Here is a 144,179-nt window from a genome sequence, read left to right as displayed (position 1 = left end):
TTGGTATACTTTCATCATGAAAGAAAGAAAGAAAGAAAGAACGAACAAAGAGAGAGAAAGAAAGAAAGAAAAAAGAAAAACAAAAAAAAAAAAGAGAAGAGAAGAAAAAAGAAAAGAAAATAGTAAAAACCTCAGGTCACTTTCACTTCTCAAGTTTCTCCTGGGTGCAATTTAATGAAACACAACAACGTCTACACTTTTAAAAAATCAGAAAGAATAACAGTAGCTATCATTTCTTAGATGCTATCTGTTCCAGCACCTGTTCCAGCACATAGGTTTTCCCTATGTGATTTCTAATCCCCCTTCCATAACCCTCCAAGATGGATATGATTCCCGTTTTATAGATGAGACAACTATAACAGGCCTGCAGTCACTCAGCTAGTAAGTGGCCGAAGGGGGATGAAACCCAAACTGCTCAGCTCCAAAAGCTCATGGTCTTCTGATGCCACACAATTATCACTGTCCCACTCTGCTCTGAGGAAGCCATCGACAGGGTACTGATAATGCTGACTCTGGCCACACTGGGACTCCAGTGGGCTGGCCAAATGCAGTGTCCAGAAACATGAAGAACCACAAGTAAGGACAAACTTATTTATAAAGTGGGGTAACAATAGAGTCACTTCTTAAATGAAGAAGTTGATATTTGTAAAATAGACTGGTGTGGCACATGGGAGTGAAACAACTACAAATGTATTTGTTAAATTAGATCAAATAAATAAGAACTTCCTAGGGCTAGTGGGTTTGTAGTCTTAAAGAGCCAAAGAGGAGGAGTGCCTTGGTGGCTCGGTTGGTTGAGTGTTCGACATTGGCTCAGGTCATGATCTCACGGTTTGTGAGTTTGAGCCCTGCATCGGGCTTGCTGCTATCAGTGTGTGTGGAGACCACGCTCTGGATCTTCTGTCCCCTCTCTCTCTGCCCCTCCCCCACTCGTGCTCTGTCTTGCACAAAAAAAAAAAAAAAAAAAAAAAAAAAAAAAGCCAAAGGGGAGATCCATATGGTTTGGAAGCTGGGTGGGTCCAGGAATGGGAAGAAAGCTACAAGAGGAGCAAAGTGAGAGGGCCAGGCCGACTATCATCGAGTGGTTGAAGCCCCTGACTTGTCTTGTCTTGTATTTTTTGCTGTACATGTAGTATTTGGATGGCTATCCTTGCTTCTTTCCTCATCAGTGATTTGTGGTCTCACCTGCCCCAAGGTTTATTGAAAGGGGCCAACCCTGCCACTCATGGTTCTATGTAGTGACAATGGCACCTGCAATGAAGAGCCCAATGGTGGCTGCTATGGAAGCAGCTCCTCACATTTCTGAGATGCGCATTCATTAAATTGTGTGTCCTCCTTATGTAGGCAGTGGTCAATACGCTGTCTGACCTGGGAACATGCATCACAGGAACCTGGATCCATATAGAAAACTAGGTCAGGGTGAAGCCATACGTGAGGAAAGTATAGCACTGCCTCTGGATGAGCAGACTAACCCCCAGGGACAGGAGAGGAAGGTCTGAGTCACCTGGCCACTCTCATCATGTCTGTCAAGGAGCCAGGACCATGCCTTTGAGCTTAGTGGAGGCATGTCCACCAGGACCTCAAAAGAGGCCCTACAGAAAAACTATCTAGAGGATGACAAGAGAGCTTCCAAACTCCCCCTGCTGAGCTGCCTTTTGAACCCCGAGGCTCTGAACTAAGATCAAGTGTTAAACATTGGTTTTCAAGTATGTGGTGTGCTCAGATTCGGCACCTGGTGCTATTGACATTGTTCCTATCTCTACCTCACTGTTGCTCATTTACCTAGCCTTACTCTACCTATGCCCTCCCTAGGGTGTTACCTGGTACGGCTGTATCAGTGTTATTTGCCAAAGGGAAACCTGGGGTTCGACAACTCCCCATTCCTCGTCATCCCAAGTACCCAGGACTGGTCCTCTCCATGTGAAATGTCAGTTTATTCTATCATTACCATCAATAAGACCTATTTGTGAATCTCACAGGCTCATCATCTCCTTAACAGGTTCCAAATTTAACAGACACATACAGATATGATCCAGAAGATGTCATATAAATAATCAAAATGTTGCAAAACAGCAAAAGTCAAGAGAAGTTAGATTACTTCTTTGAGGATCTAAAAAACTATTATGAGAAGGATGCAGGGAACAAATGGAAAATAAATCATTAGAGCCAAAGATATTTTATTTGAAGAAAAAAATTCACCATGTAGGGGGAAAATCCTGAGTTAAGACATTTTCTACTCTCATCTCAAGGAAAGTAGATTCTAGATTTCATGGACATGCTTTAAGAATTGTTCAATGTTGTTCCTTGAAATAGATGAAGTAATTCTGGGGAGAACTTGATAATTTAGTACTCTGTACTTAAAGATAAAAAAATAAAGTTAGACCCCAGCAAGAGGCATTCTGTTGGACCTCAGCAGAGGCCTTCCATACAGAGAATCATGAACCTTTTTTTCCCAAGCAAGCCAACACACCTGTCACATTATTTAAAGGTAAAGCTGTTTTTGTGATAGATTTAGTTTGGAGTACCTGCATTAGAGTCAAGGACTCAGAAAATGGAAATTTTTTCAATTCTAAATGCACAGGGATCCTGGCCTAGATCAAATACATCGTAGTTTATTACACCTTCCAAGACAAATTCTAAGAAGCTTATGGACCCTCTGATGGTGTTACCTAATCATTACCAATTCAACAAAGCTTTGAAATAAGCTTTCATTTCTTCATTCTTTACCCAAACTGTTTACCTGTGGCATCGATATGTAAGAAGGTAAAATCCAAGTGAGGATTTAGAATGAAGAACTTTTTACTTCAATTGCACTACCAATGACACAAATATGTTCTCTGGGAGTAATCAATCAGGATTATACATTCTCTTGGTTTACCAAGGAAGGTTGATTGTAAGCCAAACTGGCTCCTGCTGGATGAGTGCTTGTAATTGATACTCACTTCATTGATCACTGCTGGGGTTCATTTCGAGGAACAGGAAACCTCAGTTTTTAGATATTAACATGCAAAGGAGAGAGGGAGAAAAAGAGAAGGTAAGCAATGAAGTAAGGCTTAGGATTGAGTTTGGGAGAGAAACTTCTTAAGACATCTAGATAGAGGAAGCTTTCCTAAAAGAGAACTAAAAAGACCTGCAAAACCATCTGCCCAACTGATGTACATATTAAAGCAGAAACACCATTTGAAAAGAATGAGAAATGTTGTTCAGACCAGTGAGAATTGTGCTCTCACTTCTATTACGCTCAAAGTATAGCTTATTATCTGTGCTCCAGTGGCCATATTATAGTAAGTATTGGTATGCTAGGGCTTGTTGGTCAGGAGAATTAAAGAGACCAGAATCTTAGAATAAAATGTTCCTTGAGTCCAGTTCCTTTCAAAAACTCAGGAGAGGGAGAGACATGATCCTCAGTTGATACTGAATACAGTGCTGGGGACAGAAAATGCTAACAAAGCAGCCCCTTCTCTCAAGCTCTGTTTTTCTCTGTTCTGGAATTTCTGATTGTCAAAGGATTGAGAAGATCTTAAGTATTTTAACTTAAAACAAACGAAGGTTCAGAAAAGAAAATAAGTGCACACATTTTCAAAGTCATCAACTCCAAACATTGCAAAACCACTTAGTAAAGGGGGTGGATAGGCAGGACTGGCCACATTTGCCACCTGTTCACTCCATAAAATAACTTACTAAACCATAGGAAACTTTGTTAAAGTTTAGAAGATGAAAGGGTAAAGCCTGAAAGCTTAAAGTATATATACTTTATAGTATATATACCATATAATTTACTAACTGAAAAGTGATGGTATTTTCTAGTATAAATATCTAAATCAGAGAGATGCAGCTAAAATGAGGTGAACTCCAAAAACTAACGTACCCTCCTCTTGGTCCCTTTTGTCTTACTCTTCTGACTCTTACTTACCATTTTCATAGCCCTAATGAATACTACCATTCGATATGATGTTTATAAACAGTTTCTGAAACTTACTAAACCGTGTCGTGAGATAGGAATTAAAGGGAATGATCTGCACACTGTCTAAACAGTTATAAAACTTGCTTAAAGGAAGATTTGGAAAAAGAATCCTGATTTTCCCAAGTTATAATTAGATTGTCATTTCAGTGTGCCTGTGGCTTTTCTCTTCTTTGCATTGGAGGCTAGCCCTTGGAATAGATACTAGGGTGAGAAGACTTACGTAGGAATGGAGGGAATGGGAACAAAATTGGACTTAGCAGTAAGAGGGAAACTTGGCAGCATGGAATTTTAGTTAATTCATTATTTTGTCATACAATATGTATTTCACACTAAAAAGTTCAGCACCAAGAGGAGGCAACATCATATGGTCTTATGCTCAATAAATATTAACTGAACCAAAATGAACATCAACAAAGTGTATACTTTCCCTAAATAATTCCCTCATGGCCATAGGTATTTTTTCATTTGACATAATACTTTGCTTTCAGTCACACTTAGTTCAGCTCTTTCTCCCTCTCTGTCTTTGGTATATTTTGTTCTATATCTATACAAGCAGTGGGGAAACAATTATTCATTAAGGTCCACTGAGCTACAGTGTGAAGTTCTGCAAATCTACAATGGATTTTGGGTTTTTAGGTGGCAGATGACAGGTTTAACTGACTTAATTTCTAAAATAATCAGAGCAGGGGCGCCTGGGTGGCTCAGTTGGTTAAGTGGCCGACTTCGGCTCAGGTCATGATTTCGCGGTCCGTGAGTTCGAGCCCCGTGTCAGGCTCTATGCTGACAGCTCAGAGCCTGGAGCCTGTTTCAGATTCTGTGTCTCCCTCTCTCTCTCTGACCCTCCCCCGTTCATGCTCTGTCTCTCTCTGTCTCAAAAATAAATAAATGTTAAAAAAATTTTAAAATAATCAGAGGAGATATAAAATGTTATTTATGCTATCCAACTATTTATTAAATGCTTATAAATCATTTATTCAAGCCTGAGGCCAGCAGTTACAATACAGTGTGACAAGTGCTATCATACAAGAATTCAAAAGGGTGATGAAATCAGGTAAGGAATCCAAGTTTAATTCAGGGGACCATGTGGAGCCGCTGAAGTGTTTGAAATAGGAACTGGAATGGTGATTTCTGTATTTCAGACAGATCATTCTGGCTTCAGAACTAAGCACAGCGGACTGGTTAGAAGACAATAATAGGCAGATATTTGAGATAAGGCGGGAACCTGGTGGGGGGTAGCAGAGGCAGTCAGTATAAAGAAAAAGTGAACAGATTTGAGAGACAGGTAAGTAGACTTGATAAGTTTGGGTGAATACTTGGGAAATACACACAGGAAGAGGAAGAGGGCTTTAAGAGGTCAGAGAAGATTATGAGTCCAGTTTGGGATGTGTAAGTTGAGAACATACCTAGAACTATGAGAGAGTTGGACATACACTTAGATTTGTAATTTAGGATCCATATCCAAATTAAAGACATAGATTCAAAAATAATAAGCACATAGAAAACAATGAAAGCCTTGATAAAACTGACTCTAAGAGAGTGTTCACAGTGAGAAGAGAAAGTACCCTAAGACAAAATCTGAGCAACTTTGGTGTTCCGGAAATGGGCAAGGACAATGGTACCTGCCAACAAGATGAGAAAAAAGCCACCAGAAATCCAGAATAAAGCCAGAATAAAAGCAGGAAATCGGTGGTGTTGAGGCAGACTAAAATTCCTGCTGCTGACTCTATACGTGATCCACAACATGAAAGGAAGATAAGTCACATCAGCACTGAAGTGTCCACGGGGTTTATCAACCAGGAGGGCACTGCAGACCTAGCTCAGAGGATTTCAGTAATGTGGCAGGTAGAGGATCCAGACTGGAAGGTGTTGATGATGTACCAGAAGTGGTGTGGGGGGGTAGAGACAGTAGGTAGGACAATTCTCTGAAGATGCTTGATTGTAGAGGAGAAATGTAAGGCAGAAGATGGAGATGAACCTGAAGTGAAAGGAGAGATGGTTTTTCAGATGATGACAGAGTCTTAAACATCTTTACATGCTGGTGGGAAGGAGCCAGAAATAGACATGGAAGATAGAAGAAGAAGCGGATAATCTGTTACAAGAAGTCTCTGAGGAGGCAGAAAGGAGGCGCAGGCTGAGGGGAAGTAGAAAGCCAGGTGCTGACAGGAGGGGTCCACTGATGCAGGACAGGAGCTAGAGGTAGATCTCATGCAGGAAATGTGTGATTTGGTGGTGAGAGACCAAGGGATTCTATGGTTGATGGGTACTTTCTCCATGAAGAAAGTGAGACGGACAAGTTGGGGTCAGTGGTTTGAAGAGACCGGAAAAAGAACAAAGTATTCACTGCCAGGGAGAGAAAAACAACTAGAGAAAATAGAAGCGTGACTAGGTAGCACTGAGGGCCCTGTCAAGGTAGTCAGCCAGGCATTTATAGCAAAAATGACTGCACAATTGCACGTTTTTCACCACTGCACCTCCGTATCACGGAGAATCTTCCGTCTCATGCCCTCATCTTTGCCCAACTCCTAAAACCACCACAGGCTTACCCACCCCCATGCTTATCAGAGCTTCTAGAACCCAGCTCCAGTGGAGTCCACCTTCTCATTTCACTGGGAAGGAGTTTGGCTAAGGAGTAAAACCAAGGGTCTAAACTTTGGTTCATAGTGTGGTGGTTAAGCATGCAGCAGACTCTAGAATTTGCTTGGCTTGGTCCAAATCCTGATTTTACCACTTTCTAGCAGTGTGACCTTGGGTTAACTATAAAATCTCACTATGCCTCAATTTCCTCATCTGTAAAATGAGGACAGTAATAAAGGAGAGATAATGGGGACAATAACTCCTGCATTAACTCACGACTTCATAAAAATAAAGGGCTTTGAATAGCATCTGGCGCACAGTGACATTTACGTAAGTGGTGGTGGTCTCATTATTAGGGCTTCTGCCGCTCCTACGCATTCCTGACAAAATGGGCATCTCTACAAATACAGCCTTATATTCATTTATGAATAGACAAAGATAGAAATCTAACATCTAGTCCAATATTTGCATTAACTTGCAAGTCTGGTCAAATCACTTCACCTATCTGTAAAACTAGATCTCAGGCTACATTAAAAATTAAAAATTCTACAGCGTAAAAGACTATGTAGCCATCTGCAGAATTTGATATAAACCACATGGTTCTGCTTTTAAATATTTAGCCCTGCAGATCATTTCTTAAATACGGTACTGTTTTCTCTGACAATTCTAGAGCAATTTTATTACACTTAAAAAAAAAAAAAAGAAATATCTAAGTAACTTTCTTGAGTAACTTCAAATAGTCACACCATTTTTTTTTTTTTTTCCATTTCAGCTTAGATTTATTCATGTGCACAAGGCTTGGTCCTTTAGGTAGAAAAACTGTTGCCCATGATAAAAAAAAAAAAAAAGTGAAATTATCACTTCCTCCTAACAGCAAAATGTTTCAAGATCATGATAATCCTTATAAGCTGCTTAAAATTTGTTACAGCCTGTTGTACAGACAAAACAAAACAATACCTCTCCAAAGGCAACTCTAAGTTCTTTCCTAGGTGTAGCTGTCTGGAAGATGAACTCTTTAGGCATTTCACCAGACTTTATTTAAAGTCTGTGGCATGAGTTTTGATACCAGGTTTAGATAAATTGTTAAATTCCAGTTAATCATGCTATGTATGCATGATGCAAAAATACCTGAACTTGTTTACTCATTTGAGACTGAGCTGTGGAGACTTGCTTCAGATCCCCTCCACTAACACTAGATTAGTCAGTCTCCACCATAGACTACAGATCTGTAGTCAATTTAGTCATTCCCACAGATGCTAACATCAGGGGACCAGAATTTTCTTTTCTCTTTGTGGAAAAAATTCTATAACTTCCCAAATTCAATTAGGCAAACCTTCAAATCTTCAACTATCTTGTTACTCTGTGAAAGTCTGAAGGCACTTAAAAAAAAAAAAAAAAAGCCTTTAAAATATGGCAGATCTCCAAATACTTTGCAAGCCTAACAGCATTAACATATTTTTAATACCACTTCATATAGGTATAGCACACATAGTTTGGATTTTCATTTTTGAAAGCTTATTTTTGGAATAGTTGGTTCTAAAATGAGAAAGTATGAGGTTATTTAATAGTGACAGGGAATAATAGGTTGTTTTGCACTGGGCTTACAATGTGTGAAGTGCCTAGGAGAGGTCCAGAATCTATTATCTTTATTACGGTGTCACTTATCCTCAGAAAATTTGGGTACAGTAACCAAACCCACAACACTCCTATGTAGATTACAATGTGGGGCAACTCCACTTATGCAGATTAGGAAATACTGCCTTCCCAGTTTCAATTCCCAGTAGGTTTTCAGTAAACACAGAACCGGGGCAAAATTAGTTGCAAATTAGAATATTTTTACTGTGTTGCAGTAGCCTGTCTTAACAACTTTAGGAATATGTTCAGAACAAAAAAACAAATATGCAAACATGTGGCTCCTTTCCCATTAGAACCAGAGCCCCACAGATTAAGAGGAATATTTCTTTTTCCACAGGGCCATTATGGCAACCACCCCTTGTTATTACACTGAGATACTGATATGTTTTCACAATGTGTTATACAATCCTCAGGTTATTAAGGGATCTAAATCATCAAAAGCTTTTATTATATATTATATAAAAATAATTATTTAAGAACTATAGATGGTTATGTGCACAACGATTTGTCTTGGCTAATGGAACAGTAGAAAATATTCTAAATAAAGAATTGGAGAGGAAAACACTTAGCAGTAGCAGCTTTAAATACAAATAAAACAAATAAGAATAAATTAAAAAACTAAATAAAACAGAGAAGTGAGATAATTCTATTGAATGTCTAGGTTTTCCCAACCCTCAGTCTCGTGACCTAAATTGATAACAGACTCTATTTGTTAAAGATTATTCTGTCTACCATGTGAATTTGGAAGAAATGCAGAAATTAGCTAGGTGAATTGGTTTGTTTAGAAAGTGATGTGTAAGTATGTCAAATGTTGAAAAAACAAACAACACACTGACAGGATGACACCACTATTAGGACTGAGAACTTCAAATTAACAAACTAGCCAATGAAGTAGGGTATAATTTCAGGATTAAAGTAGAAATGGCAGCACTTTAAAACATGCAAGGTATAAATCATTTTTTCATGATTATGAAGTAAGATACAAGGACTAATCCTGTGGGGGGGTGTTGCTGAACACATATGTGTGCATGTGCACAGACATTTAAGGAGATGGTGGCTCATAAGCATCTCTTATGAGGGATCTCCAACAGAAGAACGCATGGAAACTGAGTCAGGGGTTTACAGCACACACTGGTGCTGTGCTAAGAAGATGAATGTCAGGGCATTTCTGGGTGAGACCATTTAGGCATAATCCCTTCCCATTCGAAAACATTTTATTTCATTAAATGGTTACTAACACCCTAAAAAGTAGAGTGTTAGTTACTTCCCTTTTACAATGGTTTGAGAGCTTAAGCAAACTTGCCCAAGGCTTCAAGGGATGTAGGTAGCAGAGCACAGTCTGACCCTGGGTTGGTTTCACCTCAGAGCCTAAGAAATCTCCACTCGACCTAAGCTGGTTATAAAGCGAGTTGATTCTTTTTTTTTTTTTTTTTTTAATTTTTTCACATTTATATTTATTTTTGAGAGACAGAGATAGAGCACAAGTGGGGGAGGGACAGAGAGAGAAGGAGACACAGAATCCGAAGCAGGTTCCAGGCTCTGAGCTGACAGCACAGAGCCCGACGCGGGGCTCAAACTCACAGACCATGAGATCATGACCTGAGCCAAAGTCGGACGCTCAACCGACTGAGCCACCCAGGCGCCCCTAAAGTGAGTTGATTCTTAAGAGTTTGGGCTTCTATCCAAGGATCTGCATGGAATCTCATACATCCTGCTGCCTTGGCCAGGCCTAACTATACTAGCCAGGGTCTCAAGAGTACAAATTAAGAATATCACCTGTCATGTTAAAATCAGTAGTGCCTCCAAATAGTCCTAATAAAATTACCCAAATCAGAAAGTTTTTCAATACCAAGCAAAACTGTCTCCTCTGATGAATTGCCATCTTTCCTTTTTTTCTTATAATGGAAGCTACATGTGATTGAAATTTCCAAGGATTTCCCTGGCCAATATTCTCCTCAGTTACAGCAACTGGGTTAGAAGGGTTGGTCCCTGTTTCCTTATCTTTTTCTATTACCATTTTATCAAGCTTAGTACATTTATCTCCTTTGAAAAGCTGTCTCAAATCATTTTTGCAAAAGTGGTATGGTATAAATAGATGGTGAAATGTAAAAACTCACACTTGAAGCCATTTAACAACCTTAGTAACCAGAGCTCTCATTAGATAATTTGTGAGGTGAGTTTCCTGGCATTCTGTTCACTCGTGCACAGATCATTATATTCTGAGGTGGAAAAGAGCAGGGAAGATAGGAGAAAAGAATGGAATCTTGAGCCCCTGCTAGGTGCCAACTATGGGTGCTTCATGTCCATAACCCCATTTTATTCGCCCCATCCTCACAGATAATGAAAGAGAGTCAGATACTCACCAGCTCATGCAGCTAAGTGCCAGAGTTGGGACCTTACATTCAGGTATGTCTGGTTCCTAAGCTTCTGTTCTTTTCACTCTTCCAGCAGCCTCCTGATAGTCACCCTGAACTCAGGTCTTCCAACGGGCCAGGGCATAAAATGCCTTTTAGCTTCGTCAATGGGAATAGCTGCAGAGGCTCTAATTGAAAATAATTTTACTTACAAATGTGTAGTCCTCAGCAAACTCCGCTCATGCTGTATGTTTATGCTGCAACAAATATTTTTTTTGAAAAAGAAAAGTTGGACTGATGCTTATAAAAATGACGGCAAGGGAGAGCGAAACTCAAATTATGCGATAGCATGTGTGGGTGGGGCACCCAGTTTTTACTGCCACTTGTTTTTGGAGAACTAAAGAATCAACATCTCTACAAGTAACACACTCATCCCTAAATATAAGGCCATGAAAACTTTATAGGGCTCCCCCCGTTCTCCCCAAATATTGTTTGAAGTGCATGTTTACACCTATATAGGATACACGGGCTGGATGAAATCCAGTCAAGGGCATAAAAGTACAGCGTGGAGTGTGCCTTTCGTAGTTATATAATATATTGACTTTGGGCTTGTGCTAGAGGAATTGTTCCTTGCCTCCAGCTCCTGAATTTACTATAGCTGCCAAACACTTCCAAAACCTCTCAGTCTCAATCCTGGGCCTGGAGAAATTCCACAGCACTAGGAGATCAAGTTTCGCATCAATATTTTTGTGGGCTCCTTGCCAACGCCTTATCAAGGAAAAATATAATTATAGGCGAGACTGCAGCAAGCTGATTCTATAATATTCTCCCCTCCTGTCTCAGCTGCTAAAATATAATGTAATAAAAGTGATATAAGATACTGCATCTGCCCTTTCCATAATTCTATTTTCATTTTAGTTCCATTGCTGGATTGAGGAAGATTCTGAGCCATGCCAGAGCTACTGATGCTTAGCTTCTAAAACACGAGTGTCTGATTTAGTAAAGTTATAGTTTAAAATAGAACCCATGGTAGAAGAAATGGCAGTGGGGGGGAGAAAATGTGGGTTTTTTGTGGCAAGTGTGGCTTTCTTGTTTTTTCCCCCCCTAAAACTGCTTTAATGGACAGTTCAATTTCTACATCATAGATAAAGTTAGCATAGGGACCTTCATATTTCATTCATATTGTCTATGGGTCCTTGGGGGTGCACATTCTTTATCACCATGTGTAGAACATTAAAACCCCAAGCCATGTTTCAGGACTAAGTCCTATTGTTCATTCAGATTGGGTTATACCAAGCTTTTACCTATGAAAGATCCAGGAGAAAGACATGATTTGTTGTGTGGTATCTAAGAAACCATAAGCCAACACAATGAGGTTAAATGACACACAGAGTAATTGTTTTATTTTTATATTTTTCAGTCTTATTGAGATATAATCGACACGTAATACTGTGTAAGCTTAAGTTGTACAACGTTATGACGTGATATTTGTATAATTGTGAAATGATTACCATGATGAGGTTAGTTAACATATACATCATCAGAGTCATTATTTGAGAACATAGACTTTTTGTGGCTGCCCACTGATTATAGGCCCATGTTTAGATGCTTCAGTATGGCATCAAAGACATTTCTGCCATCTTGCCTCATCCCAGCATACTTCCCTTAGGCTCATTTCTCATTTCTCTCCATGAATATTTTGCTCTATCCTGTTCTATCTAGCCTTCTTGTAGTCTTTTTAAATAACTCCTATATTCTCATACTTTTGTCAGCTTCTCATGCTATTTATCTTTTGTGGACCTCTCCTCTCTCTTCCTGTGAACATGCTCCACTAAAACCAACACGAAAAATGTGCCCTGACTACGCCACTCTCTATCTAGACTGAACTAATGATTTCTTCCTTGTGTTCATGACCACCTGTCTATTCTCCTTACATCTTCTTCATCATTTACATAAGCATCTTTGGGCAAGATCATGCTTATCCATCTCTGTGTGCTGAGCATGTAGTCAGTGGAATGCAATTGGTGTCTGATAAATATTAGTTAATCATTGATTTTACAAATTTGCTTTTAGGAGAACTACATATTTCTAAAAATTTTTTTAACGTTTTTATTTATTTTTTAGACAGAGAGAGACAGAGCATGAGCAGGGGAGGGGCAGAGAGAGAGGGGGACACAGAATCTGAAGCAGTCTCCAGGCTCTGAGCTGTCAGCACAGAGCCTGGCACAGGGCTTGAACTCACAGACTGTGAGATCATGACCTGACCTGAAGTCAGACGCTTAACTGACTGAGCCACCCAGGTGCCCCAGAGATAGCTACATATTTAAGATACAGTCCCTAACAGTTTGCTTACTTACTGCTACTCCTAAGGGTTGTATTTTTTTACAAGTGAAATTTACCTTGTCTTTGTGAGTCACTAGATATTGGATTCAGTGGGAAGAGTTCAGATCTCTGTTTCACCACTTCCTACTGTATGATATGGGGATAATATTCCACCTATCTGTAAAATGGGGGAAAAAAGTATTTGCCTTGCAGGAGTATTGTAGGGATAAAATACTTGGCACACACTTGGTACTCCACAAATGAAACAAAAGGATTCATTACTGGGATGATATACTAGGCTTCCAGCACCCACACAGACACCAGGACCCCAAGGAAGATGGTATGAGAGACCTTGGTTTTCACTGATAAACCAAGAAGGCTACCGTGGACTGTGGAATGTTAACTGGGAGGGAACATCTGGACTACAGGCTACAGGTGGTGACTGGAAGGCCAGGAAATGGCTAAGTGGATGCAGGGAGTAGCAGGATCACAGGGAAGAGAGGGAGGTAGAAGGGGGATATCCAGGAAAGCTAAAACCCATAATTCCTGATTCCTGAATAGCTCAGGATCCTGAAAATATCAGCCAACATTTATTAAGACTGAACTGAGTCAAGTGGTTTACAAACCTTGAGTCTCAAAAATACTCTGCAAAGGCAAGCATGATTGGCTTCTTCTTAGAGATGAAAAAAACAAATGAGGCCCCAGGAGGTTACGTAAGTTGCCCAAAAAGACAAGGCTAGTATATGGTGATGTCTGAAATGGAACTCAGACGTCAGCCTCTGAAAGCCACTCTCTTTGCCCCACACCAGACCGCCTCCTAAAAGCCATGTAACAGTCAACTGCTCCGGCTACCATCATCATGTTTCTGTTAACTGACCAAACAACAGCATTCGGAATTAAGTTTTTACACTTCGAAAGAGGATTTTGTGTACATTAAGCCTCATTTCATCCTGTGAGAAAGGCCAGGCTAGTTTTTTAACCCTGTTACACAGATGAGGAAACAGGACTTCGCAGTCAAGTGCACTGAGACGTATGTTTATATACTGACACAATCAAACTGTAAACTCTGAGAAGTCGTGGCTTGGGCCTTTGGGCTCACCACAGCGTACCTACTTCTCTGTGCCAGTAGTGGCAAACAGGAAGCAAAAGACAGTAAAGTTTCCAAATGAATACATGTACACAGAAACAAGAAAAACGGACAACCTATTCGAAGGAAAGGCACAAAGATTTGGTTTGAGCCAGAACCCTTAGGCCATATGACTGGTGGGTACTGCTGATAAAGACAGGCCACTGCCTATTTCAGTGAGTGGTTTCAAACACTGCCTTCATTTTCTTTTTAAGTGTAATTTATTGTCGAATTGGTTTCCATACAACACCCAGTGCTCATCCCAACCAGTGCCCTCCTCAATGCCCAACACCCACTTTCCCCTCTCCCCCACCCCCCATCAACCTTCAGTTTGTTCTCAGTACTTACGAGTCTCCTACGGTTTGCCTCCTTGCCTCTCTGTAACTTTTTTTTTGCCCCCTTCCTCTCTCCCCGGTCTTCTGTTAAGTTTCTCAGGATCTACATATGAGTGACAACATATGGTATCTGTCTTTCTCTGACTGCCTCATTTCACTTAGCATAATACCCTCCGGTTCCATCCATGTTGCTGCAAATGGCCAGATTTCATTCTTTCTCATTGCCAAGTAGTATTCCATTGTATATATAAACCACATCTTCTTTGTTTTATTTTTTATTTTTAAAAATTTACATCCAAATTAGTTAGCATATAATGAAACAATGACCTCAGGAGTAGATCCCTTAATGCCCCTTACCCATTTAGCCCATCCCCCCTCCCACAACCCCTCCAGCAACCCTCAGTTTGTTCTCCATATTTATGAGTCTCTTCTGTTTTGTCCACCTCCCTGTTTTTATTTTTGTTTCCCTTCGCTTATGTTCATCTGTATAAACCACATCTTCTTTCTCCATTCATCAGTTGATGGACATTTAGGCTCTTTCCATAATTTGGTTATTGTTGAAAGTGCTGCTATAAACACTGGGGTACAAGTGCCCCTATGCATCAGCACTTCTGTATCCCTTGGGTAAATTCCTAGCAAGCACTGCCTTCATTTTAACTACTATTTAACTTCCTATGAGAGAAAAATAAAGAAATCCTTAAATGACAGTTACTTCATAAAACTTAAAAGTATAAGCCCTACATACTTGTAGCAGATATATTTTAGGGGACTGCTTCCCTGGGAATGTGTCTCTCCTCTACTCCCAGTACATTTTCTTTCCTTTGCACCCATGGGATTTCTCTTAATACATTTAATACTTGAGCAAGCTTGAGGGGTTTCCATTCATTTCAAAGAGCTTTGACTAGACAATCATCCATGCTAAAATGTAGGCTGTAGGAGGGAACAGAGGAGGGACTGAAAGCCTAAGGTATCCATGGATGGGCACACACTGCCATTTTGGGGGGACACCTCTGTGTTCTGTATCCTTCAGGCTCAAATGACCCTTTCTGGAGTTGCTGACATTAATGTTTGCATTACTGCTGACATACCTTTCCAGAAAATATGCAATTAAAAAAATCACAATACATCATCCATGTGTTGATCTAACCAGTGATCACATATCTACCATTATTGTAGGTACCAAGGATACCAGATACGGTGGTACAGTACAGAAATTAATACAGGGGCTGTAGAGCCAGATTGCCTATTTTCATATCCCACATCTGCCACAAATACCTCCTGGGTATGCTTCTCAAGTTCTCCATGCCTCCGTTCCCTCATCTGTAAACATGGGGATAATACCTACATTATTGGGTTATTATGAGAACTAAATGAATTAATATATGAAAAATTCTTGAAATTTAAAATGACACCTGGCATACAGTAAGAGCTTAATAAATGTCGTTTATTGGTAACAATACAATATTGGTCACAATTAGTGTCCTTAGGGTCACAGAGTAGAGAAAGAGAGACAAATAGGAAAATCACTGATTACAACCCAATTGTGATCAGCTATAACAGGTAGTTCTATTGTTTTAAACATCCACATTCTCAGCAAGAAGTGTATCTCATTATAACTGAGGGCATACCTGTGCTCTCCACAGAAGTGAAAACTAACACATGGGTTCACTGGCTAAGAAGGCAAGCACTTCTTAGCAATAAATTTTAATTTTTCCTGGATATTCAATTTTGCATGATCATCTTAATGATGATATTTTGCACATTTATTGATTTGTAACACCTCTTTTAGAGATGTGGTTGAGTCTTGTACTATTATTTAATTCAAGTTTTCCAGTGCATATATCTTGCCCTTATATCTAAATTGTAAATTACTTTAAAATAGGAAAGTCACCTTAAATATCTTTAAGCTCCCACAATCTAAAGCCATGCTAAAAATATTTGTTGAATGAATGAACGAGAAGCCAACTTGGCTAGATCTGTAAGCAAGTACTATTTCTTTCTGACACATATTTACCTAATTGGATTGCTTTTGAGTTATTTGAACTCAAAATGTACCTCTTTCCCCTTATCTTTTAATCTTAAAGTCAGGACTTTTTATAATAGTTTTAACATTAGCCCAAAGGCACTCATATCAACAGGTTAGAATCTATTTGGCTAAAAAAATGAACATTAAAATACCGAAGGAAGAACTGGGGACCTCAAGTGTCATTGTTGTCTATCTCTGCCTTATTCTGTGGCTTTAGAAACCCCCACTGCCGCTCTGCTTCTTAGTGCGTGCATCAATAAATGAGAAGACAATCTTTGACATATCATTACCTACCATAAAGGGGGGGAAAGGCTTGCATGTGATGATTGACTTTCAGTTCTGCTGAGGAAAGACCCCTTAAAAATCCCCTGCTTTCAGTTGGCAGGTCAGTTTCTAAATCCCCCAAATAAAAAGAGAAAGTATGCCCATAGGTCTGACTCTACATGGGGTCATTAACAGGTCTCTTCATTTCATTCTTTGGAACAGGTCATTTAAGTCAAGAATAACACAACCACCCTATGACATCATGCCAAACACCCCTAAGTCTGACTCTATTTATGTTTCGGTTGATTTTGTAAAATGCAATTCCAGAAGAGCAAAGGTTTTTGCCCAGTCAGTTATTACAGAAACAGGAGCGTCACTGCTGTTTAGAAAGAAGTGGCATGTAATTAAAAATGACCTACTATGAAACTCAATAAAAGTGAGGATCAGTAATTTGAAGCTTTTCTCAGTTTTTACTAAGTTTTCTCTCAACTCCAAACCAAATAACCATTCTTTGTTTGCTAAACAGATCTTAAGTATATAATTTTGTTGGCTCTTTTTCTCCCCCCTTGGTATTGGCAAAAATAGGGCTTTCAGAAAAAAACAAAACAAAACAAAAAAAAACTTTAACTGGTCTCAATTTTTTGTTCAAGGTTAACTTTACATTGAAATCTGACTGCAAGCAACAGGTCATATTTCACTTAAATAATGGCAGGTAGCCCTATATTAGAGACATTCTCACATAAAAGTTTCACATTAGGAAAATGCATTCTGGGAAATAATCAACTACCATAAAGAGGTCAAGTATATGGAAAGTGGAGCTCTGATCTGCAAACCAGATTCAACAGCTTTCATTTACCAAGGCAGAAGGGATGAGTGGAACCATGCAGGGCCAATGTGTGAATATACATTACTCAGAAGGAATGTGCTAACACTTGAATGTTTCTAAATCAACTTTTGATTAATATATAAGATGCCTTATTTATATTAAATATCCAATATATAATACAATGTATTTTATTAGAGTCCATAAAATTCAAAGACATTATGACCTTTTTAAAACTTATTTAGTGACCAGTCTCAAATTGTTGCCCCTGTTTCTTTCTTTTTTTTTTTTTTTTTGAGGTAACAAATTACATCTAGAAAAAAATGCATGCATATTTTGTACACAATGAATTTTGATAAAAAAGGATGACTTTCAATAAAAAGAATATAGCCATATAACCGTCAACACAATCGAAACATTTCCATCACCTCAGAAGATTCCCCAGTGCCTCTTTCCAGTTAAACCCTCCCCTCAGAGTTTACCACAGTTCTGATTTCTATTACTGTAGATAATATTTGATTATTCTTGCAAAGATACTAGATACTATTTTGTGTCTGAACTCTTTCACTCAACATAATGCTTGAGATTTGTCCATCTTGTTGTATGTACCATGAGTTTTTTTTTTTTTTAATGGCAAGTACTATTGCAAAGTATAAATATATCAGAATTTAGTTATCAATTCTACTGTTGATGGACTTTGGGGGGTGACTCCAGTATTAGGTAAGCTTAAATAAAGTGGTATGAACATTTTCATTTCTCTTGGGTAAGCATGAAGAAGTAGAATTGCTGGGTCACACTATAGGTATATTTGATTTTATAAGAAACCATTACCTTTTCCAAAGTGGTTATACTGATTCAGAGTCACCATCAAAGGATGATTCTAGTTGCTCTGCATTCTTGTCAGCTCTTGGTGTTGTCAAAGTCTTTAATTTTATCTTTTCTCCTAAGTGTGTAGTATATTTTATTATGATTGCAATTTTTATTTTCCTCAAAAATAATGATGTTGAGAACTGTGTGTGTTTATTGGCCATTTGTATATCTTCCTCTGGCAAGTGTCTGTTCAAGTCTCGTTGCCCATTTCAAAAACATTGAGTTGCCTCTTTATTATTGATTTGTGGGAGTTCTCTAGATGTTCTAGATACAAGGTTTTTGACAGATATGCATTGGAAGTATTTCCTCCTAGTATGTGTCATGCTTTAACATTTTCTTAACGATGTCTTTTGATGAGGATAAATTCTAAATTTTGATAAGGTATAGTTTATTATTTCTTTTTACATTTAATACTGTTTGTGTTAGTGGGTCTAAAAAAAATTTTTGCCCATTCCAGGCAATAAAGATAGTCAAGACTTTCTCCTATGGTGTTACTAGAAGCTTTATGCTTTCAGCCTTTAAGCTTTTAAAGTTAAATCTATTATACGTTTTGAATTAATTTTGTATGTATTGTGAGGTAGCTATTGAGGTTTATTTTTGTCCCTGTACTTATCCAGGTGTTCCAGCATACCTGTTAAAAAGACTTTCCTTTTCCCATTGCATTGCATTGGCAATTTTATCAGAAATCGGTATATGTGTGGGTCTATTTCTGGCTCCAATTCTGTTTCATTCACCTGTTTGTCTATCTTTATACCAATGCCATAATTTATTATTGTGGTGTTAATGTAAGTCTTGAAACCACGTCATTTGAGGACTATTAATTTTTCTCTGCTCTTTCAAAATTCGTTTGGCTCTTTAGGGCTCTTTGCATTTTTGTATAAACTTCAGAATGAATTTGTCAATACCTACAAAGAGGCATGCTGCAATTTCAAATGGAACGGCACTGAATCTATAAATCAGCTTGGAGAAAGTTGGCATCTTTAACAATATTGAACCTTCTAATCCATGGACATGGCATATCTTTTCACTTATTTAGGCTTTATTCGATTTCTCTGAGCAATGTGTGTGGTTTTCAGTGCATAGATTTTACACATGTTTTGTTATGTATCCTTTATGCACTTCATATATTTAATGCTACATAAAAAAGTATTTTTTAGATTTCAATTGTCAATTGTCTGTTACTAGTCTATATAAATACAATTGACTTTTTGTATATTGAATTTGTATCCTGTGACATTGCTGAATTCACTTATGAGTTATTTTGTAGTGTTTTATAGATTCTTTAGGATAAACATCTATGCTGCCTGTGAATAAAGAGAACTTTCCTTCTTTCTTTCCAATTTTTATGTCTCCCCCCGCCTTGTTTTATTGTAATGAATAGATTATATAGTAAAACAGTGTACATAGAGGTGAAGACATCCTTGATTTGTTCCTCATCTAAGGAGGACAAAAATTAATATTTCACGATCAACAATGATGTTAATTCTCAGTTTCTTATAGATGTCCTTTATCAGATTAAGGAAGTATCCTTCTCTTTCCAATTTTCTGGAAGTTTTTATCATGAATGGGTATTGTGTTTTGTCCAATACTCTTTATGAGTTGATTATATAATTTTTCTTTTTTATTCTGTTATTGTGGTGTATTACATTGAATGATTTTAAATGTCTAACCTACGATAGACACTCCTATGATAAATTTAAATGGCACTCCTATGATAAATTTCCCTCCTAAGATTGCATTAATTTTTTATACATTATTAGATTTGTGATGGTAATACATTGTCAAGGAATTTTACATCACTGTTTATGAGACATATTTATTTGTAATTCCCTTTTCTTATAACTTTTTTTTAGGTTTTGATATTAGGGCTATGCTGGCCTCAAAAAAATTGGGACAAGGAGTGATGTCATCAAGATGGCAACATATGTCATTCCTGACTTTGCTCCCCTTCACAAGAACAAATAATGAGTATTCAAAAATAAGCCATCACTTAGAGAATCCTAAAACATAAGGGGTGGGTGAGGCTGGAGCACAGCTCAGAGACCCAGACAGACTGCCTTAGAAGCTTAAGAGGAGTGGTTATAGGTTGACCGTGTTGCCCCTCCCCTTGGACAGCACACCACTCAGAGAGGTCACCCTTGAGCCACCATTTCCTCCAGTGGGAAAAGAGAACCCAAGAGGAGAAAACTAGCATCCCCTCAAAACGGGTTGCTTTGTGGGAGTCTCTATTCTGCTCTGACAACACAAGGATTACAGCGGAACACGCAGGGCTGAACCACTGAGAATCTGGCTAGGATGGAGAAGGGATGGGGGAGTTTGCAACAACCATCATCTGGATCTTGGCAGATGGAGTTCATACCTGCAGTGCCTAAGTAGTAAATCCCAACCAGCAGCTTCACTCATCTGCAGAACCAAGTCAAGGATGCATTCTGACCAGGGACTTTGGTAGAAGGCCTGATCTGGATCCTCAAATGAAGAGTTTTATTGGCTCTAGAGCAGGATTTGTCCACACCCAAGCAAAGTGCTGCATCACAGCTCCACCCATCTGACCAGGAGAGCTGTGACACCTGAGAGCTGTGCAGCCCAGTGGCACTTGAGCTGAGAAGGGCAGGAAGAGCTGATAGGTTGCAAAGCCAAGCCAGCAGCCCTGTTTGGCCAGGGAACTGGGGTTGCAAGTCAGCTTGAGTTAAAACATAAACAGAACGGAACATAAAAATAGCTAACACTGACTGGATCACTTACTATATGCTTTGCATTGTGAAATGTGCTTTACACCAATCCCATCAAAACCTCACAACTACCCCATGAGATGTCCATTTGACAGAGAAAGAAACAGAGGCTCTTAGTCAAGGCTAAATAATATTTCCAATGTCTGTGGCTGGTAAGTGTCCAAGCCAAGTCTGCCCTCTGCTCTACTGCAGCAGGAATCACAGAAAACAAAACAGTTTTACTCGCTCTTCAGAAGCTGATCTAATGCTCTTCTCTAGGGACTGGGTTTCCTAGAAAATTCAGACCTAGCGTCTGTCCTCAAGAAGTTTACCTTCTCACAGGAGAAAGTGGGAAGTTCCCAATGATTGCAAGCATTGTGCCAAATGTTTTGACAGAATTGTCAGTTCTGCAGAGAAGTGCTTCACCCCTCCTGGGGATGGAGGAGTAAGGGAGGGCTTCCTCAGGCAGGGACTTAGGTAAAGAAGGGGCGAAAGGCCTTCTAACAAGCTTTCAGCCAAACCTTGGCTACACATAGAAAATACTTGGGGAACTTTTAAAAACACAGGTGCCTGGGCTTAATTTGACCAGTTGAATCAGAATTTCTGGGAGCATGACCCAGAGATCAGTACTTTAAAAAGCCCACCGAGCGATTCTAAGATTCATCCAAAGTTGAGAACCATTGCTCTAAATGATTGCAAAACTAAATTGTTAGACATAATGATCATGTAATTCAACTGGGGTGAGTTAACAGCCTTTCCAAAATTCCCTGATGACTGGAATCACCTGGGCACTTGATGCAGGGCTGGGGAGTGGTCAAAGACTCAACATCTGAGGGCATCTCCCTTAAAAATTTGTTTCAGATGGTCAGGTTAATTTGGGATACAAGATGAATGGTTCCCAAAGTGTTGTCCAGGGGATGCATCAGCATTGCCTGAGAGCCTGCTAAAAATGCAAATTCTTGGGCCTCGTGTCAGACCCACTGAATTAGAAGTTCTGGGAGTGTAGCCCAGGAATCAGTGTTTCAAAAAGTTCTTAGCAGGAGCACTTGGATGGCTCAGTTAAGCTCCCAACTCTTGATCTCGGCTCAGATCATGATCTCAGGGTCTCTGAGTTCAAGCCCCATGTCAGGCTCTGTGCTGAGAGGGGTTCTCTCCCTCTCTCTCTGCCCCTCCCCCACTCACACACACACATGCTCACTCTCTCTCAAAATAAATAGACTTAACAATAATAAACTTAATAATTATAAATAATAAACTTAAAAAATTACTTATAAGAAGTTCATAGGATTCAGATACACCAAAAATTTGAGAACTACTGGTTAGAGAGCTGAAAAGGTGTAATTTGGGAATACATTTTTTACCCTTGACTGGGTCAGGTCAAAGTCATGGGGTTAATCTGCATAAAACCAATTTCTTTATTATGTCTGCTGCTACAGATTATACTCTCAATCCAGGCCTTTGGTCAAAGGCAGTGTGAATGAATCAGTGCCCTTTACTGGTACTCTAAAGAACAGAAAGGCATGCTTTGGTGGGTGGTGGCCAGAAGCAGCATATCACTCATTTAAATATCATTAAAAACACTCTTTCCACTAAAGACTAAGCAATGAGAGTGCCTGCCTTAAAAAAAAAAAAAAAAAAAAAAGAAATCAATCATCCTTCCATAAAGCTGTACGTGGGACACCTTGAAGAAACTTTAAGACAGTGGCTGCAGTGCAGGAGTGGGGGTAGCAAGAGTCAACAGATTTGATTCCTCCTTTCAAACTAAGGGTAAAAAATGTGTTCCCAAATTACACATTTTCAGGCTGTGCACAGAAGCCTTGTTTTGCTCCAGGAAAGTTTAAAGTACCCAGTGGGAACATCTTGGCACAGTGTTTGCTGTTATCCATCTGGCTACCTCAGGTGAAGCCATGTGCACACTTCAAGCCACTGGCAGGCAACAGGAATTCGGGTTCAAGTCCAAGGCCAATGCACAAGGCCACATCTTTGTAGCCTTTTCCTATGACTCCTGCTCTCACTTTAATTCTTCTCCTCTTTAAATCTTCTCACAAGCACTGGTGTGGCATTTTCATGCATACCAAACAGAAGACATTTAATCAGCTCATGGACGTTGGCTCAAGCAAATGCCAAGATGAACACTGTTGAACTTTTAGACACAACATATGGTTTCAATTTTGTCCACAGGAAGTCATAACCAATCCTGCCCTCCAGAGGTTAAACTGGTCAGCAACCCCTGGAACTACCTTATAGACTGAAGTTCATATTCCTAAATTTGTCCTTCAAGTTCCTTCAGATGGAACCCTGTATCACCACCGTCGTCTTCACCACTTCCCCTCATTTGCAAGAAACCGTGGGCCATTACCTGAACACCACACATTCTCTCATTATACTAGGATGTGAGTTTCATGGGAGCTGGGTCTTGGTTTTAATCGCTGTTTTATCCTTGGCGTCCAGGACAGCAGGCAATAGGTATTTAAACAGTCTGTAATTTTCTGTGCCCTTCCACATAATGTCCTGTCCCTGGGATGTACTGTGCTCACCCATACACTTGGCAAATGCCTCCCTGGCCATTAGGTCACAGTTAGAGCCCCATGTGGCCAGAGGAAGTTCTTTATGGCAGCCCCCATAATGCTGTGTTGTTAAGTATTCACCTTTCAATCTCCCCTACTATACTATGAGGATCTCCGGGGCAGGGATCAACTTTGTTAATACAATCAATTCAGTGAATCATTCCAGCATGGGATCCCATTAGGATTCTATGGTCTGTGATCTTTCCAGGACTTCAGGCCAATTCTTAACTGGCTGTGACATTCAGCAATTCAGATCTCGGGAAACAGTGAGGGTACAGGCAATACAAGATAAACATGGCGGAGCTGGGTTAGGTCTGAAGTGAAGGGAAGGCCAAGAACTACCACTTTGAAAGCATCTATTATTTCCAGGCACTGTGATAGCAACCATACTAGTTACCTCCTCAATTTGATACTCTGGATTGGTAAACATACGAACATGATTCCACTAGTTCTGAAAGGAAAAGAGAGTAATAAAACCGTATCATTCCGGAGGATTATACTTTTTAAGTATATAATTTATGAGGCATGAAAGAAAAACAATTTGCTCAATCTTTCTTTTATAAAGGTAATTTATAGTGAAACTTTAAAATTTAGACTCATGAGAGAGTCATTTTGAATTAAAGCAAATATAAATTACAGAATATTCCTAAAATCCAAACAAGTAACACAGATAAGACTTTTTTGGAATCATTCCTTAGGGAAAAAAAAAAAAAAAAAAGATCTATAATTAGCGTACTAAAGAGTACCCCTGCCCACACACACACAGACACACAAAAGTTGTGTTACCAAGCTTGTCCAAATTAGCACCACCAAATGTGTTTATAAATAGTTTTTTCTCTCATGTAGGTAAATAGTCTACTTATGTTTTGTTTTGTCTTGTTTTAATAGTGGGTTTCTGAGGCAATCCTTTGCTTCACTAATAGTATAAGATAAACTGGAGCCTGTACGCTTGGGGAGGATTCCAAATTTCAGTTGAGGTTTCACTATTTTACTATCACATAACAAACAGCCCTCTGGGTATAGCACAGAGGAAATAAAACAGACCTTTGCAGCATTCAGGAGTCACAACATTTTCTTTTCTAAAAAGATAGCTTTGATGAAACTCTGCTCCTTGAGGCCCCTCAGGCCTGCTGGAACTAGGGGTGGGAGAGAACGAAGTGGGCCAACACCCGGACCCCTTCTTCCTGCCATCACCTCAAAGATTCTCCACATCCATGTTGCTTTACAAACACACTGGGTTCCATGTGAGAACAAGTTCGAACAAAGTGTTGTATAACAGAAAAAAAAAAAAGCTTAAAAGCCACTGTCTTACAACAATGACAGACACATAGAGGATATCTAGACAGGGAAATAAAAATATTAAACTGATACATAAATAGAACCTGAAAGATTTACATCCCCCACAGGCCAAGGTTAAATGCATTTTATTGGTGTGGAGCAATGTAACTGTCTAAATGGGTAGAGAGCTGTGGGGAGGGAGCTGTCATCCCCACGGGTCTAACCTAGAAGGCCTGGCAGGGGAAGGAAGAACTGAAAGGCCCTGGGATGAAAGGAAAGCATCTTGGCAGGGGGTGGGAGAGGACAGCAGGCTATTCCAAGCCCAGGTCAAAACTGCAAACGGACTCCATGATTATGAAAAAAGTGAAATCTTGCTGCTAAATCCATTAATGGTCATAAAAACGTCATCATTCTCCTCATTAGACAGGACCGTTCTTTATTCTCTTTGGTTTCAGCAATGTCAGCCATTTCACACCAACAGAACTGCCTCTCTTGAGCTCTCTCTTCCTCTCTTGGACAACTCTTTCTGCTCTTTCCCTTAGGGCTCCCTTGCGCCCTCATCTGGATGTGTCAGGAAGTACAGAGAGGTGCTTAAACATGAAACCTACTGACGGTGACTCTGTTGACCTTCATGGTCAATGAAGAAGCCTGCCTAGGGCCTCGGGGCTGAGCTGAGTGGAATGGACGACTGCTGTGTGTGTGGCAAAAAGGAACAGCCAATGTTCCCAGTTCCCAGGGGAGTATCCCAAACTGAGCAGACCATGAGGTGCGGGGCCGGGGGGGGGGGGGGGGGGAGTGATGGAAAGAAGGCCTATATCATTCCCCCAGAGGAGGCTGGAAGGCCAAAGAAGCTCTGCTTCCTGAGAGAAGAGAAAGTGTGGAGAAAAGTCTTTAAGGTAGTAATTCAACTTGAGGTGGGAGACCCGACAACTCTCTCAAAAGAAGAAATTAGTACACTTTTTATCTTCAGGTTTTTACTTTACAGATGAATATTCCTTGATTGTTTCTTGATTCCTTTAAATGTCCCCCTGTCACTCAGCATCTTAAGTGCTTATTGACTACCCAAACCATCCTAGACACTTGCCATACACTAGCCTTTTTGATTGTGGAGGATATTTGATGAATGAATGGAAAAAGACAAAAGCGTGAGTTTTTATGTATCTGTTCTTATGTATTAAATCACCCTTATTAACTGAACTTTCTTTTATGGGAGTAATATTCAGATAACTTCATGCCCAAGACATCTCATTAATGGGGATCTCTCTCCCTAATATACACAACCCATACTCAGCTACAAAAGTGAGAACCAAAATACAAACATTTGGTAAGATCTTAAAAATTAAATTGCCTTGGGCACCTGGGTCGCTCAGTCAGGTAAGCATCCTACTCTTGATTTTGCGTCAGTTCATGTTCTCAAGGTTTGTGAGATCAAGCCCCATGTTGGGCTCTGCACTGACAGTGTGGAGCCTACTTGGGATTCTCTCTCTCCCTCTCTCTGCCCCTCCCTGTTCATGTGCACACACACACTCTCTTTCTCTCTCTACCTCTCTCTCATGCTCTCTCTTAAAATAAACATTAAAAAAAATTAAATTGCCTGTTTCAAAGAACATTTCTCATTATAAACCTTCCAAGCACAGGATTTTAAAAACACCTACAAATCTATGCCATCATTAATTGTTAGTAAGAAACTTACATAAAGACATTTAAAGACAGCATGAGTAAATGGTTATTAGACTGTTATGTGTGGAGTTAACTCTTGTCAGCCTTAAGCAAAGAAAAGGATTTAAATCATATTAAAATCACTTTATAATCACTTAATAAGTCACTTTATAATGAATGTGTGTCATATTTTTTTTCTTTCTTACTGGTATATAAGATAAAGAAGCATCTTATAGTTAAAGACACCTTGGATTAATTTTTTATGAAATCCATATTCCATACTTCATTATTATGACTACTATGGAGTTAGTGACTGATTAGTTTTTCTTCTATTATTTTTCAACTCCACTGAAATAATTGTCTAGTTTTTTTGTTATTAAAAAAATGTTGTAATCTACACCTAATTCATCCTAAACATCTATAACATGTCTCTCAATATCAGAGTGCCTGGGTGGCTCAGTCGGTTAAACGTCTGACTTTGGCTCAGACCATGATCTCACGGTTCACGAGTTCAAGCCCCACATCGGGCTCCGTGCTGACAGCTCAGGGCCTGGAGCCTGTTTCGGATTCTGTGTCTCCCTCTCTCTCTGCCCCTCCCTTGCTCCTGCTCTGTCTCTCAAAAATAAATCCATTTAAAAAAAAAAAATTTTTTTAATGTCTCTCAATACTATTTTTTCCACAACCCCAAACTGTCAGATAGTTCTTTGTTTACATTTTTGTATACTTCCTGCTTGCACAGTTTGGCTCTGCTGGGCTGAATGGTCTAGGCTTGCTATCCAGCTGCCAGCCCAGTATTTCTCTTTGCCTCGTCTTAAAAATTTCCTTTGCTTTTCTCCTCTACTGGGTCATCTACTCACTGGATCCCACATGTGTGTGGTGTGTATCCACAAACAGCTTCCTTAGAAATCATTTTCACTCAGAATTTTGAAAGCATCGTTCCACTGCCTTCTAGTTTGTAACGTTGCTAATGAGAAGACTGATCGAATTACGATCCCAAGTTCTCTGGAATACTTGAGGACTGTCCCCATTTCTCTGGCATTTTCAAGTTTCAGCAGACAGTGTGCTTTGGTGTGGATCTTTTCTCATTTCCTGGGTTCCAGATTTGCTGTTCTTCCCTGGCCTTTATTGGCCTGGCTCTGGATCTGCGGACCCGTTTTTTGCAGCTCCCAGTCATCCGCCCCCCTGAAGATTCTCACACCTGGGCCCTGCTCAGTCACCCAGGTTTGGCAGCCTCAGCTTTGCAGCCAGTTTTGATGCGAGCTGAGATTTCCAGATTTGAAAATAGTAGTGTACCGTGGTCCCATGATTGCCTTCCCCAGAGAGAACACGGCAGGACTCCAGATCAAGCCATTTTCTTGTGCTCTGTTCCCGCGATCCTTCTTGGCATTCTGGAATGCAGTACTAAGCAATAACAAGGACTATTAACGCCTTTATCTACACAGCAACACATTCCAATGGATAACAGTTGTTTTATGGCATTCCTTTAAAGTCGAATTTTATATGTATCAAATGCTTTTTACGAAGTCATTTTCTCTACAAATGGAGAAGATACAGATAGACATCGAGAGAGAAGAAACTTAAATTTATACAGCAAAAACTACATAGATCGGTGGAAGAGGGGCAGCTCAGAGGCCAAGCACTGCAGTCAGACTTCCTGTGTTTGAAAGCTGGCACTCACGCTTACTAGCTGCAGGATCCTGTGAAACTTACCTAACTCTCCCAAGCCTCAGTTTCCCCATCTGTAAAATGGTGATAATAATGGTTCTTATGTCACAGACTAAACAAGGTGAATATACATGTTGCCTGGCAGAAAGGCAGCTGTGACTATTGTCTTCAGCTGAAGCTAATTATGTGCCTGAGCAAACTGTTTACCCCTAGTGTTGTTTTTTATATTTGGAAAATGAGAATCCTTAGAGTGCTTGCTTCATTGGGTGATTTTGAAGAGTAAATGTTTAAATGACCACAAAGCACCTGCTGAGGGCCTGTACCCAGTAAGCACTTAATGAAAGTTAGTTAGCTACACACACATACCATACCCAGGCTTGGTGACTCTATAGTCAAGTAGTCCAAGCTGACTGACCCTGGTCGTCTGCGTCCAAATTTAGTGCCTTGTGCCCCACAGTTACTGCTGCTGGATTCAGAGCAGCTCCCCACTCCTTTGATTTTAAACATTTTAGAACCTTTTCGTTGTTTGATTTTGCTTTCTGGTATCACTTTCAATGAAGAAAGAAGAATCTTTCTCTCGAGGACTCATGGACCACATTTCTTTATTTGTACACCACACTGGTAACTTTTGGCATTTTTAGTATTTGGGTTCTCGTTCCCTGTGAGAATTGCTGAATTCCATGCCCTTACCTTGATTCTAGCCTCTCAGGAGTTGACTTTTTAGTCTAATCGTCACCCTCATCCCACTTTAAATCCCCTCTCCTGGCTCCCCTGAGAGTGCATCCTGGCACAGAGAACCTGAGCCCCCTAGTAGCAGACCCCAATTGAGAAACAATGGCTTAGCTGAGTGGAGGCTAATTCAAACCTGCAGGTCTGTTTTTATGATGCTACTTTATCAAACCCTGTTAAAGAAAAAGGTAAAATAGGAAGTGGGACTGAATGATAAATGCTACCAATAAAACAATAGCATCAAGTCCCTTGCTCCAGAAGGATACCAAATGACCCCCAAAAGACTTTTCCTGAGGTTCAAAGAGTTCCCATTTCTGAAATACTAGGTACGGTATTTTTTAGCAGAGCAAATAGAGCCCAAGAGATAGTAAGTCATTTAAACACTTCTCTCCCTTCCCCTTTACTTAACAGGAGCCAACTTAATATATTTTTCTTCCAATTGAGCTCAGGGGACCCTATGCACTACTGGGGGGCTATAAAAGGCATTTAGAAGGCTAACCAACAGCAAAAGACAGATGGCAGCTTCCGCGGCAATCACAGGTTCATCTGAGGGATGCTTATTAAGCTCATGCCATTTTCCAGAGCCTTTTGACACACATCCCTTTTGAATTTGACCCCTTTAATTTTCGTGTGGCAACTTGCAGCTCACGATGCCTTGGGGCTAGTTATAATAAGTTCATGTCTGAGATTACACATCTGATATTTATAAAAACACAAATACTCCAGAACTTTCTCTAGGCAGGAAATGACAAATCTTTGGTAAGCTATTTTCAGGACTTAAAAAAAAGAAAAAGGAAAAAGAAAAAAGCTGGTGATGAACTAAGCATTGAGAGTAAAATGATGTTGCCTGACTGCATATTGAAACCAGTCCCTTCTAACAAAAATGCCAAAAGCCATTATCTATACAATTTAATACCATGCAGTAAGTCCTTGGCAATCCCCAGTAATCTGTGGCATTACATAGCACTGCACCGGGTGGGACATGAGATAATATGGACTGACTTAATTAGACTTGGGGATGCCGGCAAATCATGACTCTGTTAAGTCCAACTTTGTTAGTTCTCAATGAATTCCAGTTGGAAAATATGATCTCAGGTGATAACATTTCCTTAACTTTTTTGTATATCCTTTTATTACATCAGAGAAGCCTGGTGGTAGTGGTCGAGATGGTGGCCAGTGGCCATTCTGGTATGTTTTCTTTTAAAAAGTATTCAACTTCAGTGTTTGCCAGAAAGCATTATTTAAGCCTCAGAGATACAAAGTCTCCCAAAGCAATGCTGCATTTTTAGTTAAAGGTACAGATCCTTAATCACATTTACTTCTACTTTGAATGAGAGAAACAAAGAGTATCGCTGTGATTTCTTGGTCAATGATGACCTATTACAAAATGCTCAGTCTTGGCTCTGTGAATATTCAGAGCCAGGCTGTCCAGCAAAAAGTTTGAAGTTGATAAAATGCTTGACTAAGAACACAACTTTTAATGCGATATTTAAAAAATAAAAAAGTTTACCAGGCGCCCGGGTGGGTCAGTCAGTTAAGCGTCCGACTTCGGCTCAGGTCAAGATCTCGCAATTTGTGGGTTTGAGACCTATGTTGGGGTCTGTGCTGACAGTTCAGAGCCTGGAGCCTTTTTCAGATTCTGTGTCTCCTTCTCTCTCTGCTCCTCCCCTGCTCGTTCTCTTTGTCTCTCTCTCTCAAAAATAAACATTAGAAAATTTTTTTAAAGTTGAACTTTAATTCATTAACTCATTTTTTCTATTTTTATTTTGTAGATTTCAAACATATAGAAAAATGGGAAAGAATGATACAGTGTAACATTAAGATTTTATTATATATACTTTGTATTTAGATACATCCAGATATATATATATATATATATATATATATATATATATATGTTTTATATATATACTTGTAAATTAAATACCATTACCACACCTGAGAAAAAATCACAGTAACTCCCCAATATCATCTAACATCCAGCTCATATTAAATTTTTGTTAATTATTATCCAAAACCCTCTTTTATAGCTTGTTCATTTGAACCAGAATACAATCAAGGTTCATATTTTACATTTGATTGTTATGTTCATAGAGTTTCTTTTAATCCAGAATGGTCTTCATAGCTGCTTTGTTTGTTTGGTTTTTAAAGATCTTGACCGTCTCAAAAGACCAAACTAGTTGCCTTTCGGAATGTTTCACATTTTGAATGTGTCTCATTGTTTCCTCGAAATAAATATCATTTAACCTGTTTTTTTCATTTCCCAAATTTTGCGTCAATTAGAGGTCAGGTTCAAAGAGTTGTTTAGATACAAGTCAGGATACTTCACCAACTATGAATTGAACTTCATGTTGCGTCATTATCAGGAGACGCATTATGCCAGGGTGGCCCACTACTAGCGATGCTAACTTGGATCACTTAACTAAGGTGGCAAGGGACAGATCTCTTCATGGTAAATTATATTTTCTCCATTTTGTTACGATATTAAAAAAAAATCTATAGCAGTTTTGCTGTTGCTTAGTATATTGTGTTTAAATCATTACAGATTCATTTCACTCAAGAATTAATCTCAGATCCATGAGTGAGTTTGAAGGATGTACATGCACTTTTTAAAACTGCTTGGAAGATGTTATGTATATGCATATGCAGAGAGAAGATGAAATTAATGCAATTTTCAAAAGGGGCAAAGACACAAAAGTGACTAAGGACAATAGTTGCAGGTCAAAGTGTTCATCTCTGAATTCTATTGTAATGCCATCCAGTTTGCTCTTTCCGTACTCTGGCAATTTGGGGCTCCTTATTCTGGGACCCCTCAACAAGGCTAATGACTTACTGACATGTGGCCTCATTGCCACAGTGAATGGACTCATCACCTCTGGACGGTAAAGCTGCATGTATGACCCATTCTTACTGTGACTATAACATTTAAAAAGCCTCATTGACACAGGAGCAGAGATACCCACATAGCAAGGGGAACAAGTGCATGAGAGGAGGTGTGGAAGGGAGTCAGTGAAATCTGTGATCTCAGCAAATCTTGGTACTGATAAGAAGGAGGGAGAGAGAGAAGGTAGAAGAAGGAGAAAGGGGGAGGAGAGAGCATAAAAGGACACAGAAGTCTAATACAAACAAGTGAGAAGCAAGATGGCAGGCTTTACTCCTCCTCTTACAAACAGTGGGAATTCCCATAAAACGTTTGCTTAGCCAGCGTCCTTCTATTATTAGTATTCTATTGGGTCTTATTTGTCATGTGACTTCATTCTGCAAACTTCTGCTCTTGGGATAGGGAAGAAGGGGGTGCAGTGCTCAGCTCAGATTGCCCTCTGTACCCTGCTGATGCCTGGGAGATTTCAGTAGAAAGCCCCAAACACTCCCACTGTGTTCTCCCTTACCAGTAAGTCCAAGATGGGCCCAGCCTTCCATTAGTTGCCACTAGGCAGTGCCACCTCTAGACTACATGTCTCCGTTGTGTAAATGTGGAGAAAGGCAACCCACCTGGGCAGATGAATAAGACAAAGTACCCACCCTGGTCAGATACTCCCAGTCTGGCCACCAGGGCCTGGCAGGATCTTGACTCTCCTTACCCACAAGGCTGGGCACTATTACTATTATCTTTAGCACATTAAACAAAAGACCACAATAAGTAGATTCAGGGAAAATAATTCAAGGAAGAACTTCCCTTTCCTTCTGTTTCCAATATTAGAGAAAACCTGAAGAACCCAAGCTTATAAACATACTCCTGCTAAGTATCCCAATCCACTAATAAAGTGGATTCTTTTTGAACTTAAGAAAAACCACTCCACATCAACCTGGGATTCAGATGATTTTTGGCGTGAAATTTCAGGTTGGCAATTACAGGTATTTCATTCATATTGGTTCATTTATCCCCAATAATGCCTCTGTGTTTTATAATGAAAACCTCGGTGCAGGAACTCTCCCAGTAAGCCCATGCAGCTGGATGACAACTTAGATTCATGGTTCCGAGTCTGGTAACTGATTTTTCCTATTAGCTTTAAGGAAATATTTTCCCCGTTATTTCAAGTTTAGTACAGTTTAATATGGCTATTACAATATATCACCTCCTCCTCCACTCTACCCCCAACCCACTTTTGGTCGATTAGAAACACCATATTCCTTATTTAGTACTTGCAAATCCTTCAGTTGTATAGTCTACGTAAGTAATTCATGCAGTGTCTAGAACTAAGGACACTCTCTGGGCAGAAGGGAATGCATCTTGACAATAACTAGTTAAGCAGACGTTTATTTTCCTTCCTGTATGGGCCGGAGCCCTTATTGCAACCCTGCAAAAAAAAAAAAAAAAAAAACCTGAATATCACATGAGGTTCTCAGTATCTGATTTTCCCCATGATTCTTCATTTGCCCACTCTGTCATAGTCTGAGAATAACTGTGAGGTCATCAGAGTTCATCTTCTTAACCAGAGAGCTCTTTATGTATGCCTTTCAGTATTCTTCTCCGAACCAGGCATCTGGGGTCTCCTTGTCACCAGGACCCCCACTACACTGGCATGGCCCAGGAAACCTTGTTTTTAAAATGATGGTTGCCTATCTAGTCAATTAACATGGTTTTACAAGTTAACAAGCCTCATGTTATTTAAATACATCTGCCTTCACTGTGGTAGACACTATATACCTTCTAGAAGAGGAGATTACCAACTATAACCTATAGGCCAAATCCGGATTGTGGCTTTTTTTCTTTCTCTCTTTTTTTCTTTTTCTCAGAGAATGTATTAGCTAGTTAGCTTTTTAAGTTTATTTATTTATTCTGAGTGATAACATGTGTGCACAGAGTGGGGAAGGGGTAGAAGGGAGAGAGAGAGGGAGGGAGGGAGGGAAAGAGAAAGAATCCTAAGCAGACTCCACACTGTCAGTGCAGAGCCCAATATTGGGGCTTGAACTGATCAACTGTGAAATCATGACCTGTGCCAATATCAAGAGTCAGACACTTAACGCACTGAACCACCCAGGCACCCCTCTTTTTCTTTTTGAATAAAGGTTTATTGGAACACCTATTTGTTTGCAAACTGCTTATGGTTGCTTTCCCATTACAAAGGCAGGGATGAATAGTTGTGTAGGACACTGTATCATATGGCCTGTAAAGCCAAGAATATCTACTTTCTGGCTGTTTACAGAAAAGAAATTGCCAAACCTGATCTAAACAATACCCATCTCTCTCTTCCTTTTTGGTGTACAGAACCCTAGCCATCTGGCATTTTGTTACTTACAGTTTATTCCATTCTTACTGATATATTTTCCCTATTAACATATCTGGGCACCACCTGCCATATCCTAGCTCAAAGGAGTGATTCCAAGGATAGAAACTGTAGACATCCTTTATGGTTGCGGTGATAACATGACTATAATAACATGCCTGCCCTCTGACCATACAGTGCTATGAACTTATCCACTGCAAGTGTGATCCAGTCCATTTCTGGATGCCCTTTGCATCCATATAAGAATCCATGGGATAGTTATTTCCTGTTTTTATCTTTTTGCAGAATGAAGAAATGGGGAAAATTGGTCCTTCAGAAAGACTGAATTCTATTCCAGGCAGTATAACTTCCTGGCTCTGTGACTTTTGGCTCATCCCTAAAGAAAGCCCTTGGCACATAGTTGTGCCATGTTTGAAGAAGAACGTGAAGTCGGAAGGTCTCACCTTCTTTACAGAGTTGCTAAGAGACAAGTTAGGAGGGAACGTGTGGCACTTATAATCCCTCAGTAAATAGGCTTTTTTTTTTCTTTTCCCAGCTGGTTCTACTCTGATCCTAACACCTCCAATTCCTCAACAACCATAACTTGCCTTGAACCCCTAAGACTGCGAACTTGCCTGCTACTCTTGCTTTGTATTAACAGTTTTGCTTACCATTTGATCACACTGCTATCTATATACCCTACTTCTTTCAGAGAATTCTACCCCCAAGATGGAAAATGGGACCAGGCCTCTGCTGGTTATCTTGCTGTTCCACCTTCACTAGCCCTGCCCAGGATCTGAATTTGGTTTAAATATTTTAATTAATGGTTCTTGGGGGGCACACCCACACCTTTATTTAGCAATTAATCATCTAAATCCAGATCTTGCTTTATCAAAGACCAGTGCCTGCCTTAGGTGATGTTTCAGTGCCTGAGACTGGCCTGACCCAGGCTGGTTCATCTATGGCAGCCCAAGCCCTGCTTCTGATTCTCAGCCCTATAGTTCTCTTCCATTTGTTCCAGTTTCCTTGGTCCCACAAACTTTAAAAAGTAGGGGAGTGGTGGGACTATATTGCTGCATTGCTTTGTGTTCAGCTTTGCTCATACAGTAATAAACACACATCCACTACCCTATACCATTACTTATACTGGCAGCATGGCATTTCACTTCGTAAATACACTGAAATCCCATTGTTGGGCATTTGGTTTCCTTCCCATTTTCCACTGTTATAAATACTGCTTCAGTGAGTATACCTATAGTTGTAATTTTGGTCACATTTTGAATTATTCTATAGGATGGTTCCTGGAAGTAGAAGAGTAGAATAGCTAGGTCAAAACGTATTCACAGTTTGAAGTTTGTCAAAATCACGTACGATGGTATTTACCCATGTTCTCATCCACATTAGGTATTTTTCTTTATTTTTTGCCTAATGATTATCTAACAATATCGAGAAAAGGATAACTTACTTTAATTTACTTCACGTTGTAAAATAGATCTAAGTCTGGGCTCTGGGAATGGGCATTTCAAAGAATCCGAGCAATTTCTTTCATTGAAAAATAAGTATAAATTCAAATTTATTCAAAATTATTCAAAACAACCATTTTAGGGACTGGAAATAGCCAAACCTGGCAACAATTTGATAAATATTTATTCATGAAACACTGCTACTGTATTTGATTAAGAACTGTAAATTTATAGCCTTCTTATTTGAGAGTGTTCCCATCCCCTTCAAGCTTGGGGGGCAAAAATCCACAGCTTTATCAGTTGAAGATGAACTTGATTTGGGGGAAATGGCAGAGCAGCTAGAAATTTAAGGGAGAGAAGATTTTAGTAGTGAGAGAGTTATGGAAGCGCTGTAATAATAAACTCTCCATGTATGCCTGGCTGAGTGCTAACCTTTATGTGCCTGACAAAAATTAAAAGCCTGGGGACACATAAGACTATGTTGTGCCATTGAGTGTGTTCTCAACCCACACACAGATTAATAACAAGAATGGAAACTTTACTGACTTGATGGCATGAGTGTGCTCTATCCCCAATTATTGGTTGGCTGGCAATTAAATTACACTGATGCCAGGAAGATGCTCAGGAAGTCACACTAAAAAAGAAAAAGCAGGAAAAAAATTGAACAGAGAGAGCAGCTGCTGCATATTATGAGAGAAAAGAATTTCATTTCAGACACATTTCAATACAGGAAAATTACTTACCTACAAAGCAAAGCAAAACCACCACCACAACCATCCTAATACAAAACAGAATTCAAAATCCTGCAGCATATTATCTACAATGTCCACATTTCAACCAAAAATTACTAGGTATTCAAAGAAAACATAGAGATCATACTAATTAAAAGATATATATTCAACAGAAACAGACTCCAAGTTGTCCCATATGTTGGATGCAGCAAAAACTTTAAAGCAGCTATTACAAATATGTTCAAGGATGTAATGAAACATGTCCTCAAAGAATCAAAGAAAAAAATATACTATTAGTAAGTAAAGACAGATAATGCCAAGAAAGTAGAAATTATAAAAATAATCTAATAGCAACCATAAACCATTAACCTGAACCTAAAAGGGCTCAACAACAGATTTAAGAAGAAATAAGAATCAGTAAACTTGAAGATAGAACAATATCTAACTATTCAACTTAAAGAACACAAAGAAAAATATTAAAGAAAAATGAACATAGACCTGAGTTGTTTCAACATGCATGTCATAGGAATTTCAAAAGGAGAAGAGATACAAAAAGGGGCAGAAAAATATTTGAAGAGAAAATTTCCAAAACTTATCAAACTCAATATAAAATACTAACTAACTTAATATTAAGTTAATGAATTAAGTTAACTCATATTAAGTTAATTCATATTAAGTAATTAAGTTAATTAATATTAACTAAGATGCTCAATAGACTCCAAGGAGGAAATATCAAAGAAAAACTCAGTCTGATATCTCAGTTGAAATGCTGACAGCAAAAATTATGTAATCGTTCTTAAAAAAAAACACAAAAGAACAACATATCATATACAAGAAACAAAGACATAACTAAAAGCTCAGTCTTTATCAGATACAAAAGGCCAAAAGACACTGGTATTATATATTCCAAGTGCTTAAAAATAACTGTCAATCAGGAATTCTATATCCACTGAATCTATTCTAGCAAGAGGAAGGTGAAGTATAAACATTTTGAGATAAGAGAATTTGTCACTAGCAGACCTATACTACAAGAAATGTTGAAGTGAGATCTCAAAATGGAAGGAAATGACAATAGATTGTAACTTAGATTCACCAGTAAGAACAAAGAGCACCAGAAATGGGTGTGTGTGTGTGTGTGTGTGTGTGTGTGTGTGTGTAATATTTGCTTCTTTCAATTACTTTAAAAGATATGTTTCTGTTTCAACTAATAATTGTAACACTGTTTTGGGGGCTTATTATTTATATAAGTGTAAAAAATAACAAATAACACACAGTGAGTGAAAGAGCTATGTTGATAAATAGTTCCTATATTTTAACAGAAGGCAGTTAACCACAAGCAGATTATAAGTAAAGGCTGTTAACTGTAATCCCTAGAGCAATCATATAATCTAAATCAAAGAAATACAGTTAAAAAAGCATACTCAAAACTTTTGTTTAACATAAAACAATGATGTAAAGGATTAACAGAGGGACAAAAAGAATAGCAAAATGTCATTCTTAACTCTAATCATACCAATAACAACATTAAAATGGAAATTGACTAAATACTCCAACCAAAAAGTAGGAATTGTCAAGCTAGACTTTTAGAAAGCAAGATCTAAGAAACAAAACAAAACAAAAAAACCCCCAAGGTTTAAGCACCTATATTGTCTAAAACAGATGCACTATAAAAATATAAAAAGATATGTTTTAAGTAAGAGGATAGAAAAATATACCATGTAAATGATAAGTGCAAGATAGCTGAAGAAGCTATATTAATATCATACAAAATTGGCATTAATACAAAAATACTGCTAGAGAAAAAGGAATATTTTATAAAGATAAAAGAGCCAAAGATATACCAATTATAAATGTATATGTACCTGTGTCCCTAAAAATAGAGTGCCAAAGCAACTGAAACCAAAATCAGAATTGAAAACAAAAACAGACAAGTCAATAATTATAGTTGAAGATTTAAATTATCTGTAAGTAATTATTAGAGCAAGAAGAAAAAAAGGACAACTACAGAAAATTTTAAAACTCCATAAATCACCTGACCTAATTGACATCTATAGAAAACTCCACGTAATAATAAAGAAATATTCTTTTCAAAGGCACATGACACATTCACCAGTGCAGACCATATACTATGATATAAAACAATCTTGAACATATTTAAAAGAGTTGAAAATAATTTCAACGACAGAATTAGAAATCAATGACAGAAGTAAATTTAAGAAATTTCCACTTAATCTCACCATTCAAAATAACCCATGGGTGAAAGAATAAATAACAAAATACATTCAGTGGACAGAAAATAAAACATCAAATCAAAATCTGTGGGTCATAAGACCCAACAATCCTACTACTATGTATTTATACAAGAGAAATGAAAACACACCTGCATAAAGACTTGTATATAAGCAAGTGCAGAAGTTTTATTAGGAATAGTAACAAACTGGAAACAGTTTCAAGTGCCCATGATTTATAAATGGATCCACAAATTCTTGTACACTCATGCAATGGAATACTACTTGGCAATAAAAAGGAATGGACTACTGATACATACAAGAACATGGATAGCCATCAGAAATATCATGCTATATGAAAGAAGTCAGAGACACAAGAAGCCACATATCATCTGGTTCTACTGTCTTAAAATTCCATAAAAGGCAAATCTGTAGAGACAGAAAGAAGATCAGTAGCTGCTTAGGGTTAGGGTTGCACCGGGGGTGGGAGACAACTGCCAATGAAACGAGAGACCTTTTATGGGGAAGAAATTGTTCTGAAACTTGATTGGGATTGCTGGTATTTGGAAGACTACATATGTTTACCAAAACTCATAGAAGCACATACTTCAAATGGGTCCATTTCATTGTATGTAAACTGTACACCAATAAAAACTGTAAACTAAATTGGGATGAAATGATGCTAGAGTGCATCATTAGCTTTTATCATTGGCTACAATGTGCATCATAATGGGAATAAGTGAATAACCTCTCACCCACCCTCATTTCACTGCTTCTAACTTCATTATTAGAGACAATGACTAAGAGATCTTTTGAAATTAGGTTTTACTCTTTCTCTAAATACTCCCAACTGAAAAGTATTGGTTCCTTCATATAAAATATCAAATACAAATTCTGCCCAGATGGACAAAAGATGCATTGTCTTCAAACCACTGGGTTGGCTCTCGTATGCTTAACTTTTACTTCAGATATCCAAGTTTAAAAGCAACCAGATGAAGTTTTATGGAATTTTGTAAAGGGAGGGGAAAAAAAAAAGAAGACGGCAATGAAGAAGAAATAATGAAAACAACTTTTGCTCATGGGAGGAAACTTTCTGTGCCAACTTCTGGTCCAGAATGATCTTTTATTGGCCAAATTCCAAATTCCTCTATGTACAGGCTTATAATGGAAGTGCTGACACAATCTCAAATGTAGCGCTGCAAACAGGATGATATAATAAATGACAGGTAAATCTACTTACTATCTTTTATGATAGTCTCCTTCCTTTGCAACAATTCAACTCATTTTGGTTTCTGTTGTTATTGCAGAATTATACTAGAAAAGTGGCTGAAAATTGCATCCTTTCCAAACTCTGTTTTTATGCACTCATTATATAATAAAAATTAACCTTGGTGCTGAAATTTTTCAGACTTTTTTTTCCCTACATTGGTATAATAGTTGTTTTTTTGCATCAAGTACAAGCTTTCTTTTCATTTCACCCATTCTGTTGTCTTAATAAATAATTCAAACACTGCAGAATTCTTTGAAAACTATTTCCTTCCATAAAGATATCATCAATTTCTGTAATTGAGAAGAATCTAGATGAATAACTGTTACTTATTTCAAGGAAAGAAATATTAGCTCAGTTTGTACATGTGTGCTTTTGTACTCTGCATTTCATGCTAGATGAAGAATTGGCCAACCAAACAATGCAGCATTATTACCATATGTTAATCTAAAGCATAATGTGTGAGAGGAAAGAACACTAGATGTCATGTGCTATTTTTAACAATACCTCAAATAAACCATGTCCAGAGATTGGGTTAATGATTCAAGCTTTTCCATAGCTACTTGGAATAATTGGACTAAACTGTATGCAAGAGAATTCATAGTCCTTACTTTTGCAACACAAGTGTAAGATACCTGAAACTCTGCATTCAGAGTTTCTCTTCCATGGCTTCATCCTGGACTCACCCTCCAAATTATATAAGCCTTAATGTCAAACAGATCTTTCAAATTATGATTTGTGTGCACACAAGGGGCATGACTTACATTGTTAAGAGAAGCATACCTGAGAATTTCCTGAATTTAGTGCATATAAAAATCTCTAAGGGCCTTTCTGCACAGTTGACAATGATTAAGATGTGGACATTTGATACTCAACTCTGGAGGACTGATCACTCAGAATTGGGTAACAGCCTATGGAGACTTGATATTACATTTTTTCCGTTGAAATCTAGGTACCATCCCAGGAACTGGATGGAGTTTACCACATGGCTGGCACCATGGGTAGAATGAATCTGGTTTCAACTTTCAGGTGGTCTCAACACATAAAACCTGCAATCCTAATCGTACTGCCAGTGACACTGTCACTGGTAGCATAAGAATGATGCCAAGTACTAAATCAGCTAAAAATACATTCTTAAATTTGGAAGATGACTAAAACCAGAGGGTGTGCAAAGGCAAAATTAGTAAAGATGCCTGCATTACTTCTGACCAATTTTCCACTTCTTTGGTTATTGATAAACATCTTAATTTTTGTGGGAAAGTAAAAGGATCAGTGGCTGCTATATTCCATCTGGTATATAGCATTAAAAGTATCCCACTATGGATGTCAATATTACAGTTAGGTATATGTCTTGGAAACTCCCTCCCCCCCCCCCCCCCCCGTAATCATCTTGGTATAGACAAAAGGATAAGGGTGTCTATTTCCTGGGTCCTAATTCCATTTCCTTAAAGAAAATTTCTTTGTTCCTCCATTACCTTACAATTTAGACAAATGACACCTTTGCTCATTAAAAATCATATAATAATGCGAGTATTCTCACTAAGCAGCATATGAGTTACTACACAAATTTGTAAGATTTTAATTTCTTTGAGCTCAAAAACATAAGTAATCCCTTTAGTGATAAGGGAAAACTTCATGGAGGAGATGGAAACTGGGTGGGAAAATGGGTAGGAAAAGGACAGGTAGATGAAGGAGATATGAGCATCCAGAATGGCCTTAATGATGACCAGGAAAACCATTTTCTGGGAAGAGGCAGATAGGAATGGGTCAGCATTCAGGGAGTGGAGGTGCTTTCTCCATCTATAAATCCTGCAGTTTTAATATGATTTTCAAAACATGCCTGTACTTATATAAATGCTAAACTTTTAGCATAAAGAGGGAATAGGAACAAATCTGCCATTTTACAATGACCTCTGTTTGGTACATTTTAATTTACCTCCTGTATTTGTTAAAGAGACGCTAGGTCCTGAAGAGATAAAACTCCCCAAATTCCATAAACACAATACACACTTATGTCTTGTTCATGAAACAGACTACTACACATGTTCCCAGTTGGGGGGGCCCTTCCACTTCCCTACCACAGAGTCATTGTGAAACTCAGGGTCCTTCCATCTTGTGGTCACACCCTTTCTAGGGTCTAGGAGATCTCCTCATTCAGAAAAACAGGGAAGATACATCTGCCTTTTCAGCACTTCCCAGAAGGACACGCATCACTTCCCCTCATATTTCCTTTCACTAACCAGTCAGTGTTCTAATCAGATACAGGAGGCTGGAAAATGTGGTCCCTTGCTGGACAGTTACTTCCCTTTGACAACTCAACATTGTGGAAGGGAAGCACCAAACTCCGACACTCAGCTACTTGTCCCTACCACACTTCTAAACAATGCATGTATTTTAGGTCATTATGTCTAAAACAATTTACAATTTCTTATTAAAAGGCCCAATAAGGCAAAACATCAACTGGCTTGTAATAGAAATATTAATAAGGCTTACCTAGGAGTCCATCATTCTTAGATTAATACTAACATTTCTCAGCTGGTGTTCATTCCATTCAATTACCATCCTATAAAGACCTTATCAGAGATTAAGTTCCCCAACAAAGGCTTCCTGGCTCTAGGAAAGGATAATAAGATAATTCTGTGTTTATGGATGTTAGTACTCCAGTTGGAAGTCCTTTTGGCTTCTTATGGGAAGCAGTCTAGCACAGCAGCACCAGAATATAAATCTCCCAAAGTTGCTGTCCCAAAATCCTGGTCCCTGACATTCACTGTGAAGAGCAAGTAGCACATCCATGAGAAAGTAGGATACATCTAAATAAGCAGTAGGGATACACAAATAAACTAAAAAAAAAAAAATGAAGCGGAAACCATCTCTCCTCAGAGGTTCCCACTTTGGTTTGTGGTAGCACTTACCATTTGTTTCAAGTTCTGGGAAAGGTTTAGGGTTTGGCTTTGAACGGCACCCAAACAAAACTGCAGGGGGCTTGTCCATACTCTTTTCCAAGGAAATGGCCCTTTATGGTTCACCACGTTTTCAAGTAGGTCAGTTATAAAATGAAGAGAGACATTTTTGCAAAACCAATTACTGACCAAGATGATTGTGCTCTGTTTCTATGTTTTAAAGAAAATTATTGCCAGGTTTATCAATAATGAGAACATGTTACCTGTTCTTAGAAAACTATTACATAGGGGTGCCTGGGTGGCTCAGTCGGTTGGGCGTCCAACTTTGGCTCAGGTCATGATCTCGCGGTCTGTGGGTTCAAGCCCTGCATCGGGCTCTGTGCTGACAGCTCAGAGCCTGGAGCCTGTTTCGGATTCTGTGTCTCCTTCTTTCTCTGACCCTCCCCTGTTCATGCTCTCTCTCTGTCTCAAAAGTAAATAAATGCTAAAAAAAAAAAAAAAAAAAGAAAAGAAAACTATTATATATTCTTCCTTTGGTGGGTTTTTTTTTTTTGGTTTTGTTTTGGTTTGGTTTTTGTTTTTGTTTTTCTGGTATTTAACTGTCAGGTATTTTTATTTGATGTTTTATCTACTTTCATCGAAATCTAAGTTTCAAGTTTATTTGCAGAACCTATAGAGAAGGTCTCAAGAAATACACGGAGAAGGATCCTACAGTGTTATTCCTTTGTTTACTACCTGTTTATTGAGCACTTATGACATAGACATCTTATACTGAGTTTTTTGAAGTATACAATAGTGAATTGACCCCTTTATCAAGGAATTTATAATATAGCTAGAGAGATGATATTTATATATATAACTATAAAACAAAAGTCCAACAATTTTACTTGGCGTGATATCACTTCACATTACCTCATTCTATAGAATATTTCCATAGCATGAGAAGGTATTATTTATCATTGTTACACAAATGTTGACCAAAAACATTTTAACACACAGCTGGTTTTCCTTCTCTCCTGTATCCGTGTGACAATATAGACAGCATATACAATGCTTTATACAGAAACTCAGAACTGTAGGAAATACCATTTTGTAGGTGGACAATCTTCTTGCTGTAGGGTCCTTTGAAGTTTTATTTATTTATTTATTTTAATGTTTATTTATTATTTTTGAGAGAGAGACAGAGCGTGGGTAGGGGAGGGGAGAGACAGAGAGAGAGAGAGGGAGACACAGAATCTGAAGCAGGCTCCAGGCTCTGAGCTATCAGAACAGAGCCTGACTTGGGGCTCCAACTCACAAACCATGAGATCATGACCTGAGCCGAAGTCGGATGCTTAACCAACTAAGCCACCCAGAAGCCCCTGAACTTTTAAATGCTACTGAAAGTTTAGCTTATTGAAGGATATAGGTTCATTTTTGAAGGACCTTGATATTCAATTTTATATACTACAGCAGAAAAAGAACATAAGAAAATACCCAGTGAACTGTTACCCAATTGCCTTGCTTTCCAATGTCAAGAGTAGAGAAAAGATCTTACTATGAAAGGAATCACAATGTGCTATTTAGAAGGAACCTATTTCAGCTTTCCTCCTTTTAAAATACACACTGACAATGAGCTGGTCTGTCAGCTGCAAAGGTATGTGATGATTTACAGAGACTCTCCTGCCTTTCTCTCTTCCTCTTTCTCTCTGGCCAACCCACACTGCTAGAAGAAAGAAAGAACATATTCCCCAGAGCTTAGAGAAATGAATGGAGGCATTGTCAGCCCAGAGAGGACAAGAATGCTTCACCCATGTGTCATGGTTTTGTCAATGTCCTCTCCTCTTTCTTCCCCTAAATGTTTTTAAATGACTAATATCTTACCAAATGCCATAAAAGAACAATTCTGAAATCTCATCAGATGTGTATTTTTGTAGAGCTGCCATGATTTTGTGTTTTAAAACTGATTAATTAAATCAAAGCAGAAAGAAACTGGCAAAAGGGGGAAAAATCAGTGATCTTGGGACAAATATACACCAAAAGGAGGTTATTTTGTTCACAAATAATGATGTGATGTGCTTATAATCAATACAGGTACCAGTGACTCTAATCCTGAACTCATGAATGGGGATGACAGGACACAAGAGATGTCGAAATAAACACAGTGACCGAAGCATCTAATAAAATTTCATTCCAAATATTTAGCACAATATTCACTTTCAAAGATTATGCTAAAAGACACAAAATCTGATGTGGCAAGTTATACCAATGCAAGGTTCATATCTTATTGGCTTTTTAAAACATATAATAAAAATATCTTTCTTGTTTAAATAAATTTCAGTTCTCAGACCAATACTTAAAAATTTAAATCTACATATTTATTTTGCAAAATACAACTTAGAAATTGGTAGATATAAATGTTATGAATTATTTTTTGTTTTAAGTTACTTATTTTGAGAGACAGAAAGACAGGATGAGAGAAAATGAGCAGGGGAGGGGCAGAAAGAGAGGGACGGAGACAATCCCAAGCAGGCTCCGTGCTGTCAGTGCAGAGCCTGACATGGGGCTCGATCCCACAACCATGAGATCATGATCTGAGCTGAAATCAAGAGCCTGATGCTTAACCGACTGAGCCCCCCAGATACTCTGGTAGATATAAATGTCTAAAGATTAGGTGTTTGCAGAGTTTATGTTGACAGAGATAAATAAGATGATGAGAAACTGAAACTCAGAGTAGGAAGACTTCTAAGGAATCTTTCATTCAAAGAGGAATGCATGTATCAAAGCCATCACAAGAAAACATCTTGGCTTCTGGACTCTTACTTTTCTAAGATTAAGGCCTCTTTTTAAAAGAAATCTGAGTAATCTGAGAAAGGCAAAAGTGCTTATAATTCATAACTTAGTTTCCGACTACTTCTCTAAACTTAAAATTAAAGAAAACATACTCATAAAGATGGTTTAAGAATTGAGTTCTTTACATCTAGAACATTTATAGATTGAGTTTTGTCTGTTCTGTTCTTTAGCTCTCCTAGAGTGCTTGCCTCTTAACTAAGAACTCCTGTGGACTTGAATACAATGACAGGTTCATTTCTGTAAGCCATGCGCTGAAGCATGGTAATGCACAAATTTTACATTTCCTGCCATTTGTCCTCTCTTCTGGTGGCAAGAAAAATGTGTTTCTGATAAATTTCTGAGTATGAACTAATCTGAATTCAATTTGGCCACTTGCAAGACTCGGGTCTTCTGTTTACCAGCTCTTTCACCTGTAAGAACTATAAAAGATAAAAGCTCAAAATGTTACCTTTTAAATACCATCTGGAACAGAGTTTGGCTGATACCCATACTATGAGGTAAGAAATCACTGCATGACTGACTATATTGCCTCTGAAAATAGTCCCCAAATGACACTGCACCTAACTTGGCCTTGGGAGCCCAGACATGATTCAAACAAAATAGCTCCAATGCATTTGGGAGAAGAGTAGTCTAATGATGTCACAAGGTCCTGCATGGTAGGCCAGGTAGATGCCACTGCAATTCTTTAGTGAAAGCACATAGAAGTCAGATTAAATAAAGTAGTGGCAGGACACTGTGGCCTGAAACGTATCCTATGCTTGCTGTGCTGTGTCTGCAGGTTAGGAACTGAAAAGATGAGAAGCAATCCAATTCTACTGGTGAGGACCCAGAAACAGTATCTCAAGGGGCTTGGGCCGTATCCAAGTATCCAAGGGTCTTGGAGTATGACTGAAATGTGGCAAACTCAAGCCTAATAAACTGTATTTCACTTGTCCAGAAGAAGGCTGAAGGGGAAAAAAATGAACCACTGATGTGAAGCATAGAGTAGAAAAATTCCAAAGAGCCAGAGGTTGGTCATGTTTACTCAGTCATGGCCAGTAGGGTTAATCACCATGGTCCCTGAAGTGAGACCATCACTACAGTGAAGATGATGGATATAAGTCACCTTCCCTGAGGATCATCCCTTAGAGACACCTGGATTTTTCTGTTCTTCTGTTCTGGCTTTATATTTATAAAAATTCAACAAACAAAACTTCTACTTCTAGTTTTAATATTGCCAAAGCTAACCCGTAGTGAGAGAGTGCCTGACCATTCCTTGACGGTTTATATGGCAACAGGAACTCATAAAGTATCATTCTTTATTATGAGTGAATATCCATGTTCATATCTATTTAAATCAATGTGGCTAGTAAATCACATTCAGTTTTATGACAATCAACTCTGGATTACCCGACCCAGTTGTTTTGGGACTGACAACCCCACCCTGATCCATGGTGACTTCACTAAGGTGATGGCCCCCTAGACCAGACCTATCCCTTTGCTATAACAACCTGTTCACCACACCATAATTTGCCTAGGTGAAAAAAGTTATGCTAGCAAAGAAATAAAAATGAGAAAGTGATCAATGTTTTCTAGGCAGAAGACAAGACAATTAGAAGTGCACAACTGGAGCAGTGGCTTTCATTCCTTATAATTATGTTCCTGGCTTATACTCATACTATGGATATGGATATGGGATATCAATGCCTAGTAAGAATAATGCTGTAAGTCAGGCCATCTTTTTTTTTTTTTTTATCTGAATGTTTTCTTAATGATGAAATTAGTCTATTATTTTTAGTTTTAATTATTTTTTTTATTTTAAATGTAAATTATTTCACTTTAATGTCAAAAATATCGCTCTAAAATATAGCATACTCCCTAGCGTTCTTGCTGGCCACCGCCAGGTCTATCTTTCACAGCATGGGTTTTCATTCTGGGTGATGGTTATGGTTCAGATAACATGGTTGGTCCTGTGCCATATCTGAAAACTTACAATAATAACTTGTAGTTTAACACAGTTTTCCTATAATTTCATTTTTTTAAACACTGAAGTGTCCTCCTTCCTTTTAGAATTGTACACCATGTATGTGAAACCATTCTATTTTAGGTTATTTTAATAAGGCATTTTTGCAAAAATTTCTCAAAGCTCACTTAAATATAATAGCTTATATATTCTTTTTTTAAATGTTTATTTATTTTTGAGAGAGAGAGACAGTGCGAGCAGGGGAGGGGCAGAGAGAGGGAGACAGAGATTCCGAAGCAGTTTCTAGGCTCTGAGTTGTCAGCACAGACCCCAACACAGGGCTCAAACTCATGGACCAGGAGATCATGACCTGAGCCGAAGTCAGATGCTTAACTAACTGAACCACCCAGGTGCCCCTATTCTTTTTGTTTTTTAATAAATAGTCAACACTTTTATCTTAGCAGATTGTTAAATGAACATATGTTCACGGAGTGCAAGCACTATGTTGACTATTTTATAATAGCTTACTGATTCAGTCATTTAATAAAAATTTACTGAAAATTGATTAGTACTAGGGAACAAACAGAACTCCCTGGCTTCATGTAGTGGAAGAAAGAGACAAAGGATGAATAACTAAAATAAACACTGTGCTAATAATAAGTATTCCAAAGAAGGAATGAATCATCGAGAGGGATATAAAGCTTTGGTACTGGGTGGGGTGTTACTGAAATCCAGATGAGATGGTTAGGGCAAGCCTCACTGAGAAGGTGAGTCTTGACTAAAGACCTGGGTGAATTAAGAGAGCAAGAAATGCAAATATCTGGCAGAAGAGCTTCCAGGAGAAAGGAACAACAAGGGAAAAGGCCCTGAGGAAGAAAGTAGCTGGCATATTCAAGGAACAAGAGGAAGCCAGCATGTCTGGAGCCTAGGTCAATGTTTCTCAAACTCAGTTCCTTGAGTCCCAGAATTCTAAAGTGCCTTTTGTTAACACTTTTACTAAAAAATATCCTTAGAAAATATGGCTACCACTAATATCAGCAGAAACATTTGCTGAGTACTTACTATTAGCCAGGCACTATGCTAAACACTTTACCTTATTTAACCCTTACAACAACTTTGTGAAGCAAGTCACAAACTATTGTTATAACCATTTAACAGAAAAGCAAAGGTTTGGCAAAATAAAGTCACTTGCCCAAGGTCACACAGTAGGTGGGAGAGCCAGAACTTAAATCTAGAGTCGGAGTCTAAATCCAGAGCCTCCAATATGAATCAAAACCCTATATATCCGTGTGTGTGTGTGTGTGTGTGTGTGTGTGTATGTGTGTGTGTGTGTGTGAGTGAGAGAGAGAGAGAGAGAGAGATTTCAAAATTTACTTACTTCTACCATTTGTATGCCAAGGCCAATTTTGGTATGGATGTTTGCTAATCATAAGGAAATAAGTTATGATAAACGTTAAGTCAAATATCCATCAGTGGATGAATGGGTAAAGACAATGTGGTGAACACATATAATGGAATACTATTCAGCCTTAAAAAAGAATATTCTGCAATATGCAACAACATCAATGAACCTCAAGAACATTATGCTAACTGAAATAAGCAAGTCACAGAAAGATAAATACTGCACGATTTCAATGACATGAGATATCTAAAATAGTCAGATTCAGAGAATCAAAGAATGGAACAGTGGTTTTCAGGGGCTGGCAGAAAACAAAATGAGGAGTTGCTAATCAAGGGGCATAGAGTTTCAGTTAAGTTAGATGAATAAGCTGTAGAGCTCTACTGTACCATATTGTCATACAGTCAACAATAGTGTATTGTATACTTAAATATCTGTCAAGAGGGTAGATCTCATGTTAAGTTTCTCACCATTATAAAATACATTTTTTTTCAAAAAAGAAGTGTTAGTAAGGAATTTTGCGTATTTGAAATTTAAAAAAAAATATCAGAATTAAAAAATTGTTATTAAATTAGAAGTGGAAAATCCCTGTGCCACTCAAATGCCATACTTTCTAATGTCCTTCATCTCATCCCTGGTGGCTAACAACTGGGGAATGTCCAGCTTCCTCAGAGTCCTCGGTAAGGGAACTTTTTAGGCAGTGCTCCTCGCTTTTCATCTCCTTCACATCCATTCTGTTGTGGACATCAGCTCCTACTCTAGCAAGTTCTTCTGGATGACATACTTTTTCAGCTGAGGTTTTCCTATACTACACCAAGGAATTTAGAATTTGGTAGAAATGCAAGTGTTTGAATGAGGACTGGTATATATTTCAGACATTTCAGAATGGTAACTCTAAAGCAGGGTACAAGAAGAACCTTGTAGAGAAATGGATCACAGAGATTAATTTAGAGAAATCTCAGGGAAAAATTGATGAGATCCTGAAATATAGAGGCAGGGGGGCTCAGGATGGCATAATCAAACACCACAGCCTGGGTGGCTTGAACAATAGACATTAATCTTCTCTTAGTTCTGGAGCCTAGAGGTCGATAATCAAGGTGCTAGCAAATTTGGTTCCTGGTGAGAGGTCTCTTTCTGACTTGTAAGCAGCCACCCTATCACTGTGTGTTCACATGGCCTTCCCTCCAGGTGTGTACAGAGAGAGACAGGCAGACAGAGAGACAGAGATGGGAGGAGGGAGGGAGAGAAAAAGGAATAAAGCTTTCTGGATTCTCAGAAGAACACTAATCTTATCAGATCAGGGACTCACCTTTCTGACCTCATTTAACTTTATTTCCTTAGAGGGTCCATCTCCAAATACAATCACATAGTGTTAAGACTTCAAAAGATGAATTGGATAAAGGGATGGGCACACCAACTCAGTCCATGACGGTAACTGGAGATTATATGTTGAAATTTGAGCTCAAGCTGGAATGTGGGAATGTCAACACATAAATGGGAGCTGACCCAGTAAGTGTGGATAAGATTGCTCAAGAACAGTCTAGAAAGAAAACTACAACTCCAGGTAACACCAACATTGAAGAAGCACATGGAAGAAGCAGCATAAGCCAGTCATTTACATTAAAGGGGAAAAAAACTCAGAAAGGTCAAGGTAAGATCAGGAAAGAGGGATACTAGGACATTCAAGGACGGGATAATTGGAGATTGAATAATGTTAAAACTCCTCCTCTGAGTAGCACGTGCACTGAGAAGTAGCCATTAAATTTGGTACCAAATGGGTCATTACTAACCTGTGTTCCCTTTAGTATAACATATGCTATCATGTGATTATGGTTTCCAATATATTGGGCAATCATTTACTTATTGACCTTCTCATGTGCCAACGACTATGCTAGGGGTAGTGATATAAAGATAACCTACACCTTCAAAGATCATAATAGTGAAACAACTTTACTGATGTCAGAAATCACTGAGCTATAAGTCCTGTGCATACCGGTGCCCAGTCTCCTTCATTTAACTATCTGGCACAGCCTAACTCATTAATCAGATGTGTAACAAGCTGTTACTTACATTTCACTTGGTAGTTCCAACTTTTGCTCTTAACCTTCTCAAATACAGCATTCTTTCAGTGCAGATCCCAGGTGTGCACAAGTTGAAAATACTCTCTCTATAGTCACCTAAATATTCCACATGGTCTCTCCCTCTACTCCTTTCCCAACCCAACCAGGACCAGTTTGTCTTTTGAGCTCACATACCCTGATGTACTCTCCTGTGTTACCTTTCTTCTCCTATTTGAAATATTTTTTGGTAGATTTGTTATTTATGAGTCAATGTACTGCTCTTGTAGGGCTCATATGCAAATCTCTGGCTTGTACTAAGACACCCCACGCCTTCCCTGGCTCTCAGATTCTCTCCTAACTCCTCCAAAAACTCCTGTATTTCATCGCATAAATCGTCACCTTTAAGAGTTAAAAAAAAAAATTCCACTGGCAAACTATGCTTTGAATGTGTCTTGTAGAATATGCTTTCTTTGGCTAACACAGGGTTGTAAATTTTTAAAAATTAGTTTATAACATTTAAAAATTGGGATATTTACATAAAAATGAGGATTTCCATGTTCTCTTAAAAAATCAGACAGCCTGACCACACTGTTCCTGTAATCCTGCCTGAGGAGCATTGGTTAGAGCTGTGGGTACTGCACCCTTTCCAGGGATTACAGGTACTCCAGTTCCTCCACAGCCTTCACCCCTCCCTCACACATGGCTCATGGCTCTGTTATGCCCCACCAGTCACCACTTTCATTGTGCTTTTTTTAAAATTTTAATTTACATCCAAGTTTGCATAGTGCAACAATGACTTCAGGAGTAGATTCCTTAATGCCTCTTAACCATCCACCCATTTAGCCCATCCCCCTCCCACAACCCCTCCAGGAACCCTGTTTGTTCTCCATATTTAAGAGTCTCTTATGTTTTGTCCCCCTCCCTGTTTTTGTATTCTTTTTGCTTTCCTTCCCTTATGGTCATCTGTTCTGTATCTTTAAGTCCTCCTATGAGTGAAGTCATATGATATTTGTCTTTCTCTGACTAATTTCACTCAGCATAATATCCTCCAGTTCCATCCACATAGTTGCAAATGGCAAGATTTCATTCTTTTTTTTTTTTTTAATTTTTTTTTAACGTTTATTTTACTTTTGAGACAGAGACAGAGCATGAACGGGGGAGGGTCAGAGAGAGAGGGAGACACAGAATCGGAAGCAGGCTCCAGGCTCTGAGCCATCAGCCTAGAGCCCGACGCGGGGCTTGAACTCATGGACCGTGAGATCGTGACCTGGGCTGAAGTCGGACGCTTAACCGACTGAATCACCCAGGCACCCCAAGATTTCATTCTTTTTGATCGCTGAGTAATACTCCATTGTGTGGAGTATTACACACACACACACATACATACATACCACATCTTTATCCATTCATTCATCGATGGACATTTGGGCTTTTTCCATACTTTGGCTATTGTTGATAGTGCTGCTATAAACATTGGGGTGCCTGTGCCCCTTCGAAACAGCACACCTGTATCCCTTGGGTAAATACCTAGTAGTGCAATTGCTGGATCATAGTGTAGTTCTATTTTTAATTTTTTGAGGAACCTCACACCTGTCATGTTTCTTATCAGGATCTTAAACTATTTAGGATTTTTACCCTTACTCTAGAAAAATCCCTCTACAATGAAGTTGTATGGTGTGTTCAATAATATTGTCATATAACTCATTAGTCTAACTCTCAATTTTTACAAATTCTGGCATATCTAAAATTATCATATATATTGTAACACATCCTTCAAGCCAGATGGGAAATTCACAGTTTTCAGAGGACGAGTTTCATAGATTTGATGTTAGAGATACATTAACCCATGGTTTTTTCAACGAACACTCACATTTACCCATCATTGGCAAGTTGTTTTATTATATCGCTTTTGAAAGGTATTTTTCTTATGCCCTGTGTTCCATTCTTGATTTAGGGCACCTCCAGGAAACATATCTTATATGTGTGCCAGCTATCATGGCTCCCTTTTTTGCTTTTGGTAAAAATGTGTTCTCCTGGGACCACAGCATATGCCCCCTGGAGGACAGCTGCTATTCAAACTACAGCTACATATTGATAGATGGCAGACTTTGGTCTAAAGCACAGTGAATCCAGTACCTTTCAATGATGAAGCTTAGGAGATTTTTCTACCCTAAATCTCCCCAGAATCAAATATTTACTTGAAAAACATATGTGCAGAATTGTAGAGTAAATAGAGACAGGGCAATGTGGCCAGAGGTGCAAGATCTGGGACTAGAAATCACATGTTGTGTTCCTAGATGTGTCTTTAGCTTCCTGAGGGATGTCAGGAAAATCACTTAACTCTCCTAATTCAGCTGCAGAATGGAACTGTTGTTACTTATCTGCCTTGCATTGTACAATCATGCTTGATCTCTGCAAAGCCTTAGACATGGAAAGATGCAAAGAGATTCCCGTGACTGTCTGAGGATCTTAAAATATGCAAAGCAAATTGAAGCACAAAGGGCCTCACTCAAGCAACCAAAGGTCTATTTTCCTAAAGAAATGTAAGACCAGGAGGACATCTGTCCTGTAGTCATATAAGTGGGCTTCTCCCTACTCCTGCCACTGTGCTCTTTCTGTTCTAGCCAAACATCAGGTCTATCTTCACCCCCTCCCTCCTCCTCCATTTAATAGGAAACACATTCTCTTTCCTTAGGGGACACACACACACACACACACACACAGAAAAAAATAAAGAGATTTAAGTAGAACAGCAGAATCTCTACCTACACACAACTTGCTAAATATATAGAGCTGAAAATAGCCAGAGCTGAGAGAAAGGAAAAAAAGAAGAGTGTTTTAACAGTAAAGTAAAACCACAACTAATGACTTCAGGAGACAGGAGCTAGGTGGACAGGCAAAGCATTACAGCTTTAAATATATGGGATTTGGCCTCACCTCCCCAGTAAGTGGCCTGGCACCAATTCAAATAGGCTGGTCTGGCACGCTAGTGCCTCTGAAAGGGACCACACTGGCGGATGGAAACGACCACAAAAGCCACAGAAAAAGTGCAGGCTTCCAAAGGCAACAAGGAAGCAACCAGACTGGCAGCAAAAGCTATGCCAAGGCCCCGACATCAGCAGGGAGGGGCCAGCCTCGCCAAGTTGGACTTGTTCTCTCCTTACAATGGGATGGCCACCAGTCAGCCCAGTCAGCAGGAGGATGGGCACAGAGTGAACAGGCACCGAGGAGGGTCCTTGACCCAGGTAGCCCAAGATGGTGACAAAATAGAGAACGCCACACAGGAGGAGGACAGGGTCTTCTTCCTTCTGGGTGCCACAGTGCAGAAAGCTGAGAGAGTCATGCTTGCAGAATATTTCTGTGTACTAAAAAGAAGGCAATAATCTTTATGGGCTTCTAGTTCTGGAAAATATTTTGCTATACAAATAGTTGTTTCTCATGCCATCAAAGACTGCCAAATGATTTGGTCCTTGAAGCATTCTTGCTTTGTCCTGCATGAAAGAGTAAGGAATCTAATTCAGTGGGTGGAAGGCTCAGCAGGGGGCTTTAATTGGCCAGTCACCATTTTTAGCAACTATGGTGGTGTCTACACAATGCCAGCATTGCTAGCTGGAAAGCTGAAATGGAATTAAAGCTTTACCCGAGGCTAAACAATACATAATAGTGGGACTATTTGCCCTGAATTGGCTGATTCCTTTGGTAACTGCCAGCCTCCATTTTCTCCATTTTAAAATATGGATTAAAAACTGATTTCCAAGATTTCCAGAGGGGGTAGTATGAACAGATTATTTCCAACTCCTTGAAGAGTTAAACATGCCAAGTAGTCACCAAAAGATACCTTGTTCTCTCAGTAACTAGAAAACTGTAATTATGGATTTGATACAATTGGTCTGCTTTCCTTTCTCTACCCAAGTAGACCAGCATGAATAATAATTAATGATAATAACAATGGCAACATTTCCCATTTTCCCAAGCATTTCACATTTTGTTCCATCTTATAAAACTCTATGGGTTAGGTGCTAGTAGACTCCATTTACTGAGAAAACTAGGGTTTGGCATATCTGGGAATCAGAAAGTATACAGTAGTAGAAACCCAGTGAATCAAAGGTTGGGCAGAGAGGGTTGGGCTATGCTCACTCAGAGCCTTGTGCACTGCATCCCAGGAGCATGTTCAGTTTTTGATACTTCCTGAGGAATTTAAATAGAGATGAGCAGTAGGCAGTTTGCCTATTGAAGCCTCATATTCTTTTTAAAAATTTTTTTTAATGTTTTATTTATTTTTGAGAGAAAGAGAGAGAGACGGCATGAGCAGGGGAGGTACAGAGAGAGAGGGAGACACAGAATCTGAAGCAGACTCCATGCTCTGAGCTGTCAGCACAGAGCCAGAAATGGGTCTCAACCTCAAAAACTGTGACATCATGACCTGAGCCAAAGTTAGACGCTTAACTGACTGAGCCACCCAAGCACCTGAGCCTCATAGTCTTAAGCAATGTTTGGGCTGGGATTACAGCTTTGGTAGGCATATAGATGCTATTTTAAGCCACGAGGGGATGAATTACCTACAAAGTGAATGTAGAGGGAAGACAACATGATATTGAGCCAGGAAAAATGTGTAGAAAACAGAAAACCAGCAATGAAGACAGAGTGAAAGACAGGCAGCTTTCCTGCAAGCCAGGGACAGAGGATATTTTAAGAAGGGAGTCATCAATTGGGTTGGCTCTTATTGGCAATTGTGATAAAGATTCAGGAGTGTTCACTGGACTGAGTGAGGGGAAGGTCTCTGCTGACCTGGGCAATAGCAATTCCATTGAATAATCAGGGGAAAAACCAGTTTAGATGAGCTTAAGGGCTGCTTACAAAGTTAAGGAAGTGGAGACGGCAAGCGAAGACGTCTGGTTATGAAGGGGAGAAGAAAGATGGGAGAGACAACCAGGTAGGTAGAGAACCAGGAAGGATTTGCAAGCTTTGTGGGTTTACTTGAAAGAGCAGTCTGAGCACATGGATGTGCTGTTGGAAGAATGCAAGAACCAGAGAGAGATTGATGACGTGGGGAGGATCACTGGGAGTCCAAGGTCCTAAGGAAGGTGTGCGGAGATCCAGGCCACACATGAAACGTTTTTGTCTTTGCCAGGTAGGACTTCTGCTTTAGATGGCAAGAGGCGAGGATGCCCGAATTAAGGGAAGAACAAAGAACACTGGGAAAGCTGCTGATGAAAAGCTTATTTGGCCAACCTCTCCCTTGTTCTCCAACCCCATTCTTGTGCTTGGATATCTGACACAGAACCCGCCTCCTCCACAGTGTTCTTTTGTCATCTCCAGCTTATTTTCTTTACCTTCTTTCAGATAATTACTCACTTGCCTCATTTTGCATAATAGCACATGGCCTTGTCTTTTCATTCAGTTTTTTTCCTAGGTATACATTTTGTTTGGGAAAGATCTCTTGCCTTTTCTAAAAAAAAGTGGTGGTAAAATGCACATAACGTGAAATGTGCAATTTTAACCATTTTTAAAGGTACAATGTGGTGACATTAGGTACATTCACTCAGTGTTGTACAACCATCACTGTTACATCTTTCCAGAAATAGCCATCACCCCAAGTTGAAACTCTGTGCCCATTAAACAATATTCCCTTTTCCTCCGACCCCAGCCCTAGTAACCTGATTCTACTTTCTTTCTCTCTCAATTTGGCTAATCTAGAGACCTCATATAAGTAAACTCATATTTGTTCTTTCACATCTGGCTTATTTTAATTAGCATAGTGTTTTCAAAATTCATCCATGTGCTAGCATGCATCAAAAAGTTATTGCTTTTTATGCCCAAATAGTATTTCATTGTATGCATATAGCATATTTTGTTTTTCCATTCATCTGTTGATGAATACATGGTTTTCTCCTTTTGACTGTTGTGAATATCGCTGTTGTAAACAGGGGTGTACATCTGTTTGAATCACTGATTTCAGTTCTTTTGGGTATATACTAGGAGGGGATGAGCTGGACCCTATGGTAAGTCTGTGCCCAACTTTGTGAGAACCTGCTAGCCTAGTTTTCATAGTAGCCGCACCACTTTACATTCCTATCATCTATACATGAGACATATACATGTATATATAAGCTTAAAGCATGATGTGTGCATGAACGTACTTAGACAAAAAGTACACATATCTATACATATACCATCTATCCAATTTCTCCATGTCCTCACCAAACCTCTTATTTTTTCTTCTTATTATTGTCAGTTATTATTTTTGGATAATAGCCATCATAATGAGTGTGAAATGGTATATCTCATTGTGGTTTTGATTTGCATTTCTTTAATGACTAATGATGTTGAGCATCTTTCCACGTGCTTATTGGTCAGTTGTGTATTTTTGGACAAATGCCTATTCAAATACATTGCCCATTTTGAATTGAGTCGTTTGGATTGTGTGTGTGTGTGTGTGTGTGTGTGTGTGTGTGTGTGTGTAATTCCTTGCCTTTTGCCTTATCTTTTCAGATCCCCTTTCATCCATAGCAAGGTGCTCTTGATAAATGTAAGAATTACGAATTGACTTTTTATTGGTTTTTGAAGATGTTATTATGAAAAATTTCAAACATTCAGAAAAGTTGTAAGAATTACATTATGAACATCACTACACCTAACACCTATCATCTATCTAACCATTAGCCAAGCTTATATCGTGGGTGTGTGTTTCAAAATAAGTTGAAGACATTAAGAAATAATTTTTTTAATGAATAAAAAATGCAGTCTCATAAAATGTGTAACTGAGGTTGGGGCAGAGGTACAGCTATCTCTGGAACTTCTCTAGTGGATAAAGCCTAAGAACAGAAGAAGCCTAAAAGTCAGGAGGGGTTTAGCTGCCTTACTTTGAACATGCCTTAATGCAATTTCTTGGGAAAATGAATCAAAGAAAATGTTCCCAGGGAACAGGCAGTGCTGACAGGGGGATGTCACCATCACAGCACCCAGGCTGTATATTAGTATGGTTGCTGGGCAACACTGTTGTCTCATCTGATACACGTGTGAGCAATGAATCCTGAGGCTAGGAGTAAAACTGCCTGAGGCTGGTCGCTTCCAGAATTAGCTCTAAACGTCCCTGTCCCTCTCCTTCTACTGCATTGATTCTCTGGTCTTTCTCTATTCATTTCTTTACCCCCTTTTTTCCCCCATTATAACACCCTCCTCTAGAATACTGTTTTAGACAGAGAACGTCTGTAGTGAACTTTTGGAAGCCTCCTCAAGTACCTATCGATCTACACCAACCTCGGGGCTCATTACACCTTGCTTGCACTCAGCTTTCTTTCCTGCATTCACTTCTGGAGAACTCCTAGCAATCCTGTCATGATCTCAAGGGTCCACGTTGCTCCTTCTTATTATAACCAATCCACCGCCCGCCTAGCAACTTCCATCTTTCGCAAACTCCTCACGCTCCTCCAGGCTTGCATGCTGCCCTTTGACCTTGTCCCAGAATAAAAATCATCTCGGGGATGCTTATGAGGTATCAAGGAAGGTGGGGAAGGCTGAAAGGGGATGGAACCTTCAACACAGAGGTGCAGGATGTACCCTATGCTCAGAGAAGTGTAGTGTCACCAAGGAAATTTTAAGAAATGAAACCTCATGATAAAAGCAAGAGAAATTATACTTTGGTTGGAAGCACATTTTAGGAGAGGGAATGAGGAAAACAGCCAAATACGATGGTACAGTCATCCAGACATGAGAGATCAAAAACAGGGCCCCTTGATGAAGCAGTCAGTGTCATCTGAGAAACAACACTACGAGTGCATTTGGAAACAGATTATAATGTCTCCTGCTCAGTTTCATTATAGAAAAGACTCCACGGGTCTTCTGGCACACAGGGTAGCTACTAACAGCTACCAACAGCCTGCTGGAGAGCAGGAAAGAGGCAGGGATTTTGACAGAACGATGAATTGCATCCAAATAAATAAGATTTAATAACAGAGTATGAAAAGACAAAGTCCTCATTTTCACCTGTCTCTGGATTTGCAAACATAGATATTTCCTTTAGAGAGGAAACCACGGTATTTATGATTGGCTCATATTTCACACCTTTATTCATACATATCCTGTGATGTAAAAGGCCTATTTCTTATTACATAGGAAATGCTAAATGCACTGGGGATTCACAGAAAAGCTCAAAGCTTTTCTAGGAGAAGTTAACGTAAGTAGTTAGTCACAGGAGTACAACCTAAAAAACAAAGCCTTCTTTCTGACTCTGCAGAAATTAAGTACTGACATGTGAAACCTGCTGAGAGTTTCATCTGTTTTTACTCTGAAAGCCTCATTCTTTTTGTCTAAGTACGTGCATGCACACATAATGCTTTAAGCTTAAAGATGAGAGCCAACTCTGGCAGACAAGCCTGGCACAGGGTAAAGAAGGTGGCAGCGCCCCCTAGTGCTCATTCAGTCCAATTACAGTCCACAAATGCGCAAGTGGGTGAGACCCTTTCATCTTTATCCGTAGATGGTCACAACACCAAAACACCAAAAAGTTTGCATTTGTTGATACTATAATTCCCAACCAACCAAACTTCAAACAGGGTAAGGTTCTATTAAAAGGAAAAATGAATGCAAGTCAGAAATATGAACTTTCAGTCAAGCCTTTTAATAACAATTTTTACCATTGCAATGAAGATCAATGCAATGTCACTTGCAAATACAGTAAGGTTACACTTGGAATATGGGAACAATATATACCTATAGAGTAGCAGAGAAAGGTGAGTTGGTTTTCAAAAATTAGGTCCCTGGTGCCAGGATAAGGGGAGCTGACTGATTTAATTCTTGCTCTGGATAATGTGATACATTTAGCTCCCTTATTATTGGGTTTAAATGTATTAAAGAGCGGAGCAAGCTTTTCCATTCTTGTAACATAGTGAAAACATTCTTTCAAATGGCTTGTTTGTCTTTATAAAATGAGGCATGCCGATATATTATAAAATGCTGCTCTCACATTTCTCTTCTTCCTGTAATTTCTTCTTACTGCAAGACCATTAATCACAGTGTTGAGCATAGGTCCACAGATCTGGCTGCAGTAAAAGAAAAGCTGACTACTTATCAATGAATGTAGCCCTCAGATGATGACGATGATGATGATGACGATGATGACAATGACCACAACGACGATGACAACATACCATCCCTCAAAAGCTTTATAGAATGTATCTCATAACAGACCGATAGAGGAATTATTCACTTTACAGGGGAGGAAATTGAGTCTAAGGCCACAGAGCCTATTGAGGTAGCTGAGGTTAAGATTCAAACCTAGGGAGTCTGACTCCAGAGCTCAAGCTCTGAATCACTCTGGGATATACTGCCTCCCGAGTGCAATGACACCACATGGAGTCTACAGAGGATAATTACACTGATGGGTCAGCATGGTAATTTAGTTGCCAAGGACCCACAATGGGAATGGTGGTGTGTTTGAAAAGTTGTATATGAACATGGACCTAGAAAAAGGGGCACCATTATGTATACTAGTGTTGCTGCATTCTGTCACCTATGAACAACAGCTATGATTCTTCCCCCAACACTCTGCTTGAAGACAGAGATTCTAGTGGAATGGTTACTCAAGGGAAGAGCTCTGTGGAAATTTTGGGACCACTCTCCTCAGCTAGCAGTTTTCAAAAGCATATAATCTGCTTAAAAGGAAAATCCTGAATAGTAGTTCCGGCTGGAAGTAAAACAGCTGGACCCAGGGAGAGAAGACTTGAACTAGAGAAAGGCTTGATGGTCTTTGGAAACAGGAATTTTCTTTGGATTGATCACAGAGCAGCCAGAGACAGTGGTGCAAATCTTTGCGAATGTACTTATTTTTTTGGTAAGCCACTTCTGTTCTTGGGATTTAGAGAGAAACAGATGATAGTTCCTTTAGAAATGGAGAAAGTGAGAGCCTTAGCTTTAATTTCAGAAGATACAGGCCTAGTTTTTGTATTTTTTTTTTTATAAAATTGGACAATTTGTTTTATTTTCTTTAATTCCTTAATTTATTAGTAAACTCATATATGGTCATTGTTTATGTATTTTTTTTAAATTTTTTTAAATGTTTATTTTTGAGACAGACAGAGACAGAATGCGAGTGGGTTAGGGGCAGAGAGAGAGGGAGACACAGAATCCGAAGCAGGCTCCAGGCTCCAAGCTGTCAGCACAGAGCCCGACGCAGGGCTGGAACTCACGAGCTGTGAGATCATGACCTGAGCCGAGGTCGGATTCTCAACTGACTGAGCCACCCAGGTGCCCCTCATATATGGTCATTGTTACCAGTAATTATCAAACAATGCACAAAGGAAAGTGAGACATCTCTATCCACCCAGAGTCCCTTTTATTCCAAGGTAATATTAACATTCAATATCCTTCCAGTACCTTCTCTATACCCATCCAGACATGCACACTCACATACAGACATATGCAAAATCTCATCTTTTGAAAATGAAGTGTACTGTACATATCATTCTGCAACTTGGCCTTCCTGCTTATCACTGCATCATGGACACCTCTCCAAGTTGGCAGATAGCAATAAAATATATTTTTTTAAATAGTTGCACAGTCTTCTCTAGTATGGATGTGGCATAACTAATCTCTCCCTGATGGCAGAAACTGATTTGGTTTCCAGTTTAGAGCACTGGAAGACACTGAGGCAAATGAGCTGTAACATGCATCTGATCTCTACCTCCTGATGTTTGCTTTTCAGAGATCCTCCGAAGTTGGATGGCTAAGTCAAAGCATATGTATATATATTTTTTGATATTGCACAATAACTTTCAAAAATGGTAACAACCGAATATCCAGTCAGCAATGTGTAAGACTGCCCGTTTCCTAACATGCTTACTAGTAATGGGTACTTTTATTCTTTAAGCTTTGTCAATGTGATGGATTTTTATACATCTCATTTTTAATGTAATTTGCATTTTCTCTAATGACTAGTGAGGTTGAGCATGTGCATGCCTACAGGAAATTTGGATTCCGCTTCCATATTCTTTGCCCATTTTTTCTACTGGGCTATATGTGTTTTTAGAAAAATTCTAGAAATTCTTTTAATATTAGGAATATTAACCTTTTGTCTTTCATCCACATTGAAACTTTTTCCTCAGTCTCTCATTTTTTCCTTTTTCTTCCTTTTTATAGTATCTTTTAACATCCGATTTTTAAAAAGTAACACAGTTTAATGTTTTTTTTCTCTTTTGGCTTCATGGTTTCCTGTCTTGCTTGGAATTTTGTTCTAATATTTTTATTATTTCATATTTTACATTTATACCATGAATTGATCTGGAATTCATTTTGTAATATGGACTGACATTTAGCTTTGTTTTCTCCTATGCTGGGTAGTCAATTATGTCAGCAATGCTATCCAATTTTGTCTAACTGAACTAAACTTTTCCCACTGAACTGCAATTCCATCTTTGTCAAAAGTAATTTCTCACATATGTTTGCATCTATTTCTGGACATTTACTATGTTGCACTAATGTCTCTGTCTGCACCAGTTCTATTCTGTTTGGTTTTCAGTAGCTTTGTAGAAACATTTAATGTCCAGTAAGGCAAGTTTCCTCACACTGTCCTTCTATCATCATCTTCTTGGCTCGTCTCACACCCTTTTTCCTTTATGGGAGGCTTGAAATCAGGTTATCCAGTCCCTTCCTACAAACAAAACAAAACCCCAGTTGATATTCTACTAGAAAATGAGTTCAATTTAAACAGTTTTAAAAGGACAGGTGCTTATGAAAATCTCCCACCATGTAGGAACACATCCCTTGTTGGTAGCCTGTGATTTCTTTCTGGGCAGTTGTAAGAGTTTGAGTCACCCTCCTTGGAGTTTGGAAAATTTTCAGAAGGTGCCAAAGTGCATGTCTTCTCTCACGTCTCATGAACCTTTCTAGTCTAGAGACTCAGAATATTCTTCGGCTCAGGAAAACTCTTTTTTCCACTATGACTTCTCCTCCTTCAATCCCCCATGTTTGGATCCAGAGCTGTTATTACTGCATGCTATGTCTCCTATATATGTCCTCCAGGTCTCCTATCTGTTTTCTCCCGACCTTTGTTTCCTTTATGCCTTCACTCCCTATTGGGGTATATCTGTCTCTTGGTCTTCGACATCACACATTCAGTTCTCTGCAATAATCATTCTCCTCATCAGGTTGTTTGTTTTTAATTAAAAACTCTACTTCAGTTTCATTTAATAGTGTCCTCATTCCATCTTCCTAATGGTTCTCTGCCATTGTTTGTTAAGATGCTCTCATATTACTCCCATCAGTGCTTCTTCAGAGACCAGCTATTCTAAGATGTTTACATGGGTTCCCTCTCAAGATTACCTTTCTCTTCTTGTTAGTTACTTGTCATTATTCTCTCCTGATGAGGGTTTCCTGTTCCCTTAGCACTCCCACAATTTTGGTTTTTAAAGTCTCTTGAGCAGTGGCAAAGCAGCCAAGGGTGGTAGAAAAGTGGCTTCTACTATCTGCCAGTGAATCGATTTGCAAACTGATAGCCCTCTGGGAAGCATGCAGAACAGCCACTCAACTTCCCAGCCTCCCTGGACAGGAAGCTCTTTTTCATTAGCCTGGCCTGGGACCAGGCCTGGGATCTGCGTTCCATGGGAGTCATCTTAACAACATGGAGCAGGCCCTCCCAAGTCACATAGAGAAACTGGGTAGGGTCAGATACTCCTTGAGGGGGCGGGGGGATCCCGAGGCTTCCTAAGGTTCAGAAGGCAGTTTCTCAGGCTGGGTCTCTACTCTGTATTGGGAAAGGACAACCTTTTCTGCTATAGGCTCTCACTGGGCACCAGGAACAACCATGCCCCTATCTGCCTAGTCCCTGGAGGTCCCAAGAGAACTGCACCCTCACAGGTGTCCTCCAGCCCATCCTAAAGAGAGAGGCAAGGGCAGGCATTCAACTGTTTACCCACACATCCCATTATTAGGCTTGAATGGAGTACAGAGTGGGCATATGTGCTGTCAGACATTGAGAATCTGAATGATAATTTACGTAGGCTAAGATGTTAACATTTTTCCACTTTGTGATTATTTTGTACTTTTATACAATGGACAGAAGATTGGATAATATTTCATATAAATACATTTAGGCATGTCATTTTATTTGTTAAAAGAATATATTTTTGAGAAGCCTCACAATACATGATTCCATCAGGAAATAGATCAGGGATTCCAAATAGCTCAGCAACTGCCCCTGAGAGAATCCCATCCCTGACCGTGAATCACATCCTCGTCAGCCACTGAGTCCAGGCCAACCTTTCTGCCCTGAGTTAGTCCTTCCAAAGAGTATTTCAGTCTAATAGTTTCTGAAGCATGCATTTTGGTTTTGGCTTTTGGTTAAGGGTAACATGAGGAGCCTTGAGAGCTATGCATCCTTAGGGTTTTCAAGAAATATCATATTTGATTACTCTTGATTCACAGTGCTTTAGCAATACCACATAAGAATTTCCACTAAATATAAAATCTTCTAACTAGGCATGAAACATTAGCAGTAGGCCAAACTAGCCTATTTTTTTCTTAAAATCTTGACCTATTAAAAAAAACACCTAAAGTAAATATCACAAAATGCTAACAATTGTTAAATTTAGGGATGGGCACGTTGATTTTTGTAATGTCCCTCTGTATCACTCTATAGGCTTGAAGGATTTTGTATTAAATTCAAAACACTCTTAAAAACAGAAATTGTACCTTTCTGTAGACTCAGGTACAAATCTGAGGATCAGACAGTTTAAAAAATGCATTTATAAGCCATTAATTTCTACTCAGCAAGTCTAGAATGTTGCATTTATGATTTGAGCAAATGGGAATATTTTTAGTATCCTAACTATAGTCCATAATTTCTATTTTTATTTTTTATTTTTTGCTTACAACTTACTCTTCTTACCTCAGGATTAATTAAACAATCAGTTAGTTGGCTTCTTTGTTCCGTGTCTGAAGTGAAGGGGGTAAAGTTAGACTCTCTACCAAACAGGCCTCTCCAGGGGATCAAAGCTCTATTCCTTAAAGTATCCAAGGTTCCTTGTGATTGTCTATTATTTCCCAATCCACACCGAAACTATCCAGAAACTGATGATAGACGTGTTCAGACTGTGTACATAAAGATGACACATTCTTGATGTTTTTCCTTCCTGTGTCACATAGTACTTTGCTTTCTTCGCCCAAATGGTGAGAATTAGGCAGCCATGTAGGAAAAATACATACACATGTTCTTAATTAATTCATTTTTCAATGAGACAGAGGGAGATATGGAAAGAGAGCAACTGAAGGAGAAAGAGCAAAGAGAATGAATATGTCACTCTTTATAGTGACAAGGCACGAAGATCAAAGCAGGGTTATGAGGCCCCCTAATGGAGGATATTTTTACTGCAGCTGAGGAATAGTTCAGAGTCCAAGTCCCCTAGTGGCTCCAAACCTTTCTGATTGTGATATTTACATCCTACTGCTTTACTATTTTTGCTCTCCTCTTCTTTGATTGAAGAGCTTAATTGCCACTAAGTCCTTTTTATACTAAAGGTCACCATTTTCATATGCTCAGGTCATTACTTAATGTTCAGATTTAGCATTTTGAATATGACACAGAATAGTTGTCTTGGAGAGGTGCCTGAGTGGTTCAGTTGGTTAAGCGTCAGACTCTTGATTTTAGCTCAGGTCATGATCTCACGGTTCGCAGGTTTGAGCCCCGCATTGGACTGACACTGGGCAGAGCCTGCTGGGATTCTCTCGCTCCCTCTCCCTCTGCCCCTGCCTTGCACACTCAAAATAAATCAGTAAACTTAAAAAAAATAAAATAAGATCTTTAGAAAGAAAAAAAGGATAGTGTTTTGGAAACTGTCCTGAGGCTCCTGGACCAGTTGGATACACTTGGGCCTAGTAGTCCCAATGGCGTAGCACATATGGGTAGCCGAACTTTTCATATACTACATAATGTATGGCCCAGAGTCTCTGACTGCCTGATGCCACTTTCAGAAAGAAGAGGTGGGGTACATATTAGCCCCGCCCTCCCAGCTGTTACCATGAGAGCTTTCGTGTTACACTGCCATCTGTAGTGAGCAGTGTAAGTGCTCAGATTTGCTACTTTTGAACATATTGAATTTATGGCACGTACAGACTTTTAAAGTTGCACCCCTCAAGTTTTATACTGAACTAAAATAGAGCTTAACCAAGGGAAATTCTTACTTGTGGCCAAAATGCACTTAGCCACTGTACAAATGAGAAAACTTTGAAATGATCCACTTAAAAGAAAATCAGCTTTGGAATATCCTCCCCAGTCCGCGGAAAAGAAAAGTAGCTATCTGGTCTGACAGGTTAAGTCACCCTTCTGCACAAAACACTCCATCCCCTTCTTTTGTTAGTATAAAATCCCAATTCTTAGCAAGCCTACAAGGCCCTGTGGGTTCTGCCCCTTTTGACAAGTGCCTGTTTTATCTTCTATCATACCCTTCGCTCACTGCTCCCTCAACTCCTGTCCCACGGGCCTCCTCATAGCTGGCACTCGGCAACCTCACACTTCCTTCCCTCTCTCCAGGTCTCCGCTTAGATGTCACCTTATCAGACAGACCTTCCCACACCACGATGTCAAAACCATCACACCCTGAACTTCACTTGCTCAATTTTCATTATAGCACTTTCCAACATGATCATTATTATATCGTGATTCTCGTTAGGGTATCTTTTTATTTTATTTTATTTTTTTAAAATTTTTTTTTAACGTTTATTTTTGAGACAGAGAGAGACACAGCATGAACGGGGGAGGGTCAGAGACAGAGGGAGACACAGAATCTGAAACAGGCTCCAGGCTCTGAGCGGTCAGCACAGAGCCCGACGCGGGGCTCGAACTCAGGGACCGTGAGATCATGACCTGAGCCGAAGTCGGCCGCTTAACCGACTGAGCCACCCAGGCGCCCCTCGTTAGGGTATCTTTTTAAAATAATTTTTTAATGTTTATTTATTTTTGAGAGAGAGAGAGAGTGCGAGCACATATGAGTGGGGGAAGGGCAGACAGAGAGGAAGACACAGAATCCGAAGCAGGCTCCAGGCTCTGAGCTGTCAACATACGGCCCATGCAGGGCTTGAACCCACGAACCATGAGATCAAGTTGGATGCTTAAGCAACTGAGCCACCCAGGTGACCCAGGAGGTATTTACTTTAATTTTGATGTGGTTCATGGTGGTAGCAGTGGTGTTGGTGTTGGTATTGGTGGTGGTGGTGTGTGAATTCCCACTAGGACTCACGTATTAAAACACAGAAAAGTAATGGAAGGCCATGGCTTGCGTGTCCGTTACGTCTTCTTGCAGCTGTCAAACTACAGGCAAGAAATTTAATTTCTGATTCATTTCTTTATCTTTAAAAAGAGGAAAATAACATGCATATACCTTGGAGCACTGTTACAAAAATTAAATAAGAAGACGCAGGTAAGGTGTCTTCAGTGCTGCCTACCTGGCATAGGTAAGCACATAACAAATGATAACTATTAGTATCCTGCTTATCCAATTTTCTTCTATCTGATGTTCTCATCTCCCTCCATTTGGGTATCCTAAGACTAGTGCTAGAAGAACATATTTTACAACTTATTTTGAGTTTCCATAGAGTTATACACATTGGCCTCTCAGTGTACGCTTTTGTGACTGCTTTCCTAAAAATGGAACTAATTCAGAATTTATTGTGGTTCACACAGAATGGAAGATTAAATCACTGTTGAATTACATGCAGAAATTAACCCAATTATTTTTCAAAATGGCAATATATTTGCTGTATAACATTGGTATCATCAAGCAAGAGTAGAAATTACATTACTCTAAATATACACCAGATGGCTCTAGGGTGACATGGTTATTAAAAAGAAATAAATGTCCTGATTGTTTAGTTTCCCCAAGGGCAAAATCTGTGTCTAATCTGTGTCTGTAACTTATCCACCACAACCAGCTGAGGGGCAGAGGATTGGACTATATTTTAATTTATGATTCTAGCAGCAACCTGCCATTCTCTTAGGAACAAAATTCTCTGCTAATTTGGCTAAAAAGATTTGAAGACTTCTACGTAGGCAAAACAAATGGTGACACTCGCATTTCTAAGGTGGGGACCAAATGATGTCAAAGGATAAGAAAGAAATGAACCCGTGCTCGCAGATGCTCAATTTAAAGTTTAAAATCTCAGAGTGGCAAGTGATGCTGCTACTCCAAATACAGTCTAAGAACTTCAGACCCTATTCTTTGCTCTTTAATCTCATGTATTTAATGATAAAAAATTAAAAATAAAAATAAATAATAATTTTTTAAAGAAAGGCTTTGCTCTGATTTGTGCCGGACACTGTTCTAGATCCTGGGGCCTCAACAGAAAACAAAACAGACATGGTCTATTCTCATGAAGGTTACATTGTCCATTCACCTGCAGAGGAGAGGGTAGAAGGGAGAAAGGGATGAGCTCATGAGTTCATGAGCAAGAGTGAAGGTTTTGTTTTTCCACTTCCCTTAATGAGATTTTTCCCACATTTACAGTCATCTGTAAATATGTATCTGCAACAAAATAAGTGGCGACCACAAATATAAAGCCTTCCTTTTTTTTTTTTTTTTTTAAGTAAAACTACACCCAACATGGGACCCAAGATCACTAGTCACATGTTCTACCCACTGAGCCAGTCAGGCACCCCATAAATGTTCCCTTTACTTTTTTAATGTTTTTATTTATTTTAGACAGTGAGAGAGAGGGGGGTGGGAAGAGGGGCAGAGAGAGAGGGAGACACAGAATCTGAAGCAGGCTCCAGGCTCTGAGCTGTCAGCACAAAGTCCCACGTGGGGCTCGAACCCTTGAACTATGAGATCATGACCTGAGCAGAAGTCAGATCGGCTCATGACTGAGCCACCCAGGCACCCAATGCTTCCTTTAAATTTCAACCAACCAGCCCAATAATTAGCCAAGTATCCTTGTAAATATCCTTTGTTCTAAGTTCCCACAAACCCTTAAAATGGTCACCTACTGAATCTCTTCAACCTTCCAGTAAAAAGTAGGTGCTGCAGCACTCATGAGCCTGAGACTTTAAAATCAGTGCTTGGGGTTGGTTTTGTTTCTTGGCTCTCAAAATTTGAATGAGCTGCTTATGTGGTCACCATACCAATTCTGGAAAAAACTATTACACAAATACTAAGGCTGAGCCTGTGAGACCCTACTCACTTCTCCCACTCAATTTCCCAACTGGGGTGCTGGTTATATCCTGACCCATTTTTTCATCTCCCTAATTCCGAGATTCATAATCGTGAACTTCGGTTTCTGTATGAACACACAGTGCCTTTTTGTTTAGGTGATATCCTAGACCTGCAGTGCCCAATAAGGTAGGCAGAAGCCACATGGGGCTATGGAACACTTGAAATATGACTAGTCCAAGCGAAGATGTGCTAAAGTATAAAATACACTCTAAATTTCTAAGACTTACCATGACAAAAAGAATATACAGTATCTCATAATAATTTTATATACTGATTAAATGTCAAAGTGGTATTTTTAATATACTAGGTTAAGTAAAATCTATAATAATTGATTTCACCAGTTTCTTTATACTTTTTAAAGTCATGTCAACTAGAAAATTTTAAATTACATATATGGCTTTCATTCTGTTTCTCCTGGACAGTACTGTACTAGATGCCCTTAAAGTTGCTTTGGATTTTAGCTTTCCATATGGTTTATGGCTGTTTGTTTCCCTGTTAGGAACTCCCTGATTCAATTCTTGCCATGCAGGAGTTCACCTGACTTTAGCTTTTCACTCCTACCTGGATGGTCAGGCTTTTTGCCAGATATAAGCTCTATTTCAGAACTTCTAAATGAAATGCAAATAAAAAGCAATACACAGCCTTATTTTGTAAGAGTTATAACCATTCAATCCAATGTCATCATGCAATTAACAATGCAAGACAATGCATTGACTGTAAGGAAGCAAAATGAGGTACAGGTACAGTTTCTACTGGCCATGGGCTGACAGTCAAGTGGGAGGGGAAGGGCAAGTGAGCTGAGCTATGAGTGAGAACGGAAGGCATGACTCAGTAGGAAGGAGCAGACGAGTTCCCTGGGTGTCCGTATTCTCATATAGCACCCCAATTCATCACCACTGTCTGTTTCTATTAGAAAGTTATAATGTACCACAGGAATTCATAAATGAGAAAAAATCCATATAGGTGGAAAAATCAGGCAAAGTCTCAAGAAAAAAAATGATAAATGAGTTTGTGCTTGAAGGCTGAGGTGAAAGAGGGAAGGATCCTATATTCTGAAAAAGCAAAGGAGGCAGGGAAGTGTAGAGAATATTTGGGGAAGAATGAATAACTGAGTTTGGCTGCAGCAAAGGGGCCAAAAAGCTGGTGGGGTAGATGGAGGTTGGGACTAAGAATGTGAGAACACTGGGCTCTGGGCCAGGGAGTTTTTACTTAATGTGGTAGACAATGGTGAGCCAGCATTGCATTAGGGAGAATAATCATAATGCTGCATAGCTGAAGTGAAATGAAGGAGAGGCTAGAAGAGAAGGGACAAATTAAGAAACTCTTGGAATAGTCTATGCCAGAGAGGCTGTCATTCTCCCTTCTATAACCCTGGTAAATATTGCCAGCGGATCATGGCACTCTTTCCCAAATGCAACCTCTGAATTCTTAACACAGTGTTTTCAAGAAGCTATAAATTGGCACGTGGAAGAAAATTTATGTTCTATCTGTTATTTAGCAAAAGCGTTAGAACCCTTAATCAGGATGGCATCAAAATTGGCAGACAGAAGAAACAGAAAATCATCTCAGGGGCTGAATGTATACATCTGGCATCTCATTGGAGATGGAACATGATTGCACTAAGCATCCATGGTTGCTTGATTAGGATAGTATTGGTGCCAATGAGAAGCTCAGGAAGCTTAGGAAGACTGGTCTTCCTTTGGAAAATGATGAGTCTCATTGCAAGCATGCTGCACATGAACCCATGATAGATAGTTGTGGGAGAAAATCCCAGAAAGATGTGGAATGTGTAGGCCTGGAGCTACGGATAGACCATGGGTCAGAGGGCCTTGATGTGAAATTCTTCTATGCAGAATTCATAGTTGAGGACATGGGCTTAAGTTTAGAGGAAGATGTGGAAAGGTCTGAGGAGAGAATTTTGGAGTATGCTTATATTTGTGTAGCAAGATGAGGAGATGGTGCAGGGTACATATGATCATAGCAGCCCAGTGAAGGCAAAGCTAATGGAGTGCCATAGAGATTGAAGGAGGAGAAAATTTTAAGAAGCCCTGTGTTTTGCTTCAGAGATCAGACTGGTTAGAGCAGATAAAAGATAATCAGATCTGTTAATTGGGGGATCACTGGTATCTCTGAGAGGGTCCTCAAGTTGGAGATGATGGGAATGGAAGCCAAGTCTGCAATGAAGTGAGCTGATCATTGAGGGTATAGAAGCACTGAGCAGAAGGAATACAATTTTGAGTGAATTACAAGAGAGAAGGAATGCATGCCGACTTATTCAGGGTAGAGAAAACTTGAAATGGGTATATTAATAGGGTGAAAAGAAAACTTTGCTCACAAAGGGCAAGATTAATATAATCTAGAAGAGATATCATTGATGGAGCACAACAGGAAGCTTAAGAAAAAAGAGACCAAGGGCACAGGTGGGGTGAAATTAGGAGAGGCCAGAAAACAGGACTTGTGAGCCAGTAGTGAAGAAAAGGACGATGAAGAAAGACATGGGGATACTTGTCAACTCAGAGAAGGTAAGTAACCTATCACCAGTCACATTAGTTAGGGAGCCAAGATTCTAACCCAGGCCAGCCTGACTTCAAAGACCAGGCTCATGGCCACTACCCTCAATCCTTAGGGGTTTAAATTGTATCCTGCATCACAGAGCCTGACAGACAGAAAGGGTTGAAAGTTTGCAGGATATATAAACGAGTGAATGACCAAATTACTGTATCAATTATTATTGTGTGATACTTTAGATGTAGAAGCTATAAGAAAATGTGCAGCATGTTTATTGGTCACTAGAAATATCATTCTCTAATGGTTTCCCATTCTAGCCACCCAAAATGCTGGACATTCAGTCTGGCTCAAGGCCCCAGTCCAACTGAGGCTATCAGGTGGGAGAGCCTAATGAACACACATCCGCAGGTCAGCCAGCACCCCTGAACACAGCCGAGCTGAACAGACTTTCTAGCAAGCACAAGCATGAAATGACGCAGGCTCTAAAGGGTTAGGGGGAGAGTATACTCATACTCGTTTACTGAACTTTGAAAAAATGCCCATGATACTGAAGTGTTGCCTATAACATCAAATAGTAACTCAGAGTGAAAAAAGGCTCAATATTTATTCACCACATTTGTGCGCTATCCTTCATCACTGTATTTACTTTGCCATCTTATTTCAATATCATTAACTATACAAGTTTTCATGCAACACACTGTTGTATAGGTCACAAAGGAAACAGTGGTGAAAATAAAAATTTATGCCTTAAAACATGTTTTAAATGCTCCTTAATTAAAAAATAATAGAATAAAGGCTTCTCTTCATTTATCCCATTTTCTACTACAAAAAGTATTGAGATGAAACATTCCTCTCACAGTAAAAACAATAAAGTTCTCTGACAATAAAAACATTATTTAGTATGTACCTTGTCAAGCATAAGAAAGAGAAATTATTTACAACATTTTTACAAGTCAAACAGACAAGTTTACATAGAGCCCATTTTGTTTCTCTACAAGCCACTTTGAATTTGGTATCTTGATGTCTTTATCTCCCTCTATCTATTTCTCTTCTGCACTACCCACAATCCCAATCTCCCTTTGTACAAGAAAGTGAGTTTGAAAAATCCTTACCAGCAGTAACACCTTACTGTAAATTAGTTTAATAATGCTCACTAGTATTGGATCATTTATAATGTACACTAAACTCTAATACAAATAACTCTTATACCTAAGTTGGGGAGATAGTAGAAAACAGAGGCCATAGTCCTCTTAAAATCTATGGGGATTGCAAAATAGTATTAGTAATAGTAATCATATAAAATCTATAGGGATCACCACTTACTCCATTAGGGCTCAAGGCAGCCTTAACCAACTTAATCGTTAATTGCTTAGCTCCTCTAGAGAACACACTAGTCTATTAAAAAAACACTAGCATTATTGGTGCGCCTGGATGGCTTAGTCAGTTAAGTGTCTGACTTTGGCTCAGGTTATGATCTCCCAGTTTCTGGGTTCTAACCCCGTGTCAGGCTCTGCGCTGACAGCGCAGAACCTGAGCCTGCTTCGGATTCTGTGTCTCCCTCTCTCTCTGCCTCTCCCCTGCGCACACTCTCTCTCTCTCTCTCTCAAAAATAAAAACATAAAATTTTTTTTTTAAAAACACTAACATTATTACCAATTCATGACCAATGTTCTAAATGTTTCCCTAAATTCCATAAGAATAATCTTCCATATCTCCTTTACGTTAGACTATTAAGGTTTATTCTTATCTGAAGTTATCTCTATCAAGTATTAAACAGTGGGGCACCTGGGTGGCTCAGTCGGTTAAGCGTCTGACTTAGGTTCAGGTCATGATCTCTCGGTTCATGGATTCAAGTCCCGCTTTGGGCTCTGTGCTGACAGCTCAGAGCCTGGAGGCTGCTTTGGATTCTGTGTTTCCCTCTCTCTCTGCCCCTCCCCTGCTTGCACTCTGTCTCTCTCTCTCTCTCAAAAACAAATAAACATGAAAAAGATTAAAAATAATTAAACAGTGAATTGTGTTCAAGTTTTAGTCAATTAAAAAAAATCCTTCCCCAAAATATTCCTTAATTACTTCATAGTATTTGACCAGTTTTGAACACAAACAAGTTTTCAGGAAATGATATTGATGCACCCGATTTATTTGTAACAAATGGTTTCTATCACTTGAGAGAATCACAACCTTTCTCCAAAGACTGGCTTCTTGCTGGAAACTTCTAGCCCTCACAATCTCAAGACAATTATTAAGGTTTCTCCTCACTAGAGAGTATATCATTATTCTTCTGTTACTCTTCCCTTCTTTCTATAATATTAGAGAGGTGATGGGAAAGAGAATTATCAAGTTTTTGGTACCCGTTACAAGTCAAGCACTGTGCTAATCTTATCTAACATCCTGGGTAATCCCGCTCCAGCCCCAGTTTACAGATGAAAAAAGACAGAGAGATTGAGTAACAGCTAGAACACCCAGGTATGGCTCCAAAGCCCAGCTACTTCCACTACATTCTGCTGGGCACAAAGGGGCGTGGTTCAAACTGTGCATGTCCTCCTCCCAAAGGAGCTGCATTGTATTTAAAAAAAAAAAAATTAACGTTTATTTATTTTTGAGAGACAGAGACAGAGCAAGAGAGGAGGAAGGGCAGAGAGTGAGAGGGAGACACAGAATCTGAAGCAGGCTCCAAGTTCTCAGCCATCAGCACAGAGCCCAACGCACGGCTTGAACTCAGGAACCCACAAACCGTGAGATCATGACCTGAGCTGAAGTTGGATGCTTAACCGACTGAGCCACCCAGGCGCCCCTAGGAGCTGCGTTATAGTTATAAATGAGTCACTCACTCACTGCAAACCATAGAAGATGGAATCATTGTAAGAGTAATGACAGGGTCCTAATTCTTTTTTACTCTAATTTACCCCATTTAAAAATTATATGTGAGAATCTTGAACATCTCAGAGAATTTCCACACAATCGAAAGAATTACTCATTTAAGATCTCTGTAAGAAAGCAGTTAGCAGTTATTCTCATGGAGGGCTAGAGTCAACGTCTCCTAGAACTCTGAATGTAAATCCGAATTGTAGGTGAAAAGTGGCTTTCTTCAGAGAAATATTTCTTCAGGGAAGGTGATTGAAGCTCCTCTTTTGGTCCCTAGAGGGCGATACACAATGAACAATGGCTGAATCCCGTCAAATTCTGCCTGCTTCCCCAGGTATGTTCTAGTGTACCTGGCTCATGGCCTAGAAAGGTTCAAGGAATAAATGATAAAAACAATAATAACTTTTAGTAGAAAAATTACATTTAATTTTGCTTTGTCTTAACCAAAAGATGCCTCAAGTACAAAGTTTGAAATTGATAAAGGAAGAAACAGTATATCATTAAGCATTCAAGCTCTAGGTAAAATAGAATAGAACAATTTACTGGGGTTACAAAATCTTTTCAAATGCAGCAGACTATAACACAAAAAGAGATTCAGTTGATTACCTAAGTTTTTCTAAATACCCACATTTTCATTTATATGACACAGAAGTATATCAGATATATGTATCTCAGAGGCAGTCTGTATTAGGTTTCTGCACAAGAGGACATTTGAGATGTATAAGATTTAGATAGTGATTTTCCTCTGTGGAGCTCAAAGTGTTTTATCCATAACATTCATATAAAAAGCACCAAACCCCTCCCAGAAAGCCAAAAGCATCTCAGGTAAATAACAGCACAGAGTATGAGAACAGTGAGAAAAAAGGACAGAAATGCAGATATGCAGATGGATCTAAAAGTGCCAATGTGGAATAAATCAATCATTTCTGCACACAGTGTCTTTAAACACCACTGTCACGTTGTTACTCCTGAGCTAGCAAACAGATATGCCAAGTCAGGTCGCTCCACTTGGGTATGTGGCGACACAGGGTAAACGGTGCTAATTCCAGGGATATAATTCCAGGGTGGCCCACCTCCCATATTGATGGGCTCATAGTCTGCCATGGAGGACGGATGTTATTATACATGACCTCTTTTATACGTGAGGGGTAAAAAATTAAAGGTTAACATAAAGCGATATTTGTTTATTATCTGGGTCTGTTTTCACTTGGAGACATAAAAATGTTGCTAATCATTTAGTAGGCAGTTTTAAAATTTATAGGATAAATGTCAGCCTCTAGAAGAAAGAAATGCCCCTCGCATTGGAGTGAATATGAAAATTTTTAACATACAATTACTTTTGTAATTATAGATGCACATAAATGCGAAATTTTCATTAACCATACCTTTTATGACTCTTTAAGATAAAAGATGAATTACATTATGGCAACTGAATTGCACTGAAATGTCAAGAATATCAACTGTTTGTATTGCACTTTGTGTTTTCCAAAATATATATGAATGATATGTACATTTTTCTTCACAGTCTCCTGAAAATATATCAAAAGTTTTAATTTGATTTCTGTGCTTCTGAAATAAATTAACTTGATAGATCTAATCTTGGCTGTATGAATACATATTGAATTTAGGAGACAGACTTGTAGTTTCTTATCTCTTTGAGCAACCTAAAAATAACAACTGGATGGAATTTCTCCCCAACTTTGATGAAAAGTACAAACACATTTTCCATCATTATCACAGGAAGGGGAAGTAGGTCTCAGTACGGCTAAGGATGAAATGGCATTTGATGCGAACAGTAAGAGCCTTTTCATTCAGAGATATTCAACCTGGTCCTGGAATCTGACATGTACAGATGTAGCCAGACACACGAGTGTGTCAATGGCCATGTCAAACCACCACGGGTTAATCTAGGGTGAGGGTGCTGATTACTTAGAATATAAACAGAAAAGCAGCAATCACTATGAGGGCTTCAAAAAAACCATTTCCATTAGAATCTGAAAAGATCAAAGTTAAAGACTCTGGACTTCTTTTCCAAGAGTAGAAACCTGGCAACAGTACCATCCCACTCACAAACATATTCTTCCTTAGTTTCAAGAAATGTGATCATGAACAACAAATGCTAAAAGCAAGGGAACAGAGAACTAAACCCCAAAGACAGGGAGAAATTCCCAGACGGAGGATGACAAAGTCTTCAGGGCCTTCATCTTGGTCTCTCTGCTCTGTCTTGATCTTGGCTGAGATCTAGAGTAGGCAGAGCAGGGAGTCAGCTCCACCCTTGAAAGATGGGCATAGAATCATGCTGCCTGGAGTCAACAGCTGTGCAACTATAGGTGAGTTACACAACCTCTCAGCTTGTGTAGGTTTTTTTGCCCTCACAAAAAAAAGGGAGATATTACCACTACATACGGGGTTGTTTCAAGATAATCCCTTAGTACTTGCCTGGTACTCACAAGTACTAAATATTCTATGAATTGTTAGAACGAAAACCTGCGTAGGTACACAATGTGAGCTCCAGAGGCACATGAAAGAAATCAATGACATTTAAAATATGCCTCATGAGATGGAGGTAGTAACTAACTTTACAGTGAAGAAATATGGCAAGTGCTACCTCAGCCAAATGATCAAAGTTAACATCATAAGCGATGTCTTGTTGATGGCAGGTACTCTTGACCTGATGTGAAGGGGAAGGCACACCCCTCTGTGCTCTTCCTACCATGAACTCTAATATCAGCCTGGCCATGAAAAAATCACCAGACACACTCAAATTGCAGAAATTCCACAAAACAACTGACTAGGTACCAAATACTGTCAAGGTCATGAAAAACAAGGAAAGTCTGAGAACCTCTCAGAGCCAAGAGCGTCCTAAGGATACATGATAACTCAATATAATGTAGTATCCTGGATGGGATTCTAGACCAATAATAGGTATTAGGGGAAAACTTGGGAGATCTGAATAATGTTAAGAATTTAATTAGTAATAATAGACTAACATTGGTTTCTTATTTATGACAAATGTACCCCATAGTAATATAATGTGTTGGCCACAGGGTAATCTAGGTGTGAGATATATGGAAACTCTGTACTAACTTTGCAATGTTTTCGTGAATCTAAAACTATGCAAAAATAAAACATTTATTTTAAAATATGCTCCATGGAATATTTGGCACTTGAGCTATTGTGGCAACATGTCTGACACCTTTCATAGAAGACTGGGAAGGGGCAATGGTGGGATTGCCTGAAGACAAACCTATTTCTAAACTGTGTACAGGGAAACATTTTATACTTCGCTGTATTAAATGAGTAAGTGCAATGTTATATTCTTAAATACTACTAAAGTGTGGTTAATTGAATGTCCATTCAGCCAAGTCTAGCTCACTTAAACATTAAATCAAATGAGAACGACTATCAGTCTTGGTACATGGAAACTGAAGCCAGGCAAAGTGGGAATCAAGTCTTGGCCTTGTACTTACACTGTTTACATTTTAGGAGCACACCGATGTTTAGTTTCTCTATCAAATAGGTTTACTTATGTCTGGGGAGTACTAACCCACATATACGCAGTATCTAAGACTTGCAGATGCTCAAGAAATGTCAGTTTCCTCCTTTTCTACTTCTATGTTCAGCTGCTACCATCCAACTGCCTCTCTGACATCTCTGTTTGGATGTCTTCCAAATATCTCAAATTTAACAGGTTTCAAACTAACTCCTGATTCATCTTACACCTCCTCTCACACTCCTTCTCCTGCCAACACGTTTTTCTCCTAGATTTCCCCAGTTCAGTAAATGGTATCACCAGCCCACCAGACACCCAGGTGCTCTTGCCAGAAATGTAGGAGTCATCTTTGTTTCCTTCCTTTTTCTCACACACCTTCCACTTTCAACACTTCAGCAAGTCGTGTCCTCTCCACCTGTGAGATATTTCTCAGATCTGTCCATTTCTCTCCATCTACCTTGCCACCAGCCTGTTCCAAATCATTAGTGCCATTAATGGGTCTTCTCGTTTCTGCCCATCACCATCAAGTACAGTTTTAAAAGCATTCATTGGGGGCATTTCATTTCCATTCTTAACAGATTTCAAGGATTTCTCATAAATTGTAGAATAAAATGCCATGGCAAACCACTCTTCCTGTCACTGGCCATCCAGTGCCATATGGACCTTTCTCAATCTCTTGTGCTACTCCCTCTTTTGGGAGTGCTATTGCCCTAGTGTGTCCCATAACGGGCTACTTCCCAGCCTGTAGGGATTGATGGCTTCTCTCTCACATCATCCTTTCTCATGAGATTCTTAAGGGCTCTTTTCCCTCTCTCATTGTTCCTTGTTCATTTTCTTTATAGCAGTTCACATCACATAATGTTTTATCTCTTTGTTTGCTGTCTGTCTCGCCTCACAATTTTGTAGGCTTTCAGAGGGAAGATGATAAATCTTTTTATTCACTGATTCAAACCCAGTGTCTAGAAAAGTTCCTGGCATACAATGGGTCCCCAGTTTATTGAATGAATGAATGAGTCTGTAAGTAAGGTATCTTTTAATTCTCTTGAAAAGTACCATAACTATGTAGACTCACAGTATGATCCTAATTTTATTTAAATCAATCTTATGATACAGATCTATAAATAAAGACAAAATTCACCAACATATTTACAGCTATTACCTACTTATGGAGTGAGAGGTTACCTTATTTTTCATATTTCTGTATTTTCCAATTTCTCTACCATGAATGAGTATTACCTTGATGCTAGAAAAGAAATTTTATCTTATGCTAAAATATAGAAGAAAGAAGTCAGGGTAAAAGAAAAAGGTGCTCTCTGGGTAAGTGAACCTGTGTGTGTGTGTGTGTGTGTGTGTGTGCACGCACGCTGCAATCTAAGGAGGTTCTTATTATCTTATTCTGTAAATATATGGTTTCTGCAGTCTGAAGCTATTGTTTTGATTTCAGTACTGACAAGCTCTCTGTGCGATAAAGAGAAACCTAGCAGAGTTTCCTTGGATGAGAAACAGAGATGGTGATAGTAATGACCGTCCTACCTTTCTCTTTCGGGAATTATAAAATACCATAAAAATTTACCTGTCATAATCCACCTCTAGTCTACCAAACTCTAGTGCTAACCAAAACTTTCCAGAGGAGATGAAAATTTCTGTTTATAAAATATGTTAATATACTGAAATACGAAAGCAGTTTTTCTCTGTAACCACACTGACCTAACAGTTACTGTATACTTGAGCAAGATGCTGTTTCTCTAAATACAGATGGCAAAAAGCACTGAGATAATAGTGACACTGCTGTCATATAAATTCAGAAAGAAAGATAGGCCTGGTGACCCAAACATTCTATTAGACAGGATGACTCAGAGTGGAAATAGTAGGAATGTGAGTGAGCCAAACAAACCCTAGAAGTCTGACTATAAATATGTATTCTGTCCAATTCATTCATTCGGTCAAAAAATATTGAGCGAGCTTCAACTAGGCACTAGGCATTTTTCTGTGCCCTACACATGCAGCAATGAAAAAAAAGAACCAACATAATACCTTCATGGAATAAACAAGATAACTGAATAAGTTCTATAGAAGTGGTAAATGGAGAAATATGAAACAAACAACGGAGAAGGAGAGGGACAGTTACAGCCCAGAATAGGAAGTTGTGATTTAAATATGGCAGTCAGAGAAGGCCAAAAAGTCAAAAAGGCAACCTACCAAAGAGGATTGGAATTGGGCAAGGGGGCAAACAATGAGGATATCTGGGGAAGAGTAGCCCAAGTAGAGGAACAGCCAGTATAAAGGACCAAGAAGACGTATTTGGGGAATATTAAAGAAACTGGTATGGCTAGAGCAGAGTGAGCTGGAAAAGAACAGAAGGGAAAAAAAAGTCAGGGAGGAAACAGGAGACTGGCTTCCACAGAGCCCTATGGCCACTGTTGCAACTATGGCTTCTAACTTCTAACTTAGAGTGAAGTCAAGAGCCAAGGGGTGACATGACCTGACTCGCGTTTTGACAACATCACTCTGTTACACTATGGCTACTGTCCTGAAAACAAGCTTCAGGGGAAAAGGTAAGGGTAGAAGCACAGAAACCCATTAGGAGACTATTGCCTCTTTACAGAGGTGCTCTTGGGTTAGATCACAGTGGTAGTGGTGTGGGTAAAGGTGGAAAGATTTAGGATACATTTTGAAGGTAGAACCAATAGGAGTTGCTGTAGGCCTGGCCAAGATGAGTCAAATATGACTTGAAGGGTTTTGAATAGAGTGGCTACAAACTGGCATAGGGAGAAGGTCAGAAGTTCAATTAAGTTCAGCTGGAGATCCCCAGTAGCTATCCAAGTGGAGCTATCAGGTAGGCAGGTGGGTACCCCAGTTTGGAATTTAGGGGAGAGGCTCAGAGCAGGTGTTTCAGCGTATTAATCATATCTAAAGCCACGAGACTGGCTGAGATCCCAAAAGCACGCATGTAGATAAAGAAATAATCCAAGTTTTGAGACCTGGATGTGAGAAGGAACAAGCAAAAGAAACTTAGGAAGAACAGCCAGGGAAGCAGAAAGAAAACCAAGAGAATGGTTGTCCTGGAAGCCAAGTTCAAAAGGATTCCTTGGAGGAAGGATATTGGTCAACAGGTCAAACGCTACTGCCAGGTCACAGAATATGCAGTTGGCCATGAGGCGTAACAATGTGGAAACCAGCGGTGGGTGACCTTGACAAGGATAGTTTTGGTGGAATGGTGAGGATGAAAGCCTGACTAAAATGAGATTAAGGGAGGAAGGGATGGATAAAAACGGAAATCGTGATACAGAACATGTTTGGAAGGTTTGGTATGAAAGGGTATAGAGGAGTAGACAGCAGGCAGAGTGGGAAGTGGTTATTTCCAAGTAGTTCTCCTGAAGGAAAAGCAGAAAAATTGCCTGGGGTTACAAATAAAAAAGACATCAATACTGGTAGAGGTGGTGCTGGGAAGTCTGGTGTAAGGAAGCTTTGCTCAGTCTGGTGAGAAGGTCCAAGAAAGGAAGTGGTACACTAACAGTTAAACAAAATTGACAAATGGTGCCTGGTTGGAGACTAGGAAAATGTCTCAGAGAAGGAGAGTATGAGACATAAATGTGTATTCCGGATTAGTGAATTTCATCAACATACAAAAATCAATTGGTATGATATATCACATTAACATATTGAAAGATAAAAACCACACAATTATCTCAACAGATGCAGAAAAGGCACTTGACAAAATTCAAAACCTCTTCATCATAAAACCTCTCAACAAACTAGGTTTAGGAGGAAGTTACTTCAACAGATTGGTAAATTTCAGCCTTTCAACTCTAATTTAGTACAAACTGTGTTCCCAGTCACTTTCAGGAGAATAGACATAATTTTAACATCTATTGCCTAAAATTTATGACAAAAGGTTACCACAAGTTCAGTAATCCTTTTATTTGAATTTGTGTTTTATGAACTAATCAAAATACTGTTTGACAAAAAAGTACTGAATATATGTTTGAAACATTCCATATTATCCTTCCAGTCGACAGATGACACGTGATATACATATGGCTCTGTGGATCCCTCTTGCAATAACTCCTCTCCAGATTTTAGGGAAGATGGATTTTTTGGTACATCCTCTTCCTTAAGTCTCACTCATATGTCCATATATTCATACTTATTGAGCACCCATTATGTGCCAGGACACTATTCGTCTCCATTTTCCCCTTTGGATTCTATGTTCCTGTCATGTGAGGGCAGCTCCTTAAGTGTGCCATTATCTGTCTGGCTTCCAGATCTTTCCTCACATTGTTCTTTGCCCGAAGAGGCCCTTTCTCCACTTCTCTCCCAGTCAGCTTCCAACTATTATTCTGAACTCTACAGAGACAACACTATCTCTGGGAAGTTTCATTAAGGGTGACAGTATTTGCCCTTGGCATGGAGAAGAAAAATGGGGGTGTAAACCAAATGGAGGCTCAGGTCTCCATCAGCTACTCCTTCCCAAAGCCCTGGAGTTAGTCCTGGTCCTTCTATTCATGTGTGCCCATAAACAACTTTTCTAGAGGTGGAGATTCAGACCATATGAAGTGTTAAGATCTGGAAGACATTACAGAGGCAGATGACAATGCAGAATATTGTAAGAGCTTGAGAAGAATGTAAAGCAGATGGGAGGTCAAAAAGTACAAACTCCCAGTTACAAAATAAATAGGTCCTACGGATATAATGTACAGCCTTGTGACTATAGTTAATAATATTATACTGTATATTTGAAAGTTGCTTAGAGAGCCTTAAAAGTTCTCATCACAAGAAAAAAAAATTGTAACTGTGTGGTGATGGAAAACTAGACATATTGTGGTGATCGTTTTATAACATATACAAACAATGAATCATGTTATGCACCTGTAACTAATATAATTTATATGTCAATTATAATTCAAGAAAAATAAATAGATACATATACACATATATACATACATATATACATACAAAAAGCAGATGAGGGACTAGGGAAGGCTTGGAGGGAAAATTGAGATTTGTCCAAGAAAGTAACAATTTTTTAGTGCTTTGAAATGAGGATTAATGAGATGGTACATTTAAAACACTCTGTAAAGCAATGGCATCTAATAGGTATGCCATGAAAGATATCTCTCTGGTGATGAGGTCAACCACTACATACTGGTAGGGAGGCAGTGGTAAATTTATTATTTTTTAAATGTTTTTACTTATTTTTGAGACAGAGAGAGAGCGTGAGCAAGGGAGGGGCAGAGAGAGAGGGAGACACAGAATCTGAAACAAGTTCCAGGCTCTGAGCTGTCAGCGCAGAGCCCAACGCAGGGCTCTAACTCACAGACTGTGAGATCATGACCTGAGCTGAAGTTGGACGCTCAACCGACTGAGCCATCCAGGCACCCCAGAGCAGTGGTAAATTTAAACACAAAAAGGCCCGTTACAAAGACAGAAAGGGGGATAGATAATCAAGGATGAATGTATTAAATAGACAAGGACCTGGAAACACAAAAGGATGGCTAAGATTTGCAAAAAAAAAAAAAAAAAAAAAAAAAAAAAAAAAAAAAAAGGCTAAAAATACTCAAAGGTGGTTGTTTATTATGCCAAGATCAAGGAAGTAGCCCAGTAAGGAAGCAAACCCTTGTTGTTCAAAGCCAATGATTTAAGCTTAAGGGAAACAGAAGAATAAAAACGGGACTATTCAATTCCAACACTACATCTGTTTCCCAAGAGAGATAATAGAAGGAGTAGAATTTGCCTTTATGTAAGAACAAAGATTCAGGCAGACTAAGAGGACCTGGGGTTTGCATTGGTCAAGAGTGGGAGGGAGGGTTGGGGACAGGATTTTTTTTTTTTTTTTTTTTTTTGTAAATAAAGGAGTCTCTAGTCTTACCATTTCCTCCTTCCTCAAGGCCCTGTTTTTTGGTCCGTTTATATTCATGTGCCTATAGCCAACCTTTCTAGAGTTTGGAATACAAGCCACACATGTACTATCATCAAACCTTAAGGTCTGGAAGACTTTTTTCCTATTTCCACCAGGCAGCAAGAGCTGAAGACAACATCCTCTTTCTAAGAAAGAAGGATTTGTTGTATCCTTCACTGATATTTTTAGTAACTTCTACATGGATATATTGCTACCCAATCCATGGTATTTAGGTGGAGCATGACTTTTGGATTTTATTTCAGTGGTGTTATTGTTCAGTCATTTGTAAACTGGACTGGAAGAGTTGACTCCTTGCACAATGCTTCTACGGTAAATGGAAAAATATGCTCTGAGTTCCAAAAACTGATTTCATTATTCTTTCAGTAACTTACTTAATCAACATGCCTTGATCCCCTTCTATAGGCCAGGCTCTGTGATTTAAAATAATTTAAAAACGAAAGAAGACACAGAACTGTCAAGGAGTTACCAACGACACCTTTTACTGCCTCATTCTGAAACAATTATAACATATTTTATTATATAATCCATTCCATATAAACATACTGTGGCAATGGAGGAGATAGAGTTATCAGTGCTCTCTGGGGTGTTAGGGAAGGTTTCAAGGACACTTGCAAGCTAAGTCTTTAAGAGGCAGCCAAGAACCTAAAGAGTATTTTAGGCATAAACTCCTACATGAAAAGACACAGAGGTTTAAACATACAGGCACAGTTGCTTCCCATTTATGGAATAGACTGCCACCTTGCATAGGGTTGGGCCTAGTGTATAAGTGAGCTATGGGCTTAAAAATAACTTGGAACAACTTATTTCTAGGTTAAAGACCATTGCCACATGAATGAGTAAGAGAGGCTTACCTCTATTGAGTTTACAATCTGCACACAACATGGGAGGACACCCTGAACATACCTCTACTACAGTGTTATCATATGATCATCTAATAATTAATTGCTTTCCTATATATTCGCTCTCATTAAGATGAGAATCCACTGAGAATTGGAGGTTTGATTCCTCCTAGACTCCTCTTGTATAATGCCTGATACATAGTAGGTGTTCAATAAATCACTGCTGAGTTTAAAAATGGATGACAATGTAAAATTTGTGATTTAGGATAGGCATAAAACAGACGAGGGGTAGGGAAAATGAGAGAAAAATAGCTATTTTGTGCTTTTTTAAAAAATGCTTATTCATTTTTGAGAGACAGAGAGACAGAGTGTGAGCAGGGGAGGGGCAAAGAGACAGAGAGACACAGATTCCAAAGCAGGCTCCAGGCTCCGAGCTGTCAGCACAGAGCCTGACGTGGGGCTCGAACCCACAAACCACGAGATCATGACCTGAACCCAAGCCGAACGCTGAACCGACTGAGCCATTCAGGTGCCCCCGCTATTTTGTGCTTTTAAGTATGGGTATCGTTTTCTTAGGAAAAACTGGATGGGTTAAAATCTGGATATGACTTCTAGGTAAAGAGAATAACAGTGATGAAAACAAGGAAGCATGAAAGGTGTGTGAGGACCAATGAGAAATCTAATGGGGCCAGAATTTAATGTATGCAAGCAGGTGTGCATTATTGCTTCCGTGGCTTTAGGCCCTTCGCATTTGTGGGCCCATTCCTCCATTAAAAACCATATTAAAATGATATTTTACAACTGTGTTGGTATAAAGCTAAATGTATTCAGGCTGAATTCATGACTGTTATTACCATTATATTCACTTCTTCCTTCTAATTTTAAAATACATTAAAATTACAATACTTTCATGAACCCCTAAGAACATCTTGGGTCCTGGCACTGCACTATCACACCCGGTGGTTAAGTTGACCCTATGGATAAACTGAGCAGGAGGAGATAAATCTGGAAAGAAGGTGAAGGCTGAATGAGAAGAGTTTCAAATGCTATGCTAAGGCTGGTGCAGACTTAACAAACAGGGGAGAGACATGGTTAGAATCCTAAGAATAGAAATAAACATGTCCAGACATAGACAGAAGCCTCTTGAAACCAAAGTCTAATCAAGATATGATTGCAACCATCTAGGGAAGATGGAGAAGACCCTTAGCTGGTAGAAAGCATGAGGAGGATGAACCAAAGAGCAACTGGAGGAAACAGAAATAGTAACAACCATGTTAAGTAAAAAAAAAAAAAAAAAATCACACAGAAAAACACAAATACTATATAATTTCATTATATGGGGAATATAAAAAGATGAACAAAACAGTAACAGACTCATAAACACAGACAACAAACTGGTTGTTCCACAGGGGAGTGGGATGGGATGGGTGAAATAGGCGAAGGGGATCCAAAGGCACGAACTTCCAGTTATAAAATAAATGGGTCATGGATATATAATGTGCAGCACAGGGAATATAGACAATGATATTGTAACAACTTTGCATGGAGGCAGATGGTGACTAGATTTACGGTCGTGATCATTTCCCAGTGTGTGTCAAATCATTATGTTGTACACCTGAAACTAATATAATTTTGTAGGTCAACCACAGGAAAAAAAAAAAAAAGACATTCTCTTTAGCTTTCTGCTGTTACTTTGACCCCACTACCAGTCTCTTTATAAGAGGCAGGCATAACTACAGAAAACATAGCTGGGTGCCTATCAAACATAAACCTTTATTCCTGAAACATAAATTTTACCGTAAAATCAGCACCCATAGTAAATAATTATGAGTATATAATTACAAAGAGAAAAGGAGAGATCAGACATAAACATAACTGAAATATATGCCTTCAATTCACAAATATATATTTTCATATATACCTTAGGCAAGAATAAAGCAAACTAAGTGTCTAGGGATTTTAGCTAAACTATGCAAAATAATCATTTCAACTGCCCAGGAGGCAAACTCAATTTTTGTCTTTTCTTCATTAATCATCCTTAGCATTATTAAAAATGTTTCTAAACAAAGCAATATTTCTACTGAGCTAGTATTATAGAAACTCAGTAATTAAGATAATTGAGGATCACCTGAATGGATCATGGTTCAGCATTTTTTAATATTTTAGAAAAACGTGATTTTATGGCTTTCAAATATAAAGAATAATTCACCCTGTGCTAACAAGAAATTACCTTGTAGAAAGTTTTTAATGAAGATATATCTAATGGATAAATATGTATTTTTTGTAAACATCAAGTTTTAAAAAGACTTACTCACATTATTTATTTCCATTACGGAGAAACTTGTTAGGAAAACGTAAGTTTTTCCCTAGCATAATGATGTAAAAATAATGACTCAATGGGATTGTCATGAATGAGGTTTTACTTTATGTCTATGCTTCTTCCAAACTATGTTAACAATTCGAGCTACAAAATGTCTTTTGCTTTTCAGCCAGGTCTCCAGAAATTTGGTGCCTCATTTTGGGAGAAGGCATCTATTAAGACACACTCAACACCTGGACCATCATGGAAGCAGGGGTGGGAGCTGGGGCTGGGGAGTAGGGGTGGGGGGATGGGAAACAATAGGCTCTTGTGACATCAAATGTCACAGTGTCCGAGGACTTCATATTTCTTCAGAGCCTACTGTTAACTTAGGTTTACTTTATCTTTTAAATTTTTAATGTTTATTTTATTATTTTTGAGAGAGAGAGACAAAGCTTGAGAGGAGGAGGGGCAGAGAAAAAGAGGGAGACACAGAAACAGGCTCCAGGCTCTGAGTTGTCAGCACAGAGCCCGATGCGGGGCTCGAACTCACGAACCGCGAGATCATGACCTGAGCCAAAGTCAGACCCTTAACTGACTGGGCCACCCAGGTACCCCTTAGGTTTACTTCTAACAAGCTTATTTATCAGGTTTCCTATCCCAGGGCAGTTTAAGAAACAGCAAATGAGTAGTTTATAGGAAGAGATTTATGTACTTTAAAATGATGGGAAACTTAGAAAAGGCTTTATTCATGAAGATGTTCATAATGAGGTATTTGTGATAGTAAAATATTGGGGAAAATTTCAACAAAAAAAAGAATGAAAAATAAATCACAAAACACCAGTATGACAGAATGGTATATGCTTATTAAAATAATTATATGGTATTAGTCTTATGTCATACATCATTAAATGAAAAAAGTAGGTTATAAGATTGTCAACTGTATCCAGGGTCCAATAGTGGACATGTGATCAGTCATGCACTCCATACCCACCTATGGTAATAGTATTAAAATAAGAAAACACATATGCAAATGAGGCAACAATTAGAAGTGTGGTCACTTATGCCCTAGGTATTTGACTTTAGAGGAAGGTCTGAGAAGTTAATAAATACTATAAAAAATGATGTAATGAAACTGGAGAACTTAAATTAAATATAAAACATACTTTAAAGCCTGACAGCATGAGTCTACTCCAAACTTTAAAAAAAGTTTTCCTTTTTGCCACTCACTGATCAATTCTATGATAATAACAAATAATGCAGTTGTTTAACTGAGTTCTTTTATCAGCATTGCTTTCTGGACCATGATTTCAGAAAGGGAGAAGCTCCATCTCCCTAGCACCCTTTGTCAGTTGACAGGAATTCTGATGGGGTCTCTTCAGCCTGCTGGGTATAATGCTCTCCCTTTCCTTTTGCTGGCCCAAGAGGGCAGTCTCCATAGATGGGGCACACATGGACAAAAATCATAGAAATATGGGTCAATTAAATATAGGAAAAGTAGCTTTATGTAAATAAACCAACCTTGAGACTATCATTAATCCAACTGCCATTTACTATGCACTTACTATGTATTGGGTGCATCACTGCATTTTTTTTAATGTTTATTTATTTTAGAGAGAGAGCATGAGTGGGGGAGGGGCAGAGAGAGATGGGGACAGAGGATCTGAGGTGGGCTCTGTGCTGACAGCAGAGAGCCTGGTGTGGAGCTCGAACTCATGAACCATGAGATAATGACTTGAGCTGAAGTCGGACGTTCAACTGATTGAGCCACCCAGGCACTCCTAACCTCACTGTATTTGATTCAATACAATAGCTGATATTTGTATTGATAACCATGAGTCCATATGCACAAAACAACAACAACAACAACAACAACAACAAACAAATAGTGTTTAGCCAATTCTATTTAGGAGAGTAGGGGTTTCAGGTCATGATCTCACAGTTCATGAGATCGACCTCTACACTGGGCTCTGAGTTATCAGCCAGAGCTTGCTTGGGATTCTCTCTCTCCCTCTCTCTCTGATTCCCCTCCTCCCCCAGAACAAACAAAGAAACAAACAACTATTTTAAAAAGTGAGTGAAGTTTTTCACTGGTGAAAAATTCAGCCATCAGCCACATTTTTTCTGGAAATCCCACTTTTTCTAGTGAACCCCAAATCCATGGGGCACAATGACCAAAAGGTCAGATGCAAATGACTTTTGTAATTAACAGGAGAGCTGATGGGGCAAGAGAGCCAAAGTTGGATGCATATGAACCCACACTACATTTTAGACATCCCCAGTCGTGTCTATGACTGTCCACACATCTTACATGGTGGTAAGAAGTAGGGAAATGGAGATCAACTAGCTAAGTCTTTTGAAAAGAGCAAGGCTTTCATGTTCTAGAAAGCAAGAAATCCAAGATCCTAAGATTTCTAGAGCAAGAGATGGTGGGGAGAAGAGTGAGGGTGGTGCTCTTCCCTCAGAGCTACAAGAAGCATTTGCATGAGAAGCGCCCAGGAAGAAGAGCCATGGTGATGTCCTAGAAACAACACATGAGCTAAACAATGAACTTCTCTGAGCCTGTTTCCTCATCTAACTTCACAGGGCTGTGATGAAGAACAAGTGGTATAAAGACACAATAGGTGAAAGCACCTTAATAGCTATCATTATCGTGGAGCTCAATGAATGTCTTTCTAATTGGGAAAAGAAACAACAACAACAAAAAACAGACAGTGTGACATGAATGCCTCTCAGGACAGATGTCTTAATTGGACCCTTCTCTCTTTCTTTAAGGTCCAGATTAAATGCCATTTCCCTAGAGAGCCTTCCTTAATCACCTATCTAGAGCAAATGTCTGTTATTCTCTACTTGGATTTCTACTGGATTTCCTAAAGCCCTATCTCAAATCTCAACAACCTAATGAAGTGGCACTAATAGTATTCCCATTTTAAACTTGCGAAAGTGATGGGGCACCTGGGTGGCTTGGTCGGTTAAGCATCCGACTTCGGCTCAGGTCATGATCTCAAGGTCCGTGAGTTCGAGCCCCGTGTTGGGCTCTGTGCTGACAGCTCAGAGCCTGGAGCCTGTTTCAGATTCTGTGTCTCCCTCTCTCTCTGCCACTCCCCTGTTCATGCTCTGTCTCTCTCTGTCTCAAAAATAAATAAACATTAAAAAAAAATTAAAAAAAAAAACTTGAGAAAGTGGAGACCAAATCTGGCCACCCAGCTAATAGAGGATAAAGCCAAGTGTGAACAAAGCCAGTGTGGTTCCAGCATCCTTGCTCTGAACTCGCATGCTCTACTACATAATCTAAAATTTGAATAAAAAATTGAAATTAACAAAAATATTAATATCTGGATTCATTATTCATCAAGAGGGTGGGGTAGAAGAGAGTGATAAAAGACTAAAGGGAAAAGCAAGAGAATTATGAAGTGCTTGTCTTCTTGAAAGAAAAACAAAAAAGGAAGTCAGGAAGGATTACTACCTGAGGCCATAAGTAACTTGTTCCTGCTGCATGCTCAAATCAGTCTGGGAAAGTGCTGGCTCGTCCTGCCTTCACTGTCTTCGCTTCAGGGGCTTACCTGTCAGTGAGCTTGATGTTGCCGCCAACCTTCTAAACGGGTGGTGTTGGCTCCCCTTGTATCTCATGCCTAAATTCTTCTCTTGTTAATACTCTTACATGTGTTTCTTTTGGAGGCGTACAATGCGAGTGTAAAAAAATTAGTCTTGATGAAAGCTGTCCAATTAACAGCTATAAGCTGGCAGAATTTCTACTTCCAGCCATACCTGCAAGTTGCTTAAAATGAAACACTGTATAACTACGCCTCATGCTATGCTTCAACCTTAAAGTCAACCTTGTTCTCCAAAACAGGACACACCTGAGGGTGTGTAAGGAGTCCTTAAAAGGAACAACAAATATTGGATCTCATTTTTTCACTTAGCATAAGCCAAGTATTTTTCTTAATGCAGTTGTATTGAGGATCGTTTTATTAAAAAGAGAAATATCTTGGTTCAAGTTACCAATGAAATGTGTGGAAAAAATTATTTAAACATAAACTAAGATGTCTTAGCAGAAGTAGTGGTGCTATAAAAGGAGCTATCACAGATTTTATCACAGTCTTTCCCAGTATATATGAAAGTTTGAGATCCTAACTCTGTTCCCAGGAATGACTCAGTCAGGAAGGAGAGGATTCACAACCCTGAACATAACAGCGAATTGACAAAACTGACCTTCGGCGTCTCACTCTTGAGGCAGCTGACCTGACTGATGTGAACAAATGAGAGTTCTCAGTGGGGACAGCTGCTGCTGGTACCCTTGCCTTGGGGTGGTGCCCAGAAGCTCCCTCTGCAGGTCAACCCTAGCATCTGCAAGAGCAGGAACAAGGGAATACATGGGGGCTTCTCACACTACAAATCCCAATAGTTACAAGTTATAAATCAAGCCAATAAATCATTAAATAATATACTATACCTTCCCACCTTGATGAATAAACCCCCAAGACAATAACATTGAAAGAGGGTAGAGCTATGGGTTTTTCATGAATGATAACCAGTGACCATCAAAGATGGCTAATGTTTGTTATTGCCGTATATGTCTCAGGGCTCCATTCATAGACCAGCAATACTTAGATCAATCATAAAATAAACACATACATAATTCATGGATAGTATGTCTAGCCCATAACAGTTAATTTTCCTTGCCTTCGTTTTGTAAAATAATGGTTATAATGGTTATGATGGTTAAGATTTTCACATAGATTTTCTTACATTGACAACAATGCTAAATTAGATGATCTCTCACAGTTCTTATATTTTGTCATTAATTTTAATTAGATAAGCTTTTTTGAGGCAATAACTACTAGAATTGTCAATAAAATTCCTAAAGAAAAACCAATTAAAAATAGCCCCTTAGTCGACTGACTTCGGCTCAGGTCATGATCTCACAGTCCGTGAGTTCGAGCCCCGCGTCGGGCTCTGTGCTGACAGCTTGGAGCCTGTTTCAGATTCTGTGTCTCCCTCTCTCTCTGACCCTCCCCCGTTCATGCTCTGTCTCTCTATGTCTCAAAAATAAATAAACGTCAAATAAAAAAAAAATTAAAAAAAAAAATAGCCCCTTAGTATTACTTTAATGTTCAAATTTAATGTTTAATTACTTAATGGAGTCACAATTTTTTTTATTTTTGTAGAAAACAGAACAATATTTTAATCTCATCATGCAAGCCACCATCTCATATTTAACTTCCACTATTTCTTGAAGCAATATTTATACCCAAAAAGCATTTAAGTTTTCTTCTTTCAAATTTTTCAATGCAGAGTTATTATAAAGAAAACCAAAAACAGCAGTATGTTGCTCAGTTTGTTAAAATCTTTCAGTCAAGACTATCCCTTGATCCACGATAGTCAGAAAATAATGTCTCTAAAAATTAGTTTTAGGGTTACATATACATAAATCTTCCCCTTTATAAGTGGTTCATGACTTTTCATGGAATGCCACTTTTGTTGTATTGCTTTTCAGTTTCTTTTGATTTAATAAAACCATTTTCTCTAAAATATTTAAAAATATTTTTAAGTCCTTTACCAAATAAAGTAAACAAACTGATATTTCTGGGGTTTTATGGAATAAAACTTTCACAAACCACTATTAATAGCAAGCAAGATTTCAAACCAAATGGCCAGGGATAGCACAAATTCAAAATACATTTCTGCAAAACACTGTAATTCACTTCATTTATGGGTATATTGTGATGTCATATAACTGCTCTAGTGTATTTTTTATTTTAATATTAAGTACTTTAAGAAATATTTATATTTATATAAATATAAATACTTTCAGAAATATTTATATATTTATATAAATATATAACTATTTTAATATTATGTATTAAGTATATAATATTAAAAGTTGGCCTTACCAGCCATCAGGTGTCCAAAAGTGACTATGAGGTGTATTTTAGTATCACCAAAATTTTGTTCCATCAAGATGTTCCATATTTGAACAGATCCAAAAAACATAATCTCTGAATTGTTCAAAAGGATGTCATTGTTATGAGCACATTAGAAGCTACACATCCTAATAACAAAACCCGAAGTAATTTCAAATAAGATTTTTGAAAATAAATCATATTTGATTTTGGAATATCTTTTATGAGAATATGTAGTATAACTACACTTAGCATGATTTTTCATTTAAAAAAGGAAACTTGGGGAGTGCCTGGGTGACTCAGTTGGTGAAGCGTCCGACTCTTGATTTCAGCTCAGGTCATGATCTCAAGGTTCATGGGAATGTCATGGGACATTCAGACCCCATGCTGACAGTGCAGAGCCTGCATGGGATTTTTCTCCCCCCTCTCTTGCTGCCCCTCCCCCATGCTCTCATGCTTTCTGTCAAAACACATAAATAAACATTTTTTAAAAAGGGGGTGGTACCTGGGTGGTTCAGTTGGTTGAACATTCGCCTCTTGATTTCGGCTCAGGTCATGATCCCAGGGTTGTGGGATCGAGCCCTGCTGTGCTGAGCATGGAGCCCGCTTAAGATTTTGTCTCTTTTGGAACACCTGGGTGCCTCCACAGTTGTGTTGGACTCCTGATTTGGGTTCAGGTCATGGTCTCAAGGTTCCTGAGTTCGAGCCTTGCATCAGGCTCTGTGCTGACTCCATGGAACCTCTGTGGGATTCTCTCTCTCTCCCTGTCTCTCTGCCCCTCTCTTGCTCATACATGTTTCCTCTCTCTCAGAATAAACTTAAAAAAAAAAAAAGGAGTTTCTCTCTTTCTCAGTCTTACCCACTTCCCTGGTGTCTCTCTCTCTCTCTCTCTCTCAAAAAAAAAAAAAAAACAAAAACAAAAACAAAAAAAACAACTCCTAAAAAAAAGGAAAAGTTTAAATCTACTTCATAAATATGATTCTGGGTTGATTGATGAATACAGTAGAGAAATATGGTTGTTAGAGAAGAAGGAAATAGGGGATGGTAATCTGACCATGAAAAATTAGCCTATAAATCACTAAGAGCTAACTGTGTATCTTAAAACATTACCTAATATATTAAGTAAATTTTTAAAATTACAATTAAATTTCTTTAGGCCCAGAGTCTGTCTTTCACCTCTTTCGGGTACAACTTCCTCCAACCATGGTGTGCTATCTTACAAATCCCTAAGTTCCTTCAGAGACATAGTGAGGACTGTTTTGCTTATCAGAATTCAAAAAAAAGAAGACACAGAATATTCTCGCTTTCTAGTTATAGATATGGAGCAGCAGAAAATAAAAAGACACCCATATGCTTTGCACTGGACCCAAGAGTTCTATCCTGTCTCCTTTCCCGAAAGCATCTTCTCTTCAGAGCAGAAGCATCGGCGCGGTCAAGTGCTGGGGGAAAGTAACACTAGAGGGCGCTGGCAGTTTACGACTTAAAGACTGCTCAGCCAGCAACACCTGTGTCTGACAGATGTCAACTTGAATTCAGTCCCTGAAAATGTCCCTTACCATGAGGGCGCCAACAAAACAAGATCATGAAACTGTAAAGGTGTTTTTCCTGAAGTTCGAAGGAGTGAGAACAAGAACGTCACTGGCTCAGGGAGTCTAACAGTCGATCATCTAATTAGGTGGAAAAGATATTAAATAGATTCCAAGGAGAGCAACGGGGCAAGAACCAAGCTTACTGTTTATTTTGTTTAAGTCACACAGATTAATGAATTTCTGGTGTGGTGAATGTGTATATAAGAATTTCTGCCAAAATATCAAACACTCACTTACCTTTAAAAACATTTGCAAATGGTCACATACTGCAGTATTTAAAGTCAGGCTTAGTTGATGTTTTAAACCCCTGTTAGCATAAATATAGGAGATTCGATTATAACAACATCTCTAAGGGCAAGGAACATGCATTTAGGACCATCAGCTGCAAATTTTATTAAAAAAGCAAAATTAAAATATAATTTCAGTTGTCTTGCCTTTGGATGGAAGACAACTCCAGCACCAACTACATATTATAGAAAATAAAAAAAAAATAATTTTTTTATTAAAAATTTTTTTTAATGTTTTTATTTATTTTTGAGATACAGAGAGAGAGAGAGCATGAGCAGGGGAGGGGCAGAGAGAAAGGGAGACACAGAATCCGAAGCAGGCTCCAGGCTCTGAGCTGTCAGTACAGAGCCTGACGCAGGGCTCGAACTCACGAACCTCGAGATCATGACCCAAACTGAAGTCGGACACTTAACTGACCGAGCCACCCAGGCACCCCCCAAAATGTGTACTTTTGTACTTTTGATCTACACACATATTTAAAAAGACTAAAATCACTTTGCATATGTATTTTCTATTCCATATAAAATTACAAAGACAAGATTATACTAAGTAATTATGGTAACAACTTTCTAAATTATACTTCAAGCTACTCTTTGCCAAGACCAGCAGGATGAATCTGCTATTTGATTAAACTGATAGGTAAAATACTACTTCTATGAAGATTCTTTGTCAACATGAGCTAGTCATAAATATATTTGCCAAAAATGATCTATGCTAATTTTAAAATCTTAGGCACAATTGGAATTTAGTCACGTCACACAAGAAACCTTGGTCCGGGAGGTCAAATCATGCCCTCAGCTCACGGAAATATAGTCATAAAAGGGTGAAATTATTAACAATTTTTTAATTATTGCCCCAATCCTTACTTCCTGCCCAACATCAGACTTATGTGATCTGTGTATCATCCATTCATTTACTCAATAATATCTACAGTTGCCCCATCGAGAGGTGAACAGTGGCACAGTCCACTTCTGTTTTTTTTAAGCTCCCACATCTATTTTCAAAAATGAAGAAATGAGAAAAGAATAATGCCAAAACTGTGGTACATTTTAAGTCTTCACATTTCATAAATTAAAAATGTGAAGACACAATACAAGTGTGCTATTTGTAGGAATTTACAGAAGACATGAAAAATTATTTTATAGCACCCTATAGGCCATATGACCCAGTAAAAACACAAAGATCTACAGATACACATGAGCATCTTTCAGTTCTTCTAGAGTGTCTTCCTCGTTGAGGATGGCATCATTCAAAGCCCTTCAATCATGTGAGGGATGGATCAAAAGGCCTTCATCCCACCCTTCTCGCCCATGATAGTAGAAGACAGATTTGATTCTCACCTTCAGGTAACTTGATTCTTAGCAGGAAGACAACTTGCCCACTGAGATTTCGGATACAAGATTAAGGTGATCCTGAGGGCCACAGCTATTATAATAGGACAGAACAAGCATCAGAAAGGGAGCCCCAAGTCTTGCGGGGAAAGTCTTCTTGGCTGGAACGTGAAGGATTGAGTAGGAGCCATCCAGAGAAATGACAGGTAGAGAGGGTACCAGAGACCAGAACGGCACGTCCAAATGCACAAGCATTTGAATAAACACAGAATACTTGGAAGCTAAGCTAACTTAAAAGGGAGCAGGAGTCTTTTTAACATCAAGTTTAGATATTTGGTCTCAGGGTATAGAATTGTGATGTGGACTTGAATGTTTGGTTTTGAAATCCAGGCTGCACCTTCACAGAAAAAGGATCAAAAGATTCTCAATCCTTGAACCATAAGACAAAGTTCAGAATAGGATTCTAAAGGAGTTTTTATTTCATTTGCTGTCTTTTAATAAGACATTTTATGACAGAGATCCTGAAGCTAAATAAATAAAACTTCTGTTTTAGAACAGTTCTTTTCAAATTTTAAATGGCTGCCCTTTTGGCTTATGAAATCAATTTAGTGGGTCATGAGACTGGCATCTTCAGAATGAAATATAACAGGAAAGAAAAACAAAATAGAAAATATCTGAGAATATCCCTGGTATTAAGGGTGTTACTTTGTGAAATAACTATTTTAGTTGTTGCATATGGAGGGCAGAGGGAACAATGTGTTTTTCACCATGTGGGTGGTCATGATCATAAGTTTTTTTGAATAAATGCTGACCTAGAAGTTAATTCTAAAAAAAAAAAAAAAAAAAGGCTATGTAATTAGAAAGTTTAAGATATTTTAGGAATAAAGAAATATTGGTGACATCAACATTTCACTGCTTTGGAGAAAAAGAAATAAAAGATGAACTGAAGAGTATTTAAAAATGTGGGACCATCAGGGCAGCTGGGTGGCTCAGTCAGTTAAGTGACCAGCTTTGGCTCAGGTCACAGCTCCATGGTTTGTGAGTTCGAACCCCGTGTCAGGCTCTGTGCTGGCAGCTCAGAGCCTGGAGCCTGTTTCGGATTCTGTGTCTCCCTCTTTCTGCCCTTCTCCCATTCATTCATTCATTCTCTCTCCCTCTCTCTCTCTCTCTCAAATACAGAGTAGGAGCCTACTTCTTTACTTTTTTTAAAAAGCCTCTGCTTAAATTTAAATTATATATATATATATATATATATATATATATATATATATATATCTCCATCAAATAGTATTCCAGGGTGTAGACCTGTAGCCTAGAGATGTAACTAGTCTGTGAAGCTGGGATGTTGTCCTTTTGTCTCTGCACAGCCAGCTCTGGCTCATCCTAAAAATGGCTTCAACACTGCTCCCTCAGACTTCCCTTGTAATTTTGCATGCTGCCTCTCACCATCCTTTTATAGCACTTGCCACAATATGTAATCATATATTTGTGGTTCTCTGTTTCTTGGTTTCTAAATGGTTTTTAACTCTATGGTGGCAGGTTTTACTTCTATAGTTCATTGTTACATAATGCCTGGCCAGGCACTGGATTAATATTTAAGGAACAGTCAGGAGAAATTGTGAAAGAATTTAAGATGGGCAAGAAGACTATGGACGTCCTGTCCAATGCACCCTTTTGGGTTATCTGAGCAGTTTGTGGAGTTATTTTCAACTCTGTAAGTTATAGAAAACTGATAGTAATGCAAATGATTCTTATCTACAGAAATGCAAATGGTAAGGGTGAATATGCAATTGATTATTACCCAGTGAAAACTGACTAGTTTTGCATCTATTAACAAATTCATCCCAGCATTTCTACTTGCCTATATATGTGTATTCTTTGGGTTCTCTTTTAAACAAGTTGTAACATTAAAAAAAATTTTTTTAATGTTTTTACTTATTTTTGAGACAGAGAGAGAGAGACCGAGCATGAGCAGGGGAGGGGCAGAGAGAAAGACACAGAATCTGAAGAGGCTCCAGGCTCTGAGCTGTCAGCCCAGAGCCCTTGCTGGGTTCGAACTCACAAGCTGTGAGATCATGACCTGAGCCAAAGTCGGACGCTTAACCGACTGAGCCACCCAGGTGCCCCCAAGTTGTAACATTTTAAAGTTCCTCTCAATTAATGAGATATATAAAATCCTTCATGTGTTTATTTTATGAGTCATGATTTTATCTTTAAAAATATATATGCCTTAATAGAAGGGAAAGGAAGGACACAGAAAGAAAATGGAGCACTGGCAAACTGGAAAGTACATGTACCTATTCTTGAGGACTGGCGTGACCTGGTTGTAGTTATGTTTAGAAAAAGAGGCTGAAAAGGGGAAGAGAAGAAAGGTATCCAAACGTCCTATTTTATAAGCCTGAGATGAGACTGCAATGTAGCATTTTTATAAAACTGAGTTTGCTTTAAAGAGAGACAGATACAAAAATATAAGACGTGGAAACCAATGTATGTCCTTCCATATATTCTGCACTGTCAAGGTATTTCCATACTTAGAATCCACAGCCTAGAGAAACTGACACAGGTTCACAGAGATAATTCAGAGCAGTTATAATTTTTCCACCATCTACATGAAAGCTGGCAGACATCCCATGTAGTTCCCATCAAAATTACCAACTGGCAAAAAAAAATCTAATTATCCATTATTATCGTCACTCAAATAGTGCAAAGGGAAAGGAACAGAGACAGAAAGTCAGTATTATCTGGCAAAAAGCAATTGGAAATGTGTTTAAATGAACAAAGATATCTCTCAGTAAGAACACTTACTAAAAAAAAGTTACAACAGCAAAGCTACAATTTGCTTTCTTTTTTAAAAAGAAAAAAAAATATTTATTTATTTATTTTGAGAAAGAGAGATGGGGCGGTGGAGAAGAAAGAGAGGGTAACAGAGAATCCCAAGAGAGAATCCATGCTGTCAGCACAGAGCCAGAACTGGGGCTCGATCTCACAAACTGTGAGATCATGACCTGAGCTGAACTCAAGAGAGAGACACTTAAGTGACTGAGCCACCCAGGTGCCCCTAAAACTTGCTTTGTTAAAGATCGCCAAACTATTAATTAGAATGGCTTATGATAGTTAAATTGAATTCAGGTAATTATTTTTTAGATGCAAGAATTAAGTTAATCAGGGCTTCCTTATAGCTTTATAAAGTTGGGTTCTATTTACTAAATCAGGATACAGAGTTTGGTTTCAGTTCCATGGTCTAAATATTTATAATAGGTCTCAAATGAGTGCTCGCATATCTCTGAGTAATAGGTACTGATTCTATAACAAAAAGGCATTAGACTATACATTCCAGCAGTAACATAAGATGCATAAATGTGCCATATTCAGAACAATAGACAAGTTTCTAATGATGATGTACGTAATGCATCATAATAAACCCAAGTGGTTTCTCTCAGTCATCACAATCAAGTCTGTCTGGCATGAATTTTATATGAATTTTTATCACAAGGATTTTTTTTTCCAACTTTAAGCAAACATAACAAACATTTCAAAAAGAAAAAAAAGGAACTTATACACTGTTGCTACATGTTTGCACAATGCAGATTTGAATTTGCAACGTACATACACAAGCACACATGGTGGAATAATATAAACTTAAATTATAAGCAGTAATACTTTCCTTTATATAGCATGTCACAAGTCACAAAGCACCTTTGAGTACGTTATCCTCCTAACACTCCCGTTAAGGTCATTCATTTTTATCATTCCTGTTTTATAGATGGAGAAATCAGGTTCTGTTTGTGACCACAAGATACAAAATTAAACAACAATCAACTTCTTGTGCCTCCAACTTTCATCCTCTAAACATAGCTTATCCAGGTGAAATAAAAGTTATGACGATATGTTATTCGTTACTGCAATAAAAACAATTCATACAGTCTAGTTTATTTTTTCTTTTTTCTTTCTTTCTTTCTTCCTTTCTTTTTTTCTTTCTTTTTTTTTTTTTTTTTTTCATCCTGTCTGGTTTAAAGTCCTAACTCCACCAGTCACTGTGTGATCTCAGTCAAGTTACTCAACCTCTCTGTGCTTGTTTCAATGAGCACATTGAAACATTCAGGATAATATACATCAGGATAATAATATCATCTATCTCATAGCACCATAATAAGGATTAAAATATTTATGAAACACTTAAAACACCTCTGGGACATAGTAATAGAAAATTCTTCGAATCTCAGCTTAGCAAAGCAACACACTGGCTCTGAGTTCTGACTGCCCGGACTCTTGGTGATTGCCATGTGTCTCATGATGGGGCTCCTGGGGCACAGGTGCAATCCCCATACTTCCGTGAGATTGATCTTCCGGCATCAGTGTCCCGCCGTCCTGCTGCCAGGGGTCAGGGACCTCCCTTCTCTACATTTGGTCAAGCAATTTTGTAGCATCCTTTCCGAGGACACGGAGGAACTCTGCCCCTGGGAACTCATAGCCTCTTTCTAACCTGAATGATAATTATAGATTATATTTAAAGAAGTTACATTTTTTTATATTTCTATTTATTGTAAATAATAGCAGCTGCCACTTAGCATCTACTAGATGTAGAACACCGTGCTAAGTGTTTTTAGTTTTGATACTCCTTACAAAGTTAATAAATGAGGCACCAACGCGTTGATTTATCCAAAGACACACAGCAAGTTGCAAAACCAGCATTCAGCTGGTTCACAGGTGCTGTCTGATTCCAAAACCTATGCCCGTGACATCATACAGTTCTTCCCCTGGGGCAAAATCATGCAATATTTATTTGTCCTATCTCATATTACCCTAAAACAAAACCAAATACAGAGTTTCATACTCTGTATTGTTTCAGAATGACCTGAAACTCCTTATACAAATATATGGACTGAACAGAAATTTTCAAAAAGGATGAACATCAGAAAAGAGCACACAGATTTGAAGCCAGATAAAAAGTTAGCCTGTGAAACACATGTTATCAGGACATGCTAAAAGGACTAGCACCAGGCTATGAATGCAACTTCTCATCAGCATTAACAAGTTCAACTTCTTAAAAAAAAAAAAAAAAAAAGAAGTTTAACTACTTAGCCTCTGCTGTGGGAGAACCCTGCAATATGAAGATAATGTAGGGCCACATTGTGTTGCATATTTAGGCATACACTAGTTACTTTTTTTTTTTTTTTGAGAGAGAGAGAGAGAGAGAAAGGAGTGGGGGACAGGCAGAGAGAGAATTTTAAGCAGGCTCCACGCACATACAGGACTCAATCTCATGACTGTGAGATCACGGCCTGAGCCAAAATCAAGAGTCAGACACTTAATCCACTGAGCCACCCAGGAGCCCCATACTAGTTATTCTTGAATAGAGTGGTAGTGAACTATCTAATCCCAGTTTGGCCACTAGCTGGGTAATTTTAGGTCAGTTACTGAACTCAAGGCTTAGTTTTTACACCTGTAAAATAGTACTTATCTTACATGGTGATTGAGAGAACTGAATGAGCTATTGTATTCTAAAGTGCATTATGGGACCAATAACCTAACAAGAACTCAATAATTGATACTATTGTTATTATGACAATATTCTTGAAATCTTTTATTCCTTTTCTTTTCTCCTTTCCTTCTTCCTCTCTCCTTCTCTCACCTTCTTCCTTTCCCTTCCTTCTGCTTCCTCCAGGATTAATTTCAATTCCATCCAGCTCAAGAGATTTCTAGATACTTTGGGGATCAACTCCAAATTACTATCTAAGATAGTCAAGCACCAGCTAAGGAAAAGTTAGGGCACAAAATAAGTAAACATGGCTTCTTTTTTCAAGGAATTCATATTCTTAACAAAGAGCAGACAAATATAATTTTAGTGTCTATAAGCTGGGGATATGAGAATGCATAAAGCAGGTTAAAAGGAGGCACTGGTAAACAGATAGTTGTGACACCATCTGGTGAATGCAGGACTAGAAGTCTACACATTGTTTCAGGAGCATGGAGATGAAAAGAACAACATACAATAATTAGAAAATATAATATTTGAACTTGATGAAATCGAAAGAAAACAAAGAGCTTCATAAAGGAAAGCAGCTTGGGAAAGGAGGAAAGGAAATTGAGATAGGAAAAAAGAGGGCAATACAGGATTCAGCCAGAAAGACACTCCAGGACACCCCACAAAATTGGCCGTACGTCAATCACCTGTACAGCTCTGAGAAAGTAAATCGAATAGTATACCTGGCAAATCAAAGAAGACAGGGGTCAAGGACAAAACGTATATCAGCCTCTTACAGACACCTTCCTGGCCAGAGGTTCCAACTTTCGGCTTCTGCAGTGAAAGGTGATCCTTAGTGAGCAATGAGATATCACGAACCTAATGCTGGGATGTTTCCATGTAAAAATTTGAGAACTTGGCTTTTATGAACAGAAGCCTCCTGACACTAAATCTCATGAGACTTACAATTTCAGAAGAGAATGCTAGTATTTACTTGCTCCAGAAAATGTGAACGAATTCACAGCACAGAAGAGCATGGGGTATCGGGAGAGCACAGGCTTTGGAGCCAGAGAGATCTTGATGGACAGATCTCAATCTGTTTTTCTCTGTGGGAGCTTAACCCTGTTTCCTGACCCTTCCGTGTCTCAGATCTCTCAAGGATAACATAAGAATTAAGCCCCTAACTTTAACCAACGAGGTGAAAGACCTGTGCTCTAAAAACTTACAGTCAGTAAGTAAGTAAGTAAGTAAGTAAGTAAGTAAGTAAGTAAATAAATAAATAAATAAATGGAAATACAAATAAATGGAAAGATATGCTGTACTCATGAATTGGAAGAATTAATATTGTTGAATATTGTCCATATTACCCAAAGCAATCTGCAGACTCAATGCAATCACCATCAAAATACCCATGACATTTTTCACACAAGTAGAATAAAGAGTTCTAAAATTTGTATGGAACTACAAAAGACCTTGAAGAGCCAAAGCAATCATGAGAAAGAAGAACAAAGTTGGAGGCATCACACTTCCTGATTTCAAACTATTCTACAATGTATAGTACTAAAACCGTATAGTATTGGCACAAGAACAGACACATAAATCAATGGTACAGATAGAGATCCAAGAAATAGATTCATATATATAGAGAGAGATCCAGATATAGATATAGATATAGATATAGATGTAGATGTAGATGTAGATATAGATATAGATAGAATCAATCTATGACAAAGGAAGCAAGAATATACAACAGGGAAAAGGACAATCTTTTTTATAAATGGTGCTGGAAAATGGGACACCTACATGCAAAAGACTTTTGCTACAAGGATCACTTTCTTATACTTTGCATTTTTGGTGGGAATTTAAATTGGTGCAGCCAATTACGAAAAAAAAAATTAAAAACAGAACTACTATACAATCCAACAATTCTACTTCTGAGTATTTATCAGAAACAAAAACACCACTTCAAAGACATATATGCATACCTATGTTCATTGAAGCACTACTGATAATAGTCAACATATGGAGGCAAACTAAGTGTCCATCAATGGATGAACTGATAAAGATGTGGGATATATATACCCAGTGGAACATTACTCAGCCATAAAAAAAGAGTGAAACCTTCCTTGCCATTTATGACAACATGAATGGACCTGGAGATTATTAGGCTAAGTGAAATAAGTCAGAGAAAGACAAATACCATATGATTTCACTTATATGTGGAATCTAAAAAAACAAAAATCAAAAAACAAATAAGCAAAACAGACACAGACTCACAGATGTAAGAAACAAACCATTGGTTACCAGGGGGGTTGGCAGTGGGGCAGGCGAACTACAGAATTAAGAGGTACAAACCTCCAATTACAAAATAAATTAAGTCATGGGGCTGTAATGTACAGCATAAGAAATATAGTCAATAGTATTATAATAACTTTAATAATAATTTATAAAAGAATCAAACCCAGTAACTGTAAAACATCTAACAGAGATGAAATATAAGTGACACTGGAAGATCTTTTTTTGAGGCTAATTCAAAACAGAATGAGAGAACATAAATCTATTATTGCATTTATTTAAAAGCATAATGATAAAAGATAAGTTTTTTTTACAAATACAAATTCTGAGAACTATAAAATCATATCCTAAGAAATTACTGTGTGTTTTCATTTTTACCTTTATTAGATCAATTAAACTGGTAAATTGTATTTCTAGGAGCACTATAAGTATGTATCCTTACAACTGATGCTTAAAGTCTTTTGATGACTTTTTAATTGTTTTAAAAGAGTAAAATCAGGGTTTATATGCCACCCGAGGCAATAATTCTGTCAATCTCAATAACAAAATGAGGCTGAGCTTGATCTCTTTTTGGAAGAGAGCCCTGTTACAAGATTCAAGGCATGTCCACAGCTCATGTTGGTGGCTCCACTGTGGATTTGGTTCTATTTTCCTTCATCCATGGGAACCTTATGCAATGACTTCAGTATAATTATGCTTATGGCATTTTGTCTATTGTAATGCCCAATTGTAGTATCAACCCAATCACATTCGTTACCCCAGTGCTACATTATATAGTGGATAAAAATGAGCAGAGGATGTTCCTAAAAGCTTACTCTAGAGCAAACAAACAAGTCTGAACAGATGATGCCCCTCAAGTCTTCTGCTAGAATTATCATCAGGGCAGTCAGATTGCAGACTTTGGACACCATTTGCATTATCATAGCCAACAGATTCTCCTTCTTTATAAATTTCTGGATGAACCCAAACACATCATGCTGAGCAATAGAAGACTTCTGGCAAATCAATCTTTAGATGTTCATATGGGCCCATCTGATATGATGTATGATATGATGATAAGTAAGGAGGCTTAGGAGTCTCACAAAGTCTTACAAATCACCGGCAGTCAAAAAATGAGAAAATCTCTTCAGATTGGGAATGGAGATAGGAGATAGAATAACATTCCAGTGGGTGTATGGGCTTATGAAGCAATAGATGAAGTCCAATGAAGGGACCAACTTGAAAGATAATTAAAATATTTCAGGGATCATCATTTGTAGGATTGTATACAGGCTCCATTGAAGACTGAGCAGATGTATTGAAAGAACACTGACATTAACTGAGTTCTATATGAAGTCTCAAACACTAGTTTAAGTATTTAACATATATTGCCTTCAAAACAGATGAGTTTTATATAGCTTTATCTTTTTTGTTCTCTTACATTAAAGAAACCAAGGAAACTAATTAAATTTCTCTTGGTCACACAGGTTTAATATCTTGAAGCAAAACCTTAAGCCAGTTCTATCTGAATCAACACTAACATTCTTCCTCCATAGCGTCAAGTTTGTCTGGAAAGTGAATGGATTTCATCTATTTATTTATAACCTACTTATTTCATTTATCACGACAATCACTGCAAATTACACAACAATTACAATCAGAGTCCTGAGTAAGATGGTCATGGTAAGTCGTACTGAATGATTTTCTTATAAAATAGTCTATTTAAAAAGTGTATCAATTTAATGTATGAAATTTTAAAAGAAGGCAAATCCACTTTCATAAATTAATACGTGTCAGGTAATATTGATTGCTCCATCTATATTTTCCACAATGAATTCTTAAAGCAAACAATGATATGGGTATTATTATTCCTATTTCACAGATGGAGAAAGTAGAGTCAGTACATTTGATAACATATCCAAAGACCTAAGGGCAACAAGTGGCAGAGTCAGGATTCATATTGATGTCTCCCAGATCCAAGCCCCATGCTCTTACATATTACACTATAAGAACAAAACTAGAGCAGAGTAAAATGGCATTCTTCCTATGACTTAATTAGTTTTTCGATACATATAGGGCTAGCCCCTTACATGTCTGCTCTTACCTCGATAAAACAAGATGAAAGGTTTTGAGTCCATTTTTCCTTCTAAGGACGTAATATTGTACAGTCTTTAGTAGGGAAAGAAGGGGCAGAGAAAAAGTGAAAGAGGAATGTTCTTAGGAAGCTTCCAAAAATATTTGGCAAAATCCAAGTTGACTCCTATTATTAATGTGAGAATATCAGGAGAATACATGAAAGCAGCTAAAAAATGAATAATGATGAAAGCAACTTAGCATAACGAAGCATGCTCCCCTTAATCAGAGATAACTCAACATCATCCAACACAGTAGACACACTGGAAGGTACATGCCTAAATCATCAAATTTATTGCTCAAGGAGATTCCCAAATGGATACAGCCAAGCATTTCCTTTAAAAGGCCAATGTGCTGAATTCATTTCTGGACCCAACTTTACTCTCTGTGGGAAATCAATTTCTTTTCTCAAACTCCAAAACACCATTTGATAAACTGTCTATGCTTTCAGTCAAAAAAAAAAAAAAAAAAAAACAAAAACAAAAAAAAACAAAAACAAAAAAAACCCCCAAAAAACCACTGACAAGTTAAAGAACACCAAGCAACATAGGTGAATTTTCAGAGGGACGCAGTGAGGATTTTTTCCAGATTAAATAATTCAGAGTTTGAACAAGTTTCTCAGTGTTGCAAAAGATCAGCAGAGGTGAGGACTAGAAGTCCAGCATCAGACAGCATAATTTTGTTTCTAACTCATGCAAATTATATACTTCTATGGGCCACCATGTTTATTTCTGGAAAATAAAAAGTGTACATTAAAGGAGGACATGTGACTGCTCCTTCTTAATTAACTCTTCTATTTTATTTACCTTCTGTTTCTGTTGCTAGGATCACATGAAGAAGAGGAAAAAGAGATATGTGATTATTTTTATATACATAGAACCGATTCATTTTTAACTTCAACATAACTCATTTGGAAACCGTGCCCTGAAGCAGTACTCTATTATTTTGTTGCATTGTTTCCCTGAAGAGTGAAAGCATGAGAAGTACAATACATAACCCAAGTAAACAATTACTATAGTATACCATTCAAAGTCAAGTGATGTGTACAATAACCCATCTTTGCTACCCCTAAGTCAAGTGATACTACAGACCAACAAATAGCTTGTTTCCTTTGGTGTAACTTTTAGGGGTTTGGGATATTAGTTCTCAAGGTAGAATAAAGTTAACATTTATTATAATAAAATTAACATTTATTATAATATATGAATACCAACCAATATTTCAATGATACCTGCAGACTTTTTAAAAGGGAGAAATTAGAGAGATGTTGACCTTTGAAGAAACTGAAGCTAAACATTCACTTATGTTTTGTAGTAAGTTTTTAGCAAAAGTATCTCTAAATCACTGGTGCAAATATTTTTCCATATTTCAGAATTCCGCATCCCTGCCCTACTGGGTTGTTTTCCCTAAAATTTTACCAGGGAATCTGCAAGGTGGCCCCTCTACTCTGGTTGGCTTCAATGGCTGAGTTTCTACAATTGAGCCTGAATACATCTATTTCATTAGTATCTCTGAGCTTAGTTTCCCAGAAATCTAACTTCAGGAATTCATTTTTTTATAATGAGAGAAATAATAAAGCACACATGTGCACATGCACACACCTCAAAATACAAATAACCTTATGTTATTGCTTAAGTTACTTAAATGAATAGCTCATGTATTTCTCAGACAAATGAATTTATCTTGGAGCAGTTGGCTTGGGAGCAGGTATTTGGAAGGAGGAGGCAAATCTGGAGCGCTCTCACTTGACACAAAGTGTAACCGAACGAACTACACTGCAGGTAAATGGCAAAAGTCCCTGAGTTTCCAGTTTTGTTACAAAACTCTGACCGAGGGCATGTTATGTTTAATGTCCTATAATATACAAATGTATTTGAATGGTCCTAAATAGAAAATGGGAAGTGATATAGAAATGGGTTTTTTTTCCTTCTAAAGCTCAAAACCATGGTTTTAACTTTTTGTGGGACGATGTGAATAAGCTAACATAGTTTCCAAGAATGAAAAGAGAAATATGTGGAGAAAATCACCCTAGATGGACTTCGAACTAACAACTTGTTAAACATCTTACCAAATGAACCTACGACTTCCATTATAGCAAAGAAAATAGAGCTTAAAAGCACATTGAGATAAACAAGTTTTCAAGTGTGAAGCTAATGTCTTTATGCCCATTACCAATAAGACTTACAGTTCATGGCATTTGCCAGTACATAAACTGTTTTACAGTGATGGATTTAGCTATCAAACAAAGACAATCAGTACTAGCTGTTTTGAAACTATAAAGCCGAAGTAAACACCACTGGGAGAAATGTCTCTGTGTGATACATCATTACTTCTTCAGAACCATGTTTTCAACTTCCAACCATGTCCTCAGAAGTAGTGCGAGACGTGGAATCAGACAAGGTGTGTTTGTTCCCAATCCTGTTACTTACTAGTGCGTCACTTAGCCCTGTGACCCTGGTTCCTTACCTCTAAAATGAGGCTGTGGTGACCTGTGTTTTAGGTTGGCAGGAAGATGAATGAAATCAGGAGTAAACACACCTCGCATCATGCAGCCTGGCAGGTAGAAGGCCCTCCCAGAGGCAGTCTTGATCCCTTCCACCAAAGGCAAGGCTAGATAGCACTAGAGACCTCACTACTTGACATTTGAACGCTGTCTGTCCCACAGAAAGAAACCGACACAGACTACTGGAGGACAGACCCACTCCAGTGGTGAAGAACTGGTGAACTCAAGTATGCAGACTATATTATTTTATTCCTTGATGGATAAAAGTGGCTAAAACCCCCTCACTCCAAAAATAAACAACATAAAAGAAGTAATAACAGCTAATTTTTGTTACACGGTGCCTGCCTATACGCCAGGCAGCAAAATGTTTGTATTATTTAATTTAATCCTCACAATTTATAGGTACTATTATTTTAAAAGGACGAACTGGTTACTAGCATTCCACGCATTCTTAACGTAGACATTATGAAGAGGTAGCAATGTCATTTTTTGGTGAAGCCAGTAACTCCTGAGAAGATTAAGCTCATGTGTCACCCACCTGTTAGAGTCAAGAACTTTAATCAGACGATTCCCTCACTAAGAGGATCCTAGAAAATGCAGACTTGGCAGGAAGTAAACAGAATACAAACTGGAAAACTTGGGGATAAGGCAAGTCTGTGTGGACAGCATGGAATGGGAGGTTGAGGAAGGAAGAGTAAAGCAGCAGGATAAAAGAAGCCCTAGTTTTTCTTTGCCATTTTGGCTCAAGTGCTGGGGCCAATAGCAACGTTAATTTTGCAAAGTCCCTGACACCCAGGGCATGAGGTATGCACCCTGCCGGGGCTGATGGAAAAACATGGAGAAGAAAGAGGATGCGGATAGTGACCTCTGTGGTGGGGAAAGCAAGACTACTGCTCTTCAGAACTCTCTAATCCCATGAGCTAATGCTGCTTACTCCCTCATCAGGCCCCATCCATTTGGGGTGGGGGGGGGAAGCAAAACGGTTCAACATTGTTACCAGCCCAAGTAGCGGGATCAGTAGAAGGGGCCATGAGATGCGTAGGGTCAGAGGGAGAGAACAGTGCCTTGGAAGGTACACTTGCTGCTTTGCTCAATTTCTATTCTGTTCACCTCCTTCTATTTTAACCATTTGCTCCCCTGCCAACATTTTGAATCTCTTCCCTAGTATACCTTCTGGCTTATAATATGTCCAAATCTCTTACTGAAAAAATCATCTGACTCTCTGTCACTTCTTTTTTGGATCAGGGTTTATTTCTCTTTTGTCCTTGGTCTACGAAGGAGTCTAAGGTCACCATTTCTGTTCCTAAGTTCAAATGAATGGTTCTAAGTTCTTATTTCTTTCCACACACCTCACTCCTTGGCACCTTTTTCTTAGCCAAATCCAATAGCTCTTCTTTATTATTATTATGGTTGCTGTTATTATCCATAACAAGAGGCAGCTAATTGTAGAATACTATTAAATGCAGTGTATTGATGGGCCACCTGGGTGGCTCAGTCTGTTGAATGTCCGACTTCAGCTCAGGTCATGATCTCATGGTTCGTGAGTTCAAGCCCCACAGCAGGCTCAATGCTGTCAGCGCAAAACCCACTTCAGATCCTCTGTCCCCCTCTCACTTGTGCTCTCTCAAAATAAAATGAACATTTGTTAAAAATGTATTGTATTGGGGTGCCTTGGTGGCTCAGTTGGTTAAGCATCTGACTTCAGCTCAGGTAATGATCTCGTAGCGCTAACAGCTCAGAGCCTGGAGCCTGGGTCAGATTCTGTGTCTCCCCCTCTCTCTGCCTTCCCCCCCACTCACACTGTTTCTCTGTCTCTGTCTGTCTCTCTCAAAAATTAATAAACATTAAAAAATTTTTTAATGCAGTGTATTGTAAAGGGGGCAAGTATGGAAATAGTAAGCATATTCTCCATTCTCAAACTAAAAAAGATAAAAATTAAGTGAGTACAGTTTTAATATAGGGATTGAAACATTAAGGGGTTGGAAGGAAAAGAAGAGGGGTATTTAGTCCTCCCCACCAAACTCCCAAGGTTAAGGCACAGAGAGAGCTGCTTTTCAAATCCCATACTGGGGGTCTCAATCAGTTGCTATGTAAGAACGCTATGCAAACAGGCCTGCTCCTTCATTTGATGTATGTGGCAAATTGTAACTCTGATTTTTTTTCCATTTTTCTATTGGTTCTTCTATTTTTTTTGGAACTTCTTCCTTCTACTTTCTCTCATCCACATTTGGATGTTAGAGTGCCATCTGAAATCTAATAGGAAGCAAAAAGAATGGGGATGGTGTGTAGGAGCAGGGGTGGGGGGGGCCTTCATCCAAGGCAAAGAAGGTTTTCCTAGCAGCTCCTTAACTGGCGAAGGCATATCACCCCACTGGAAACTGGAACTGCTCATCACTATTCCTTCCATCCTGCATAGTCTGTGTCCCTGGGTCCCCTTGCTTTGTCTCCCATAACACTTTTTCTGGGAGCCTTCACCAGTATCCCAACCCACTTGGGACGAGGTCATTGTTAACTCCTAGTTATCTGTCTTCATCTCCCAACTCACAAGATCTTTTAAAAACCATTTTCAACAACTGAAGACCATGCTCACCTTGAGGTTTGAATAGTCTGGAAAATAGCTTGAATCTGTTGGGAATGTGCTCTGAGAGAAATATAAAACCCAAACAACAGCAGCTTTATTTATTTTGCTCAACAAGAAACCCTGGAAAAGTCAGTCCAGATCTGACACAATGACTCCCTGGCCGCTGATCTTTTTCTTCCTTAATTTCTTTGGCACATGTCTAAATATTTGTTACATCCTCAATTCCCATGGTTAGATCATTCCTGCGTATGTTACATCTAAGATTAGAATAGGAATTATAGAAAGCAGAAATAACCTATTCTGAGTGTTTGTGTTTAGTACAATGCTTGAGGTAAAAGCTGCTTAATAAATACACACTGAATAAATGAAATCTCTTAGGATTACAGGTATATAAACATTCTAAGGGAGCCAAGCTTTTTCCACCTTTCTTTAAAACAATGCACAGAGTGCTTTTGTTTGTTTTCCTGTTTTCTTCTGTATCAATTCTTCTTCAAAACAATCCTCTTAATGTTTTCGTAGTCTGGTAAAAATGTAGTGCTACACATTGAAGTGGCTCATAAATTATACAAGTGAAAGGAATTTAGAAATGTCCTCTCCAAGAACCATAGGTCACTATCATTTACCATGGAAAAGCATTGAAGAATACCATAGCTTCCAAAGTCGTCTTTTTTTCCAAAAAACATTATAAAAATTAAGTCACAAGAGGATTAATGAGTTCTATATTCTCCTCACCATTAGACACGCATGACGAGATGAACGTCTGGGCGACCCCATGATATATTCAAGTTGTATTACATTTGATCTGTTAATAATCATAATTCACACAGTCACCTTCATGTTATTTTAGTGGATTTGAAGAAACTGAAATATAAACAGTTCTTGCCCACATCAGAGCACAACTCGCTTAAGAATCTAGTCTTTTTGATGTGCTCTAAGTGGTGGCCTTTTCAATAACAAAGTCTGAGGAAACAGGCTGTACTAGAAACACCGTTCTAGGTTTATTAAAATATAGAAGGATAGGAGTGCCTGGGTGGCTCAGTTTGTTAAGTGTCTGACTTCGGCTCATGTCATGATTTCACAGTTCATGAGTTCGAGCCCTGCATTGGGCTCTGTGCTGACAGCTCAGAGCCTAGAGCCTGCTTCAGATTCTGTGCCTTTCTTTCTTTCTGCCCCTCCTCTGCTCATGTTCTCTCTCTCTCAAAAATAAAATAAACATTAAAAAATTAAAAAAAATAAAATATAGAAGGATGAAATAGAACAAACCATTGTAAGAGTAGATAGGGGAAAAAGGGCAGCAACCAAGAGTCCAAGTATTCCTATTAGAAAAGTTAAAGACTTAATTAATTTTAAACATAAAGACATAAAGATGAGAAAACAAAAGAACCGCTAAAAATGTGCCACTTTCAGGAAAGACTAAACCATCAACATTAAACATCACGACTGTAATACCCAGTGCTCTTCATCACAAGCAGATCTTAATTGCATTTAACATGGGGTCAGTCGTGCAATTATGACTAAAACAACAACAAAAATTCCATTGCAAGATCCTAAGAATCCCCTTTATAACTGTCTTCTTTCAAAGCCGCTCTTCGAATGTGGTATTATAACCTCAAGAAATGGAGACAGAACATGGGCATAATAAAACATTTCAAGAAAGACAAGTCTCTGGAATAATAATCCTCACAAAGCCCTCTAAGAATTGATGCCAGTTACCACAATTATTTGCCGTCTTAAGTGACATCTTAATAAGCAGGCCGGGAAATTCATGGAAGCTGGGTCTCTGGGCTGGCAGTTGCATTTGAAGCTAGTAATTAGATTCAACGAAGAAGTCTTCCTGCCACGGCCAGAGTTTTTAAAAACCTTTTTTGGAACTCGAGGTTGTGATGAACAGCTAAGAGGCCCTGGCCTGTCCCAAGTAACAGGCCATTTTCTCCAGGCTGTGGGCTGAACCTGCCAGGCTCCCTTACTGAGGTTTGCATCTCCAAGGATTAAGGGAAAGAGTGGGCAGGCTGGGTGCTCTCTGTTGGCAGTGATGACACCAGTCTTCAAGCCACGGTGTCTGGGCTTCCAACAAAAAGCAGCCCCGTCCTCCTCAGCCTGGAGGGGAGGAGAGGGCCTGATGAGAGCAGGAACTTCGGGGTTCTGAGGCATATCAATAGAAGGTCCTACTAGAACGGAGGGTGCATGGTGGGGGAGGGGCCAGCACACAAACTGATTCCTGTCAGACCAGATGAGTGCCTGGAGGGCAGCCACCCAGGCAAAATATCAAGGCCTATTCATAAGCATTCCTCACTGAACCCAGTCCCTAACTGGCACCTTCCAGTAGAAATATATGACCTAAATATTTCTTTTGGAGTCCTCTCCTGTTCCCTTTACCACTGTAAAAACTATTATAAGAGGATAATTTTCATCTGCTTATTTGTAACATCAGCCCAGATCTCATGTGGAAATCTGGATTATTTTGACACCTGCAGGCAGGTTAACAAGAAAAAGCATGGGCTCATTTGCTTAGGGGTGTGTTAGAGCCCAAGCCACTCCTCTGGAATGGCAAAGACATAGCGCCATCTCGTGGTCGATGGTCAGAACTGTTCTTCCCAGTCTCCCATTTACAAATACTGATAAGAACAAGCAGTTTGTTAAACCAGAGAGATGGGTTGGGGAAAACCAAATAAAATAAATGTATTTTAAAAAGTAATATGAAATAAGAATGCTTTTGGTCAAATTTCAAATAACAATTACACTTCTTAAGGAGTACCCTCATGATTTCTTTACTGAGTTCAAATCTGGAGGAAGCTGTCTCTAGACTGAGGGCTAGAAATCAATTCTTATCTTGTAAATAGTTGAATTCTCTCCCTGTTTGGGAACAATCAATAAAAGCCGAGCTTGAAATCTGGTCGAAATAGCCACTCTAATGAACAAAATAAAGGACAAAATTCAGACAGACGTAATAACAGTCCTCTGTATCAAGTGCAAGAGTGTGCCGGTCACAATGACAGCTCCTAATCTCCCCCACTGAAAAGTGACTTCCATGGAATAAAGTCAGCTTAGATGGATTTTCCATTTAAATGGTCAAGGATTAAGAGCAGTTGGTTGGACAAGCGTAACCCATTCATATAACATTTCACTTAAAATACACATACACATCATGATATCCTTATGAAAATAAGCTGTCTTCTTATTCACTGGAATTTAAAAGCCAAACCTGACACTAAACCATTTTGATTAATTTATGACATAGCTGGAAGACTATGCTGCACTTAATTTTCCTGAATTTCTGAGCTTCTGTGACTGTTATATCACGTTATGCAATTTGCAGTGCTGGGTCTCCTCAGAGGTTACTTATACAAAAACAGACATTTTATTTGAAACCTGACCGGGCTCATTCCTGTTCTAGATAGATTCATTATGACAACCTTTAATTGGGCACACTGCCAAAATGCAGCCAGTCTAATAGGCCTGTTTAAATATAACACATAGGCTAATATGCTTATTTGACATAGTTGTTGAGAATGATTTATCGAATAATACTTGATAGAGACAGGGTACAAAACCTTTCAAAGGGTGGTTCTCAGAAAGTTTAAAAGTCCACAAACTAGCCTGCATTAAAAAAAAAAGAAACTTGAGAAGTTAAGAAAATTCATATCTTGTCAAACAGTTCTACGATAGAGAAGCCATGTGTAATTCTGAGAGCTTAAAGAGTTATTTCCTGACAGAAATTAGTTAATATCAGGCTTTTACTCTGTACAGTCATAGGAAACTGTGTACATGGGAAATGAGAAATATACATCTGTATATCATATCTGTAACTTGTTTTATTGATTTTTTAAAAATAAAAATTAAATTAGGGGGAAAAGGGGTTTCAAACCTGTCCTTTGGAGTTACATGAAAAAGATTTACAGGGCCTGGTTTGATAAAAAGACTAGTATATGGTTGGCAGTTAACTTAAGAAAAATCTTACCTAGACATCACCTCATCTACTATAGAGCAAGCTTAAATCAACTGCGAAGTTTGCTGCTTTGTCAATTACAACAGCAAAATTTACTTAATAATTATGCTTTGTGAGTTAATGAAATTATATCAAATCAATCTTCAGGATGGCTATTCACAGCCATTTCAAGAGCAATTTCCTCCAAGATCTCAATTAGAACAATGTTTTGTGCTTTTCACCCCCACCTCTGTTGGAGGCAATACACAGTTCAGCCTGGCAACTGTGGAGTGGAACTAATTCCTTCCTCTTAACGCCTGTCTCCAATTAGCTGGTGGGAAATAGAAATGATTTACTTAAGAGACAGCTTTTCCCACTTACTCAGACTTATTACCATTCTCATCCAAGCATCACTCAGCTGCTAATTGTCTTGGGAAACTGTACTGTGCAGTGGTAAAGAGAGCAAAGTTGCTAACATACTGATTTAAGCAAGTTACTTAACCTTCCTATGCCTCAGTTTCCTTACTTGTCAAAGAGAGTTCGTTTTGCTTTATACACTTATTGCAAATATTAAGTGAAAAAAAAACATGCTAACAGCACTCAGGGCTGCCTCGCTCATAGCTGTGTTCAATGAATTAATCATCACCAGGTAATAGGCAAATAAACAGATAAATAATTATGAAACAATGACATAAAGAAACCATAAAGCGTATGTATAAGATACAGTGAAAACACCAAGGAGGGTTAACTCATGAATCTCCTCTACAATACCCCTGACAATTTGTCACCAGAATCTATTAGGATAGCTTTGGCAAAAAAAGAACACACAACTAATGTGAGGAATCTAATTATTGCAACATTTTGCCTTGAAAACAAGTCTTTAAATTCTCTAAAAGTTGCATTCTGTTGATGTTCACCTACTCATCCCCTATCTCATCCACAGTTAAATTCATCTTCATGTTTTCAGGGGCCAGTGTGAAACCACAAGTGACAAGCCAAACGGAAAGACTCCACATACTTTAAGTTCTCGTGAAGTATGATTCTACTAGAGATGCAATGCCCATTCCAACCAGTCCCTTATGACTGCTCATGCCTAGCGTTGAGAAGAACCTGAAGGATGTTCTGACTCACTAACAAAGAATAACACAATTAGATATTTCTACAAGGTGGTCGGGAGAGGGGAGGAGGGATGGCAGAGGTGATAGGAGTGCCAACTATGGATCATTCCTGGTACACAAGCTATGAGCTCTCCTAGGTCTTTTTAGTTTTTTGTTGGGATCATACTGTGCTCATCTTGGGCCCCTCCCCCTGCACCTGGCTGGAAGAACAAATGATCAAATGGCTTTATCATACATTTTACAAACTCTACAGTATCCATCAGAATCTCATGTTCTTCAATTTCAATAACATAAGATATAGATACCTCAGAAATGTATAAATGGCATTTAGACAAATTTATTGAAGTACAGGATGAATACACTGCCTAATTACATACAATATATTCTTATTTCTTTCATAATGACAAACAATATAAATTATATCTACGAGCTAAGCAAATGAGGTCCTTGTCAGCTGTAGAATGATTCCTCGTTTTCCATCCCTTCTCCCTTTCTCCTTTTCTTTCATCCATATTTCTTATTTTATATTTATTGGACAATTTTAAATTACAGAATTACTATTTGATCCTTGTTACAAGTGAAAAAATATAGTTATAAAAAATCAGTAAGTTCCAACTTTTCTCATGTACTATCTCTCCTTTCATGTTTCTCTATGCTTCTATGCTTCTATAAATGTACACAGATATGTACATTTTTTTTTCCTTTTTGGTCCAAAACAGGGGCTGTGTTAGATACATTGTTGTGCAAACTTATTATTTTACTTATTATATTTAGAAACTTAAACCCTTCAGATATTTATATAATTTTAAAAATGAATAGTCCCCAATATGAACATATGTTCAGGTCATGTTTAAACTTTGTTCTCTGTTTAGAATCTAATAGGTTTTTTCATAGAGTAACCATATTTTAAATGAGAGTTAATTAGCGTCAGGGCTCCAGAAGCAAGGATAAAGACCATGTTTTTACCATCTTCTATGAGGAACGGACTCCAGTAATAGCAGAAATAGTAGAAAGAGGATGATGACAAGGGCTTCCTTATTTACCTGGAATTCTGCATGGACAGAGAGCAGTCCGTTAAGCCTGTGAGTGAGGTACAGCATCGCTCCAGATGTGAGTCCCTAAGTGGGAACATGACACAGTTGCTGATGAAAAGACAGTGTGGTGACTCAGAAGCACCTCTCCTCTCTGGGGATGACTACTTCTGCTCATAAGTAAGTGATGTCCTTCCATTGAAGTACTTCAGAGTTAGAATGGGATTCAGTCAAAAGCCTGGTCTCAGTCCTGGTTTCACCATTCACCAGTTACGAGACACGGCGCAACTCTGTCCTTTAATCAATAATGTGTGTGTGTGTGCATGTGCACATGTGCACATACTACAAGCAGTAAGAAGCACTGTTGACGTGACATGCTGATAATACCAACCTCCCAGAATAACCAAGAAGGTCAAATGATCATCTGCAATGAAAAGTGCTTTTATAAGCCGAAATACAACACACGCCCAAATTACATGAAGAGATTCTTCTCAAAACTTTTCATCTTAAGGGCTTCATAAATGTTTTAGGCAAGTTCTTTTTCTTTTCTTTTCTGAAATCAATACCATTTGCAAAATTACTGCAAAAAAAAATTTTTTTCCTACAAAGAGTGCGTCAAAAGGGTTGATGATGCATAATCTACTTTTATGTAGAGACTATTATCCCCATTTTACAACTGGCAACACTAAATCCCAGATGGGTGGCATGACCGTTGTATGTTTGAGCTGAACCCAGATTATAGGGCTTCAAACTTCTGCATGATCCAGGGCATTTCCAACATTTACTTGTACCACCTCTTCTGACTCTAAACGTCATGAGACATAGAGAAGACCATGAAAAATAAACCTCAAGTGGATTTACAGCATAGTTATATAAATGTGCATCAAGTTTGGGCCTTTTAAATAAGTATTAGATATTTTTTCCCTTACTACCTCTTCCATAAACCAAGGAACCTCCCTCCCTCTCATATTCTTTGCACCAAGGGACAAACCAACCCATGGCCCAATATCGTTATCAGCATTCTTTATTGTTACTAATTCTAGCTTGGAAACAGAGGCCATGCTCTCCACAGGCTATGTGGAAGTAAGTGATCCTTGACTTTTAAGCTCAAGTATTTATTTATAACTTAAAATTCTCATTTCATGTTCTATAAGCATTCTGACGTATCACATTGTGAGAAAGGCATTTATAAGTTTTTGATTTTGAGTATTTTGTTACTTTGATCTCTTAGAATTAATGCTAGGATAAATATCAAATTATCAAATAATTCCAAGATCCATGGTCAAACACATCCAATGCTATGTCAATGATTATGATTTTTTTTTTGGTATTTGGATTTTTGTATTACACAGATCTCTACCTTCTTTAACAGAATGTGTCTTACATGACATATTGCTGTTTGTGGACTCATTCGTAACTATGAATGTCATTTCTTGTTCAATTATGCTTTCAGAGATTATATTAGTGTATAAGACTCCTAGTTTCTATGCTGTATTGGTTCAGGCAGCAATGTGATTTTTTTGAGATTATATCTTTTGTTCTTATATTGTGTATGATTTATGTTCTCATATATTTTGTCTCATTACTTGTCAGTTGTCTCTTTTCTTGTAGCTATCAGTACCTGATTCAAGTATCGATACCTCTCTTTTACAGTTTAAGAAAGCAGTTGTGTTAGTTTGCTATAGTGCATGCAAACCACCACCAACTTAAAGCCTAAACACAACACATATTTATTATCTCATAGTTTCTATGGGTCAGCAGGTCTGAGCATGGCTTAGCTGGGTCCTCTGTAAGGCTACAAAGTGCTAGCAAGGGCTGGGTTCTCATCTGGTGGCTCACTTGGGCAAGGGTTCACTTCTGAGCTTTTTTTGAGTGAGAATGTGCACAAGCAGGGGAAGGGCAGAGAGAGAATCCCAAGCAGGCTCTGCAATGTCAGTGCAGAGCCCAATGTGGGGCTCGATCCCACAATTGGGCCTCCATCCCACAAACCATGAAATCATGACCTGAGCCCAAATCAAGAGTCAGACATTTAATCAACTGAGCCACCCAGGTGCCTCAACTTCAGAGCTTTTCAAGTTGTTAGAAGAATTCACTTCCTGCATCTGTAGGACTCACAGTAGCTTGTCTCTTCAAAGCTAGCAGGAAGGAGAGCAAGCCTCTTAAGTAAGTCTTCTAGCAAGATAGAGTCCTGTGTAACATAATCACAGGAACGACATCCTATCACCTTTGTCATATTGTGTTGGTTAGAAGCAACTCATTGGTTTTGCCCAAACTTAAGGGGAAGGAATTACATGAGACCATAAACACCCAGGAGGTGGGAATGGGGCTACCTTACAATCTGTTAGCCATAGCTATGCCAATTAATCCACTTGGAATCAAATGCAAAGTTAGAGTAACACAGCCATAATGAGAGACCAAAGGGCCTTTGTAAGTAATTACCACTTTTATGGCTCCCATTTTAATTACTTTCTGAATCTTGACCATGTTCTGGATCTCCTGGCTAGTCAGTATGTGATTTTTAGATAAATGAATGAGTTCTCAAGCCAGAAATCATGACTTTCAAGGAATAACATTGCTACTTCCTATTTTTTTTCTTCTCCACACAGGTTGTGAAAATGCTGGTCAACTGACTGTCACTCCTACATGAAAATAGTTTGTTACTAAATAGGCCGAGTCTGTTTCTGTCTGACTACTCCTCAGTTACTAAAAACTGCCTAACCCCTATAGTAGGTCAGGGCTAGGTATTTGCTATGATGAAAGCCCCTAACAGTAGGTAAAATGCAAATGGATGTCCTTCTTCTCTGACTCCTGGAAAATAGGAAACTTATATTTTGATATTGGTAATTAAAAAAAATCCAAGCAAAGGTTCTCTGTAGGAAATACTTGAACAACCCTAGATAAACTTGATGAAAATTTCTACCTCTTTCACTATACCCAACCAGCCTGAAACTTGTTTAAGTTAATTTCTTCTTCCAGGCGTTTAAAGGTCAGATCTCTATGCCTTCTTTGGTATCATGAGGTAGAGGTCATATGCATCATTTTTAGTGTGCATAACTATTTTAGGCCAAAGTTGTTATCAGACTTTAAACCCCTTTTGAACACTTATTCAGAGAATAAGAAATGTATGCAAGGGAAATGACCTTTAGAATTTATTCAAAGAAAATCAAATGCCCATCATTTCTGCCAGCATTCATTCCACTGAGGAATTATTCTTGAATGATGAATAATCTCTCCCTCTTGTAGACAGTACTGGGAAAACAAGGCAGCAAGGAGAGTTTATAACTAAATCCTATCTGAGAAAAAGTACCTCTTATTTTAAATCATAATTAAAATGTTTTTCCCCTAGTCAAAGTATTTAATTGGCTTGTTCTTGATACAACTATGTAAAATTTAATTCTATAGTGCAAATTCAAATAATGGAAATTTTCACAGTACAGGAATCTTTAAAACTGCAACCAAAGCAATGAAAGTATGCACAAAGTCGACCAATCTGTAAATTAGTCAGACTTGTTCAGTTTTGTTTAGTTTACGGAGTGTTACACATAAGTTAGAGGGGTATAATAACTCTTTGAAGTACTCATTGATTTTTCTCCATTTGCTTCACAAAACATGGAGTCGCCATTAATCTCAGGTGAGAGATTATCAGACCAGGCCAGAGAGTGAAGGTGTTGAATTACTGAATTCTAAATTCAAATGCTGAATCTCCTGTTAAATATCTATATTTGATAATAGATATAATCTAGCTTACTATTTTTTCCCCATGCTCCTTTCCTCCAACTAACTCTATATGATGAGAACTTTCTATAGAGGCTGAGAAGGTTGAGTATGGAGAGAATTCAAGAGAGTTAGATGTCTCTGGAAGCTGTATGCCCTTCTTGCTCCCCAGAAAGTCTTGCTTGGAAAAAAGGGCAGCGTGTACCCTTACTTTAATTTTTAAGTTTGGGGATCTTAGAGACAAAAAGGCATTGCCCACTTTGTCTCAGTGGAAAGAAATATTAGACTTCAGACAAAAGTCCTCATGCCGTTTTGGTGACCAGAGGAGAAATGGTAACATGATATATGGATGTAGGAATGAAAGAGACTCCAAACTCTTATGTCCACACCCTCAACTCTGATCTCCATTGGATCTAGAGTAGCATCTAAAATACCCTTTAGATTCCAGAAGGACTCGGGGATTTTCAGAGAAAGAGAACGTGGTGGTCTGTCTGTCAAAATGTTCATCACTGATAATGATTGATAACATTGACGAGGCTGGACGGTTCTCACTGGAAATCTGATGGATGAGTTTACACCTTGGCAGGTATTAGTAGCAAGGATCCAGGGCTTGATCACCACTGATAGGAGGTCCAAGCTGCCTTTCCCTTTACCTCAAGTCTCCTGTTGAGTGACCAAAGACTTGATCTATACCAAGAACCAGTGGGATTAAGAAGACCCTGAAGGAAATTGAAGAATATAAAGAAATGGAAAAACATTCCATGCTCATGGATTGGAAGAATAAATATTGTCAAAATGTCAATACTACCCAAAGCTATCTACACATTCAATGCAATCCCAATCAAAATTGCATCAGCATTCTTCTCAAAACTAGAACAAGTAATCCTAAAATTCATATGGAACCACAAAAGGCCCCGAATAGCCAAAGTAATTTTGAAGAAGAAGACCAAAGCAGGAGGCATCACAATCCCAGACTTTAGCCTCTACTACAAAGCTGTCATCATCAAGACAGCATGGTATTGGCACAAAAACAGACACACAGACCAATGGAATAGAATAGAAACCCCAGAACTAGACCCACAAACGTATGGCCAACTCATCTTTGACAAAGCAGGAAAGAACATCCAATGGAAAAAAGACAGTCTCTTTAACAAATGGTGCTGGGAGAACTGGACAGAAACATGCAGAAGGTTGAAACTAGACCACTTTCTCACACCATTCACAAAAATAAACTCAAAATGGATAAAGGACCTGAATGTGAGACAGGAAACTATCAAAACCCTAGAGGAGAAAGCAGGAAAAGACCTCTCTGACCTCAGCCATAGCAATTTCTTACTTGACACATCCCCAAAGGCAAGGGAATTAAAAGCAAAAATGAACTACTGGGATCTTATGAAGATAAAAAGCTTCTGCACAGCAAAGGAAACAACCAACAAAACTAAAAGGCAACCAACAGAATGGGAAAAGATATTTGCAAATGACATATCGGACAAAGGGCTAGTATCCAAAATCTATAAAGAGCTCACCAAACTCCACACCCAAAAAACAAATAACCCAGTGAAGAAATGGGCAGAAAACATGAATAGACACTTCTCTAAAGAAGACATCCAGATGGCCAACGGGCACATGAAAAGATGCTCAACATCGCTCCTCATCAGGGAAATACAAATCAAAACCACACTCAGATACCACCTCACGCCAGTCAGAGTGGCCAAAATGAACAAATCAGGAGACTACAGATGCTGGAGAGGATGTGGAGAAACGGGAACCCTCTTGCACTTTTGGTGGGAATGCAAACTGGTGCAGCCACTCTGGAAAACAGTGTGGAGGTTCCTCAAAAAATTAAAAATAGACCTACCCTATGACCCAGCAATAGCACTGCTAGGAATTTACCCAAGGAATACAGGAGTACTGATGCATAGGGGCACTTGTACCCCAATGTTTATAGCAGCACTCTCAACAATAGCCAAATTATGGAAAGAGCCTAAATGTCCATCAACTGATGAATGGATAAAGAAAATGTGGTTTATATACACAATGGAGTACTACGTGGCAATGAGAAAGAATGAAATATGGCCCTTCGTAGCAACGTGGATGGAACTGGAGAGTGTGATGCTAAGTGAAATAAGCCATACAGAGAAAGACAGATACCATATGTGTTCACTCTTATGTGGATCCTGAGAAACTTAAGAGAAACCCATGGGGGAGGGGAAGGAAAAAAAAAAAAAAAAAGAGGTTAGAGTGGAAGAGAGCCAAAGCATAAGAGACTCTTAAAAACTGAGAACAAACTGAGGGTTGATGGGGGGTGGGAAGGAGGGGAGGGTGGGTGATGGGTATTGAGGAGGGCACCTTTTGGGATGAGCACTGGGTGTTGTATGGAAACCAATTTGACAATAAACTTCATATATTGAAAAAAAAAAAACAAAAAAGAAGACCCTGAGTGAAGGGCCAGATTAGAACATACACCTCCCCCTCTTCTCTGCAGTGGCATTTATGTATGCTTCCCAGGGAATGGGGGCAAGGCGATGGGCACATACAACAGAGACAATCCTGGACCCAAATCACTAACTTGTACTAAATTCACCCAGAAGGGACTAAATTAACTTCTACATCAGGATAAATGGGACAGGGGTGGTATAAAACACAAAATAAAAAGGAAATTTGATTACAAAAGGCAACCAAAGTCACTCTTTTGCACACCTGAGTGTGTGACTGCCCCACTTATACCCACCACATCTGTATTTGAGTAGGAAAAATTATAAATTCTGAAATACACATGTTCAAAAATAGTTTTATAACTTTATAATAGTCGTTCTCTTTCTTTGGAGATAGTGGATATTCACTAAGCTTTAAAAAACCAGGTAAGATTCTTACTGTCTTCCCATTAAAACTATACTTTTACTATATTTCTATTGAGATTGCACATACCTATGTGTGATTTTTGGTTTTCCAATTATGAAATTTGGACTATTTTTGTCCTAATGTTTGCCCTGACATAGTCATAGAGTAAGTAAAATGGTGTAGAATCAGATAAGCAATAAGTACACAAAAATATCCTACTTCATAAGTATAAGGCAGCACCCTCATAAAGGGGAAACCCAGTCAAATTTACACTTTTGTAAATGTGTTTCTCCAGATTTTAGTTCGTGTTGCACATATCATGTACACTGATTACACACAGAAGAATTCCATGTACATACATTTCGAAAGTGTATTTCTACTCCAAGGTAGAACTGCCCAAGCTTTGAACTGCCTCAAAAATAAACTTTTTCAATTTGCATGCATTGTTTAATTACAGAAATAAGAGTATAATAAACATCCATACCCTAAATGGTCAGAAAACTACAAACAACTTCTATGTTTCTTCAAAAAAAAAAAAAAAAAGATGCTTTGCCTTTCAAAAGCAAACCATACACTTACAAGGACCATATGGGATCATCTGGAAGAAAAGAAAAATTAAATAAATTTGTCTTTTTGCATCATATCAGGTTAGACAAAGGAAATATGTGCTTTACATATCTAATTAAAAACAAGCCTGGTAGAGTAGGTCACCTTCTTCAACTGTGTGTGTGTGTGTGTGTGTGTGTTTGTGTGTGTGTGTCTTGATAATTGACCTCATGCTCCTAGTTAGTTCAGGACAGCATTGAATATGAAAATCAATGAGGCAATCTTGAGACAGAAGATATCCAGTGTTAATAAAATAACTTGAATAACTATAATCTAATCTAATTTTAAATATATATTATAAAAATCACAAAACCCATAAAAGAAGGGGACTTCTCCCTTAAAATGGGAGAGATGACCTTAGATAGCAGGAGAAAGCCTCTAAGTGTAGTATAGCAGTTAGGAGCATAGATCACGAAGCCGGACTATTGGATTTGAAACCAGGTTCTACTGTATATGAAGTGTGACCTTGAAAAGTTAGTTAACCAATATGTGCCTCAGTTTCCTCATAAGGATTATCCTGATATTAACTGAAGAGTTTGCCATTATGATTATCATATATGTAACAAATTTAGGCAATGTCTGATGGAGAAGTGTTTGCTATTGCCATACTTGTCACTGTCATAATCACAACTAGCTGCTCCAAAGTTCAACCCATTCTCCTGCATGTCCCTTGCACTCAGCACCAGGCAGGGAGTACGGCATGGGGGCAGTTCCCCATCTATCAAAGAGAACCACTGAGCCATGTTGTCATAGCCTTTGATCTCTCTTTTGAGCTACCCTTCTTATGTTCTGGGAAATAAAGATTTGTGCCTCTGTGTCATTGGTCTTAGATTGAAAAATTTCACAGACCCCAGAGTTTTGTTTGTTTTTTTAATGGAGATATGATTCATATACCATGATATCCACCCTTTTAAAGTATAGACTTCAGGGGGTGCCTGGGCAGTCGGTTAAACATCCAACTTTGGCTCAGGTCATGATCTCATGGTTCGTGGGTTTGAGCTCTGTGCTGGGCTCTGTGCTGACAGCTCAGAGCCTGGAGCCTGCTTTGGATTCGTGTCTCCCCCTCTCTCTCTGCCCCTCTTCCATTCACGCTCTGTTTCAGTCTCTCAATAATAAATGAACGTTTAAAAAATTTAATAAAAAAATAGAGACGTCAGTGGTTTTCAGCATATCATGCAACCATCACTACTATCTGATTCCAGAACAATTTTATTACTCCAAAAAATCTTGAAGCCACTGCAAAGTAAATTTGTATTCAGTATATAAACTAAGGATTCAGTTCAATTATCATCCCACTTTGTGTATCATTATGGGAAAGGCCACTGGCTCCTCACTCCAAAATTCTTTCTCTCTTCATCCTTAAACTAAGTATATAGCTGCCCAGAACAAAGGTTGTGTGACCCTGATTCCCCTGCATCCTCTACATGGCTATGTAGCTAAGTTCATGTCAGTGAGCTATTTGGAGGAGATGCTAACTGGCAGCTTCTGGCTTAGGAGCCAGCTGGTATATACCTTTTTATGCATTAGCACCTTATTTTTTGTCCCTTCCTCTATCTCATTGCGTAGAATAGGAATGGCTGGAGCTCTGGTAGCCATTTTGGAACACAAGGGAGTCCTTGGGAAAGGGAGGCAGAGGCTAAGATGATTTAGGAGAAAAATGGCATGAGTCTGGGTTCCTAGCACCTTTGTTCACACTGGTCCTGAAATTTCTATCCCTGGAAAATTTCTTTTACATAGAAGAGAAACAAATGTATACACTTATACTACTATTTGGGGATGTTCCAGTCACATGCAGTGGACTGAATACTAAATGGCACAGTCTTGTAGCCAAATTCCCATGAGTGGCATAAATTGTGAGTTGCCAAGGAGGTAGGGCACTTGAAAAGCTAAGGACCTTTCTTTCTGCCCTTCCTAAGAATTATACCATATTGGAGTTCAGCACAGGACACCATAGTTTTTAGCAACTTATTTAACATACCTTCTTATGTATATTCTCCACACACACACTCATTCATACTTTGGGGCCAATATGTAACACATGAAGATCAGTTGTCTCCATAGAAACTTGGAACACTCACCAGCAATGGTAACTGGTCATACTTCCAAACCAATCCACTTAAATTGCACTTTCAAACTGGAGGCAAGCAGCCATCTGAACATACATCCACTCGCATCCATTAAAGGGCAATGGAGTGTGCGAAGCAATAACTCTGCAAGGGAATCTAATTCAAACTCAAATAAAGTCCACCTGAAATGTAGTGTGTTCAGCAGCTCCTTTGAACCTGCTTCATACATAATCAAGTCCAACCCTTTCAAAATACAAAATAAATCAAGTGCTATTTCTGAAGCCTTTCCTGTTAAAAGGATGAGGTATTCTAAAGTGATACTCATAATCTAAGTGCTCTGCCATTACCCTGGTGACCTTATCCAAAAACAAAAACATTTCCACAGTTAGAATTAAAGTGTTGATGGTTTACACTCCTAGAAAGCAAGCGCTGCTTAATTCAGCTCTTTATACCCTGGTAGAACCTAGACTAGTATGACTAGGTGCTCAGTAAATGTTGCTGAGATCAATCCCTACTCTTTACACGTACAGTATTTTAATCATTTATGTAACAATTAAGTTTTGTGACCCTGCGAAAGTTACTTTCCTTTTTCATTTCTTCATCTGTTAGGAGGGGATAGCACCCTCTTCTTAGGATTAATGAAATATGAATGCAAAGTGCTTTAGGAAACACCTGGTACAGAAAGTATGGACAATAAATGACAGTTCATATTCTCATTGCTGTTATTTTCATTGTTGTGTTATTATTATTATTATTATTATTCACACACTCTTCGTGTGCTGGGCAAACCAAGTATTGTAAAACATAGTCCTTGTTTAAAAGATATCTAGGGAAGATGTTCTATATATATGAAAACATAAATAGAGACACAAAGTAGGAGGGATGCTACAACCAATGGGCAATATTCTTGGAACGGGACCCCAGAATTAACTCCTAGTCTGAACTTTCTGACTGCCTTGTGCCCCAGTGCACCTCTAGTCAAACCCTCACTTGCCCTTCCCCTCTCCTCCATCCCTCCACCATACTCGACCCTCTGAGATTTCACAATTTCCTGTTTCTCTTCCCAGACTTGCACTAATATTCTCCCTTGGGCAGATCATCCCTGTAGATTGTGGACTGACAGTGGACTGTCCTGAGCCTGAGTCATGAACTCTTCACATTTGCATAGGGTTCTCTGGGCAGCCTGAGAAGGCAGAGCCCTGGCTGGCTCCATAAGCAAAGATGGTGAATGCTGTAGGAATTTGGAGAGACAAGCCCATCCTGTGAGCCAGTTTCCTGGAGCAAGGGAAACTTGAGCTGGGTCAATAAAGACAAGTCTAGAGAAGAGGGAAGAAGGACATACCAGGAACAGGCCCTATGAGCAAAGCCCTGAGCTGATAATTGCATATAGGAACAAAGCGTGGTCTCAGCGAGCTGGAGTGAAGAAGGTCTAAATGGATGTTGTCAGAAATAAGGTTAAAGTTAAGGAGGGACCACACTAAGGGGTTTTGACATTAAACTGTGTTTGAGGAACTCAGCTTTCCTGAAACATATAATTGGCTTTGACATACAAGTACTCATTATGTGAAGGGCAACGTGGAGCTTTCAACGATATTATGTTGGTAAAGGTACATGTAGATTGCGTAGGCAAACAGTGGGTATTTGTAGAGAACTGGGAAGGAAGGTGAATCTATTGCAGGGGTAGGAAGATCTGAATCTAGAAACACATAACCGGTTCTGACATAAAAGATAACTTGAGTGGCAATCAAAAAATATCATGGGGTGCCTGGGTGGCTCAATCAGTTAAACATTCAACTCTTGGTTTCAAGCTCAGCTCACGATCTCACGGTTTGTGGGTTTGAGCCCCGCATTAGGCTCTGTGCTGACAGTGAGGAGCCTGCTTGGGATTCCCATTCTCTCTCTCTCTCTCTCTCTTTCTCTCAAAAATAAATCAACATTTTTTTGATTCTGTAAAAATACATCATCAAATAACAATGGTAAGGAATCTGAAGTTTCCATTAAATATCTACTTTGAGATGCAGTATTCTAGAGGTGCAAAGCCATCCAGAGTGTATTTATTTTAAAAGTCAGGAAAATGAGGTTCAGGAAGATACATGACTTGCCTGAAGTCTCACAGCCAGTTAGAAATAAAGCCTCTCATCCCAACAACACAACCTCTCCTCGGGTCTTAGGCTCCATAAGTGACACTTTTACATCAAATCTCACATTATTAGTTTTGGTAAAACAATTTAATTGTAGATAAAGATATCTTCGCTTAGCAGAAGTTACATATGTATATTTAAGTGATGTAAGTAAAAGATCTTTTTTTTTGAGAGTATTCGTTTTGTCCTTTGTCAATATCAAGTTGAAATCAAACTTAATAAGATAACAAGAAGAAAAACTGAAATGTACTCCTTTCAAAACTTTTCATTGAGTAATATTGCTATTATTTTCTAAACCGAACAAAAACATGACCTTCTTACTTAAAAGTTACTGTTAAAAAAAAGTTACTATTAATGAAGGTAGAATGGCATACAGAATTTTAAAACCAACATTTGGAGATTACATTTATGCAATAATATCATGCTAGTAAATAATGTCCTTTTAATTTTTGCTTCAATTGGTCAACCCACTTACAATCTCAGTTTAAAGGCCTACATTTCTACCTACTCTGAAATAGCACCTACTTAAAAAAATCATGTCTATCCAATTAGAAGATTATATAAACTCTAAAAGGATGTGCTGCATCAAAGGGTCATTTTGTCCTTGCCCACAACCCACAGTATTCTTTCATACTTTCTTAAATTCAAGTGACAGAATGTGGACTCTCAGTTACAAGATTCCATTAGGCTGTCCTCTGACCTCTCCGATTCTACTCAGGGTCTCCTTATACAGATGCCTGGTGTCAAATGACCTTGTCCAGCTGTTGGAGGAGTCAGCAACTACCCACCCCCCCCCAGACCCCCACCCCAGCTGCTTGCAGCTACTGATGGACAGCACCTCCATACACAACTACGTCATCAAAATGGTCTGTTACAGATAGGCATTGAAACTCATCACACGGGCTGATAGTTTCAGTACCACCTTAGAACAGCTGAGGAACTCCTTTGAAAGGTATTGGTCTTTTCACGAGATGAATTAGCTCTTTATATTAAGGAAGCAATAAATTATTCTTTGGTGCCCCCAAGTGATTTTCTGAGGAGCAATTTAAATCTGAGGAGTTTATGCTTATTAGCCAAGTTCCAGAGAAAAGCAGCAAAGAGTCAGCTCCTCACATTTGTAACTTTTACTGAAGATCTCCGATATTGATTTCAAAGTATTCTCGCTTACTTTAGGATAACTGTCAGTGGAGACTATCTCAGGAATTTGAATACTAGTTTAAAGGAACAAAGTTGGAATGAACTAGGAAGAATTTATTTAATACTGAAATTTCATCAGTGCTGACAAAGTTTCTTTGGGGAGGATCTCAGAGTGTGAAACCTGAAAATGCACTCTAACAGAGTCCGAAAATTCACACTTGTTATTTATATATTTCTAACTGATGTTAATTTTTTAAAAGAAGTACATTTTTTTATTTGAGAGGTTGATTGCTCTTAAAAATCTGCTTGCATGAGAGTTGAGGTTTTTTTAATATTTATTTATTTATTTTGAGACATAGAGAGCAAGTGGGGAGGGGCAGAGAGAGAGAAAGGGAGACAGAGAATCCCAAGCAGCCTCCCCACTGTCAGCGCAGAGCCCTATGTGGGGTTTGAACTCACAAACTATGAGATCATGGCCTGAGCTGAAATCAAGAGTCGGGCACTTAACCAACTGAGCAACCCAGACACCCCGAGAGTTGAAATTTTTAATGCTTCACATTACATTACCTCCAGTGCCCTTTAGATAATTAATCTTGATATCTATTTGTGTTTGCAGTAAATGACAGAATCCTAGCAAATGATGGACATCTCATAAACAACAGATAGGAACTGTATAAGTTGCAAAGAAATTAGAAATTGAAAAAGAAAAAAAAATTTCCCCTTGGGAATAATGGGGTTTTTTTCCAGTTAATTACAAAGGTCAAGGGTAAAGAAGTAGTCCTTCTCCTTAAATACTGAGATTCATCATCCTGACATTATTTACTAGAGCTGCAGTTCATGAACTGATAGGAGGCCCCATGATCTTGTATTCTGTTGTCATACATTTGACTACTCCTTAATTATATTCTGAAGCAAAAATGGGAATAGTGTATATATTAAATCTTGGGCACTGAGTTTTGTCACTTTGTTTCAATGATTTGCCAGTTCAACCACTGCTAATAAAAACAGCATTCATTTGGTGCTGATTTTTGCCAGACATTACCCTGAAGGTTTTATTATACATGTATTTAAAAATATTCCAAACATAAAAAGTGCAAGGAATAATAAACTTTCTTTGTGACCATTCTCAATGTAAACATATATTAGCATCTTATCATATTCTTCTTTGAAAAATAAAATATAGATATGATTAAAGTGTACCATGCACATGGCCCCAACCTGATGCCCTTCTTTTCTTCCTATGCAGAGAGTAACCAACATGACGTTGTTGGAGCAAATTTTTCGCACCCTTGTTTTTCTACATAATCATTTCTTCTGAACATCTAGTAAATATTTATGTGGTACTCAAATTGATATAAATTATATATTATGAAGTGGTATCACTTCCCCTCAACACTATATTTTTGAGATTGACCCAATGTATACAGATCTAGTCATTTATTTTAACTGTGCCTACAGTATTTTCTTTTTTAAATAAACCACTAGTAGTTCATCTATTTACCTTCTAATGAATATTTAAGGTTTTCTTTCAATTTTAGGCCATAACATTTAATACTTTGTTGATATCTGTGTAAGTGTTTCTCTAGGGTACATTCCTAAAGAGAAATTGGTGGGATTTAGGACATGCATATACTCAACTTTACAGATACTGGAAAGTTGCTCTTTAAACTGGCTGTTCCGATTTATACCCCAACAGCAATATAGGACTGTTTCCTACTATCTTTCTTGCTCACTGATAATGCCTTTGTCAACTCTTAATTTTTTGCCAATCTGATGGGCATCAATGCTGTATCTTTGTTGTTTTAATTTGTACATCCCTGGTGACTAGTAATATTGAACATTTATCTTCAATGAGTATTAGCATGCTATTAATAAAATCTATGTTAGCATGCTATTAATAAAATCCAGGATAGAATGTTATTCATTGACATTCCATTCAGGTTTAATATCTTTTTGAGACCTACATTCTTATAGTTTTGTTACAATTGTGAGTGGTATCTTTCAAAAATTACATTCCCAATTGGTCATCACTACTGAAAATGGAGCTACTATTGCCTATCTCAGGTTGTTCTGAGAAATTTGTATAAACTCCTTAGGAAAGTGCTTGGTGCATATTTGGCCTTCTCCAAGCTTCCTCTGTCCTGACAGAAATGTAGAAATGATGTAGAGTACTGGTTTCAAATATCAAAAAATAATCAGAAAATGTGAAGTTATATAAAATATTCATATACTGAACTTAAAGTAATTTTTTTCAACAGTTCATGACTGGTAGAGTCAGAATGCATTAGATAAGTCTTGCAAACACAGGCAAGTAAAATATTTAAAACCCTCAAAGGGCGACATATATATAATTTGTAGGGTGTTCTGATTTTTTCTTGGTGACATCATATTATATAACATGAACTAGCAAATGTACTAGAAACCAAATCTACTCTTTCTGTCTCAGTATATTTTCCCAAGGGATCGCCAGTTCAAGTTATACCTATAAGTGTGCCATAAAAATTACACATTGAATTGGAATGGACTTCCATTATTTACTTATTTATTTAAAAATTTTTTTAAGTTTATTTATTTTGAGAAACAGAGAGAGTGGAAGAGAGGCAGAGAGAAAGGGAGAGAGAAAATCCCAGGCAGGCTCTGTGCTGTCAGCACAGAACCCAATGCAGGGCTCGAATGCACAAACCGTGAGATCATGACCTGAGCTGAAACCAAGAGTCGGACGATTAACCAACCGAGCCACCCAGGCACCCTGGACTTCTACTTTTTAAACACCTGGCTCCTTCAATATGACTGCACATTTCTTCTTTATATAAAATCAGTTAAGGAAAAAATACGCTGGTCCCTCATCAATAAGGCTTTGGGAAGTCGCATGCCACTTTGAGCGTGTACATTTGCCATTAAATGTTAATTCCTTCTACTCTTTATTCCACAAACACTTAGGGGGAACAAACAGATCCAACTATTTGTTCTGGGAAAAGGCAATTCTGTCCAGGGCGTGCGGAATAGGTTCAGGTGGGAAGATGCTAGTGAGAGGTCAACAAAGGGGGTCATTGCTCACGTTCAGTAACTTAAATGCTTTTGACACATGGCTACTTCCTTGTGCTTAGGTCCACTAAATACTCTAAAATAGTAGCCAGTTGAGAAGTACAATTAAGCAAATTAAGTTATTATCTTTAGACGTTAGCAGTTAAATTCCAGTGTTTCCTTTCCCTTGGCAGGTTGGGGAGGAGGGTGGTGAACACCTTGAGAACATATGGAAACAGTTATATTCCATTTTACGTAAGTGTTTATGTGTTGGTTGAACTCATTTTTCAGTTCATAGAAATAATACTTGTCCCTACCAGCTCCCCTGCCTAAACTGAGTAAGAAAAAATAATTTACTCTAAAGCAGAACCGTTTTTAATCAACTGCATTTTTTGTTTCAGTTAAGTTTTGGAGAATTACCGACTTGACCTTAAAAACAAACTCCCTTTTCACACACAATTATTAAAAATAGGCCTTTTTGAGCATCCCTTCCTGAAAGCTCACCTCTATTTCACTAGTCATTAAAGGAACATTCTACCCTCAATTTAAATAACATAATAAATTATTATTAAATAAGAAATTATTCAAATTACTTTCATTTAGGTACAAGATGGCTTAAATAACTGCTTTGTGAACCACAAAGCTGCAGGCAAATGAGGTTTGCCCTAAATTACATAGTGAAGAAAATCCCATTCTGTAGTGAATTGCATGTTAATTGTTATCCGAATTTTGTATCCAGCTCACAATCAAAGACAACATGATCTATCCCTCCACTCTTCCAATAATGAATAACAGCCTTTGACAAACATCCTATTTCTGCAAACAATGCAAATCACATACATGCAGAGTTTCAGACAATGATTAGAAGTTTAGTCGCCTGCTGTGGATTCTAGACAAATGGCTCCCTTAGACTGCTTTTCAAAATGTGGAGAGTGGAATTAGCCCTTGGAGAGAAAGTTAACTAGAAAGTTTTTCTAATTCAATGTAAAAGTCAATCTGTGCCAAGAGACCCTAGTTGAGGAAGTGTCACTTTAAGGTCAAAAATGACCAAAATAAGCTTTTGAGTGAAAGAGATCCACAAATAAGTCAAGTCAGGCTGCTCTGGTTTTCAAAAATTATTTGAAAGGATAAAGAAAGGTCATGAGAGAAGAAAAATGAAAGACCTAAAATGAGGATAGCAATTATTTTAAACAAAAGTGTGACAGGGTGTTTCCTACACTGAATGCCACTTCTGTCCAAGATGTTATACATATTGGGGATAAATTTGTTACTTCCACAACTATAAATTTCCAGTAGGCAACCCCCGTGTTCACATTCTTTGTTACAAACATATACACTGACTTGAAAGGACATCATGAAGATAATCCCAAATGTTCTTTCATCACCTCATTAAAAACTGAAGTTATTCATACTATTTTAACAAGAACGGTTTGCATTTAGAAGGATTTTCACATACATAAGGCCCTTTTCAGGAGTAGCCTGTGATGGAATTCTCACCATGTTTTCAATTAAAAAAAAAAAAAGCTAAGAATAGTCATGGTGGGTTTTTTCCATCAACACTTACCACAACTGAGCACTTATCATATGCAAGTGCAGGGGTGGGTGCTAAGGAGGTGAGAGTCAACATGGATCCCCATCTCAAGGAGTAGAGCTGCTAATCCGGTAGGGGCAGTGAAATATGATCATGGATATCCCTGGGCTATTAAGGAGAACTTACTTGTAAGCAGACTGTAAGCAGATAGAATTGGACAAACAGATTATGACTCAACCATTTTTCCTCTTACCCGTTTGCCTTTGTGAAGTGGTTTTGCAACGTATACCAGGAAGTTTTCTCCTTGATGATTCCCCCATCCTGTTGCAGAGTTTCCCCACCATGTAGCAGAAACTCATATATACCTGGCCACAAAGGGAATTTCACTGTTCTGGCTATTGATACAAGTAACAACTCCTGTTTGAACTCTTCCCCTTAGACAAACACTGAGACTGTGGTGATTGATCTTTCAATGCCTATCTAGAAAATAAAGCTATACTTGCAAAGTTTTATATCCTATGGGCCAAGCAAAGTTCTCAGATAGAGAGACATACCTTCCAAAGAAATTGTTAGAATTACATAAATTTATTAGGAGACTGGATTAGCTTCTGGTATTCAGGAAGCTTTGATCTTTTCTCTTCCCTGCCATTTTCTTATACAACCCCAGTTCTGACTATTTGTGCTGGTAGGTAATTCCTCTTTCAGGTTAAATGCTACCGCCCACTCAATTACTTATGACTTCAGTGAGTTTGAGAAAATTCTGCAGCATGAACAGTTTTCATTATGATGTAAATCAATGTAATACTATGTAATAATAATGTTCATGACACCCTTCAATGCTTGCCAAGTGACCAAAATTGTTTTTAGTGGCACCGCTATGACAATTCCATTATGTTCATAACTAGTTCATATTATTCAATTTCCTTTATGGTATAAATTACGTAATAATTAGACTTGCTTATGAGGTTTGCATATGGTATCCACGGAGCAGTACTTAACAGGACTTTTCATAAACCAAATCTGAAGTGAGCTAACATAGTACAGATTTTGCATAACACCAAATGGGGCAAAGTTAAAATATAATGACAAGATAATGTTCTCAGAAAGAAGTAATAAAACTTAGGTGGCAATGTGTGTGTACCGTAGTAGATAACACACAAAAAAAGCTTTGAGCAAACAATAAAAGTTTAATAGGCAGGCTCTGCATTTTCTGAGTTTACTGAGAAATACATATATATATGAACCACATGAAAATTAGAGTTCTTTTGGGAAGCTTTCCCACTGTTCTTGCCCATGTTGGGGCACAAGCTTTGAAAAGAATATGAATGTCTGTCACAGAGAAGATGGAAATGACAGAAACAGTAAGAGCTGACCATGAGTGGCTACTGAGAGAGTGGATTTACTCAGTATCTAGAAATCTGTGAGATTAATGTGCCCAAAACACCCTCCGGAGAGAGGCTATAAGGGGGCAGGACACAAGAGGTAGAAATAAAGCCACTTGTGTGTTTGCTTTGGACATGACCTAAGTCATTATTTTCTGAGTGGAGAAGAATTCCAGTGTGGTCCCTTTCGAGCACAAGGTCATCACAATGAAGAGCCACATTTGAAACTTTCCGAAGTTATCCATCCAATTCTCACAATAAAGCACAGAATACAAATTATGACTTGATTTGCAAGTAGAGTGGACCCTGAATCTTGACATCAACAGTCAACTATACTACTTGTTTTCATCTCAGAGTTCACTTTGGAGACTTTCATTTTTCTTTTTTTTTTCCAAAACCACCACCAAAGAAACAAACTTTCATAAAATAAATATGACTAACACTTTGAAGTAAAAATATCCACAAAGAAACCAGTATGGGAAGATGGTGGAATTTCCACTGACTCATAAAACAATTTACATATAAATCTCCTTTTTTTTCTTCACTCATTTAAATGATTATCATTTCATATTCAGACTCGCTGGCAAAACATCAGTTATTTTAATGTGAATCCTCCACACATTGCCCCAAACAAACTTTAATGCTCAAGTAAAATGTTTGAGGCTTGCCAGACCCAGGAGAGGGTAGAATGTTGCCCCATAGAGTCTGTCCACTGAGCTATTGCTTTGCTTCCCTCTGGTCACGGATATGAGAAAATACCATCCAGACCTCTTTGGATTTGCTAAAACCAACCACCATCACAAGTCAAAATTAGCGACGGAACTACAGTGTTTCTAAGAATAAATAAAAGAGACACTATACCGGGTCTTCAGTTTTGTGACTATTCAAGAGGTCAGACAGGAAATCTTCATGAAGGCTCTCTCTTCGAATTAGCGTAAATTCCCTCAGGAAAACAGCTCCTTGGCTTTGGTCTCCGCATACCTAGGGAGATAAGATAGCAAATTCAGCCTTCAGACAAAGCCTGGAGGGAGGGGAACATTGGAGAATTAATGTCTCTGAGTTGAGGAAACTTCTTGGATTCATTTCAAGTCTGATTAGAGCAATCAAAAACAATGCACACAAATACATATTAATGCGAGAGCAGCTAGAATATTCTGGCATGTGACTCCTTGGATGGATGCCAGGAAAGTCCACTGCTAAGTTGGCACCTCTTAATTGACTGGTGTGCGATGTCAAAATTCAGTGATTGTAAGTTATCTTTCAGGCCAGATCAAGTGTGGTCAGGTGCCTAGATGTATTCTATTGGGCTATCCATATTTATGTGCTGTACAGGTGTCTTGGACCCACAGGGATCTATCCCATGGATCTGAGCATCTAGGTGAATCTTGATGACCTGTTACATATCTACCAGATAAGGAGAAGCTGGCCTGGGCACATAACTGACTTTCCAAGTTATTCAAATGATTTAGAAACAGATGCTCTTCAGCTACTCTGGAGGGAAGTATTGGAGAGCTTTTATCTAGAGCTTATCACATACCAGGTTCTTTACACATGTTATCTTGCACCAGCCCCAGGAGGTGACTGTTATTAGCCACACTTTACAAATTAGGAACTGGAGGCAAAAGGGTTTCAGGAATTTGTCAAGTGTAAGTGTTGAAATGAGGACTCAAATACAGGTCTGACTCTAAAACCCCATTCTTATCATTATCACATTGTGCTACTGAGCTACTCAAACCTCCTTTGGTGAAGGACAAATAGTTGAGTAACTCCTATAAATCCTAGGAACAATTAATTCACCCGGGCTTCCCAATACCTCTCTGAACCTCAGTTTACTCAATGTAAAATAGGAATGATATCAGCATTTTTGAATTGCTGAGAAGACAGGAAAGGATACATGTAATGTACTTAGTACAGTGATTTACATATAGTAATCATTCAACATTATTATTATCAAAAGCACATTCTGCTCAAGGAACAATTAAAATGCAAGCTTTTAACTTACATGAATTTCTTTGACGATATTTATAATATCTGTAATGGATATTATAAATGGGTATGGTATTATCTTCATATTATCTTCATATTAGTTTAACTTTTATATCTATAATGGATATTATAAATAGGTACTATATTATATTCATATTAGTTTAACTTCTCAATTTTTATATCTTTTAAATTTTATACCTTTTTATGGTATTGGTAACATCATTAAGAATATGAGGCTGTTCTTCACTTTTTGCAGATGACATGATATTATACATGGGAAATCCAATAGACTCCACCAAAAGTCTGCTAAAACTGATACATGAATTCAGCAAAGTTGCAGGATACAAAATCAATGTACAGAAATCAGTTGCATTCTTATACACTAATAATGAAGCAACAGAAAGACAAATAAAGAAACTGATCCCATTCACAATTGCACCAAGAAGCATAAAATACCTAGGGATAAATCTAACCAAAGATGCAAAAGATCTGTATGCTGAAAACTATAGAAAGCTTATGAAAGAAATTGAAGAAGATATAAAGAAATGGAAAAACATTCTGTGCTCATGGATTGGAAGAATAAATATTGTCAAAATGTCAATACTACCCAAAGCTATCTACATATTCAATGCAATCCCAAGCAAAATTGCACCAGCATTCTTCTCGAAACTAGAACAAGTAATCCTAAAATTCATATGGAACCACAAAAGGCCCCGAATAGCCAAAGTAATTTTGAAGAAGAAGACCAAAGCAGGAGGCATCACAATCCCAGACTTTAGCCTCTACTACAAAGCTGTAATCATCAAGACAGCATGGTATTGGCACAAAAACAGACACAAAGACCAATGGAATAGAATAGAAACCCCAGAACTAGACCCACAAACGTATGGCCAACTCATCTTTGACAAAGCAGGAAAGAACATCCAATGGAAAAAAGACAGTCTCTTTAACAAATGGTGCTGGGAGAACTGGACAGAAACATGCAGAAGGTTGAAACTAGACCACTTTCTCACACCATTCACAAAAATAAACTCAAAATGGATAAAGGACCTGAATGTGAGACAAGAAACCATCAAAACCCTAGAGGAGAAAGCAGGAAAAGACCTCTCTGACCTCAGCTGTAGCAATTTCTTACTTGACACATCCCCAAAGGCAAGGGAATTAAAAGCAAAAATAAACTACTGGGACCTTATGAAGATAAAAAGCTTCTGCACTGCAAAGGAAACAACCAACAAAACTAAAAGGCAACCAACAGAATGGGAAAAGATATTTGCAAATGACCTATCGGACAAAGGGCTAGTATCCAAAATCTATAAAGAGCTCACCAAACTCCACACCCAAAAAACAAATAACCCAGTGAAGAAATGGGCAGAAAACATGAATAGACACTTCTCTAAAGAAGACATCCAGATGGCCAACAGGCACATGAAAAGATGCTCAACGTCGCTCCTCATCAGGGAAATACAAATCAAAACCACACTCAGATACCACCTCACGCCAGTCAGAGTGGCCAAAATGAACAAATCAGGAGACTACAGATGCTGGAGAGGATGTGGAGAAACGGGAACCCTCTTGCACTGTTAGTGGGAATGCAAATTGGTGCAGCCACTCTGGAAAACAGTGTGGAGGTTCCTCAAAAAATTAAAAATAGACCTACCCTATGACCCAGCAATAGCACTGCTAGGAATTTACCCAAGGGATACAGGAGTACTGATGCATAGGGGCACTTGTACCCCGATGTTTATAGCAGCATTCTCAACAATAGCCAAATTATGGAAAGAGCCTAAATGTCCATCAACTGATGAATGGATAAAGAAATTGTGGTTTATATACACAATGGAGTACTGCGTGGCAATGAGAAAGAATGAAATATGGCCCTTCGTAGCAACATGGATGGAACTGAAGAGTGTGATGCTAAGTGAAATAAGCCATACAGAGAAAGACAGATACCATATGGTTTCACCCTTATGTGGATCCTGAGAAACTTAACAGAAACCCATGGGGGAGGCGAAGGAAAAAAAAAAACAAAACAAGAGGTTAGAGTGGGAGAGAGCCAAAGCATAAGAGACTCTTAAAAACTGAGAACAAACTGAGGGTTGATGGGGGCGGGGGGGGGGGGGGGACGGTGGGTGATGTGTATTGAGGAGGGCACCTTTTGGGATGAGCACTGGGTGTTGTATGGAAACCAATTTGACAATAAATTTCATATATTGAAAAAAAATTAAAAAATAAAAATAAAATATGAACACCAAAAAAAAAAAAACCCAGAATATGAGGCTGTTCATCATGTTAATTTATGCCTTCTTGAAATGTCTGTAGTAATTCTAATAAATTAAAATAATTTTAATCCTTAAGCACTTTGGAAAGGAATATAACTTTCTATAATTTTTAAAAATTTTTTTCAACATTTATTTATTGAAACAGAGAGAGACAGAGCATGAACGGGGGAGGGTCAGAGAGAGGGAGACACAGAATCTGAAACAGGCTCCAGGCTCTGAGCTGTCAGCACAGAGCCCGACGCGGGGCTCAAACTCACGGACCCCGAGATCATGACCTGAGCCGAAGTCGGCTGCTTAACCGACTGAGCCACCCAGGCACCCCAACTATAATTTATATTTAAATGACCTCTGTTATACAGCATAGTTGGTATCATTGGGGTAGACAGAATCTTGGGCCCCTTGACACCCTAGTATCATATCTGAGAATATATTGCTTAACATGGCAAAAGAGCTTTGCAGCTGTAATTAAGTTTACTTACTAGTTGACTTCAAAATAGGGTTAGTAGCCTGGATTATCCAAGTGGACCCAATATAATCACAGAATGCCTTAAAAACAGAACTTTGTCTGGGCTGAGGGCAGGAGAGAAAGTCAAAAAAATTCAAAGTGTGACAAGGTCCTAACCTGTCATTTTGGCTTGAAGATCAAGGGGGGCACATGGGAAGCATGAGAAGAAAATATGTTCTGCCAACAATGGAGAGCTTGGAAAAGGCCCTTTGCCCTAAAGAAGAGCTACGTCTTTGGCCAATACTTTGATTTTAGCCCAGTGAGACTCTGAATGGAGAATCCAGCCATGCCTTGCCAAACTTCTGACCTACAGAAATCATGAGATAGTACTTATGTATGGTTTTCAGCCATTAAATCTGTGGTAATTTGTTATGGCAGCAACAGAAAATTGATATAATCATCAAGAGGCAGGGTCAGTGAGGGGTTATCTTGTTTCATTGTTTTACTAGTGTTTCCTATACTGTTTCATAAGAATCAACCAGTACTAATGAAGCAGAGTTAGAATTGCAGACTAATTCTTGGAAACGTTTCCTTCTGGTTAACCTAACTTATTCCTGTTACATTTAAAATTAAATTTCTCATTTATTTTCTCATCAGGGGCAATCATTCCTTGAGTCTTTAGTTACATATACTTCAAAACCTGTCTTGACCCTGTAACTTCCCTCATCAGAAGCTTTCAGGGATTCTCTACTTCCTGTTGGGTGCATTGCAAATTCATGGGCTCAGTGCTCAGGGCCACTCACAGTTGTTTAAGTTCTAGATAAAGAAAAGTCTCATTTGTGCAAACTTTTCTCAAAAAGGTCAGAATGAACATTATTTTATTTTATTTTACTTTATTTTCTTTTTTTCTTTTTTCTTAAGTAGGCTTATATGCCAGGCACACAGGCCAATGTGGGGCTTGAACTCATGACGCTGAGATCAAGACCTGAGCTGAAAACCAGAGTCAGGTGCTTGACCACCTGTGCCACTCAGGCACCCCCAAAACCTGAATTTAAAGTAACCTAGAACTGATGTGTTTTAATGTTACTGTTTGCAAGAGGACTAATGTATGTTGATCATTACTAAAGTTAACATTTCATTAATCATTTCTCCACAAATCCGAGGCCATTTTGAATTCTAACTCCATGATTCAAAATGGTGGCCATCTTAAGTCATGTAATGCTATAGTTTTTAAAAGCTAAAATCTGAAGAGACTAATAAACTTATGGGCATTTGCTTTGGGAGAACTTTTGTGCCTGTAAAAACAAAACAAAATAAACAAAACAAACAAACAAAAAACCAGGTTTCTTTTGTTACACTGATTAAAGAAATAGACAAAATGACTCAAATGTCTGCCAAAAGAGAAAGTGAGGTGTCACATAGAAAGACTGAATACTCAATGCCACAAAAAGGAAGGATAATCAGCAAACACTTTGTCCATTTCATTTATACTTTAACTTTCAGTCATAGCTGTGTATTTGTTTTAGAAAGCATTCTGCTTGTTCCTATTTCCTAAGAACATTGACATTTTATAAGACTCACAATTCTTACCAAAATGTTCAACTTCCCAAATACTTTTATGTGATAACAAGGCAGCAGGTCTTAATTAAACTAAAATTCAATTTAATATTGAGAATAGATAAAAACATACAAGTTTGATGGATTAAGTTAGTTTTGAATATCTGTATCTACCAACCATGGATAGTAATTATTATATTCTATATGTTTTAGAAATACTATTTTAATGGAGGAGATACATAAATACATAAAGATACATAAATATGTAAATCTTATACCTCTATTTCAATCTGATTTTTTAAATTATTCTTTAAATCCAAAGTAGTATTTTACCCATTTGTTTTGTCATATGTACACACAGGTACACACATTTATGTGTGTCATATGTACACGCAATGACTCAAGTGCTATCAAGTGCCAGGAGCTTTGCTATCGGGCATATTTCTTCCTTTCAGGGCACTATCCTAACAAGTACTTGGCTCTGACAGAGCCTCCTAGATGCTCACCAAAAGCTACAACTTTTCATTATCATTGGTACACCTAGAGCACATTTCCTAGCCTCCTTTGCAGTTAAGGTGGCTGAGTTTTAGCTGGTAGAAGTGAGGGGTGATACACCAGGCCTGCTCATAAAAATCTCCCACATTCCTTCCTCCATGCTCTGTTGCTCTCGGGTCCGTTTTGCATGGAGACAGCCTCGAGGAAATCTTAAGTCAGTTGGTTTTTGTTTGTTTAAAGTTTATTTATTTTGAGAAAGAGAGAGCACCAGTGCCTGCAAGCATGTCCAAGTGGGGGAGGGGCAGAGAAAGAGAAGGAGAGAGAGAGAATCCCAAGCAGGATCTATGCTATCAGCATGGAGCCCCACATGGGGCTAGATCCCATGAACTGCAAGATCATGACCTGAGCAGAAACCGAGAGTCTGACACTTCACCGACTGAGACATTCAGGTGCTCCTAAAGTCAATTATTAAAGGTGTCAGGGGTTCTATTAGCCTGGCTCCCTGAATGACTGCATGCAGGAAGGCCATCCCATGACCTGTTTGCTTATCTAACATGGTAACCTGATCAAGAAGTAACAGTCTACCGTGTTGGAACCACTGCCCATGTTAGACATTATTTGTTACTATGGCTTACCTGCTCTAATTAATAGAATGAAAAATTCTAGGTAAGCACAGGATGCTAGGAGAATACAGAGCAAGGGTGATTACCTCTCTGAAGAAGGATTATGAAAGAGTTTAAAGTGATGTTGAAGGAAGAGTGGGGATTTACTAGCTGGACAAGAGGAATGGGATTGGGTAAACGAGGATTCTTGTTCTAGGAAGAACAGCCTGGGGTTGAGAACAAGGCTTGAGATGCCTTGTTCTGTTTGGTGTGTTTTAAGTAATTTAGCATGGCAAGAGTGCAAAGGGACGTGAGAGCAAGGGATGAGAAGAGAATATGTATCATGCACAGAGGCCAGATTATGCATCATGCTCACTGAAAGACTGAAGCAGCCAGTCTTGCTTGGACTTAATAGTTTAGAAGTGCATCCTGGTGGCTCTGAGGAGGTAAGACTGGAGATGAGGTGACCAGTTTCAGATCACTGCAATCACCCTGATGAGAACTCATGAAGACCTGAGGGGCTGGTAGGAAAGTAAAGGACCAGAAGATTTGGTGGCCAGCTGAATGCAACTGATAAGTCTTAGGTTATATCTATATTTTCTGCCTGGGTTTGAGCAGAAGAACAGAGTGGTTAGCAGCACTTTCAACAAACAGGAAATACAGTGGGACAAGCAATTATGTGAGTTAGATGCAGAGTTTGGTTCCAGAGAAGTGGAGTCCGAGGTGCCTCGGACAAAGAAAGCTGAGCCCTGTGCAGTAGAAAGAGACCGGTCTGGAGATGATATGTAAGTGGTAGCATCCTATGGGGAGTGGATGATACTTAGCATGAATGAGCTTGCCAAGGGACAGTTGGGAGAATGAGAAGATACGTGGGCTGAGATAAGAACCCCTTGACATGGATCTATCTTTAATGGCTTATTTATGCCAACAGAAAATATTAACAAGGACAATCCAAGCATACTCGTTTTCATCATTGTTAGGCATTCTTTTATTGGTTCCCCATGCAAATATATTTATGACAACATTATATTCAACTTATTATATTTTTTTCCCAAGAACAGCCTATGGCTTTTTGAGCTATCAATTCCCAGCCCCTGAATTCAACTAAATATTGACTGTGACTTGAAAACTTCTGGGGCAACTCACATTTTAAAAATTTTGTTTCTCCTGGTTAGACCAGGTTCCCTGAT

At 38.6% G+C, this 144,179-nt stretch overlaps 1 long non-coding RNA gene across 1 annotated transcript; it reads right to left on the bottom strand.

Moving 5' to 3' along the window:
- Positions 1-62,132: 62,132 nt before the first annotated feature.
- On the bottom strand, positions 62,133-134,403 carry LOC122205345. Its single transcript, XR_006196011.1, has 3 exons — positions 134,277-134,403; positions 64,808-65,075; positions 62,133-62,572 (listed from the first exon to the last, which is right to left on the bottom strand). It is a non-coding gene; the product is annotated as an uncharacterized LOC122205345 (long non-coding RNA).
- Between the last annotated feature and the right edge of the window lie 9,776 nt (positions 134,404-144,179).

The sequence above is a fragment of the Panthera leo genome, chromosome D4, assembly GCF_018350215.1.
Source record: "Panthera leo isolate Ple1 chromosome D4, P.leo_Ple1_pat1.1, whole genome shotgun sequence".
Classification (NCBI taxonomy): domain Eukaryota; kingdom Metazoa; phylum Chordata; class Mammalia; order Carnivora; family Felidae; genus Panthera; species Panthera leo.
Note: the sequence above shows the minus strand (reverse complement) of the source record. Positions and strands in the feature narration are given on the sequence as shown.